This window comes from Epinephelus fuscoguttatus, linkage group LG7 (genome assembly GCF_011397635.1).
Source record: "Epinephelus fuscoguttatus linkage group LG7, E.fuscoguttatus.final_Chr_v1".
NCBI lineage: Eukaryota > Metazoa > Chordata > Actinopteri > Perciformes > Serranidae > Epinephelus > Epinephelus fuscoguttatus.
The window spans coordinates 28,465,571-28,609,749 of NC_064758.1; the positions used below are offsets into that span (position 1 = coordinate 28,465,571).

General features: G+C 42.1%; 4 protein-coding genes across 11 annotated transcripts in view; 2 read left to right on the forward strand and 2 right to left on the reverse strand.

Annotated features, from left to right (window-relative positions):
- LOC125891102 (WAS/WASL-interacting protein family member 1) overlaps positions 1 to 14,420 on the reverse strand; it is a 52,297-nt gene extending 37,877 nt beyond the window's left edge. For 2 of the 5 annotated variants that reach the window (XM_049580079.1, XM_049580077.1), the window contains exons 1-2: positions 13,785 to 14,035; positions 12,348 to 12,711 (exon numbers count right to left, since the gene is read on the reverse strand). The gene's annotated coding sequence lies outside the window, so the exon portion shown is untranslated. Of the gene's footprint in view, positions 1 to 7,013; positions 7,113 to 12,347; positions 12,712 to 13,784; positions 14,036 to 14,294 lie in introns of those variants that run through there. The other 3 variants (XM_049580078.1, XM_049580076.1, XM_049580075.1) reach the window with 3 other exon arrangements.
- Positions 14,421 to 19,723: 5,303 nt separating this feature from the next.
- Positions 19,724 to 80,605, forward strand: nkain4 (sodium/potassium transporting ATPase interacting 4). Of its 2 annotated transcripts, XM_049580082.1 has the most exons (7): positions 19,725 to 20,082; positions 42,162 to 42,299; positions 44,120 to 44,200; positions 52,646 to 52,846; positions 66,368 to 66,428; positions 76,972 to 77,056; positions 79,215 to 80,605. In XM_049580082.1, exons 1-7 carry the CDS (start codon positions 20,029 to 20,031, stop codon positions 79,222 to 79,224), a joined length of 630 nt encoding a protein of 209 aa, XP_049436039.1. In that variant the 5' UTR covers positions 19,725 to 20,028; the 3' UTR covers positions 79,225 to 80,605. The 2 variants fall into 2 exon arrangements, with proteins under 2 accessions (XP_049436040.1, XP_049436039.1); XM_049580083.1 differs by lacking the exon at positions 79,215 to 80,605 and having other exon boundaries at positions 19,724 to 20,082; positions 76,972 to 77,060.
- A 1,255-nt stretch (positions 80,606 to 81,860) lies between these two features.
- Positions 81,861 to 86,381, reverse strand: birc7 (baculoviral IAP repeat containing 7). 2 transcript variants are annotated; one of them, XM_049580081.1, is made up of 7 exons: positions 85,649 to 86,381; positions 85,073 to 85,172; positions 84,845 to 84,926; positions 84,644 to 84,689; positions 83,773 to 83,895; positions 82,722 to 82,787; positions 81,861 to 82,182 (listed from the first exon to the last, which is right to left on the reverse strand). In XM_049580081.1, the coding sequence occupies exons 1-7, from the start codon at positions 86,187 to 86,189 to the stop codon at positions 81,983 to 81,985; spliced, it is 1,158 nt and encodes a 385-aa protein (XP_049436038.1). In that variant the 5' UTR covers positions 86,190 to 86,381; the 3' UTR covers positions 81,861 to 81,982. The 2 variants fall into 2 exon arrangements, with proteins under 2 accessions (XP_049436038.1, XP_049436037.1); XM_049580080.1 differs by having other exon boundaries at positions 83,686 to 83,895.
- A 2,887-nt stretch (positions 86,382 to 89,268) lies between these two features.
- LOC125891101 (YTH domain-containing family protein 1-like) lies at positions 89,269 to 97,850 on the forward strand. 2 transcript variants are annotated; one of them, XM_049580072.1, is made up of 6 exons: positions 89,269 to 89,708; positions 90,505 to 90,529; positions 92,013 to 92,092; positions 93,106 to 94,755; positions 94,914 to 94,958; positions 95,199 to 97,850. In XM_049580072.1, the coding sequence occupies exons 1-6, from the start codon at positions 89,682 to 89,684 to the stop codon at positions 95,223 to 95,225; spliced, it is 1,854 nt and encodes a 617-aa protein (XP_049436029.1). In that variant the 5' UTR covers positions 89,269 to 89,681; the 3' UTR covers positions 95,226 to 97,850. The 2 variants fall into 2 exon arrangements, with proteins under 2 accessions (XP_049436029.1, XP_049436030.1); XM_049580073.1 differs by having other exon boundaries at positions 93,106 to 94,746.
- The last annotated feature ends 46,329 nt before the right edge of the window (positions 97,851 to 144,179 follow it).

Sequence of the window (144,179 nt, forward strand, 5' to 3'; positions counted from 1 at the left end):
TCCCATTTTTAGTGTAAAGAAATACAAGTACAATCTGAAAATATTAATTAATTGACAAAATAAACGATAAATGAACAGCTCGTGATATCATAAGAAAAATATGTGCAAATTCGGCAAGTTTTGCCAGTTCATTAGCAACAGGGCGTCACCCATATTGTTTTAAGATAGAAGTCTGATACAGATTATTTTGTACTTAAGTTGCTGGTTGACAATATTTTGCACAATGTTCAGTATCTTTAAATATGACCACAGTGAGTATTCATGTTTATTTCAGAGGAATGAATTCTGGTCAGGGTGGAAAAGCCTCTGAGGCATTTTACTCTCTGTTTAAATTGCTCCTGGAACGTGGCACCTCTTAACCTGCATCAGTATCAGATGTGCAAAGTCATCTAATGGGCCGCATTGGACCCTTTGGAGGGCCAGTTCTGGCCCCCAGGCCATATGTTTGACACCCCTGATCTTTGATCTATTTACTAACAACCATCCTCTCGTTCTCCTCAAGAGGCAACCACCAGGGCTACAAAATAAGGCCAACACGAAGTGCCAAAAACTGCAGGTGCTCTAATGGCCAATTGGCTGTTTCCAGAAGTGAGTTATTCCCCTTAGATCCCTATGTTAAAATGCCAAATATGGTCACTTCTGGTTCCAAAAAACTAAGATAGGGATGGCCAAACTCGAGACTTCACAACATGAGTCCACAAACCAATGGGTGACGTCATGGTGGCCATGTTCATTACTTTTAAACAGTCTATGATCCCCCCCCCCAATTAACACTGTTAGCTCTGTTAGCACTGTTTCACTATTAGCACCTAGCTAGCCGCCAGCTCAGCCACCTCCATGTTGAGAACTGTGTGCAGGCAATCCTAGCTGTGACTCTGAATCATAGATATGTACTTTCTGAATGTTGCATACATTTACAGCAACTTTACAATCCCTAGCTAGAGCTCAATGTATAAATATATATATATATATTGCACATGCACATAAAGCTATATACTGCAACTACTGACTGTTTTCATTATTTATTAATCTGACAATAATTTTATTAATAAAACATGTCAGAAAGTTGACATCTTAAAACATCTTGTTTTTCATAACTTACTGTCCAAAACCCAAAATATTCAGTTTACTACTATGTTAAAAAAAAAAAAAAGCATCAAATCCTTACATTTGAGAAGCTTTTTGCACAAAAAATTACTAAAACAATCTTTTGATTATCAAAATAGTCACTTATCAATTTTCAGTTGATCGCCTAATTGTGGTCCTTATCTGACAACACATAAAGTGGCATGAGACCACTTAACAGAGTCCTTCAATAATGTTATATCTGCATATAGTTCTTTGGTAGTCAGTTAAGCATGTGGTTATATTAGTAATGTGTGATTTCTCAACAGTATTTTGAGTCCAATGAGGAAAACACAAATGGGACAAAAATCACATCACATTAATATTTCACAGGCACTGCTGCTCAGTATGGGAGAAGCAAATCATATCAGCAGTGACTTCATTCGGTGTTTGACCTGCTGGCCTTGCATATTTGATGCCAGTGAGATGTGTGTGTGCGGCAGTGTGAATCGGGTTAATATAGTGCAGGGGCTCTGCTAATTGGGTTAGTGCACGGTTTGGTTAATTGGGTTAGCAGAGATTCCATGACAGCTACCACGCTGGCCCAGCTTGCTATCGATCCGATGGGTGAGTGAAGGGGACAAACACAGCAGGTGCTTTCGTTAAACAAGTGCAAGCACATGCAAACACAATGAGCTGGACACACACACACATAAACGAGTCAGATTACACTGAAACTCATTGCGCTGACTCAATTCTGACAAACGGGGGGTTGAGGCATACAGGTCCCATCAAATAAAAGAGAAAAAGTGCTGAAAATGATGACGTGTATTTACGAATATGGTAACAAATGGCTAAATAAATATGGATTTGTGTGTGTGTGTGTTTTCATGAAAGAGAAGGAAAGTGTGTGAGGGAGAAAAAGAAAGAGACCACTTGGGACCTCAGCTCTCTTTCATGTGGAGGTGAATACATAAATAATAAAATTAAATCATCAAAAACAGCCCAAAATAGTCCCAGCCCTTCTCTCACTGATACACACACACACACACACACACACACACACACGCACACAAAGTATGATACGTTCCATTTTTCAAAGTTATATTAGTTGGTAACACACTTCAAATTTAATAATCTATGTAGTAACATGTCAAAATATGACAAAAATATATTTTTTGCAGCAGTTACAAAAGAATTAAAACGACCTAGGTACAGAGATAACAGTCATAAATATGTCATTTTACATTAAAAAGTAAAAGAATAATGTGGTTGTGCATCTTCAGGCTTTGATGTGCTGCTTGCTTCCATAGCTACCTATTATCTGATGGTAGCTAGGTGCAATCTGCAAGGTGTCGGGGGAGTGAAGCACTAAATAAAGATATTTTCAAGGTTTTCAGGCACCGAGAAATCTCAACCCCAGTTGTGTCACTTCACTTCCTCGCTTAACACAATCTGCTGCCTCCTAAAATAGCTCAGTGTTTCTCTGAAGCCAGGCTCTTGACTTAACACCAAGATAGACAGATAGGGTACAGGCTGCAAAAAAAGACTACGTCAATGCAAAAAACCACAACATCCACGCTGCGACGAGCACACAAACCCACTGCAAGATCTGGAGATTCGTTTCGTGTGATCCGGCTGCGTGCTATGTGATAGGTACACGCATAGTTTAGGCTGCTTAGGTTTCGATATGGCGGGGGGGCTCACACACCTGTGATAGTGTGCTGAAACATTTGGCCCTGCAGCAAAAGTTTATGACCTTTATTTTGCTTCTGAAAACCTGAGAGATATAACTGGCCTCACAGAGCGTGTCCTCGTGTGAAGAGATACTTCCTAATCCTGAAAGTTGTTGCTAAAAACCATGATCTAAATGGATTAGCCCCCCCTTTTGCTTATGTTTTGAGTTAGCTGTGAACTATTCCTTAAAGCCGAAGGCAGCCTCCCGAGTGGAGTTCAGCTGATGTGATCTCTCTTTCTACAAGCCACTCTTATTAAGCAGCACCACTAAAAGCCCGAGGATTCTCTTACTAAACCAATCAATATAGGATCTGCCTTGCCACGGTCCCTGGAGTCCTCGACTCCACCCTTCATTCCTCCTCTGGCTTTCATTGTCCCTACAGTCTCACTCATTCATACTCGGCATGGGGGGTATGTGTGTGTGTCTGCGTGCATTTTTGTGATCCTGCACACCCGAGAAAGATCTGATACCAAATGCAGCGCTATCTCAAACCTCAGGAGGTGAAACAGGTGAAAATGGTCCTCTGAGGCAGAACTGAGGAGCAAACCGCCTGTTAATGAATAAATAACACACCAGTCAGCATGAATGCCCCGCTGTCCTCGTGCTCTTTGAGTGCAGAGGCTGATGTTCCATCGCTAACACCTGTGTGACTGTTGGAGGAATCAATAAACAGCTACTGTTGCAAAGGTGAACTCGCCCACCAGCGCACGCCGTGCTGACACCGGCTGTCTGCATCTCAGACAGGAAGAGACATTTATGGCAGAGTGACACACATCATGTTCCCGTTAGCACCATAACTGTGCTCCCAGTTAGAGGAAAACATACAGATATATGCATACAGTTAATATGCTAATGCAGACAGATGGATGAGGAAGGTGTGGATGAGGAAGGTGTGGAGACTCACATACATGCACAAACACAGCTAGACATACTGATAAACTCTTAAATGGCTTAATACAATAAGATAGATTCGTTCATAACAAACAGACCACAATTGCATTAGAACATTTAATGAAAGGGTTTAGGTTTCGTTTCAACACGGGGGAGAGTATGAAACGCAGGGTTTGGGGTCCTGGTCCTGCCCCAAGAAATGTTGAGTGTCAAACATCTAATTTCTTAAATTCTGGGGATTTTTATGCATCAATTTATGGTGGGAATGGATTTAAATTTGTCAAAATAAAAGTGCTAGTCACGTTTTTTTAGGCAGGGCAAATGGGGCACATGTTCTAAATACTGACGGGTACGTATCTCTGTGTCACCCCCGAAATCTACCACTATGATTCATTGCATAAGCATAAATTATCAGTCACATTTTGTATGCTTATTCCCCTATCACAGTTATGTGACAATAAGAAGAAAGTAGGGCTGGGTGATAAATCAGATTGTATTTTCAATTATGATTTTGGCTTACAATGATTATGAAAACGAGATAATCGAGATAAAAAGATTATTGTGATGCTCCCGTCTTGTCTTGTGTTTTAAATTCCCGTGCACCCCTTGCCTGTACAGCAGGTTGCTTTCAATCCTCCCAGGTGTCTACAGGTATCAGAGGCTAAAATTTAATGCTCTTTGAGACATTTTCCAGATAATTTTAAACCAAATATAAGACAGATTTTTGGACAAATCATTGCAGGTAAGTATAAATATGTGTGGTCCCCTGCAGAGGGAGGTTTATGTAGGAATATGGATAATTTAAGCTACATTTTGCCAACAGGTGTGCAAGTATAAAGTAAAAAGACAGTATTACATCCAGTGATATGTTTAACGATTTGTGACATTAGAAATGTGGAGTGTCACGCAGAAGAGCTTGGCTCATTTAAAAAAAAAAAAAAAAGAAATTAAAAGATCGATAAATAAAATTAAATCAAATGTTTGTACCAATTAAGATCACGCAAATTCAAATTTAACACTATTTAATGACTTTGCTTTATGCATACTATTTATAAAACTGAATTTTAAGACTTTTTAAGGAACTGCAGACACCCTGCTGAAAGCCAGAACTCATTCTCAGCCAGCCTGTGGCACATTTCGTTCACCTTGAGCCAAGATGACGGTAAATGAGTAATCATGTGAAATAATAATAATTTCAGTGCTGACCAAAATAATTGAGATCAGATTTTTGCCATAATCAAGCAGCCACAGTAGAAAGCTCCACTTTTGTATTATTTCGTGCTGATATGTTTGTTCACAAGAGGGTTTTCATACTGCAATCTAGCTGCACATGATGGCATCATTCAATTATCTCGGTGTGCTGATGCAATAGGCCCATTACTAACTGCAGCTGTGTGTGCTAGTTGATAGGAGCAGTTTTAGGTGCATTGTATGACTACGTACTCTGGTTTGTTGCCACTCTGTGTATTTAGATGGAATCTGATATTAAATTTGCTCTGTGTTATGTAACTCTCTCCCCTTTCCTTAAAGCAAGAGCAGGCAATATTTTTTATGTTTAAGTATGCCGAACTAACAGCACAAAACACAGAGCAGAAAAGTGCATCCCATCCCTGCTAATGAGACTCAGATGATTCGCTCTGTTTGCGCAGACTAAACTGTTGTTGGTATTAAACACGTCTCCGCCCACAATAAGTGACAAAGTTTAAGAATGAAAAACAAAACCGTCTCCTCCTTTTCCAGCACAGATGCAGAGGAGCCTGCTGCACAGTGGCTGTGAGGCTTTTTTAGTGAGGCGCTGAGTGGAGGAGTCCATCAGCCAACAGCACAAAACTGAGGTCACAGTGCTGTGCATTCACAGTGCCAGAAAAAAAAGGTCACTAGAAAGGTCAATACAAAGATTGATTTGACATTATTCAAAATTGTGTGGCAAAGTTGTGCTGGTCAGTATGTCTCCATCTTTATTGACTTTGACTTTCTGGACATGGGATTCTCACTGAGCATTTTGGCAGTCACAGCTACACTGAATTCATTTTCAAGAGTGATTTAGGGGCTCCAGTTTGTGCTTCTCATATATGCATTTGAGTCATAGGGCTAAGCGTCTGATTTTTTTTATTTAATAAAAGACTGGTGATCTTTAAAAACCCAGGAGGTCTTTACCAAGGGGTTATCTCCGGGTCTGAGTAGTGAAGCCAACATGGAAGTGCCTTTAACCTGCATTCTTTCTAAAGGTCAGCAGGGGCCGACTCCACTGGTTAGAAATGTGATCCCCAAGAAAGTGACACTACTTCTAACTTTATGTATAACCACAGTAAACATTTTCATAATGAGTTTATGGTCTTACTCACTTGTTTAAAGTCTTCTTCAATACAGCATGATGTTCCTGTTATAAAGTATGGTCCCATTTAGAGTAAAAGAGACGATAACGCAGGGTATGCTTTAGGGTGTGGCTACATTGTGATTGGCAAGTTGCTACCACGGCAGTGTCCTCGCTCCTCCACAGCTTCACTTTCATCTAAATATGGTCGCTAATGGCTACTAAAAAACAAGATAGTGACAACTAAATACAAAACTCTTGGTTTCAACTCTCTGTTCTGGCATATTCAGAATTATAGAAGACTTGTTTACGGAGCTGCAACTATATTTGTAATGTGTATGTAATATTCTGTAATGTTTTTCTTTTTGAGAAACACATACAAAATCTGTTATTTTTGTATGAAAATATGAAATATTGGAAAGAATTCTTTAATAATTTAGGTTTACAAGTCAGTTCGCATCGTACAAATTGAGCGAGAGTAATGATTATACATGAGAAGCACAAATTGGGGGGACCTAGACTTCAAAAAAGAAAGAGCACAGGTGACAATGATTGTGACAAATGATGAAAAGTCACACACACATTAAGGTCTTTATAAACCATCACCAGAAGGCTAATAAATGAAAGAGCAGTGGTAAGACTACATATACGCCGAGCGTTTAAGGAATAGTTCCTCAGTGGAGACTATAATTCTAAGCTCAAACCACACCTGGTGCTACGACCTTGAAAAGGTTTTCAGACTCTCTAAAACCAGCTGACACAAAATTTAAATGTTCTTGTGACTGCTGGAAGTATGGTCTTGAAACAAATGTGCACCCACATGTAGCGCAAATTTTAAGCGAATTTTCAGAAAATCGACAAAATAAAATGTGATTTTACGCACTTTTGTTGTGCAAATACTGGAGGGCTGGTTCATCGACATAAGGGGTGGGTGGTGCTAATTCTACAGTCATGCTACCACATAGTGTTTTGAAAATGTACACAAAGAGATGGATAGAAACGCACCTACTGCAGCATTGTTGTAAATTCCTAGTAAATGAAGCACCAACATCTGACACAAGCTTCAGGACAGGAGCCCGTTCTCTCCGTTCACGTGGTTGGCAGCTAAATGGGGAGCAGAGGATGGAGTGCATTATCTACATGTAATAATGGAGCTGCATTGTTCAGAACAAGCGCATTATTCCATGTTCTTGTATCATGATTGTATCACATTAGACATAATGGGGAGTTAACAGAATATCTATGCAAATCGCTGCTTTTTCTTTGCTGCTTTATTTATTGTGTTGTGTATAGTCGTGTTCAGGGACATTATGCTGTAATGCTGCCGAGGCATGAATCAATACTTATGAATTACAGTGCTCCTACGCTAATGGCAAGCTACTGCAATGCTGAACCCGGCCTGAAATGTATTTAGTGCACACTGAGCTGGCGGATACTAAACTACCCGTGCACTCAACAATTAATGAGGGGGATTCTGTATAATTGAAAAATCTGGACACGTGACAAAGTAGCGGGTGTGATCTTTGAGATACAGTGTACCGTAGTGTGAAAACGATGAAGGTCTAACTGGTCAATGTCCTTTTTTTTCATGTCTCTAAGAGGAGAGTAATTGAGAGTATCAATAGCGCCGCAGCATTACTTTTTTGATCTCTGGTTGCCATGGTGATCTCATTTTGTTTAAATGTGGTATTATGCTCAATGTCAACTGTGACAACACGGGAGAAAAAAGAAAACTGTTCAAAAACTGTTCTTTCCATTCATTTATTCCACTCATCATCCCTTTTCTTTCCTCCTTCAATGCCCATTTCCTTGTTTCCTCCCTTGGCCTCTGCAATGCCTCTTATTGCCCTATACACAGCATTAATAATTGAGAGCATTTTATGCAGACAGTGAGTTTTGGTGCCCTGAGCCCTTTGGTCATGGATCCATGGCACTAATGCTGGGTGGCAGGCCAGTTCGAGGCCCCGCACTCCAAGTCCAGGCGAGGGCACATCTGTCTGGCTGACTGGCCAATCTACGGCCCCCCGATCCCTGAGCTATTATGCACACAGCTGACATCCACACACATGTGCACATACACACTTTGAGGATTCACGGACCATTTGCTCTGCGATCTGTAGAGCTAGCATCACACTTTTGCACCTTTTAACAAGCGAAGACAATGACTGACATTTTCGAAACCCTAAATAACTGTGAGCCACTGTGCGCTCGTATAAACACTGTAATTCTCGCTCACAGACACGCCGTCATACACTCTCTGTATAATGTGTATTTATAATGTGTGTACTGTATGAGAAGGAGGGAACGAATGCGTGTGAGAGAGAATAAAGTGGGTAATATAAGTGTGTATTGAAAAGGAAGGTAGTTTCATTGGCCAGGAAGGCAGTTTAAAATTTCAGTTTCTGATTGTCTTAAAAGAAAGCCTGTGCCTACTAACAGGCATTTCAAGCTATGTTAAGGCTTCAAGAAGAATTTAAATCAAGCCACAGCGCATTAAAGGACAACTTTACATTCACCAGGTTTTGCTGGAACAATAGCAAGGTCATCGGCGCCATGAATTGTCTGATTATTTGCCTTCTCCACTTCATGGCTTTGAGAGCCATGAGCCAACTAGGACCTGAGAGTGCAGTACTATTCACAGTTTAATCAAACTCTCCTTCAGACAGAGCTATTCTACGTCACGTATGCTCTTCTCTACTCTTAGATACAGTATTGTACACTTGGGTGGGGTCAAAGTATTACGGCATACCAGGGTATTTAGAAATCCCGAAAGTGTGGTTTTCAAAACCGTCGAAAATACAAACACTCCTCTTTCTATTAAACTGATTCGGAGATGCTGTATTGAGGTGATGTAGTGTACTGCATGTGCCACCGGAGGTCCCACTCTTCTGGTGGAATGGGCGGATGAGCTGAGAAAGATGACGACTGAAGATGTTGTATACCTCTGCCCCTGTTTGGGATTATTTTAGATGTAGTCCCAGTGATAAAGGTGAGCCAGCCAACACAGACGAAACTGTGTGCATTATTAAGCCACATTATTTTATTCAACTGCCAGTCTGCTACCACCACCCACACCTCATCTCCACTCAGCCCACTGATGTGTCGGTATTCGCTGTGGCAACAAGTGTCATCGGGTCCTCCAGGAAGAATCTATGGAAGAAGGGCGCTTGTTTCCTTTCTATTAATTATTCTATTGCCTATCGGTATTTAAACACAGCAAGACTTGTCTAAGTAGGCTAATTGCATATTAGACACATAACATTGTAGGCTACACAATGACATCTATCCACCTGCAGTTTAGCTTTTTTTTGTTTGTTTTTTTTACACAATCATACACCACATAATCCACTGAAATATCAGGAAGGTTGAAGGTATGAAAAATAGATACCGTCCAAGTAAAGTATCATTCTGTTTCACACAAACTTCTATTCTCAATCTCTTACAGTATACAATCATTTCTCTAGCAGTACAGCCTCATGATATGCCTTGCTTTATCAACACAAATTCGCCCACTGTGTTTGTCCCTGTTTACTCACCCAAAACACCCAGAGAAGCGTCTGTACATTCGCTAGCTGGCAACATGCGCAGCCCACATGTACGTCTGTGTGACAACTCCGATTCTGAATGACCTAAAAATTGACAAAAAAAACCCCAGTTCTTTCTGTCTTTCTATTATTTCCCTTCAGTTTTGCTCCTTTTTTCTTTTTTTCTGTTTGTTTACAAAGTGGCATCTGTTCGCTTCCACTCGCATCTTTCCACTGATTTTTGTATGCAGTCACACTGCCTCGAAAATTTGCCTCAGCTCCAGTCTGACCATGTTCGGAGTACCATATGGGTGTGTGTAGTGGAATATGAATGTAGCTGTGCGTGTAAGAGAGAGTAGTGCTGTGTGTGGGACACTGTCATGGTGGGTATAGGCTATTTACACCCAGTGGTCACTTTATTAGGTACACCTGTACCCAGCATTGTCATTCGATACAACAGCTCTGCTATAAATTCCAACTTAATTAAGTGTATAACGTTCCATTTTTGTTGCCATTGTTGTAAATAAGTAAATTCAATTATATGAAGTCATAATTAATAAGTGGTGTTGTACTGGATGAATTTTTTGTCCTCCCTATTAACATAAATGACACCTCCCAATATATTGCAGTCCAGTATAATGCCACCACTAACTGCCGCCTCAGTTGTGGAACTTAAATTTAATCAACACCTCCATGACAGTGTAAAAAACCCCTGAATATTGTGGGTAAAATAAAAATAGACTTTATGGCTGAATAGCTGCATTAGATTGTACAGGTGTGCCTAATAAAGTGGCAAGACTGTATGCATGATTGCGGGTGTATAAATGTGTGTGGGAAAGTATGTGTGTGAGAGCAGGTGTGATTTATGACCTAAACAGCCACTCATAAATATAACTCTTTAGGCACACATTTGCATGTGTGTGTTTATGAGAGAGACAATATATGTTTCATACGTGTATGCATAGGAGACGAGAGGGAGGCAGACAGAGCAAAGAAGCCGCGGTGCAGGTGTGCGAGTGAACCCAAGAGAGTGTGTTTATTTCTATGAGATAAAGGTGGGAAGGGATGATGGGATGGAAGGTGGATGAGAGGGGAGGGAGGGGGAAGGGAGGAGGAAGGAGCGCTCCAGTCCTGTCGCCTTGGGTGCATCAGCAGCAGGAATTGTTCTCTGCCCTGTGGGGGCCATCTGACTGTTCTGTCACCCTCCACAGAAGGCTGACTCTGCCTTAAAGTGCTCGGCCCCGCGCCTGCAGTTCGACATGCTTGATGTTTAATACATACACAGGGAGAATATTGAGAACGCCTCGGGAGAAATGCAGTACACAGGCTGTAAGGGAGAGAGTTTTTTTGTCAGTTTGTAGAACAACCAAGAATAGAGGAGCTCCTGTACAAAGTGTGCGTGGGCAGGCTGTGAACATAATTGCCCAGAATTCGAACCAGAGCTGGAGCTCCATCGCAAATTTGAAATATACAAGATCCAAGAGTTAAGCACCTCTCAACGAAATGCACTTGTAGTGAGTAGGGGGGACAGCTTCACACTGGTGATTGTGTAATGCGCTGACTTATCTGTGCCAGAAAACATACATCACGTTCATGCGCGATGTTTCGGTCCAAATAACAGTCATGAACTTAAGCTGAAATGCTTTCCCCTGTGTGCCCCTGTACTCCTGCAATCAGCGCCAGTGTGGTGTAATTCAGGGCATCACTCCTCAATAAGGCAGGAGAACGGGCCTCAGGGGTGACCCTCCTGCTTAAGTCAACACAATGAGTGTAATGAGGTGAAATACACACACAAACACACACACACACACACACACACACACACACACACACACAGGCACACTCACCCGCACACACACCCACAACACACTGGAGATGGGAACCCTTGCTGCATAGTAAGTGGATTTCATTCATCTACATGCACTGAGCCTGCTGGAGAAGTTCTACTCACACCCACACCCACACATTCAGCAGCACCAGGAGCGCCTCACACCAAAGATTATTACAGGTGAGGAAATCATTACAGACTAATTTAGATGTATTGTTGTGGCGAGGATTGAACTGCTTTCTATATCGCTTAGCAATCACATCATTCTCACCTAATTCAAGGCAATTGTGCATCTTTAGAAGCTGAACTTGTATTTTGCCAATACTCATCCTCAATGTCACCTATCAATGGTGACAATGAGACATAAAATGATATTAAAAGCCTGTTTCTGACATGTGTGTGTCTCCTTTTGTGCACCTTACAGTCTCTGAGTTCATCAGTTCTGAGTCCATAATTAATCAGCCCTGCTGTGTAAGTAGGACTGGTGCCTTTCTCTTATCATCACGTACGGCAACCCACGCCCTCCGGGCCATCAGCGGATTAATGATGAGTGCCTGTGATAGGAGAGCCCCTCACAAAGGCTTTATTAATTAGCCTTGCACCGACACAGTGGCCACAGTGTGCAACACATGTTCACTCTAATCAAAACTTTAAAGGGAACACGATCGACCCCCCCCAATCACCCACTGAAATGCACTGCATGATATTAAACCTTGATGCGTGCATGCATTAAGTTACGGGTGTGTGCAGAGGGGAAAGTGCACCATTTCCAAATTAGCAAGGCAACTTTCACACATCGCTGACCAACCGGTTATGCTGCACTTTACTAAGAAGCCTATGAATGATTGATCAGACAGGTGGGATCAAGGAGGGAATAATTCAGAGGCAATAAAGAGGGACAGGCACGCTGAGCGGTCCAAAACTGTCCACATGTCACCAAAGTGGAACCAGAATGAGAGAGATGGAGATTGGGTGTGTTGTACTCACTCGCCCACCGGTGCGTTAGAGGAGCATCCTGGTCTCCCGAGGCCAGCTCTTCAGATGAGTTCTCCTGGGACAGCGCGCCTTGATCCTCACTATCATTCTTTGCAAAGCTCCAGCCTCCTCACAGCCTCCCCTGACTCTGCTCCTTTGACATCACATGCAAAAACAGCTGCATGCCAAGTGAGATTCGCCTTTAGATTGTTGTTTGAGGGTTACAGTCGTCCGTCTCTCAGTATGTAGAGCAGAAGTGACAGCAGCGGATTCCTATTTGAGGGGATGCTGACGCGCAACCGGAGGGGCTCGCCTCCTGCCTTTCTCATCTGGCTCCATCAGCTCTCGGTAAGGCAGCACCATGTGACTGAAACCACTGTCAACACACACAGAATGACAACACTGGCTTCCGGTAAGAGCTTTCGAAATAAAACATTCATTTACAATCTAAAAACAAGTAATTCATATTTGGATAAACGTTACATTTAAAAAGTAAGAGAAAAAATAAATTAATTAATTAATAAATATAAATATAAATAAGCCTTAATATAAGCAAGTGGAAAGAGAAGCACATCCCCCCAAAAATAGTTGACTGGTTGACTGTTGTTTCAACTAGTAGACTAAAACTAAAATTAACTAACTAAAATTTAGCAGTTTGGCAAGGCGCTATGATCTGTATAGCACATTTTATACACAAGGGGAAATCTTAACAGAGCAAGGAAATACAAACCGTAACACAAAGAAAGAGTACAGAGGGGAAAAAAATATATAAAAGGTAAAAATAATTTAAAAATAAAAAAAAATCTCCAAAAAAAAAAAAATCACAATTAAAAATAGCAAAAGTGCAGAAAATGGGCGCAAAGATAATATATATATAATTTAAAAAACAATTTAAATTTGAGTTTAAAAATAAGGTTGCAGTCATTACAGGTTGGAGTAATGTTAAGCAGTTTTAAAAAAAAATGTTTTTAGCTTTGACTAAAAGTGGTCAGAAACAATTGTGGTTTGAAAAAATTAAATTACATATGCAACTGAGAAAAGCTTAGGCAATATTTTATGTTGCTTGCTAACTGTATTTGCTTGTTTTTCCAGCTTTCAGCAAGGGTCTAAAGCTAATATGGATGAAATTTGTATTATATAATAAATAAGAATGTCTTCTAAAATGTACATTCCCTAAAATATTATTATATCTGTACAAATCTCGTAAAATAATGAAAACATTTTTAATGCTAATAACTGTTTAAGCTAGCTAGTCCGTAACTGCTAACGCATGCTAGCTTACTTGTAAGCTAACGTTATACGCTCGTGCAGCATGACACAGGAGGTTGAAGTCGGTTAAAGTTACATTAGCTTAGCTAAAGCTACACGCCCACGTAGCATGAAACAGGGAGTTGAGATAACATTAGCTTAAAGTCTGACGTTTAGCGACCGAACAAGAACCAGACATACTTGATATCTTAACTTTTTGTAGATCATATATGAGCAGCTGAGACCTAAATTCAACATTTCAAGAGAGAAAATGATTCCAAAGGTATGCCTGTATTGTTCTGTTTCAGCTAGCGTTAGCATTAACGTTAGCAACATGTTAGCAACAATAACTGACGTCTTTATTTGAGTCTTTGTGCCCTCTAGTGGTAAATTACTGCTTTACACATGGCGTTTTTAAATCCATATTTGTGCAGAATAACAGCTTCATTTTTCCAAACGACCCGTTTCCACATATCAGTTCATTGAACCAGAGAATATGCTAGTATAATATTTGCTACTTTCAGGCCCATTTTAATTAACGCTACTCTACAAGGGAGCGTGCGACCATTGCATCATAGGCCTACTTATAACCAAGCTACATATATATCTATATATATATATATATAGATATCTATATATATAGATATATATATATGTAACTGTTTCTTCATATCAAATTGTATATATTATAAAAAGCCAACTGAGAATCACCTGCCATGATTTGTGATCCATCCTGGAACAAACCCTTGGTAAGCTTCTTGCTCTGATATCCCTTTTTTCTCTCCCTTTTCTTATGTATCCAACTTGTGCATCTTATCATGGACTGTATATAAGCTAGATAGCGTTTATGTCAAGCTATTCATTTGATTAAGTGCATTTATAAACATAATTTTCACAGTTGTACAACAGCTAATACCCATAGTGAGGGAGCGTCCAACTATTATTCTTTTATTTTGAAAGAAACCCTTCGTATTTCCTGTTTTTTTCCATCTAGTGTCTGACTTGACGCACCTGTGAAGGCACCCATTCAATTAAAACCGACCTCACAGGCAAGTGCCTCCAAGTGGCCAGCGTTAGAATAGCATCAGCTGTTGGAGAGTGATTCTGGGGACCAGTATTTCTTCACCAAAGCATAATCCCATTATAAATTATTGACATGCTCCTCATAATAGCCTCTGTATTTATTCTTCATCGAGTCTGGAACTTTCTTTGTGGCAAAATAGTGAAGAAAAATCAGATGAGACTCTGCCTCCAAGGGCACATGCATAATCTTAAACTTTTATGAGCATGGGCCTAAATAAAGAAAGCATTCATATGCTTGTGGGGCAGCCAGTTGTGGCTGTAATTTTCAGCTATGTAGATAGTTTGTGTGATAAATGTCCTGTAGAGCTGAAGAGAGCAGCTTATTTTACTGATTTAAGGTTAGGTTATGATGTATGATTTGCCACAGTGGGTGTTAGGTGCACCAATGCAAAATAGTCTGTGTTGTCTCTGTTGTAGAGCTGCTCCCCAGGTGACGTACAGTATTTCAGCCTGAGTAATGGCGTCCTTTATTGGCCTGTGGTGTAAGCAAATTACTGTTTCACCACAGTTATTTGGGGAAGTCATTCAAGCCACTGTGAGTGTGAGAAAGGATACAATTTATTTTGCTGTCATGTCTCCGTCAGCCTCACAAATGAGGAATTGGCTGTTAAATAGTAGTGAAACAAACAGCGAGGATTTTTTGACTGGGGTGTTTGAGCGCCAAAGTGTGTGAGAGGAGAAACAGAGAAAGAAAGACAGAAAGGGTGGGAACTCGAAGCGACAGCCTAAGATGCTTTCAGAGAGAGAAAAGCCTTGTCCTTTTGAGGTCCTTTCTCTATTGTTGTCCACCTACTAGCCAGACTCTTGGGTCTCCTCTACAATGCAGGTCCCCTCAGAGCAGCTCAGCACTGGCTGTCCTGTCACTTCACATTAGTGTCTTTGTGGAGAACAGCAGCCCCTGAGGGCCTGGACACACTTGTCATGAAAGAAGTGTTCTGGAAACACACACACACACACATACACACACACACACACACACACACAGCACAGAGTGAGTCGATAAGGAGGTGTTGGGCAAAATGGGCAAAATGGGAACACAAGGAGAACTTCCATCAAGGCTTCTAATAGAACTATAACAGTGACCTTATTTCAGCTCCCCTCTCTCAGTCTCGCTCTCTCCCACCCACCCACCAACCCACATACACACGCACAGACATTTTTATGGCACACATTCAGAAAACATGTTCTCATAAGAAATGCAGTTGTGAATGAGTGAGCTTCATGCGTGCAAGACGTGCAGGACAGTCACTAATGTATTCCACTAGTAGCTCTTGCACTTACTGGCTTCATGTGTAACAGTAAAACATGACAGCCATTACAAACAAATTGGTTAATGCCACTGACTACACACAAAAAAATACTTTCCTACATTTACTAACATGTTAGAACCGCTGGTGTGTCCAGCTTAACAAACTCATGTTACATGACCCAGTTTTGGTGAAACCCACAGTTATTCAGATGTCTCCTAAGACAAGTATAGTAGCCCAAACTTGGAAATGTGTGTAAAATTTGAGCAAGACAATTAGGACATTTCCGAATTAAATATTTCACACAGTATATGCACCGTTGTTGAGACACGTGGAATGAAAGGTTAAACATGAATGTTCTTTCTTGACCTTTTAGCAGAGCTGTTAATTACATCACATGGCATTTGTTGTTATTGTTGATGTGCAGGCTCAGTAGCTGTTGCAATTTTAAGACTTCTCTTTGTTGTTGGTTTATAGATAGCAAGAGGACGTTGAGCACACAACCGAGCAGACTCCATCTGCTGATGAGGATATGGTTGAAAGATAAAAAGCTCCAGAAAAATCTAGTAAGTGGACTTAAAATTGCGATTGCTTTGTCAAAAAGCTCTTGGAGTTCACCCATCAAAATGCGTCAGGGAGCACAGATTTTAGTGCCATCTAGTGGTGAGGACTGCAGATTGCAACTAGCTGAAACACCTCCCCTATGCTAAGCGTGAACTCACGGATTCCTTTGGTGTTCATTGTTCAGGAAGTTTTATCACCAGCAAATTATAGGGGTCTCTTGCTCACCAAAATAAACATTGAGTACGCACAAAACAAGGCCTGAATGAGGCGTACACCAGGAAATTGGCAGGGCAGATGGTGAGGTAGAAGCCTGATGGTAGAAATTGTTGAATATTTTTTGATGCACGTCATTTTTTGGCTTTTGCATGTACGTACATTTTAAGTATGGATCTTACTGACAGTTTTATAAATGAGACCTGTGGTGACTAAAACCTGCAAAAACACTGAATAAAGCAGTTCCACATTAGAAATTAGTGTCTCTCCAGTGCTGTTCGGCTTGTCACAGAGGGGCAGCTAGCCCAGCACCTGCTACCTTTTGTCTCTGATAACATTAGATCCAGATGTTCAGGAGGTTTTTACTGGGAGCTGAATTATCCGCAGAGGTCACTACCTCTCCAAAACAAACAGACCTGGTCATTTAAACCAGTAAAAACACTGAATAAAGCAGTTTCCTGTTACAAATCAGTGTTCTTCCGATGCTGTTTGGCTTGTGACAGAGGAGCTACTAACTACAGTGGCTAACATAAAAATGCTGATGGCCCTATTTCGAACCAGTGTCCGTTCTGGGCCACTGTAGAAACATGGCTGTGCACCATGGTGATAGATATACATGGCTTATTCTTAGGTAAAATATACACAACAATTCGTTTTTTCAGGTGATACTATACTAAGGAAAACATACTTATTATATTATATTCCATCTCTGCCAATATATCCCCCTAAATCCTCCACACTGGACCTTTAATACAGTCCATTGCCGTCCATCAGCAAATCTGCCATCTCTCCAAAGTTTTAATGTCACATGCTCAGAGACCCACATGTACAAATATAGTAAGATATTCAGCAGGATGCACCACCTGATGTGCATATTACACAACACATAAAGTATGTGCTTAAGAATGCATATCTGAGACAAGAACATATGACTGCAATAAAAAAGTAGTGGAGCACAGACAAACTATCAATCATCAACCATCAAAGAAAACAGATGCAAGTTGGGGGATGATGCACAAGCTACTTCAAATTGATCACGATGCTTATTTTTCCAGGTTATCATGATGAAAGAACAGCCTTTTTTTCGCAACCAATAAAAAAAAAAAAAAAAAAAAAAAAAGCCCAATTCGTGCTTGCTTGCCAGCTTCCATAAATACCCTGAGGTTATTTTTGGCAATGGGGGGGGGCCCTCCTCCTGGGCCCCGGCTGGACGCAGGTGGGCAGGATGGTGTAGGACGGCGGAGCGGAGAGTAGAGCGGTACTTTAAAGGAGCGGAGCGGAGGAGTTTGTGATGAAATGAGATGTGAAGTGTTCCCTCACTCAGCCCGCAGACGTGTAAAAGATTTATCAAGCTGGTGAGGAGAGAGAGAGCTGGGATCTGCTTCTGTATACTTCGAGAGAGGAGGAGGAGGAGGGTGACTGAGAGTTGCTTTTAAGATCTTTACTAATATTATTATTATGTTTATGTTTAATTTATTTAGATAGGGACAGTGCATATTAATTACCATGATCACTTAAGTCACCTATATGTGCCAGATTTAGCCATACAGGCTCATTTTCATCTGCAGCCCCTGGCAGGTTGATGGTATATGTATCTATGAGAAAAAGACATTAAAATAACATATAAACGCACATAAATATGGATAAAAGTGGATTGATGGCAGGTCCAAAGAAGAGCAAGCATATCCTCCTGAGACCCTGCATTCTCATATGAGGACATGACATTTGGGTTTACTTGACCTTATACTTCATAGACCTGTTGTCCTCGTTCGTGGACACTTTTTTGTACCATCTAGTGGTAATAAGACCACAATACACTATACATTTTATAACATTTTATGGTTGAAACTTGTTTATTTATGACTAATGTTTGTAGTTTGATATGGCAACACATTTTACCAATTTTAGCAACAGTAACAAGCTAAGACCTGTTAATTAGAAAGTACCTATTTGAAGACACCAGGACTTTATCATGGTCCCGTTTGAGGACATTGGGACTTATCGATCACTGACAGTGTTTATTTTTTATACTTTTCAGGTCCTACTGATCCCAAATAGCTAGAAGAAATCAAAAATGCATACCAAACAAAGGTTCAGGTCTCAGGAGGATATAACCATAGACAAAAGCACATAGCAAGGCACACAAGCAAAAACAAGACATAAGCACTATTTATAAAACAATGACATAACCATATAACGAAAACATTAACAACGTACTATACAAAAGTACAAAATAAAACACACTATAAATCATATTGAGCAGTGGCTACCCAGAGGGCAAATGGAAATTTAAAGGGAGGGAGGACAAGCAATTGAGAAAGTGGAGGATGTGTGTAAAGAAACGTGTCAGAAAATAATAATTAAACCATAAAAGTGCCTCACCGAGATTAAAAGTGTCTTTAGAGGGCCTAAGAATTATAATTGCTTCAATTATTATTGTAGAAAGAAAAGGAGTCTTGCTAAATATGGGAAGAAAAGTTTGTCTTGACGCATAAAAATCACATAACTGAGAGAAAATTGGCTTCCATTTTGAATAATGACCTTGTACCATGCATGCAACGACTTTTAAAACTTCTCAGGGGTGCAGTTCAAGAATATGTCACAAGATGGCGCCTGTCCACCACTACCAGCAGCAGTAGTCTTCATAGCAGCTAATTTCACCCGGTGTGCCTCCTTAGCACGCGCTCACACACACACACCTGCACAAACCAAAGTCATTAAATCTCAAAATGAGTCGCTAACATTAGTTAACAAACACTAGTGTTAATCTGTACCGTTTCAACCACTAATAAATGCCTGCAGCTGGCTTTGTCGCTTTATTTGTGATTCTAATTGCTATTAAGCCTTTTAAATTGGCTTAATAGAAATGTATTCGGTCGCCATGACAATAAATTGATAACCTCTGTTCAAACATTTTGAATTAACAAGCGCGCACTTTTCTCCAGCGTCCACAAACCAGTTGACGCCCTCAGCCAGCCACATCCCAGCCCACGGCTGACTACCCCAACACCACCACCTCCTCCCATCCCACCCCCTCCTCCTCCGCCTCCCTGAACACACCGGCTCGCAACCACCCACCCAGCCAGTCACCTCAAGTGCGACCGGCCGGCAGGAGCGGAGGCAAACAAACAGACACACAGATCCCAGGGCAGCCAGGGCGATCCTGCCGTGGGTTTTCTTTCTTGGGGCTCAGCACAGAGACACGGGAGCAGAAGAGGAGAATGGGACGCCGGTGCTTGGATCAGGACTGAGTCTGGTCGGCACATTGAGAGCTCCTCCGACCCCCGTTAACAAGTCCTTTTCTCCCGGATCAGAGTCACGTTTTCACCGCTGACACAATGGGCTGCTGCAGCGGACGATGCACACTCATCTTTATCTGCACTTTACAGCTGGTGAGTTTAACCCACACTTCTCTACTTGTTGTTTTACAAGTTTTATCTGTGCTTTAGTGTTACCGTAATATTTATTTAGCGTGACAAATGACTTCACCATTAAATCCGTGTCTCTTTGTGAACTGGTCAGCAGCTCATGATCCTGTTGAACGCAGAGTATCACATGTTGAAAACTGCAAACAGGACATTATAGCAATATCAGCACATCCTAAAAAGTTGTGTAACTCACTATAAGTAACAGACGCACATTATAAACAAATGCACGTTTCAGATTTTCTCTTACACTCCCCTTGCTTGTGTTGGTACTTGCTGAAATCGTTTTGGAAAGGCAACAATGACCCGAGATTGATAGATTGTGTTTTGTGCCCGGTTGAAGTGATGTTTATTTATTTTCTTGATCCGTGAGGAAACTCCTTGTTGTGATGGGAAACGTATGGTGCTGCTGTTGGTGTTAGGAAGTCAGCTCTTCTCAGCACCAACAAGCTTTAAGTAGTGGCTCAGTGACAGGCAGTTTAGGGGCAACTGCTTTGTGATGAATGATAGAAGAGCATCAGCAAATGTATGGATTTGGTGGTGACCGCACATATACTCTCAAAAAGTATTACTTGAAGTCATCATGTAGTTCAGCGTGTGAGACATCAGCTATTTGTTCAAAGCCCGTGTCTGATATTCAGATTAGCATCCAGAGTTGCTGCCGCCTCCTGATGTAAAACATTTAACACGTCTGCTGATACATAAATCTCTTCTTTGATCTTAAGATCCGAGGAATTTGTTCATCAAGAACTCGAACCAGCTGCATTTTGGAGAGTGTTGATCCACAAAAGCTCCTCAGTTTCTGATCAGTGAAGTGTGGGGCTGTGACATTTTACTGATGGTAGCTGTGCAGTCTCAGACGATGCTTTCCTGTTGACACACAGGCCAGCTTGCCTTTGCCACTATCCCTGAGTAGAGTTTACTTGACAGGGTGTGACACTGTTATTTATGGTGGTATTAAAACCGGGCTTGCTCACACCATAAGCCCCCACGGGTAAATGTCGCTTTTAACAGCTAAGGGAGCAATAAAATCTTCTCCGGACAAAGAGTCAGATGGGAAAGTTCTGATGTATTGTATCATGCATGAGTGAATCCAAAAATAAAGAAAGATGGAGCACATAACAAAAGGAAAGCATTTGATGGGAAGTGAAATGGGTTTCAGTCGTAACTGTGTTAAAAAGGAACTAATAATACCTGCCCCTCCCATTTAATAATGTATCCCTCCAAGTCCACATCTCAAGACCCCCTTCGGAGTTCTCCATCAGAGTTACAGGTTTCTGTCTGTCTCAACTTTATGCACATAGATGAGCTGCTGCCTTTAGTTTGAAGGCTGTTTTAGAGGAAGAAGATTAAGACAAGCATTCGTCGCAGTTCTGTCTTGCTGTCATTTCATTGACTTCCTTCCTCCCTACAGCTTCAGCCCTAGTGTCCTGCTGCCTGTTCCTCACTTGAGTGCTAGTATACATTTGTGCCTGTGCATCTGTTAGTACCAGCTCTGTAAATCCAATATATGGTAAGGCATAGGGAACTCGGACATTGACACCGCCTGTGCCAGTATGGCTCAGTTCAGAATGGCCTCAGCGTTGCTCCCTTATTAAAATCGTGTCTCCCTCCCCAGTGACACGCACAAACACCGAGGGATATGAACCCACCTTGAGGGACACACCTGTTTTCCCTTCCCAGACTTCCCAGACTTCGGACCTCTTTGCCTCATTAGAGAGAAGGAGGTCGACCATTTGTTAAGAGGTTTATAAAGCTGTCAGCGAGCTGCCTAAAAAGTCCCCGAAGACTCCTGGAAACAGCTTTATTTTCCCCTGGCACTATTTCTGGATGACCTGACACTTCCTGTCTGAAGAAACACACACACACACTTACACACCTGCACACTTCTGATGAGTTTAACCTGCAAAGAGGGGTTTCATTAAACCCTGCATGACCTTTAGAAAGGTCATCAGGTTGTAGCAGTGTGTTTTTATGTGCATGCGTGTATGTGTGTGCGAGTGCATAAATATACATGTGCGCATGTGTGTGGAGCAGCACATGGGGCCCCCACTCTCCCCTGGCTGAAACCTATGCATTGACAATGAGCCAGGTTATTCCCAGTCCATTACAGGGTAAAACTGCCATTAACAAAACAACATACTCTGCTCCTCAGATGTAAAAATAGCCCTTGTGAACCGCTGTGTGTGCTAATTAGCCAGGCAGAGTGCTTTGATCAAACCTCTTTTGGCATCTCGGCCATCCCCTAATTGAATTGTGGTGCGCTTTCCTCATCAACAGGCCGAGCGGTGGGACTCATCTCTCTGGGACAGAAGGCAACAGATAATGAGCCTGTATTGATCGAAACGCCTCTGTTCCCTCTTCCCTCTGCAGCCTAACTAGTCCAGACAGTAGGGCTGGATCATTGTCAGAACCCCGATCAGCCCCAGAGAACGGCAAGCGTTGGCAGGAAGCCCTGTCTGTCTAATGATTTGTTTGTACTCAAAGACGCAGGCAAGCTCGTTTTTTGTCTCGGCGGGTTGGTTGTTTGAAGTGTTGACCTAAAGCTGACCCGGTGTGCAAGCGTTTTCATTGGTCAGATACGGCGGTCCAGACATATTGTGAGTGTCAGCGACCGGCCATGAGGAGGGACGTTGTTCTGAATGGGGCTGATGGTTAATGCGGCACCGCGGACAGTGGGTGATTGATGAAGGAGGCCTCTTCGTTGGTCATGGTGGTTTTGCGGGAAAGGGCAGACTGGGACACACATGGCGTGCACACACACATAATCACACTGAACAAGGGTAATGAGCTCAGAACTGAACATTGACCCTGAAAATGCCTGGCCGTTACGGCGCTGGCTGCACTTACAGATGCAACCTCACAGAGACACTGACACTATTTCATGCACGCCTCTTCACACCCAGACACAGCTGCGCATTCTGACCTGTGAGTTATAGGTTAGTAGGTCTAGAGTTGGGTAAAGATTACAGCCTTTGTATGAAGGGAGGGAATGCAGCTTTGTCATTTCTGACAAGAGGAGAGAAGTACAGGAAAGAGCTGGAAGGGGTTTTATTTGATCACAAGCAATGAGAAGAAAAGGGTGTCCGTGTTGTCACAGTGAATGACTTCGTTTGTTCTTATATAGTTTTATGTAGTGCTTTCAGTGAAGTAGAGATCTGCAAGTTTTACCTCATCCTCACCCTCAAAAACTAACAGTCAGACTACCCACGAGCGCTATGCGAGTGCGTGTGTGTGTGTGTGTGTGTGTGTGTGTGTAATATCTTGCATCACACTGCCCACTTTTCCTCTACTCTTTTGATGACATAGCTAGAGAATATACCATCTTTGTAGTGAAGGCTTCAGAGAAGAAGCCCGAGTTCAACCAAAGTGCTTCCAAGAAAGTTTTAGCGGAGAAGACGAGCGCCTCCTCCTGAAGAGTGTTATCTCTAAAGGCGCGACATTATCCCTTGGCAGGCATCACGTCATCTCCCACACATTACAAAGGATTTAGCCTCTGTTTTTTTGCTGCTTCCACTGCTGCATTTGCTTTATGGAAGCACTTACATTCAAATTTCCAGTTGCTTATTCATGAGTTCAGAGGTTCTAGATGTCTATCAGCATACTGTCTCTCCTATCTCACTAATCTACACGTGCATGTGTACTGACTGATGCACGTATACAGAAGGTTCTGGCCCATAGCTTTGATATTAATGCACCACACAGCTGTAATTAAGAATAATTACAGCAGCTGGGGCAAATTGCATAGCAATAAAACACTGTATGCTGTCAGGCCAGCAGACCGAGAGTTGCTGCTTCTGTTTAATCCTGTTCAGTCTTGCTAGTTCCCATGAGAGGTGATATATCAAAACCTGGTAACTAGTGAAAAATGAAAGCTGTTCTTGGCAAAAAGCAGGAGGATTTCAATTTTATCAGTTACAGATGCTGCAGACATCTGTTTAGGGTGTCTCCTTTGGTTGGTTTTTTGTCGAGTGAATGTGTGTAACTTCTTTAGAGTGTCTGCGTGAGCGTGGAGTCTAGTGTGATCAATGATAATGAACTGTATTTCCTTGGCACTGCCATGTTGATGGAGGAGATAGGCCAGCGGGAATAGAGTGGATGGTCACAGCTCTTTTATCTCTCCGTTTCTTTACCCTCGTCTCCGCCTCCCTGGTCCTGCTATTAGGGTCACATTAAGCCTCACTGGACTGCGATTCATATCATTGTGAGCAGAAACACTTTTTTTTTTTTTTTTTTTTTTACTATTTGGCTTTGGCTTGCACAGATGGCGACAGAATAAGATAGCATCCCTGAATCTGAATTAACCACGCAGATACAAAATGTGTTGTCTGTGTGTGTTAGACACAACTTGCTGTACGGAGACGGGCTCCCTATAAACTAGATGTGTTCACCAAATGCCAACAGATGCCAACAGCAATTCTCTGTTAATTTCTTATTTTGGAAAATAGATTTAAATGGAGCTGTACCAGTATGTGCTCAGGGTAGTGACAACAGTTATCACTATAACATATGGGTTATACACACTGATGACTATATTTGGCAGATGTGGACTGGGGATGGGGTCTGTAATCTACACCACTAAGCCTAAGGTGACTCGTGGTCGATTATCTGGAACCCAGCGAGCATTGATCAACACCGCGAAGCCAAGTTTTAGCTTAAAGTAGCCTCATAAGCCTTCCTGGCATAAAAAAAGAAAAGCAAGAGCAATCAAAGCAACAGTGGTTGCTCAGGGTGGGTATTTATTTTTGTATTTATTTGGATCCCCATTAGTCACTACCAAGGTAGCAACTACTCTTTTGTGGAGTCCACACAAGCAAACATTACATCATAGTGTGAAACAAGTAGTGAAACAAGTATGTAAGTAAAGTCTAAAAGGCAAACCAAAAAGGAGCAAATTTGAGCAAATTTCAAAAAATATGCACATCATTTAAATTAGCCTAATTCAAATGCAATCCATACAGCCTAATGCTTTGCACCCCACAATACAACATACTTCCACACACTGCTTCTCAGATGCTGTGGTGTCATGGTTGTCCGATCAGCAAATCCTTGCTCGCTAGTGGCCTCTTCCATTTTTATTTATTAGGTTAGTTTACTGATAGGTCGATAGGGCATACAATAGGTCAAGGCAAAAGGTCTGTCACACTTGTAGGCTATAAATTTTGAATTCAAACAGATCATTACAGCTCAAATATTACATTTTTATTACATTTCGGATATAAAATCACCCCTAGTTCTTTTTTGTAGAATTTAGGGTTATAGACGTTGGCTTGACATTTACATCCTCCATCGTTATCAACGTTAAGAGAAGCTTAGCTAGCGCCACCACAGCCTACGTTTAATGCAGTAGAGGAACCAAACAAATCCACACGCTAGTCAAAGCAAGAATATGAAGAAAACACAAAGCCATGAAGCCCCATACATTAATCCAGGTCCTCAAGGCACCGTCTCGGCAGTTTGCACAATCATGTTGGCGAGCCTGCTGAAGCCTGCTTTTTGAAATGGTTCAGTCACGAAGGATTTGTAAGAACATGGTCATTGATAGAAATTCCGGTACTTGTCATGAGAACCTTGTTAGATTAACTCAATGTAAGTTGCTGTTCAGACAATTAAAATAACATGACCACTGATTAAAAGCTGCCATTCAGACAATGGGGGGAACTGGTGAAACACTAACTCTCTGCTTTTAAAGATCTCATTTTAACTTTTACTAATTTTGAAAGTAAAAAGATAAATTTTCCAGTCCTTTTAAAGGAATACTTCACTCCTAAATAATCATTTGTATCAATTACCCACCCCGTGTTACACTGAATTTTCTCTCATGCCTCCACGGTGAGCAGAGAATCCGAAAGAACGGAGAAAATTCTTGATAAATTGAAGTCACTGGGGGCCGCTTTGAACAACAGCAAAACTATATCCAAACATCCGTTAACAACTCTCACTCAGCTCATGCAGTATGATCCAAATCTCATTTATCCAGTCATATGCTCACTACTTCCAAAACACATGTATTTTTGCCAAAATCTTACTACTTACACCACTTCTGCTAAACAATCTCAGGCATGCACGAGTAGTATGATGTGCTGTTTTTTAAATAGCAAGGTTTAAGCAAATATGCATGTGTTTGGGAAGTACTGAGCATATGACTGGATAAATGAGATTTGGATCATACTGCATGAGTTGTGTCAGGGTTTGTAAACAATCCAAATTTATGTTACGATAAAAACATACCAATCAGCAGGGAAGTGCTGCTCGCCGCAATTATTACATTTCTCTGCGGCCATGAGGCGTGTTTTATGTTTTTTGTAGCATAGGTCACGTGTTACAGAGTCACAGGACTTTATTGATTAGCTGCAGGTATTCTCTTGTCTGAAATTTGCCGCTAAAAGTTAAACTAATCCCAAATTTTGGTCTGGGCCACACTTCCTCCACAGAATCCCACCACCACAGCTTTCCATAGGCATTTCATTGCAGCTTGCTGCGGGCCACACTTCACCACTGCTGTTTTCAGTGTTACACAGTGTGAGTAATGGATACACAAATGGACATTTTAGGGGTGAAGTATTCTTTTAAAGGAGAGTTTATGTGGTGGTGTATTTGTTTTTTTCAGAGGCATGAAAGTGGGAAATGGAGGGGAGAAGGCTCTATAGTATATGACCGTGGGCCACAGAAGCTCCAGTAGTTTGTGTTATTTCTGAAATGAAGGTCTTAACCCTGTCTTACATTGTCTCTGGGGCCTTATTCTTTTCTTTTTGAAGGTCATGCAGGTCCACATAATTAAGTACAGTATCCTGTGTGTGTGTGTGTGTGTGTGTGTGTGTGTGTGTGTGTGTGTGTGCGTGCGTGCGTATGAGTGCTGTGCTTGAGCTGTCAAATGGACCCCTGGTGTTTGGCGCTGATTGTGGTCTTGACCTAGACTGTGTTGATTGCTATGCCTGAACAGCCCTCATCTACAGAAGAGCGAACCCTGACAGGTCCTGCCTCAGCCACAAGTACCAGTCCCATCAAAAAAAGTTGATTAAACAGCCTACAGTGGTTAAGAGAATGTATGTATGTGTGTGTGAGGGTGTGGGTTTGTGTGTGTGTTTAGGTCACAAAGGCAAGGTGACTGCATAATAAATTCAAACTCAACACAGCTCAGACTTTTGGAGCTCCCTCCAGTGTGTCATCATCTCACCTGAGAGCCTAATGCAACCTGGGTACTCGGGGATCAGAGGCACTGCTTGAATGTGTAATGAATGTTCATGCTCCGCCCCTAACGTGCATCCTTTGTTGAAACACAACAAGGCTTTGTCTTATCTCCCTTTCTTTTTCACTCCCTCGCCAACATCCTCATCCCTATTTCTCCCCCTGCTGGGAGTATGTTTGAATTATTGATCACCAGCTGATTTATCAGTGGGGCCAGAGCCACTGGAGATTTCGGGGAGATGCAGATAGAAAGGTGGAGAGAAACAGACAGAGAAAAAAAGGGGTGGGGGCGCATGGCTCGACCTCTCACTCTGGGCCAATTACGAGCATGACCCTGGAGACCTGAGATCTCTATGTTTAGCTTTCCTTTTTCCCCCCTGTCTTACGTATTCTTTCCACCACCCTCCCTCCTTTTTGGTGCACTGTTACCACGGAAACCTTTATGTACACAATAAGATGCCAAAGAGCCTGCAGGAGATAAAACCAACCTGTCAAATTGAGACATGGGAATGTATGATGCAAATCTGAGATAGCGTGCTGAGGAGAGAGACGAGTGCTGGTAGAGGACCTCGAGGGGGGGTTGGGCTGAATTGAACACGGGGCTCGGTACACATCCTGCTCTCAGGACAACTGTCACTCTCTAAAGATAGCTCTACTTACATACATAGCCTTTAACCTCACCACAAAAAACGACCCACCCAAAATTCAACATAGCAAGCATTCAGATACAGCTGAGTGCTTTACTTGGGACTAACTTTATTTAAAATGTGCTTATTTTTACTTCTGTATGAGGTTGCTTATTCAACACGGACTAAAGCAGCCAGGTTTTGTGCTAATTAAGAAGAGGTGGTGACTTTCCTGTTGTTTCTTGACCTTCCCTGGAGTTGGGAGTCACTGCCCTTGCTGCGTGCATGTTGGTTTATAATAATATGTGTGTTCTTGGAAAAACCATCTCCTCTTTGTCCCTGGTGGCCCCTTTTTACAACTGTTCGCCATTTTAATGTCTTCAATTTAACAGACCATTAATTATGTGGTTATAGTGAAAACCTTGGGCTGGCAAATGTGAGCGTGCGCGCTTGCACCCATCCATGCAGGCTTGTGTGAGTGCGTCCGTGTGTGTGTGTTCCACATCAGTGACACTGCAATATTAAGCTATAATGGAGATAAAACTAGAACTATTTGCAAGCCCATTTCTCTCTTTCCATTCCAATGGTTCCAGCGGTGTCATTTGTTATAGTGTGGCATCGAATAAATTGCTTTGGGAGCACCACAGCTGGGATGACTATCTTGACAGATCACACTCAGTTGAATGGCTGCAAAGCATATTCATCTCACTCAAATCCCCCCACTGTTTTTGGCATTCAGTCCTTGTTTTACAAGCGGCTGATGACTTCACGGATGGTTTTTGCTCTAATTGTGTTGTGTGATCAAACGGTCGGACAGCAGGGATGCACGCGGCATAACTTCCTCTGCTGGTGGATGAAAGATTAAGAGTGATGGTATTATGATGAAAAGAGCAACATTACTGACTCAATTATGGAAAGTAGAGCTGGAGGGTACAAACTGCTGACAGCTGTTTGCCGTTCTTGACTGCATATTCTTGATGAGAATTTCCTCTGTCGCAGCTAAATTGCCTACTTGTTAATTGGGGCGAAACCTAAACAGTTTTTGTTAGATCTGGGACACTGGAAGGCAGAAGGGGAGAGAGGATTGGCTGGTTTAAGCCGCTCTTATTTCGTCACTGTCCCTTCCATCCTATCCATTGTTAGGTGTTTGGGTTTTATCCATGGCTGTATTCTTGTCCTGCTTTTCTTCAGTCATCTCCTCAGAGAAATCAAAGTATCTGTGTGTGTGTGTGTGTGTGTGTGTGTGTGTGTGTGTGTGTGTGTGTGTGTGTGTGTGTGTGTGTGTGTGTGTGTTGCAGTCTGCTGTCTCATCTCTCATTTTCCACATGACACCCACACAACAAACAAGGAATTTGGAGCCACAAGAAAAGGAGACAAAACCTCACAAGTGACATTAATCCCCTGGGTTGAGGCTGAAATCAAAACAGGCAGTGCTGCTGCATTCCTCTTCAAGTTGATGCAGCAAAGTCTAAATTAGCCTCTAATAATCCGCACATTGCTGCCACCTTTGCAGATAAACTTAAAAGAAATGTTGGCTGACGGCAAAGTGGAGGAAGAGAGATAAAGGGAGGCAGTGAGACTGAGCGAGATAAGCGTTTTACAAGAGATACCAGCAATGTGAGGAAGGATGTTCGCTGTCACTGTGCACGAATTTGGGTCATATCTCAGTGAACCTTGAAGTCAGCTTGTTGATTTTTGCGCTAAAATCCCTAAAATGCTGTCTAGTCAGTTTTGTACCGGCTGTGGTTATTGAGGAAGTGAGCATGAAAGCAGTTTAGACGTGGCACAGGTTAACCGTTAAGAATGTCATGTTTCTTCTAGCAGAAGATTAGCTATGATGCAAACAAGACTTAATGTTCCCTTTGTTGGAATTCATGGAATGTTCTTTCACACATGAAGCCATTATCCTCTCTGAGCTCCATCCTCTGATCAGCACTGTTAACACGGGCAACTTTCAATCACAGCCTGATGTAGTAATAGGCAGTGGCAAGTCATATTTACTTTATATATACGAGCACATGTAAATACGCAATTGTATCTAGGGGATTATTTAAATTTCATATAATCTCTTATTTTATTTTTAAATGAAATGGATGGTGTAACGACTGTGTACGGCTAGATGCTATAATGTACTGACTAAAAATATGAAGCTGCTTTCTGCTTCGCTGTCACAATCTGTTATAGCGTTATTGCTCGCCTCTCATCAAGCATTTTGGTACTTGAAAGGCTTTTTTCACAGCAGACTTGTTGTAGGAAAAGCACAGGTGTTACTAATAACATTAACGATTGCTCTGTTCTGTTCAAGTGTCCCAGTAAAATGTGACAGGGAATGAACATGAACTACACAAGGACCCTGAAACTGATGCAACTGATTAGAATTAAATTCTTTTCCTTCAGTATTATGTCAAAATGTCCTTCGAAAAAGGCTCAGGGCTTTTTTTTGTTTGTTATTTAGTGATACGAGTCAAAGTAAAATCAACTTGTTTTCTTTCTCTCTGCAATTACGAACATGTAATTTTTAACAATGTACTGAGTAGTTAGAAGGTTTATTCATTAAGTTGGCATTCAAATGTCTATTCCCCCTGTTTAAAGCTGGAGTTTCTGCACAGTTTCAGATAAAGATTAGGCTACACTAATATTCCAGTCCAAAAATCAAAATCCATCTAAAGAGATGGATGTAATCATTTCCAAAATGCACAACAAATTTTTGTGTCTGAGTCAAAGTAAAATCAACTTGTTTTCTTTCTCTCTGCAATTACGAACATGTAATCTTTAACAATGTACTGAGTAGTTAGAAGGTTTATTCATTAAGTTGGCATTCGAATGTCTATTCCCCCTGTTTAAAGCTGTCATGTCATAAAATATGACACCAGACATTCAAAGCTTCATTTGTTTCAACATAAAAAACCTTAAGAAGTCCTAGAGTGGCAATATGCTTAACGGACAGCAGTCAGCACAAATACATACAGTACATTATACACAACACAGTGTAAGAGCCATATCTCCTACACTGTCAGCGTGAGTCATGGAAAAAGAAAAAAAGAAAACGCAATGACATGACATCCAGGACTTAATTTTGTTTATAAAAACAGCTGATGGAACAAAGGACAAGCTTTATCTATTCGTAAACCTTATAGAAGGTTTGAATGTTAAAGCTTCTGTACAGCCCTAATCACATGTAATGTACACCTACAAGATTGTCTAGAGTGCATGAAAATGTTTTAAAGTAAAGGAAATAAATGGGGAAAAAGCAGAGTAAAAGTAAAGGAGATGAGATGTGAGATGAGGAAGCCGGGTAGCAGATGGAGAGACAGAAAGGAGGACAGAGTGAGAGTGGGACGACTTTAACCGCTAACAAGGTCAGTCGACAGACCAGACAGGGCAACGACTCTCTCAATTGGTCTGAACATGGACTGTATACAGAGAAGAGAGAGCTTCATTCAACAGAACTGATAAAGCTCCAACCAGCCGAACTCAGCTGCCCTCAACTGTATTGAAGTGAACTGAAAATGATTGCCCAGTCCAGAAGATGCATATAGCTTAATCTTAAAGTGAGCAACAGTAACAGAGAGAAAATTACAACACAAAACAAAACTGAAAAGTTTGAAGTAGTTTGCCAGTGTCCAGAGGGAGGCTCAGCTCAAAGCACTGGCTTTTATCATGTGTCTTTTACTGGGACGGATTTGTGTGTTGTGTGTTCCCAATAGCACTTAGAGATTAGCATGTTATTAGCACTAAGCGGGCTGGAAGTTTAACATATTTCATCTTAAATAGAGAGCTCTTTGATTCGTAGGCTCTCGATAGCCACTTTGCAAAAACCAGAGCTGCATTGAGCACTTCAGTTAGGGTCTGTTTAGTACCACTACCTAAAACAAGCGGTACTTAGTGAAGTTCAAAGGGGCCGGCTGCTGTGTGCTTCACTGTGCAGACCATATTTCAAACAGTGAAGAAGAAAGTGGCTTATGAAGGCACCCTACCTCTTAATCCCTGTCTCAGCTTTGCTAGACCAGGCACCACCAAGGGCTATCTATCTATCCAACCCTTCATGTACCCAATGAAAGCCACACACACACACCCCATCACACACATGCTGAGATTGGCACCATTAGTTACACAAGGACCAGGCAGGCACCAGAGCATAATGACTTTACCCAGGCGAGAGGTGAAAAATTGGATTGGAGAAAGTTTTTGAGAAGTACTTTACTGCCTGCTGGGAGTCACAGGGTAAAGACAAGCCAGGGCAAAGCATGGCACATTTAAAAAAAACCTGCCAGCCTCTGATTCATGGTTTGTCTGTGTGACTGTCTTTCTCCTAATTTAGCTTTGGAATAGAACAGTTGTTTTGATGTCTCTCTGGATAGTAGTTACTTGAATAACACCAGTTCTTTGAGTATGTGTACAGCCCTCAAACGGCTTGCCCTATTATTTAATCCAGTGGTTCTCAATCTTTTTCGTGTCAAGGACCCCTACATTTTGGTTTTGGTTGTTAGATATGATTGAAACCACAATTCCATAATTGTGAACAACATTTGAGGAGATAACCGTGTAGGAAGTGAAACCTATGATCAAAGTAGTTGCTCTTATGACTGTAAAAAAAAAAAAAGACATAGCTACCGTGATGTCACCCAGTGGTTTGTGGACTCCCATTTCGAAGCCTCAAGTTCAATATTTTGGCCATTACTATCTTGGTTTGTCACCATATTTGGGCAAGAGGTGGTGCTGTAAAGGAGTGAGGGGTGGATCTGACTGAGAAGCTGAGGACACTATTGGCAGACAGCCTGTCACTCAAAACGGCCTGTTCTTATTATTATCTAATTTTGAACAATGTTCCTGTGCTGCTCTTGTATCACGCTGGAAAAGGGGTTAAAATCAGTGTGTCTGCCCTGGATGTCATCTTTTCATCACTGCTGATCAGAGGTAATCGGAACTGGAGCCGATAAATACCCATGACTACTGCAGTGTCATTTGTCACGAGAATGAGAGCCGATTGAAACCTTTCCCATTAAATACAAAAGCCAGATGTTAGTGGATGTTAGTGGGGTTTTTTGTACAGTGGGAAAGGGGCTCATGTGGTGGTAGCATGCTGTGTAAAATGTTGCTGAGACCGATGTTCTGTCCCCTTTGTACTCAGAAAGCCAAGAGCAATGACGCAGCTGGATATTATAAAGTTTTTGGCTGGTGCCTCCCTAAAATTGAAGCTATATGTACTTGTCTTCATAGGTTTAAAATTTTGGATCCGATCTGAAAATATTAGTTAATATGCTTCAAAGACTAATTTATAGAAACAATTAAAAGTATTTTTACCTTTTGCATAACAATGAAACATTCTGCAGCCAACGGGTAGATAGATATAGAAAATATAATCATTTTGTAAACAATTTAAAATCAAATACCCCCCAAAAAGTTGTATTTAATAGCATGAATCTTTTACATGAGCCAGTAAAAAAGGCTTCCTGAGATATTTGCTCGTGCAGATTATTATCATGTTCCACGTGTTCAGAACTGATACTGAGAACACACTGATCCATTCGGGTCCACTCACGTATTAGACCCAGGAGCCATGGCAGTAAAACAAGACCCTCACTGACCTGATTAGAGTATAATTTGGATCCTGTCTGACTCTGACCTCAGGTCAGGTCTCAGTTCCAAGAGCGAGTGAACCCGTGAAGACCTCTAATATTTCTTCATTTTTTTACCAGTTCATCCAGAGGATGAATCTCTCCTCCTCTGTTCCTCCTCTCTTTGCTTTATCTGGATTCTTTCTTAAGCCCTGAAGAGGTATATTTATCAAGTTAATTACAAGAAGAATGCAAAGCAGAGAGTAAAAAAATTTTAAAAGATTTTGTGTAGCAGCGATGTTTTTCTGATTTTCTATCCTGTTAACCATCTGCCGACCCCTCAGACTTTTGTTGTGTTCCCTGGGGGGATCTCAACAGCCAACTTGGGAACTACTGATTTACAGTGCTACATAAGCACTCACAGAAGCAGAGTTACTGCGAGGTAATTTCCATATTTGTGAGGGAAATCAAAACAACAATTCTGTGTCAAAACTATATGAAGAGAAAGACCGTAAAAGAGCCACGCCATTAATCATGAGTCTGGCTGGCTTTTTATAATGTGCCTTGCTTTGCCCTTGCAGTCACTCCCAGTGACTCTCAGCAGGCGGTAAAGTATGTTTGCCAGTTAGAGTGCGAAACACACATGAAACAGATCTGGTAATTTGGTTATTCGATGCAAATTGCCCCTCTGAATCTTATCTTTTATCAGGTTCGGCCTCACTGGCTAATGCCTGCTTGTATGTGTAAATAAAAACTACCCATTAGCGAATCCATTGAGATAAAAAACAGGAGATAACATGGTGGTAGTCATCATTCACTCTAATTCACCCCTCACATCTTCTGCCTGACTGTGTGAGTCAGAGTTATATGCTTGAACATAAAGGTGACTGACTCATGCAGCCTGAAGTCATACAGAAAGGATACACACACAGACACACGCACATACACACGCAGACCTCCTTTAAAGCCACAGATCCTGATGACACATTCTGTAACATGTTATCAGAGGACACTTCACAGAGGACATGCACAGAAAGAGAAACACTGATGTGATTTATACTATCTGGAGGCTAAGGTGGAGAGCTGTGAAAATGAGAGGGTCACCAGTCGACTCCGTCCTTTTGCTCTGGGGGAGTGTCATCAGGTTCTAACACCTCAGCGGAAGTGTGTCCTACCAAGCCATATCACTAACTTGTGACAAACACAGTTGAGTTATTCATCATAAACAACTGTCAGAGCCACCCTGACACATGTTTTGGTCTCTACTTGAAATCCCGGTTTGATGCTTACGCAAAGCAAACTGTTTTTCATGCATTTCAGCCACTTATCTTGAGCACACATGCACATCTTAATTAGCTATCAAATGATGCGGATCAAACATGTTTTCCCTCTCAGACACGTTCACTCTGATCCTCTCATCGCTCTTTTATGTGTGGCTCGCTTCCCACGGCATGTTAAAAAAGGTGGCGATGATTGAAATGTTTTGGGACTTTGATGTTCTCACTTTGGGTGTTGAGGAAAGGAGGGATTAAAGTGTAAAGCTGCGTCCATTTGTGTGTTCTTCACTTATCAGCCAGTAGAAACTCAGAGGAGTATACACAAGCTAACATCATCTGACAGAAGCAGCAGGATTGAGGTCTACGATCCTTGTCAGTAATCTGGTATCATGTGACTGAAGGAGGGAATAATTGATGGTTTCAGAGAGCTAGGAATAGAGAGATAAAAAAAAAATGTGAAAAGAGCAAACAGACGATGGGCAGTAGTGGAGGTGAGAGAGGGGCTTGTTGCATCCTGCTGTCGTACCGACCCCCTAATTGCTCAGTATTTATGGTAGGATGAGTGGTATATGTGGGCAACAAGCTTCTCCACATATACACACCCAAAACCAAAATACACACTAAGAGATTCCGTCACCCTAGAGGGAGTCATTTGCGCTCGCAGGAGGTCGGTGGGAGGCTTTTACGGGCCGTTATGTAGCTGGCTCACTATTACTGGAAGAGCTTTGTTATCTTTTGATCAAATTCTACCCCACTCTCCAGTAACCTGCTTCCTATGAATTGTGGGCTAATTGTGCCATATGGGTTTGTGTGATGTGTGTGCGTGTGTGTGTGCGGGCAGAGGCCTTTCTATACTTGATTGATTGTTGTCATCTCAGCGTATTATTGAGTTAGCAGCGAACGTGATAGGCTTACTACAGCATCTCAGAGGAGCATACACATACGTACACGCATGTCCCTCATGCCTATACACTTCTTTAATTCAATGAGTGGTGGAAATATTTCAGGGAAAGGGTCCATGGCCACGTGTAATGAATAAATAAAGGGATCTAAAGTATGTGCGTTGGATGGATGAAGGTTTATGCTAATTAGCATGACCGTGGCCCTGTACTGGGGCAGTAGTCCACGTAGGAATGCATGTGTGCAGAGGGCATGGTGTGTGCTTCTGTGAATGTTTGAATAAAAATGAGCAGCGTATGTTTGACAAAAAGAGGGAATGAAACATATTTTAAGGCCCAGACACACCAAACCAATATCAAAGAACTAGTGGTGAAGAAGGCCGACTGTTGCGTTGACTCATGTTGCCTGTGTCTCGGCCAAAAAGTTGCACTTGAACACATCGCAAAGATTACAACCAATAGCCAACTAGCATGTACGTTCTGCGCCTGCTTGAGACGAAATGACTCTCCATACCAGCAGGCTGTGGTAGTCTGTATTTGTCTAAAAAGGAAAGCGGAAAACCAACAGGACTTATTCAAAATGCTAGTTAGCACATTTACAACAAAAACCAGTGTTGAAAGAATAAAGGATATTTAACGTGCGTTAGCGAACAATAACATGAACATTTACAGTTTCTGCTAAAGAGCTCAGTGGCTAAAAAAAATCTTACCTAATATAATAAGTTTGTTTCAGTCTCACATCCTCTTGACTTAAATCATTTGGTTACTTTCCTCACTTTCATTTCTCCTTTCTCCTGAGTTGAACTGCCAATCACATTGATAGGCTCTGCCCTCTCTTAATATGCTGAATCAGTCAAAAAACAGAAGACAAGGGCCAACTAGTGTCCATGGTGTGGGACTCACCACAAAAATTAGGACGACAAACACTCACCGACGTCCCGACATTGACCGTCAGCTTGGTTCGTCAGGGCCATAACAGTTAATATAAATACTTAAATCAAATTTTATTTTGCTGATGAGTTGAATTAAAGGTGTAAGTAATCTTCTCCACAAATTAAGATGTCTGTATTCTTTTAGGCTTTTCATTATTGCAATGAGAAATAGAAATGGTACCAAGTATACCCAGATAAAACCCAGAGGCTATTTGCATTCATCCAGCCAAATAGAATAAAAGCTGTTTAACAGATTTTGCAGAGCCTGGATCTTTTCTTTTTTCCACCAGGATTACCAGGGGACATTCTGAGAGCTCAGCTGCACCATCTTCTATATGAAAAGATAAAATGCATCCTATCTTCTGTCTGATATTGTGTGCTGGGAACCACAATTTGACAAACATTGACTTAAAAAACAAACTCAGCTCAAATATACAGACACTTAATCAGATTTTCAAGAAACATAAATGACACATAACTATATCAATACACAAACATATGTAAGAGAAATAGAAAATAAATTAAAAAGACAATTACAAATCACCAGTGTCCAATTTCACCCCAAGAAACAGTCAACATGAAGCGAGGCATGCAAGACTTCCATCATGCAGAGGAGCATATTAGTCATCTAAAATTTACTCAGCTTACCCATTATACTTTTTAAGTGTTAAAGATTATTAATATTAGGACCTCATATTTTTTAAATATTTTTTCTTTTCCCTAGGTAAATAGCTTTTTATTTCTAAGGATATACATGTAGACCGTTCTTTTTTTCCCCACTCATCTTTTTTATTGATTTGTCCACAGAAAACAGTACATTCTCACGTAGAAACAGATCCCATCTAATCCATCATAACATTTCCAAATTCTTTGTTCAGCCACATCTGCTGTATTTTCTCTTTGAAAGTCCTCAGTCAACGAATATTGAAACCAAAACTCCAGTAACATGTTTCAAGTAAAGGTAAAAACTGGTTAGGTCTGAGTTCCTAAACAACCCACTTTTCCTCTCCTCCAGGATGTCACAAATAAGGGTATATAGAAATCAAGCACAGGTTTTAATAATTAAAATGAATTGGCATGGTTGTGTTTTACCTTGTTCTTTGGTTTGTATTTTCTTTCCTCCCTTTTCTTCATTGCTTTTTGGAGTTGTTTCCCGGAAAATCTGAAGGATTTTCAGCAGAAAATACTTGACTTTTAACACATCTGAGAACATAACAAATAAACAAGCCCAAGTTGTTCCTAGACAGCGTTATTGTCTATATTGTTGTCTTTTTGTTTTATAGTTTAATCATTTTTCCCAGTCTTTTTCAAATTCTACTTCAATCATCCGTATCCTGTATGTAAGATTCTCCATTAATTGAATATCGCCTATGATGGTCAGCCATTGTTTTGTGTTTTGGAGCGTCCGTCTTCATCCAGTTCTTTGTAATAGCTTTCTCTCCAGCAGCAAGTAGACCGTTCTTTTAACCATTTATGCACATGCTTTGTCTTTTCAAATATTTCCACAATAGTCTAATAGTCTTTTCTTACTTATGTTCTGTTGTTTTGGATAACAACTGAATAGAAAAGCTTTGACTCCATATTTGTATTTGTACTGATAAACTCTCTTTCATCATATATTTCTGCGTATTACTTTTAATTATGTTACAGACATTGTTGCACACAGTAAAGTGTGGGTTCAAGGGTTTTGATAAAGCATACTGGCACTTTTAGGCTTCTTTTATCATTTGCGTTTCTTTGAACTGTTGCAGCTTTTGGTTTGTAGTTGTCCTTATGTCAGGGTTGCAGATGGTAGCCTACCTAATGAATAATGTCTTCCTCTAATCAGCTGAAAATGTGCTAATTAGTATCATTGATCAGGTGTAAAATTGCCTTTCTCACACATTTGTCCTTTGAATTCAGTCGGATCGGGACACGAGATTTGATTCTCATTAACATTACGCCTCATGTCGTGTGTCTTCATATAATGCTACCTCTGATGTTTGTCCAGGCGTACGTCCAAAAAGCCAAAGCTGATTTATAACTCCACAAGTTCGTCAGTTCATAAGGGTCAATCCTGTGAGTTCCCCAACATATTTAACAGCACCTCATCTTTGCTGATGTCCTCCCGCACAAGTTTTATTGAGCTCTCTTACCATGACCCAGAGCTGACCAGAAGATGTATGACTCTTTTGACTTTATTCATTTTCCTCAGCCCCTCTATCCTGGGGATATAGAGAGGTTATTAGGAGGGAGGGAGCTCAGTCGTTCTACGTAGGCATATGTCATTTGTGATTTTCTTTGCATTTTCTCTCATCTTGCCATTTATCTGTTTTCGTGCCATCTCTTTTTTTTTCTTCAAAACATTCTCCCCATCCATCACAATTTTGTTTCTCAGGCATCATTCGTTCTCTTTTTTTTCTCCTCCTTCATTAGAGCAGAGGCTTTATCTGCAGCTCGCTGAGTTATTCCTTGACTTTGGTATGATAATGCTCGTTGCAGGTCGCAGTTCACTCACCGCGACCTCTGCCGCTTCACACCCTGTCTGTGGAGTTATTGCCCTCGCCCTCTGTGCGAAGGCGTGTTCATTTTTAATTATCACTCAGCATTTGATCATCTCCCTCCCCTGCCTGTCACAATGTCTCATCAGGTTGCTGGTAACATTTCCATTACATTAGGAAGAGCAGCCACGGCTGTGTATCGAGTGTGTGATGCATATGTGTGTTTGCGTGAATGTGCTCGATGGTGCGTTCCTATCATTGTGGCAGAGACGAGATTCCTCCCTCCCTCATCCATCTTCAAGCGCTTGGCTGGAAATGACATGTCGACACACAAGGAAACACATCGTTGCCCAAGACGCACAAACACACACGCACTCGCGCGCACACACACAGGGAATAGAATTGGATTGACGATGGAATTCTAATTAAATGGTTCACACACACCCCTCCCTGTACTTCTCCCCCAAATGGCATGCTAATTGAGTTGATGCAAATAGGGACTCACAGTCTTAAAGCTTCACATTGCTTTGTTTGTTTTGGTTTTTTTTTTTGTTGTTGTACAAAATGTTGCACACAAAGAGCTCAGGTAGAGAGATCAAGAATGAAAAAAAGAACATAATAAATAAATCAATGGCTATGTTTTATGTCCAAAATATTCCGGTTTTTGCCCTTATTCCAAGGAAAAAAAAACAATATTCCTACTAAGCTGTTTACATGGTTAATGAAAATGAATATTCCACTAACAATCTCGTGTTCATGTAGCGGTGCATACTCTGAGTAATGTCATTTATCACGTCAAAATATGGAAAAGTGGAAAATTTTTTCAACGTTTTCGACCAGTGGCAGACTTGTTGGTCCATACCAAAACAGCCTCTTTCTTTCATTGCTTCAATGACCTTATTGAAAAGGTTGGTGTTGAGATATTTGTGCAGATCCAAAAAACCTGTTAATATCCAAGTGTTCTGTAATGTTTTTAAAGAAGATGCGTGTCTCCTTCAGACCAAAAATGTAGGCTTTTCTTTTGTTCATACATCTCTACATATAAGACACTGGCCCAGAACAGACAGGAGTGGAGATCCTTTGTTGCTGCCTTACATGCCAGCCGGCATAAAGGGCAGTAAGAAAAAAAGAAGAAGAACACATCTCTACATCAGCATTGCAAGTAGGGCTCAGCGATATGGACAAAAATTAATCTCTCTGTATCTACAGGCTGACTGGCGATACATGCTATATATCTCGGTATTTTCTACGAAATGGGCCACATGTTTTCAGTTGCAAGCCAAAGCCACATTTGAGTTGTCACAAGCACTTTTATAAAACAGACTGTTATCAAAATAAAATGCAAAGAAAGGGATGTTTTCCTGTTTGAAAATATGCAGCTGCACAATATATAAATGAAAAATGACATAAAATAAATAGCACCTACATTTTTACACATAGCACTGGAGCTACAGAGGTTTAAAGGTTTGCAGCACAGGACACAAAACTATAACATGAGTATAAAAGTATCAAGTAGGTCTAAATCCATTGCTGGAAAATCATTTAGATATTTTCATGTATTAAGGCTGTTAATCTTATTTATGCGTAGAACATCAATAGAGAGGCCGAGGGAGGGAAGCAGCGAGAGACTCTTTGTCTGCGTTACATACATCTTGTATATGAAATGTCTGTGTTGTCCCTGAGTTTTTAAAACAGAGTAGCAGCACTGTGTCTCTCTTAGTGTTGATGGAGAACCTGTGAGTAAATGAGTGGGGTGGAGATGTCCAGAGAGTGAAAGGAGAGATGCACCATGGTATGCTTTATGTAATGCAACTTGAGGTAGAAAGTGATTTCTGGCACAACTTCACCGATTCACAAGGTGCATGGAGAGTGAGGAAACACTGAAGAATGTCAAAAGAGCTCCAGCAACACTTGTGGTATGGAAAGGCTTGTGGCCTTCATCAGGGTTGACCCTGACACAGGGCCACAAGCCGAAATGCGTCGGTCAATAAAGTTTCTTTCCATACCACAAGTGTTGCTGGAGCTCTTTTGACATTCTGTAATGCAACTTGACCCTATATCGATATAAACAGTGTTATCTTGATTTATAGCTTGCTTGAAAATATATCGATGTATTGTACATAGTCGTTATATCACCTAGCCCTACTTGCAAGCTATTGGCGAGTTGGTTTGTGTACAGTATATCTATGTTAAAGCACAGACTTGATCACAAACAGGCAAGATACCGTTTGTTGCAAACTACAGTAGAAACCCAACTGAGACGCATATTCCTAACCTGCTGTATACATCAAAATAATGCCAGCATATCCCACGTTGGAAAATTCTTCATTTAGAATAAGGCCTAATTCAGAATATGCTATTTTCATGGCTATCAAATGCAGAATACTGTCATATTCGGAATAATATTGGAATTTTAATGTGCATGGAAATGTACTGAATGTAAAAAGAATTGGAAACAACTGTTGAAGTAAGAGAGGAGTGGAAAGGGTGAGCCTGCATTGGGAAAACTGTGGAATCTTTTCTGTCTTTTCATTGTGGAGGGTTTAACTGTGCTTAGGTATGTGCATCTACACATGTTGTTTGCGAGCACATATTTCAATAAGCACCTAAGCTCACTGCAGTGGTATTATTAAGGAAGGCCCCTCGCCTCCCATAAAGTTCCCAGAGCATTCTCAATCCTGGAGGCCATTGGCAAGAAGGTTGGAAATAGTAAGCGCCTCTTTAGCTCAGCAGGGGTTGAATCGATAAATCTGTCATTGTTTATTTTACAAAACTTCCAGGCTTCACCTCTGGCGCTCCCACAGTCGGAGGCTGAACACTCAAGCTGTTCATGTCTGCTCACTCGATGTAGGATTGTTGGCCAATTGCCGTGAGGTGAATAGATATTGTCCTCAATAAACCATGAGCAGTATATGACCAAGTTGTGTATGTGGCCATTTTTTTTCTAGAGGTTATTTCATGGACTGTGCGGCATTGGCAACCCGAAAACGACCCTTGCGGTTCACTGTCACAGCAGGAGAGGCAATTTGCTTCCAAAACATGTTAACCAGACCTGATCTCTTTCTTTCTTTTCTCTCGCCCTTTAGGTGTTGGCTTTAGAAAGACAGGTCTTTGACTTCCTGGGTTACCAATGGGCCCCTATTCTCGCCAACTTCTTCCACATCATCATTGTCATCCTTGGCCTCTTTGGCACCATCCAGTACCGGCCGCGCTACATTGTGGTGGTGAGTATGTATATCTAAAGAGTAGTAGCTCATGTTAAACACTGTATAGTCTGCCACATAATCCCATTCCTCACGGTTTTTGTTAAGCAGTGTCACTTCACTGTGCATTAGTCCTCTGCCTGCATTTGATTGGACGTGTTGTTGCCTTTCCTCTTTAATTGCGAAGTGTGCTGCACTCTCTTGAGCATTGTGCGACACCCTTAAATCACTCTAATCCCATGGTAATTAGGGCTAATTAAAGGAGGGGGTGGGTGTGTTGGGGGGTACTAAGGAGCTCATCAGATTTATACTCAGCGTCGAGTTTCTGGACAGAGAAGGTCATTCTTTGAAACACAGTGCAAAGCATGTGCTGCCTGTTATTTTACTCCTTTTGTTAGAGAGCGCCACTATGAAGCTCCATAAATGTGCTTTTATGCACTTCAGTTTATATTTTAAACTGTAACGTTCATCGCAGGCATTAAAAGCATATTTTCGGCAGCATTAGTGGGAGCACAGATGGTGATGTTAATGACAGGAAAAGAGATACGAGGAAAAGAGCGTAAATAAAGAGAGACGGGGGAGATGTAGAAGGATCAACGAGAGCCACACAGGAAAAGACAAAGAAACAGAGGAAGCGGGAATCGAAGGGAGGACAGGAAGGAGGGAAAGTGGAGCTATTGTCTCATGTCAAGTGGAAAATGGGAGAGAGCAAGCTAAGGGGTTTCATGATTCAACATGTATGTTTTTACCAAGGTGCTGCTCTTGCCCTCCGCTCTTCCTCTGACACCTCTGACATTTTAAGCACACGATTTACTGTGAGTCAGAGGATTTCACAACCGTCACAATGATGACTCTCTTTCTCTGTCAGTGAATACCACTCTGTGTCTGTCAACAGTTGGCTGTCTGACTGTACAATTTTATAAGTCGTGAACTTCATTCAGCCTCAGCAGTTAAAAAGCGTGTATCTCCTTCAGGGCTCAAATAAACCTGCTGAACTTACTGGCACCTTTAAAAAAACATTTACTTGTGTGTTAGGTTGAGTACCAAACTCTGTGCTCTTACGGGAACTGACCGCATTTTGTAGGTACTGCCGAGCACTGATTCACATCAAATCCATCTGTGCCAAATTTTGGTACCTGAGAGCGCCAGGTTTAGACAAGAGGTGGAAATGCCGCAAAGTCTGGAAGCCAGCCACGGAGCTCCAAGGCTGGGAACGAAGCTTCGCGGAGCCGGCGGGTTCAACTTTAGACAGGAGGCAGAAGCGCCCTGAAGCACAAAGAGCTCCACGGCCACTCCGTCAGCCAAAACTATTGTGGCAGCGCCAGTCTGCCGCAATAGTTTTGGCGTCTGGTCTATTTTCTTTTCTTTATTATTTTAATAATAGCTTAGTATCCCTGCTAGACAAGCAGACACACATGTACACACAAGCAGACAGAGACAGACGATTAACTCTATCTGTGATTAGAAACAGAGCACAGGAGCAGAATTGTTTATTAGGCTACCATGTCACCTCTGCAGCTTGTTGAAAAATTAGATTTTCGTTAATACAGAGAAAGTAGAGTACTGGAAATAGGTATCATTGTCATTGGTATCTGTTAAATGTGAATGGTGCCGAGTACAATTTCTGTGCATAGTGTTTCGATGTGTAGAGCATGTTGTGTGTACTGACGCATGTGTATGTGAGAATGTGTGTGTATGGGAGGACACTGTCCACTGACTTGACTTTGTTTGGGATCTCATTAACTCAACCTGTCATTTTATTCAGTGGCTGTCACGTCCTGCTCTGTTCAGTTCATCTCGTTTCCATGGAGCTAATCTGTCTGTGTCTTTGCCCTCTCCAGTATACAGTATGGGCCGCTCTGTGGGTGGCCTGGAACGTCTTCATCATCTGTTTCTACCTGGACGTAGGAGGCCTGTCCAAGGTGAGACTTTCTAATTTTTTAAGTCTGCTGTTTTCTCCGAATCTTTCATTGTGCATCTGTCAGCTAAAGGCGGGTGGCTTTGTGTGTTCTGTGATGAATGTTCTTTTCTTTGTGAGGTCACGGTTGCAGGCTGGTGGGATAGTGAAGCCTGATTTATATTCCTGTGTTCAAGAGTTACACCACCTACACTGTAGGTGTCTTTTAGACATGTTGAGAACTTCGTCATAGCTGATGGATACTTAGGCCATGGCTGCGTAAAGTGCTTCTTTCTGTTAAAAACCTTAAGACTTATCCATGCAGAATTAAACAAGCTGCCATTACTGGAGTGGATTACTTCTACATTCATTCATCAAGTGTGATCAGTAAAAAGTCGGAAGACAGATGCTGCTATGATAAACTGAAAGTGTCTGCTCCGTAAAGCAGCAGAAGTAGAGTCACAGCACATAGCTTTGCCAGATGCAAGCCAGGACTTTATGCACAAGGCGGCATTCACTGACCTGCACTACAGGGGTGACTATGACCTGACTGTAGAGGAGACCAAGAGGATGATAGAGGAATAAGCAGTCATCCTCATGCAGAGAGTGCAACCTCAGCACTTGAGAGAAGAGGAGATAAAGAGGAGGAGGGAGCTGCTGAGTCTGAGCCTCAACCCACAAAAAAAAAGGTTTAGTACGTTTATTTAAAAGAAAAGCAGCCACACCAAATGTTGTCCCGGTTTGTTCAAAGTAGGAGGAATGTCTTAAGATTCAAAGTTAAAGATCAGAGTAAGCACTCTACAAATATATCGATAAACACCTTTTCATGCAAAAATTTTCAGTGTAATCGGTTACACTGGTGTTAATTAACTTTATTAACTGGTGGGAACATGTCCTAACCGCTGATAGTGATCGCCCCAAACATCTCTGCTTCCACTGTCAGTGAAAATGTGTTCAGTTTGGCTTCACCACTACAGTAATGGCAGCAGTGCTAAAGAGCACAACACATAAATCACCTAGCAGATTAGACTGTAACAGTACAGTTTTACCACTCTCATAAATCATTGAACATCATAAAAGTAATAAGTCCATATCCATAGCAACAATACTTACTGTAGTTGCTACTTGCCAACAGCTGAGCTAATTCTTACAGGTAAAACAGTTTACCAGGGGTTAAACTGACTACAAGCAAACAGGTAAGGGCAGTGTCTATACCCTCGGGGAGAACCACACAACAAAGCGCTCTTGTCTTTACCAAGAAAAAGCCTCAAGTCTGAGGGGTTTTTTTTTCTCCTGAAAATGATTCAGCTGTAATTCTGACCTTGTGCCAATGTGTTTTATTACACCAAGTTTGGCTGTTCCAATAAGAATTGTTGTTACTAAATATAAAATATTAATTAAAATGCTTCCTTTAGCTTAATCGGCGTATATATTTTAAGCTACAGTTAGATATGTTGCACTGCCACCAGGTGCTTTTGCCTGTGTCAAGCCTGAACGTCTTGGTGTGATTAACAAATGCAGCCCAAGTAAATGTGATTACTTGTGGTATATAATGAACGCATGACACAGCCATCTAGTATGAATCCTTCACCTAACTATAAATCACTCCCTACGCTTTAGCAATCTGCGCCATACACACCCACGGCTGCTCAACGGAGATGTATAATTTGGCCTTGAAGAATGTCTGTGTTACTTTAAATTGTTTGTGTGGTGTTTCTGCTGACAGCGGGACAGTCACCTCCCCATGGTGAGTTTCAAGTGGAAGCTCACAGTTTAATAGGTAAATAATCTGGAAAAATCTCTCCTCCCAAAGCCAGCACACACATAGACTCTTTTAAATCTCTGGGGCACCCCTGTGGTTCCTGAGTGCAGATTAGATGCGAATTTATTCAGACAAAGAGAAGTGTTGGGTGGTCACCTCTCAACCTGTAAATGCATCCACCCTCCCTCCTCCTGACATCTTGTCTTCTCCTTTTTTCACCACTCGCCTCACTGCTCCTTTGATCTTTTTTAATTTATTCTGCATATTTTCCAAGTTCCATATCTTGCCTTTTTTCATTTCAGTGTGTTCCTCTCTCTCCTCTCCACTCCACCTCCCTCCTGTCCTCTCCAAGCTATTGATGGGTATCTTGCCCAATTGCCTGCCTGACCATTGAGAATAATGAATTCATGTAGGCAACGTTCATCTCGCACCAGTTCAGTCAGCCAAAATGAATTTCAGAAACACCTTCCCAAGCTCTGGCGACTTTGTCATTGTGTGATAGACCATGGCTCCATCGAGTGTGTCTGTCTCTCACCGCACATGTCTATGTGTGTCTGCTGCGTGTGTTTGTTGTGTGTTCTCCTGCATGGTTCCTGCTAGAATAATGAGGCTTGTAGGGGCCAGCTGCTTGGGGCTGAGGCTAGGCATTAACCCGACAGATGGAGCCAGCCTGGGCTTCCAGCTCTGCATATGGTGTCCAGGAGGAGAGCTGGCTAATGGAGCGCGCACACACACGCACACCCACACACACTATCACCCCATGCACACTTACACGACCAAACTTGGCACGCAGCTCTCTGAGAGGTCCCCAACATATTTTATTATAAAATCGAGTCAGCTAATTCTGTTCAGCTAGCCTTGACCGATGTTGACGGGACTGTTTTGGAGGGTGTGTTTATATATGTGTGTGAGTGGTGTGTGTATTCGTGACAAGGCCCTCAAGAGTGAGGGGGCAGGTTGTCAGAGTCATATGCCACATGCTCTGTCACCTCCTATTGATCCCTTATCCCCTCCCCCATGGTGCGGGACAGACTGACAGACAGACCCCTGCTACTCTACACACACCTCTGTTTTAAACCCACCGCGGTCATTCGCCACTTGTCCTTTTATTCATTCTCTCTCACACTCTGCACACAGTGACCTCAGACACAGAGACTTTGAACATGTCCACACTAAGCTGTCTGAATTTGAAAAAGCTTCTTTCACACTCCTTCACTGAGCTTTTCAAAATGTTTTCCAGTAAATAAAAATGCCAATTTTTTAAACTCTGATTCTAACAAACCACTAATAAAATCATTTCCTCTTATCTTATAGCAGCAAATATCTATAAACTAAACATGTAGTCAATTAACTAAAAAGCAAACTTGTTATCTGTCTGGCAGGAATGGATTTTTATATGTTCAGCTTTTGAGCCAAGCTTGCCAGACTGTCAATTCATTACTTTGGTCCAAACAACTATTAGACGGACCTACAGATGGCTGTAGACTATGTATCAGTATAACTTCTGTTATCCATGATTGATTAAAGCCCAAACTAAATTGATCTGATCAGATATGAAAGGATTCACAATCAGTTTGTCTTGATTAAATACTTTAAAACCCCAGTGCTGCTCCTGAGTGATGAAATATCTGTCTATTGTGGATTCATTGCATATGCCTGCACTGCCTTTATCTCTGTGATTGATCACATAGATTGCCTATAGAGTGGCTTACACGATACAGTTATCGATAATATGTATTGATGTTTATTTTGTCAGACAATTTTGTGAGAAGGGATCTGAAAAAACGAGCCAGAATCAGATAAAATCAAATCTCAGTTTTATGCCTGATTGTTGTCCGATACCAGAAACAGAAAATTATGTGTATGAGAGCAACTAATTTGTGTTTTTAGCTACATACACTCTTAACAAAAATGGTACTCACCAATACCCAAAAGTGGTTCTTTGGCTTATAGGGGAACCTGTTTTGGTGCTGTGTGAAAGCCATCTTGTGAAAGTGCTTAACAGTGATCTTGGGGTCTGAATGATGCCAGATAATACCATGGACATGTCAATATGCTTCTAAATGACACTTTAAAATATGAATGATTGTTAATCATTTTTTATAAATGCTTACTGAGAAACATAATATGTTACCTTTTCAAACCTGGAATACTAAACCCTGTTTCCACCAAACACTTTCAGTATGGTACCTTTGGAACCAAAAGTAACCCTTCAGACATGGTACCTAGACCCTAGTGTTTCCACCACAAACAGTTCTCTTAAATGTGGGCAAGGTTGTTGTCACTCACTGCTCCGTCCAGCACTCATGGTATTTCCTCATCACTGGTGACACAGAGGGAAGTCAGCACCTACTCTATCGTCTATAAGACAGACTGCAGTGAGAGTCTCTCTCCATGGGATATTTAAAAATAGCAGCTTTGTGCATTTAGTCCTTCTCAGGCAAGCTCAGGGGTTTAGTGTTGCCACAGCACTTTTCTCTGACTACAGCTGCTGAGAATGGCAGCAAAACATCCTTTCATTTTATAGTTACAGTCTACTAATAAAACTCTCCATGGTATGAACAGTGATTACATGAGCCTCAAAACCAGCCACAACTCAGCTCTGAGCAGAGTGACTGCTGTTGACTAATGAACGCACTGCTGCTCCACCTTTAAGTAGGTGGAATGGAATGTTTCCATTGGTACCATCCACAACTTTTCACAGTGGAAACGGGAGAAAAGTGTATCGAACTGAAATGTACCGTACAGTGCTGCTCGGTGGAAACAAGGCTTTTGTTTTGTTGTTGACACAGACTGTTTTCTCATACAGACTCTGGACAGTGTCGGGAGAATTGCGTCCAGGCATTGTACAAAGTTTCCCTCCCCTACATGTAGCACACAATAGGAGATTGTGTGTGTCACACTAATTCGTTTGGTTAGGGCGATGAGTGGTCCCTGGATAGAGTATGCAGAAGGCAGGACATGACGTAAAAAGGACACTGCAGAAATTTTAGTGTTTTGTTTACATAGCTGGTTTGTAATTTGGTCAGGAACAACAGAGTCTCTTGCCATTTTTTGAATTTTCTAATGATTGCAGCGTCAGCCTGACAGAAGTTCTCAAGCCTTGTCTCTCTCATCTCTCTGGTTAGGCAGTTTTGTCGCCATCTTTATGTAAATGGCCCCAATGACCTGCTCTGTTCACACATGGGCTCAATGGGACATTATACTGGCTTTGTACTAGGGAGCTGGCAGGGTAGAGTCTGTTTAATGTCCAGTCCAACTGATTTGGACATTTGCTGTCTCACATACAGCTCCTCTGGGTAATGTCTAGATGAATTCAGGGTTGCAGTGCATGTGTTAAAGAGGCTTTAGAGAGGAAGAGAAAAAAGAAATGTAGCTGCTTGGCATTTTTAGAAAACAACCTAAAAACGATAACATGAATACAGGATGTTTTCATATATACATTTTCAGATTCATCTACCTGAGTGTGGATGTAGTCCCCACCTTTCCTCTCTCTCTCTCTCTCTCTCTCTCTCAATTCTCACACAGTGACTGCAGACTTCATTTTAGATGTGCACGTCACCCTACCTCCTGAATCAATATGCAGCCACAGTGCATGCACACCTTTATGAAATCTAAGTAAATATGAGACTCTCATCAGAAGAGTCTACAACACCCAGTTAGCCACTCGGGTTCGCCCGCAAATGTGATCACACTAACATGAACTCTCTTCCCTGTATTTCAGAAACAATAAATCATGAAAAATAAGATTCTAATCATTTGATGTTTAGCTTTATAGAAAGCCTCGTGTCTCCAGTGATTCCAGTAATAGGATTGTCTCCAAATATCTATCGACTTTTGTTAAAGAAAATAGTTTGAGCAGTATCAGTAGACTAACCTTGAATCTATGATATGGAGGCATTGATTTGTGCTTTGGGGTGCATGGGAGCATAACAATAACGCTCCTGACAGTAAGTTGCCAAAAGCCTCAATATCGAATTCTCGCGTACTACAGTCATGAGTGAGGCTACAGCTTGGATAGAGATGGTTTCCCTAGCTCGCAGGCTCAATCAATGGCATCTGTCAAGTCATTAGTCTTCAGAATCCTACCTATTGACCTCCAGCCGCCCTTGTTTTTGCGACTGTGTGAGAGAACGACAGAATGACGGAGAAGGAAAATAGAGACAGAGGGTGATGATGAGTAATCAACGTGAGGAAAGAGAGGGATAATACAGTAGCATCATTTTAATATTGTTCATGACTCCTGTTGCAGTCGTTTCCACTGACTGCACAGATCTGTTGTTGACAGAAAGTTGATACCAGTGATACACGTGTCATCAATGTGTACATGTAAGTGTGAGTGGGGGTTGATAGGAATCAGAGATGTTTCCTGACAGCGCTTGCTTGGCTGTTAATAATGCATGTCTTGTCACTGAGGGGCAGATGCAGGGTTAGATTGCTGTATTGGGGTATTGATTGGTGTGAGCGTCTGTACGTCTGTACACGTGGGCTCATGTGGCTGTGTGCAAATTGAACATCGCCAGGGTGTACAAGAGCTACGTGTATAAAATCCTGGATCTAAAAGTTGTGGCACTGATGTGGTACAGCTTAAGGAGTTGTGAAACTTTGCTCTGGAACGCAAAGTCTGTCTGCTTAGTCTGACTAAAGTTCATGTACTTGTAACCAGTGACTCATGGGCTTTAAAAATGTCAAGTACTGTCAGTCTTCGGTTTCACATATTAAAAGGCTGGTTCACACAAATTCTGAAAAAAATATTAGATTCGCACACCTTCAGTGGTTGCCCTGGTTCTCTGTCTCTGACTTCTGCCTCCATCCCAATACAGTGCAGGTAAAGAGAGCTTTCCCCAGTTGTGCTCACAGCACCGAAAAACAAAACTCCATTTGTAAGTATTCAACTGCAACATCTCCTTCCTGAAACAATGTCCCTGTTACAGTGGATAAGCCACAAACACATTGTCAACAGTTTTCAGAGGGATTATTTATTCACTGGGAAGTAGTTCCAAAGAAAACTGTTGACTGTGACATCTGTGGATTATCCTCACAAGCAGACACATTGTTCCTGGAAAGACACAGTGCTGGTTTGAATTTAATGTAATTTTTGAAAGATTTAAGCTACACAAACAGGATTCCCTTCACCTTGGTTGTATGGGGTTGACAGCAGAAGTCGTCCAGACGATTATCTGGAAGAGTGGTCAAATAAAATCCAGCTTGTGGTGAGTATGAAAATGTGTTTTATCCATGCTAGCAGCATGTCATGGACTGGTGGCAATATTCGTAGGTCCACTACTTTGATGCAACTGAGAAATATCTCAACAACTATTGGATGGATTACCAGGAAATTTGGTATGGACATTTACAGGCTCAACTGATGAATTATGACAACTTTTCCACCAACAGGTCAAAATATCAGTTTGTCCAACGCTTGGTTTATGACCAAATACCTGCAAGGTTAATGACACTCCTACCAGCATGAGCTATACTTTAAGTTTAGTACTACTTGGCACAATGTTAGCATGCTAACATGCTAAAGTCAGATGGTGAACATGATAAACATCATGCCTGCTTGGCATTAGCATGTTAACATTGTCACTGTTAGCATGTTAAAATGCTGACGTTAGTGCAGCCTTGAGTTGCTAGCATGGCTGTAGACTCTTAGGGCCCTATTTAAATTATCTTTAGCGCATGGTCTAAAGTGCATGGGACAAGTGCATTTTGGCGTGTCCACTTTTGCTTGTTAAACAGCACATAATCTAGGCACAAGGCGCCAAAGGGTCGTATTCATTTCCTTTAATTAATCATGGGTGTGTTTTGGGTCTATCATGAATTCAAACAGAGTGTCATCTACAGTTCCCTTTAAAAGCCAGGTGTGCCTGCACTTTTTACGCTGTGGATGTGTGAGCGGTTTTCTGCTGAGGAAACGGATCTGCTCATGCGCAAAGTAAAAGCCCGTGGGTAGACATGGGAGCAGCAGGAATCCACCAAGGCTCCCTCAGGTGGAGCAGGCGTGGGAGGAGGCAGCGTTAAGCGTGTCCTCGGCTTCCTGTGTCACCACAATGGCCACACAGTGCTGAAAGTAATTAAATTATGTCAGGAAACAGGGAAAACAAAAGCTCGCTGCTCACCAAAAACATCAAGCAGTGTGTGTAAAAACAAAATGTACGCATCTGGTGAACCCACCTATGTAGGCACGTCTTACTTTCTGAATAATGCGCCTTTTAAATAGCAGGAAAATACTGTGCCAGGTTTTTGGTGGTCAATGGCGCAATCGCTTTCTGCTGCCTCAAAATAGCAATGGCTCAACAATGGGCCTGAGCACACCTCACCCGAAGACCTACACGCCCATGGGCGCACAGATGCCCACAAGTGCATTTGCTGCTTACACAATGTGGGCCCTGGCCGTGAAAATGACAGCTGCGTCAGTCTGAAGCAAGCAATGACAGTTGCGCTACTCTGTGTACCGCTTTGCGCCAGTGGTAAGATAGGGTGCTTGGTTGTAATTGGATGAACCAATCCTTGCAGCAAAAGAGAACAGCTATGAAAAACATCCAGCATTTGTCACAAGTATCCAGAGATGAGCTCCCTGCCTCTTGTCCAACATCACCTGTGATCCATCCTTGTGTTTCCTCATAAAGAATGAATGAATGTACATCATGACTAATGAAAAGAGTCCAAGCAAAGAAGTTATATTTTTTATTTCTCTTCTTTCAGGACAGTGACCTGCTGACATTTAACATCTCTGCCCATCACTCTTGGTGGAGTGAACACGGGCCCGGCTGCGTGAGGAGAGAGATGCCGCAGGCTCCAGGGGTCCGCACCACAGAGAGCCACTCCTACATCACTGTCATGGGCTGCCTCATGGACTACCAGTACATTGAGGTCGTGCATAGCGGCACGCAGATTCTCGTCGCTGTAAGTACAAGTTGGCAGTGTGACTCTCGCAGTGACGTGTTCACATGTAGATCCATACATGTGTGGACATTTCACACAGGAACTCATCACATTAACATACTGAACACCAGCAGCCGTGGGATTCATGTATGTAAGAGGTGAACGTGATAGAAAGGAAGGTGATGTTTTTGTTTTCCCCTTAAGCACTTTTCTCAATATACTTCCATAGCGGTCTGTTATTTTGTCTCCTGCAGCCTCCCTTCCTCTGCCCCGGTCACTGAATGAAAAATTGATCTGTTGTTTTGTCTGGCTGAGGCTAAGACCTGCCAGCTGCTAACAGGTTACTCAAACACTGGAAGGACTGCTATTGTCCTCTTTATACAGCGCTGTATGAATACACCACAAACTCACATCCTGCCAGCACACACATTTGCACACACTCATGTATGACTGACTAAACCTCATATTGGACGGGGGCCAGGGTGTTCTTAGTTGCCAGCACAGCAGGTACTTGGGTTCAGACATGCATATTACACACATTTACTCACAGCAGCATTCACTAACACGCACTTTGACTCCACTGCAATGTACATAAACACATCCACACCTGTTATTCACACTCATTGTTGCTTTTATACATGTGGAGTGGATTTAATGGTGGCAGCAGGTGACCGAGACAAAGAGATGGCTAACACGCAGCAGCCTCATCAGCCTGGATTTCAGTGGATTTCAGAGTCATTCTTACCAACTAATCTTGATCATCTTAATTTACACCTGGGAAAACAGTGAAGGCAGTTAACTGTATGGTAGATTAGAAAACTAGCAGAGGGACCCAGTGTTGAGAAGCACTGGATTGCACCATTCATCCCATCACCTCTATGGAGAAAGGTAATAAAACGGCTGACCTCACTTTATAGCTCCAACTCTCTCACTGAACCTCATTAGCCCCTGCACTATAGGCAGTGAATTGGTTTATTCCTCGCCTCACATGGACTTTTACTCCTCCATGGGAGATGGCAACACTTTTTACGCCTGCGTTTTGGCATGGTATTGTCCAACCAAGCATGCATCACCATCTCCGTGGGAACAGCTCCCGAGAGGAGCAGGGAAATTGGTACTGAAATCCCAGTGTCACAAATGGCATCATTTTCCTCGTGCTCTCACTTTCTCTCAGGCTAAAAGCAGAGCACTGCTTAGGTGCTTAGGAAAATGGACTCCTTTGAGATGTCCACCCTTGTTTTGGTTTGTCTTTTTTCCTCTCTGGTGGGCCAGACAGAAAGAGACAGTTGAAGGAGTGACTGAAACGAGTAGGAAGAAAGTGGGGTGTCCCTTTGTCTTTGTTAGAGGGGTTTCAAGGTCGCCGTGAGAGGCCATTAAATATTTAGTTTGGGCTCTAAGGAGTATGTTTCATTAGGATGACAAATGTGGATCCATTGGCCGGTAATGGAGGCATCACTGTCATCTCTCTGCACAGATTCATCATGAGCTATAAGAAAGCTGTTCAGACCTGAAGCTTTGGTAAAGTCACCCCTGTGTTGTCGCTCATTGCCGCTACAGGCTATGTTTAGTCAGAAAGTAACTTAGAGGTTTAAAGGATGAGCTTGAAGTGGAGGCAACCTTTTCAAACTGGGGTAATGTATTATTCATCGATTCATCACTAAGGGGAATATTTTGCTTCATCCCTGCCCTTATATTCTTTGTTGCCTTCACTGAAACCCAACTCACCCACCCATCCTGCGGTATGTATTGTTATTGAATGGCTTTGGTTTTCTTTTCCTGTCATAATAATGACTGATTTCCCTGTCAGTGAAGTCAGCAGAAAATCCACACACACCTCTTTCTATCCTCCCATCTTCTTTTGCTCCTGTGCACCACCTTCGCTGTTAAATAAAACAGTGGAGTCTGAGAAAACATCTCCGGTGAGATGGAAGGTAGTTAGGAAGAAAGGTGTGTGAGAGAGGAAGAAGAAAAATTGTGCAGAATGTGATGTTCAGTTTACATCTGTAGACATAACTCTTACACACCAAAGGGAGTAGTGAGAGATGTCAAGGGGTTGTCAGAGCTGCTGAGCTACTCATAAAATGCATACACACATGCACGTACACACACACACACACACACACACACACACACACACACACACACACACACACACACACACAGATATATCATTTAGTATAGGTTATTGCTGCCACAGGCAATGCTTTCTTCTTTTGCCTCTTTATTCCCTGGAAACCTGTGTTGGGAGGATGGTGTTGAAGTTGATAATGGGAGGAACGGCAACCTGTGTCATTCTCTAATTCCATTGCTCATTTCCTCTTTTTTCCATCTATTTTTCTGTCTGTTTTCCTGTCTGCTTTTCCTGCCCAGATCTCACCCTGTTTGACCTTCATGTCAATCAAACTCTCACCAACTTAAATGACAAAAATGACAATGCATTTTTCTCTCTTTGTCCCTGCATTTCTCACTCACTGTCACTTTTACTTCTTCTCTCATTTCTTTGGAGTTTAGATGGCTCGGTCATGTCAGTCTGATGTCTGTGTTAAAGTGCAACTGGTTTAAAGGAAAACTTCACTGCCCCAATGACTATTTTTATATTAGTTACTCACCCTGTGTTACACTGAATTGGCAAAGAAATTTTATTTTTCTTGCATGTTTCCGATCAACAAAGAATCCAAGAATGGAAAAAATTGTTGATGAATTGAAGTCATAGGCGAAGGCATTTAATAACATTCAAACTAGGGCTGCCCCCTAATGGTTGACCAAATGTTAGTTGACCAGAAAATAATAAGTCGGCAAGATTTTATTGGTCGCTTGCATGCAGAAAAATCAAAACAAAACAAAAAAACTGTGAAACTCTCTCACCTTGTCAAAATAAATCAAAAGCTACATGACTGAACCATGTGGGACTTTAATTTGAAAGGACAGACACAGGAAGAGGCCACGCTCAGCAGTCAGAAAGGAGCCATGTTTATTTACAGGGCTGGTACCTGTGCTTATTACACAGGTTAGTTAATAACATGTCGGGCAGGAAATCCAAAGTGTAGGATCATTTTGAGAAGGTGAAGGACGAACCCAAGGTGATATGTAAACTCATCTTCATTGGTCGACTACAAACCTCATTGGAGGTTGGTCGAGTAGCTACATGCCCATTAGCCACTGAGCACAATCATTACTGCTTTGCCGACAGTGTCATTAACATGCGGCTCGCTCAGTGTGTGACGTGCACTTGTAGATAAAATATAGGCCTATATTAATGAAGGTTCATTAGTACGGTTTTGTATTTCTCTGTAATGTAGCACAATGTTAGCAGTGTTACTGATACTATTCTTTCTCACACCTTGAACTCAAACCATTGTGTTGCCCCGTCCAAATTATATAATTTAATAATTGAATTAATATCGTAAACAACTAGTCAACTAATAGCCCTGAATGATGACTATTGGTCGACTAGGAAAATTCTTAGTCAGGGGCAGCCCTAATTTTAAATTTATCAGAGCATAGGTTTACAAACTCACACTATTCATGCAGTAAAATACAGTATAATGAGTCTTAGTTATCCAGTCGTTAGCTAAGTACTTCCCAAACAAACATGATCCGAACTGAAAGTGAAATTTTATTACTTAAAGCCAGACTCCATTGACAAAAACAATAATTTTACCTCGCTGAACATGGGAGCTGCTGGTCTACCACTGCCTCAGTTAGTTAGTTAGTTTATGTTGCTTTGTGACTTTGTCGAATCAAAACTAAATCTTTAAAACACCAAACTCACACAACATACAAACAAACTAACTGATCAAGGCAGCAGTAGACCAGCAGCTCCCGTATTCAGTGATGTAAAATTATTGTTTCTGTGAATGGATTCTGGCTTTGAAGAGAGCACAGATACATTTAATTTCCATTCCCCAGCTTAAAGGGCTGTCTGTTTCAGATGTATTGAGCACACGACTTGGATTATACTGCACAAGCTGTGTGAGAGTTTAAGGTAACACAGGGTGACTAACTGATGAACAAATGGTCATGTGGTGGGTGAAGTATTCCTGTAACGCCATGGTAGTGTGGGGGACAAAGAAGGGCCCCACATTGATTATAGGGGTCCCCTCAGCAGGCCCAGCGTGGGCAGACCCCTGTGATTACCGTTCGGGGCTGTGCTTGCCATTAGGGTTGGGTGTGTTTTGTGGTTGTTCAGGTTCACTCAGTTCAGAGGCATGAATACAGCATGGCCCCCCCGCCCACCCCCTCCCCACTCATCCAAAAGGTCAGGGTGCTCGCTTTGATAAGACCATTAGTCCATGTTCTGTTTTCAAACTCTCATGCTGAACAGCCATCACCACTGTTCGGGAATATGTGCGTTTTTGTATTGTTGTCTATGTGGCATGTGGAGCCAACTGGAGGGATCTTTGATGTGCTTCTATTTGAAGTGCGGTAATTTGTCCAGAATCAGTGACTGGCCATGCATTGTCTAGTATAATAATAGCATTAAGCGACTCTGCAATATGTCAGCGCTGACATTGCATTGTAACTGCTCTGTAAGTTTTACAGCATCTGCTTCAAAGGATTATAAAGATCCCGGGATTAAAAGGCTGATGATGCAGTAGTGAGCAGTTATTAGGTCTGCTGGCTGCTGCCAAAAACAGGGAGGAGAAGAGAAAGACCCGAAGACCAGAGGAGAGAATTAGTCTCCAGCGGGCCACTGAATATTGTGTCAGGCTACTCGCAGTACATCATAAAAACATGACTGCCCGCCATTATACTTCAAAGGCTGTCTCTGCCAAGAGCTTTAATTGTTAATCTGTTTTGCGGGGAAATGGATTTTCCTCAGATTAATTTTACTCTAATATTTGGTCTCTTTAAACTTCTGAGGGGAGGCAAGAAGAAGAGGGAACAGGGGCAAACTTGAAAGTGGAGAACAAGCAGCATTAAAGAAGTAAACCTTCTACAGCGACATGTTTGCTTCTCTTCCTGCTTGTTGAGTGTGTACTGGTTGTTTTATTTACCTGCCTGTTTCGCCCTCTGTCCATTTGTTTTTTTGGTCCAGAGAGCCTCATTTTTCTCCCCCTCACTAAGTCAGACCTCATCTAAAATCTTCTGTGCGGGGCAAGGCTTTGTTTCTGCATGGGCAGCCTCTTGTGTCTACGTGTCATGTTTTTTGACATCAGCATGCTGTTATTTGCAGTTATTCGATGTGGAAGATGCAAATCAGCACCACAGACACTTAAAAACCCCATGCGGTCCTGTAAGCTGTATAGATCTGCGTGTGTGAGGAGGGGGCTGGTAGAAAAGAACAGGTGGATGTGGTCTCTGCAGTCCCTATCTCATCATGTTTTGTCATTAAACATGCAGTTGCCCACATGCAAAAACACACATCTAATTTTCTGCAGAGACGCCTGCGCCTTATTGTCAGGCAGAAAGTCCTGTGTAATTAACCTGCAAGACATCTGCAACCACCCCTCTCCCCCTCTCTCTTTCTGCCCCTCGTCTCTCCCATGTGGTCTATTTTACCTGCAAATTCCTTTCATTATAGTACACCAGGTGAATTTTCTCCTGACACTGAGATGCAATCAATAGTGTGTTAATTAGCTTGTAGATCGACTCAGATATCTGTCACTGCACACACATGTGGCCAGCCCAGTCTGCTGTAGAAAGGAGGCACCTTTAAATTCACCTGATCTCCGACAACAGACAGATAAAGTGCTGCAACCAACAGTTTTTGTCATCATTGATTAATCTGATTTTTTTTTTTTTTTTAAATCATTACTTAGGTGCCTGTAAAATTTCTGGAACTGCTTTAAAAAATGCCCATCAAAATTTCCCAGGGCCTAAGGTGGCATCTTTAAATTGTTTTGTTCAACCAAGCGGCAAAATCCAAAAGAGATTCAGTTTAGTGTGTTATAAAAGATAGAGATAGAGATACAGCAGGTTCAGTAAGTGTTTGGTATTCTTGGCCACGCCTGCTACATGGCTCGAGGGATGGCAGTGTCAGTCTGTCTGTCGGTTGGCTGGCTCGCCACTTTGATCCAGATGGAAATATTTTTAAAGCTTTATAATGGATTGCCATTAAATTATGTACAAACATTGATGGTCCCCTGAGGATTAATTTCTTACACATACTTATCCCCTGACTTTTCCTCCAGCGCCACCAGCAGGTAAAAAAACCCCTCAAATATATTAACTGGCACAATTTTTTTACAGACAGTCATGATTCCCAGACGATTTTGACCTTTGGTAATCCTCTGAGTTTTCCTCTAGCGCGGACATGAGGTTTATATTTGTGGTTTCAAGTAAAATGTCTTGATTTTTGGATGAATTGGCCAACATTTTCCTCGCACATTCATTTCCCTCGAGAAGAGGTGCCCTTTTCATTTAGCACCATCATCAGGCGAAATTGTAGTTTGTTCACCATGCTAAACAATGATGGTAAACGTTATACTGCTTAACATCAGTATGTTAATACGCAGGTGTTTGCGTTGAGGTCAAAGTGCCACTGTACCCAAGTACAGCCTCACAGAGCTGCTGGCATTATGGATGAGATTTGTCACATAGGCATGGCAGAGCAGGGGTTTTACCTGCTACACAGACTCTGTCTTTGTAGTGTGTGGTTGCTGCCAGCTTCACTGTTTGGGTTTGTGTTTTGCCAGGTGATAATGCAGTTGCACTTGGAAACTGAGACTGTGTCATCAACTACTACACATGCACTGATTTGATTGATTTATTTGAATGTGAAATTTAAAAACACCCACAGGGTTGCTCTGCCGCTTCACATTGCCTCTGGTACAATGAGGTGTTTATCTGAACCTTTTTTAAACAGATCATACTCCTTTTTTTGTGCAGTTCTAGTATTATGTTGAATGGCTGCAGAGCAGTGCGGTAAAAAAAAAATAGACCAGTTGTTTAAAAATAGCGTTGAGCTGTGCGACGCCTGCGTGGGCGAGCACGGCTTTTGTGGTCAGTCTAGCAGCATTAGTTGATCACAATGGACACACTCTGCTGTGGCAGATGTGTCACACCACATCCATGTCTCATGTATTTTGACTGTTAATCTTGCTGCTCATTAAACCACTGAGACAATCAATCTATTATCAAAACTGTTGATACATTTTCTGACAATCAAGTAACGCACATACATAGGATGTAGTTGTTAAAACGTTTGCAGTGAGCAAGACTGATTTTTCTTTTGGTTGTAGAAATGACTCGACAGACATCAGTGTAATTGACTGTAAACCTGATTTATTGTAGTTGTAACTGTGAAAAGTGCAGGTCGAGTAGACTGATGTTTGTGAGTGAGTGTGCATTGTCAAAGGAGGTCATGTGTCTTTCTTGACTGGCACATTCAGTATACACCTGACCTTCATTAGCCTATGCAAATACAAGTAAACCTCTTTTTCTAGCTCAGCAGCTGGCCTGCTTCTCACGCACACATGCATGAATGTGTGAGCCTTCAACTTTTTTTGGCCCTCATTATCTGAGAGAAGAAACTCCAATAATGCTGAAGTATCACAAATACCTCCTTCCGCTTCCTCTGCAACATAGTAAATAGTAAATGAAGACCCACTGGAGGACAGCTTTGCTTTTGATGTTTTCCCGCATCTAGCCTTGAACTCTTTGTGACTGGTTTTCTGGTTTTTTCGTTCCCTCTTTTAGTTGTCCAGATCTCTGTCCACTGCTCCAAAACCTGCAGAGGAGACAGAGAGCAGGGCAGCACTTAATGCTCGAGCAACAATAAAACAAAGACACACAGAGAGGAGGAGAGAAAAGATAACAGCAGAGATTTGCAGACTGCTGAGTGACAGTGATGTCGAGACCTGTGTTTAAAAAGCGACTGACTTAAAGAATAAAGTGCAGAGTGCAAGGAGAAAAAAACCCCCAAATGATTGGCAGCTAAATGAGTTGGCTTTAGTTTGGCACGTCCTCACAGGCAGACTGACATCCAGCCTCAGAGGACATGTGGGGGCTTTATGAGCTTAATTAATTTGACATCAATCTCTAAAATGATCCCTGAACTCCAGAAGTGACAGTGGGAAGTCAAAGAAGAAAGCTGGGGACTGTGTGTGTGAGGGGTTTATGAGCATGATTATTTAATATGCAAGGATATATAAGTGGAATTGTCACTTGTTATTGAGGACACTGACCTATATTTGTTGAGGACTGCATTGCCTCCAGCAAAAAGCCACCAACTCTGATCTTATTAGCTCCCTGTGCATTGCACTAAATGTACCGCAGCCATAGAAAGGAAAAGAAGAAGACTGAGTGGTTTAAGATCAGCCCATGGTGAGACTGCAGACATGAGCAGATATATTATAGTCCGTCTCTATGCAGCAGCGTCCAGACTTTCTTGCTGTCAGCAGTTATCACTCGTGGAGTGAGAAATGGTGCTGATTTCCCATTACTGAGCAGTGACAGGCTCACTCAAAAGGTTTGCCTTTCACTGATTAAAGGTATTACATTTCATGGAATTTCTGGTGTGTTAGATTTGTCAGTACACAACTGCTATTTATGAGTGTGCAGTGAGGCTAAAAGTGTATGTCAGTTGTATTTTGTGGTTTTCATCCTCAGGGCGGTGGCGCGTCTTTAGATTTAAAACTGACTTTATATTATTCCTTTCATCCTCACCTCGACGTCTTTGTGGTTTTCATGACTACATTTCTTTGATAAAAGCTCACTCTTTCCTCCCCTCCTTTAACTCTGTCATTCATAGATATTGGACTGTATGTACTACTCAAACATTCTGCACTTCTCTCAGGCTACATCTACACCAATACATTTTTGTTTTAAGACATGTAACTAGGTCTAGTGGAGCATTATTCCTCAGAAAGTGGAGTGAAGACATGGACGCAGCTTCACCATGAATGTCTTGACAATAAAAGGACATTAGCACGTGGACTTATGATTACTTTACTGGTGTGCCCCCCCACAATGTTCTCTTTGGTGTTTCTGTTTTGTCTAAACATTTAAAAATACTTAAAATAAACAGTTATAATAAAACATGTAAGAATGGCTACATTTAACCCCATTAAAACTTAAAAAAAAAAAAAATGCTGCTGACCCCAAGTGAGTTTGAAAATGCCAAGATTGCATTTTAGCCTGGACATACAGAAACAGAGACTTTTGAAAACAATGACTCAGACAGCCACATTCACTTCCTCTTTGGGTCTTATCAGTCTTACCGTACTTGCTTTGCAACAACTCTCAATTTATGTTCTCTGCTGCCTTGATCATTTTGGGGCCTGGACACATGACATGTCTTTTACAATCAGGAAAACACGAGGTTGGGCTACTCTTTTGCCTACTCTGTGCTAACTTTCGACGGCCTGGAGGCAGGTTGCACCTGACATGGCTAAGTGACCACAACCAGCTCTGTATCCTAGCATGCTTACCAGAGATCTTGAGTTCGGAGCTGATCTTCTTCCAGGCATTATTTTTTAAGTGTTTATTAAAATACTTGTTCTCTGGACAGATTGTAAAGCTCTGGGTAGCCCTGTACTAAAATTTCAACCTTATATACATTGATATTTGCAAATTAAGATTCCTGGGAGTGGTACTGGATCACAAATTCAGCTGGAAACCTCAAATAAGTCACATTCAATCACAGCTGGCAAGGAGCATTGCAGTTATGGGAAAATTAAGACATATACTGGACCATTAATCATTATATATCATCTACTGCTCACTCAGTTTACTGCATCTTAATTACTGCGTGGAGGTCTGGGGTAACACCTATAAAAGCAATTTATATATATTATACATATTACAATAAAAAAGCCATTAGGATTGTACATAATGTTGGATATAGGGAGCCTACACTGTTCTTAAAGTCACATGCATTGAAAAAAGGGTACTTGGTTAAATTTAAAACACTCAAAAATGTTTTGTGGCAGGGAGGGGGTTATAATTTAAGAGGACAATTAAATCTATTTCAGTGTGTGGGGTGGATTTATGGAATGGGTTAGTTGAGGAGTTAAAGGGAAGCACAACTATAGAGCACTTTAAAAAAAAATATATATATATACAGACCGTATATTTAGGAGCTATGCAGACGAGGAAGGTGATGCTGATGGGTAGGTTTATTTATTTATCTCTGGGCTTGGTTGAGATCGAGTTTGTAATATATAAATTGTTGTGTATTTATCGAATTAGTGCTTGTAAATAAGTTTGGGATAGTTGATGATTATTTCCTTTTCAAGTGAGACATGAATACTGAGAAGTAGGTAGGATTATATAAGTGTACACTTCTTCCTTCTCCTTTTTGGATTTTCTGTTGATGTTTTGTTTTTGTTTTTATTTTTTATTTTGCTCAACCAACCCCGCAACCAACCCCAGAGCAGACAATCTGCTTCCTCTTTACACCAGCACGTGCATGCCGAGTATACTTGAATAGTCATGTAATGTGCGTTTTCAGGTGTGAAAGTATGGACTGGGATTATTTCTGAAACGGTGCTAAAAGGTTTGTTTGTGCAGAGATAGTTTTCACTTTAAACACTGCTTTTAAAATGAAATTGTATAAGTATGAATATAGCCTCAGTCTCAAGCCTCGTCTGGTGTCACATATTGGCTTCACTATGTTTGACTCAATCCCAGACCACAACAGCGATCAGAGCCCTTAAACAAACATGCACACATGCACAGATATTAACTCATACGAACACATCCTTGGCACACACTCTTACAGGAAAAACACACACAGACACAATGTAGTTGAAAACAGGGTGTGCCCCCTGCTGTTAACACCATCTTGTGTTTGACACTGGCTTTATACATATGCTAATTCACCTCCATTTCACCGCCACTGTAATGGATGGGGTGAGACCAGCAATTAGATACTAGAGAGAAAAAACTGAGTGAGAGAGGAGCAGAGAGAAGTGTGTCTTATCTAGCCCACACAGAGACAGACCCGTTCCCTTTTCTACGAGACGCCACACCTGCGCTTCATTCATAAATAATACATTTAATCTACATCTGGATGAACTTCAATATGGGCCATATGTACTGTACATGTGAAAAACAGGAATAAAATCCAAATGATAGAGATGAAAGACCTGCAAAGTGCATGTCATCTTTGGTCGTGGTGTAATTATGCAGGGCAAGTTAAGTTATAGGTTGAATGAATGCTATATAAATAGCCACCATCACAGACAGTCAATCCCCCCTCGGGTTTTGTGTTTGTGTACCCAGTGTGCGAGGAGGGCAGCATGCCCAACGCTGTTTTAATTGGCATGGCAGAGTGCCAAATGATGGATGGACGGCTGGTTGGAGGGAGACTGTCTCTCAGTGTCTGTCTCTCCCTGTGTCTGTTTCTGAGTTGATGACGGCCATCTGCCAGTTCTACAGGCTATTCTAAGCACTGTTTGCTGCACGTCCATCGGTGTACAGTCACTTTGTGTGCTCGCTGTCTGTTGCATCTGAGCATATGAGCTACTACTATATGTACACTCTAGACGCCCTGTCAACTTCTGAAGCATTGCAAGCTCTGATATTACAGTAAAGCACTGTAGAGCTATTACCCCCAACCCTGACTTATTATCACCTTTAGGAAACCTTTTGGTTAATAGTTGAGTATTCCTTGTGTCTTTGTTTCCAGACACTTGATGTATCTTAGTCCAATATTCACTCTTCTTTTAGCTCCAACCTTTGAGGAAAATATCTGTCTCTGAGGCAACTGAACACTCTACTATGTTCACCAACCTACTAGCCCCTTTTCCACTGTATAAAAAACCCAATAACACCCACTAACATCTGGCTTTTTTTATGTAATTGGAAAGGTTACAATGGGCATTCACACCTGGGTCAAATGACTCTATAGTAGTCACAGGTATTTATCGGCTTCAGCTCTGATCAGCATCGATGGAAACACAACACCCAGGTGACCGTGCTAATTTTAGCTCCTTTACCGGTGACATACAATGACGCGCCACCACAAAATACTGTCCGTCTCCACCCAAGCAGCACTCAAACACCAATTCAAATTAGTCTGCGCTGAGTTTGAAAGAGAGACTGAGTACGTAAGAGATGTAGAAGAAGAAGTAACCACAGTAAAGTTTTCACTGGCCTCTATGCTGCTGCTGTGGGCTTGTCACGATACCAGAATTTCAGTTGATACCAATACCAGTGAATTTCCAAGATTCTCGATACTCATTCGATACCACGATAAAAATCAAAAAACAGAAATTGAGGGCGCCACTGGCTGCGCACATGTGAGGAATCGACGGTGACAACGTATGTGTCGGCTTCGTCGAGTGTGCCAAGTGCAGCGCAATGCTGGTATGTGACAGCTAAAAGACGGGGACCTCGACACTTAAGAGGCACATGACGAAGGCTTGTCATGGAAAGAAAGGCAAGAGTCAGCCTTCAATGGCCACGTTTGTATCCTTAAAAAGAATGTCGGGTTTAAACCAGGCTCGGGCTTATAATTACAGTTAAAGGGACGGGACAGGCCACATATTTTTTGCGTGTTGGCATCGACTTGGTACCGAAGTATCGGTTCTCATGACAACCCTATGCCGCTGTTCACTGACTTGTTCTCTAGACATCTGCTGCACGGCTCTGGTCTACTGGCAATGGGAAAGGAGTCTATTGCCTATTTTTAGCGGGTTTTCCCATGTTTAAAGCGTATTTTTTAAAATGTCCACGACTACTCCCAAAAAGTGGTCCACTAATCAATTAATCATGGGAGGTATATGATATTTTTTCCCCCAATATCAAATACCAATTCTTGTCAAAAAGGTCTTAAATACAATTGTGACTGCCTTCTTGCAGGGATAGTGGGAGTCTTTCCTTCTCTAAATACTTGAAATTATGTTTATTTAACATGGTGTAACACAGAAAACCATAGTACAAACAAATCTGTGTTCCACAACACCTTAAGTTATATTGTTAGAAGGCCATCTCAACTCACAACTATGACATGTTGACAGCCACTACTCACAGCACCCTTATCTGCTGTAGATGCATAGCTACTGCTCCATTACTCCGTTGTGCTAAAACCACAGATGACAAGTGATAAGTCTACAACAATGCACGCTGTCAACAGCTGTCACCTATTCTGTGAAACCCCTACAGAATACAAAGTGATGTCTTCATGTTGCTTGTTTCTATAACCTTAAGATATTCACTTTACAATCTTATAAAACAGAGAAAAGCAGAAAATCTACACATTTAAGAAGCTGGAATCTGTAAAGCTGTAAATTGTCTCACATTTCTTGCTTGATATTTACCCTTGAGTTACCCTTGATAAACGACTGACTGACTCTTGATTATTTAAATGAATTGCAGTTAATTTCCTGTCAAATAATCAACAAATCATTTCAGCTCAAGTGTTGTTCTTTGCAGTATATTGCATCATCCACCCTCAGAGCACGCAGACACCATCTCTCAAATTTGTTGCCGCATCCCCTCAAAACTCACTCTTTTCCAGATGTTCAGTATTACCTTCTTCTTCTTTTTTTTTTTTTTTTTTTGGTTCATCAAAGCAAACACACAGCTGTTTATCAGCCGCTCACTGCCAGCCCTGTGGAGTCTAACCTCTCTTGTTTGCTTGTGTGTTCACAGCTCCTGGGCTTCGTGTACGCCTGCTATGTTGTCAGCGCCATCACTGAGGAGGAGGACAGCTGTGAGTCACTTAACCTCACCCTTAAACACACACACACACACACACACACACACACACACACACACAATCATTCTTGGAAGAGATCATTGCAACAATTAATGATTCACACTCGGACCCACTCACATAACTGAGATGGAAAACACCCGAGTTGAAGAGAACAGGGCTACATCTTTCTTCATCTCCCTCTCTTCCTATCCCTCCCTACACTATCACCGCTCCAGCTCTCCCCTGTCTCCCTCCTCTCTCCTCCCCCACGCCAGCTGGGCCCTCTCTCTCTCCCCTTCTCCCATCCCAGAACTAAAGGAGCCATGTGTTCCCTCTCCACACCTCCTTCAACCCATTAATTCCCTTCTCTTTCACGTGTCCACTCGTCGCCTCATCTCTCCTCCTCGCCGCCCTGTGTGGTCCTCACTGTTGTTGTAAACCTCCTTTAATGTACTCTGGCTTTCACTTTCCTCACTTTCTTCTCTCCATGTGCCCCTCGTGTTTGTCACTCCAGCTGTCTGTTGCCTGGCGAGGGTGGGTGTTTTTATACCGCAGGATTGCACCTCCCCCACCCTCTTCTTCACACACACACACACACACACACACACACACACACACACACACACACCTTCCCTGCTCATGCTTGTCTCTAACACCGCTAGTCAAACATGTGCATCCTTCCTCTGAAGTGGCTCTGTGTCTCAGTACTCTCCCGTCTGTGTCGCCGTGCATTAGTCTGTGTTAAACCTTTAACATGGAGTCAGATGAGGGCAATAGTTGAGTCTCATTGTTTTCCTGTCATGCATGAAGCAAGCAGGGAGTGAGAAAAGGGCGAGGAACAAGACGACGGGGGATCGTGAAATGAGTCATAAGAGAAGAAGGAGAAACCAGAGACGGACACTTGTGATAAATGACCCAGCTGCTGCGACCTCATAGGCAGCAGGTCAGGGGTCGTGCTGGAGGTTAGCCAATCAGAGGGCAGGAAGCACTTGATCTAAGGGTTAGTGGCAGTCATAAATATCTGATTAGCACCGCAGTAACTCTCGTAGCGATGTCCACATGCATGAGAGTCTGCCTTTACATATTTTCCCTTGTAAATTTTAACTGAATGTGTAAACTCTCTGTGAGGATTAGCTGAGATTAAATGGAGTTTCTCAGGCACATATTCATACATACTGTACGTGCTTGTTAGAATACTAATTATGAAGTATCTGGAGCTTGGCTGTAATCATGTCAGTCCCTTTTGTGAGACACCCAAACTCTAATTTGATTTGAACACGGCGTAATGAACAAAGCAGTACATGCACTAATTGCATCTTAAACAGCAGACTCTTGTAATTTGAGGGACTTTTGATGTGGTTTCCGTGTGTGTTGCTGTAGACAAGCGGTATAGAAATCCAACTAGTCCTTTGGTGGTCACATACCAGAGATTCACTGGCTGTGAGTGGTTAGCATCACCACCCAGCTAACCACCACTCACCCCCCACCCCCCCACCCCCCAGCTCTGGGCAGTACCACTTAATCACCAGTCACCCTTAAGTAATCCCTGGAGGGCAATACCATTTCAGCAGGAGAGTCTACTAAAATAAAAAAGGACTTTCCCTGTCATTGACTTTTCCTTTTGTTTTTGTGACATTTGAGCTCTGTTCATCCCCTGTGTGGACTGTTGGCACAGATTGTGTTTTTTTAAAGGTCCAGAGTGAAGGATTTAGGGTAATATATTGGCACAAATTAAATATAATACCCACATAGGTGGCAGGTCCACGTTTACAGAGTCCAACATGTTGCACTGTTCCTACAGTAGCCCAGATCGGACAAACCAAACACTATTCACATTTTCATGTCGACTACCGTAGTTAACAGGCAACCTGTGACAAGCCAAACAGCACCAGAAAAACACAGATTTGTAACGTGAAGCTGCTTTATTCAGTTTAATTCTGCAGGTTTGTTTGTTTGTTTTGGAGAGTAGAAGTCCTCTGTGGATAATTCGGCTTCTGGTAAAAACCTCCAGAACAATGAACCCTGAAGGATTCCTAACTGGGAGTTCACACTTGGCACACAGGAGGAGTATTATCTGGTTGCAATCTGCAATCCTCACTGCTAGATGCCACTAAATCCAGCACACGGCTCCTTTAAACTCATAGCAGACAGTTATCCATACAAAGACAGAAAGAGATAAAAATAACAAAGGAGCAATAAGGAAAGGTTGGTTAAAAAAAGCTTTGGGTGGAAACAGAACATGGTGTGATTTTTATTGGTTTTAATTATCTGGCGGTTCTTCTCTGATCCAGGCTGTGCCGGAGTAAAACGCTGCTACATCGCTTCCAGCCGCTAGCTCTTTGTTATTGTAATCAGCCTTTTGCCTGCATGCACACACACACAAATGTGTTCATGCAGACACAGGTGCGCAGACACACACACACACTCGCAGTAGCACAGAAACCAGCTAAGGCACTCTGCCGCTCTCATTTCCCCCCTCTCATTTGATGTGTAGATTAAAGCAAGTTTCTGCATTGAGCTCCCTGGCTGCCTCAGCACCTCTCCTCCTACTCAGAACTTTTCCTTCTCTTTACTTCTCTCTCGTATGCTTTATTTCCGTTCTCAATTTCTTCACAGCTAGCTGGAATAACCATGTATGAGAATCCAATTTTAGTGTGCTTAAGAAAGCTTCGCTCCCTCTCTCTCCCTCTTCTCTCTGTCTTCTTTCCCATCTCTGGCTTTCGAAGCTTTAATGAGGTGTGCTTGTAAAAAGTTAGAGGTCTCTGGTCCCTCATTTTATCAGCCTCATTAAGCGCCTTGCTGGTCAATAACTTCCACAGTTGATTGCGCTTCACCAAGTGAAGAAAGGTGGGGAGAATCCTCAGGACAGTCAGAAAGCGGGGAAGAGGAGAATGGAGGGGAACAGAGGGAGGTGTTTGTCAGGAGCAAGCCTAGGAGGGGGGGGGGGACGGGGGACGGGGCAATATGCAGGAACAAACAACACAAGACAAGACGAGCTTTTCACGAATAAGGAGATAAGACAGGAATTCCTCTCACGCCGAGCACTCTCTCACTCTCCAGGGAGACGAGTGAGTTAGATTTGAGTGCTCAGGCTTGCGTAAAGAATAGCGGAATGAAACACACACCCGTGCACACACACAATCTCACACACACTCGTAAGAAGCCAAGAAGACACAATGGGCAGAATAACAAGCATCATATACCATCAGCTCAGGGTTTGACATGGCTTTCAGGCTTTATTACTCATACTGCGTGCGTGAGTGTGATCTCCCATTTGATGCAACTCCCCCTGTCACTCTATAAGCGCAGGTGTGTATTTACACTCACACATACCTATATACCATTTGTATTTATGGGTGTGTGTTTGGCCAACTGTGCGTGACTGACTAAGCGTTGGTGTGCAGGCATTTGTGTGTATTTGTGCGTGTGAATTTGTTACACAGAGTTATCGGTGGTGAGCAGACACACCGACAGAGTGAGTGGTGGGGAAAATCCTCTTTGTAAAGTAGGTCATGGAGTTAGAAGCCTAGCGCCGGGATAAGCTCGCTTTAGCATGTCTGCTAATTATGCTGCCGCCCTCTGTGCTGAGTCACATCCCCAGAAAATCCTCCACAGCAGACAGAGACACTGGAGGGATGCACAGATGTGTAGGTGGCAGCGTGTCCTCAGGTTGTAAAGAGAGTAAAAAGGTCAAAACATCAAATTAAAGTCTCGCCCTCGTTTTCACGTTATCACCTCAAAATAGTGCTTCGAATGACGTCAAACACAGAGAAAATTTTGAAATACGAAGCTCTTTTTTGAACACATTTTGACAAGCCACAGCAAGAAACACACGGGTGTAAATAGCAGAATGGATGATGGCTGAGTTCCATTTAGCTGCTTTACTTTCAGGCTCCTTGGTGTTGTGCATGTTAATTCACTGTTGCACTGTCATGACACAGCGGGACGCTTGAATACTACTTCAAAAAATATCTATCTTAAAGTTGTTAGTGCTTGTAGATTATGTCATACATCATGTTTTCTTGCGTGAAATAACATGCTAATTAAGGAAGATGCATGTTTCTAATCTAAATCAATATGCTTTCAGAAGCAAGAGTGTGTCAAGTCCTTGATAGGGCCTCAACAAAGAACCCTCATTACACTGGCTTTGCTTTTTTATACAGAACCAAACAATGCAGGCATCATGATGCCCCAGTGTGTGATTTCTTTTTGGGCATTTTGCCTTCATTGGACAGGACAGCTTTAGAGTGAAATGAGGAGAGAGAAGGGATGACATGCAGCAAAGGGCTGCAGGGCTGGATTTTAACCTGGGGCAAGGACACAGCCTTAGTACATGGGGCGCCTGCTCTGCCAGGTGAGCCCTGTGTGTGATTTTACACAGCATGCAGGCATCCCACAAGCAAAAGAGGCATGACGGGTGTGACAGGAACATCACCAGCCATTGGGGTGACATACAACATATGTGTTGAGCAGCACTTTCTAAACAATTAATCATCCTGCCTGCTGTCCCTTTTACACAAAGATGTTGATTCTGGGCTCATACTACCTCTGCTGCTGCCGGCTTAAAGGCCAGACATCACTGTCGATTGTACCTTTTTATACAGAATGACGAGGTGGAATAATGGCATGACATCCTGCCTCGAACAGGAAGTGTAAAAGGGGGTAGGACAGATTGCATTACAGTTATCCATCCATTTTCATAACCGCTTATCCTGCTGGGGGAGGCGGGGAGGCTGGAGCCTATCCCAGCTGACATTGGGTGAGAGGCGGGGTACACCCTGGACAGGTCACCAGACTATCACAGGGCTGACACATAGAGACAGACAACCATTCACATTCACACCTATGGCCAGTTTAGAGTCACCAATTAACCTGCATGTCTTTGGACTGTGGGAGGAAGCCGGAGTACCTGGAGAAAACCCACGGAGGGGCTCCCTCCTGGGATTGAACCAGACACCCTCTTGCTTACCCTACGTCTCTTGAAATGAGAGACAAATACAAAATATAGATTTAGGAAAAAAGATTTTTGCTCTTAAGCCCAGCTCAGACCAAGGATTTGTGACGAGACGAGTTGAAACGGGTAACTACTTGCAATGCGCCATTCTGCAGTGTTCTAAAAACCTGCTGGTCCACACAGATGCAACTAGATGAGATGGTGTATCATCTCTTTGTGACAACTCTCTGTATTTCCGTTCTGTTTTCCAGCTTGTCAGGCTGATTTTGTGGCTGAATATAATTAGTTTCTTAAAATATAGATGAGGATAATGTTAGATACTGAGATACTGGCTACAGTTGCCTTTGTAGTGATGATGAAACGGTGAAAAACAAACAAAACAAGCACCAGATGGCCTGTATTCATATTAGATACAACACTGTAATATCTAAGCAGTGACAATTAGTTAGTCAGTGAGAAAGTGTGTGTGTGGAGAGGGCATAAGTACACAGAGTGAGCAGCAGCAGCAACCACTGTCTGACACCGGCACACCATGAGGACTGAAATGTCTACGGTCAGTTTGACTTGACCAGCGGACTTCACTACAAGCCGATCAGCTGTTGAAACAGGTGACGTGCTTTACATTCTAAAACCAATTGCCAGCGATTTGACCAGCTGAGTTGCAGGTGACACCATCAGCCGGCTGGAGTCGGACTGGCCAGTTCACACCGCTGCAGCTTTTCTCTGCAACGTTCTAGGACGGTTTTGAATCATTGGTCTGAACTGGGCTTTAAAAAAAAGGGAGAAGGTAAAATCTTATGACTCCCAGCTTGCAAAATAGTATACTGTCACAATCATTTTACTTTTACACCACATTATTTGTTTGTATTTATTCAGTTAAAGCCTCCTCACACAAGTAATCCACCCACACAGGTGTTTTCACTTATGTTGCCTGATTGGGGCGTGCACACGCTGGGCTTGATTGACACTCGTAGTTTTCTTACACTCATTAGGGCCTGACAGTTTCCATCTTTATCACTCGTACTAACACACAGAGCTTGTGTGTGGTTTCGCAGAGCCTTTGAGCTGCATTTTGACCTGGTCATTTTCATTTTAACATAATGAGACCAGACAAACTTTCTAGAGGATCTTTGCCTGGAAACTTTCTCCTCTTTGCATGGATGATTAACTTTAAATACACTCTCAATCAAACATACCTGAAGTTTTCATATGCAAAATAACAAAGCACCATTACACAGGCATCGCAGTGATGCCTGTGTAATGGTGTGTGAGGACGGAGATACAGCACTGCAGATCAGAGCCAACTATGAGGCGCTCCCTTAAATTCAGAGTGTGTGCGTGAGAGAGAGAGAGAGAGAGAGAGAGAGAGAGAGAGAGAGAGGGAGAGACCACAACTGTGTCTTGTAACTCACCTTTTCCAGTGTTACAGACAAGCTCAGAAGTCTTGAACTATCTGTCTGCACTTTATCTCTCTGTCTTTGTCTCACCTTGTTTTTCTCTCTTGATCTTCCTCACTGTCCACTCTTCTGTTCTCACCAACCCTGTTTTTCCCTCCCGGTCTTTTTCCCTTTATCTCTGTGCCTGTGTTTCAGTTCACTGTCAGCTCGCCTGCTCTTCACACACACACACACACACACACACACACACACACACACACACACACACACACACACACAGCAGTAGATGCAGCAGTAAACTGTACACTGACTCAGTTTCTCACCTGGTTCAGCACGGATCCTCTGATTTTTCAACCAGTTTGCACTTGAACTGAGATGTAATCGTCTTACATTATTCCCTGCTTGTTTAGGGGCACCACATAGATGCCTGAGCTGTTGACCTACATACCTTTCATTTCTCTTGTGTGTCCACACAAGTGAAAACCAGCTTGCTCCCTCTGCCTGGGAGAAACTGAGCTTGTTTCTGTCAGTATTACAGGATCACATGAACTGAGCAGCTGCCAATATCTGTTTCCAAGGCCACTGTCCGCACTGGAGACAATCACTGTCAAATCAGAAATACTTTATTGATTCGCAAGATGAAACAGGGACACGTTACAGTTATTCTTTCAAAGTATATCAGCATAGGCAACACATTCTCACTTCCAGCTTGTTAAATACCAACACTTGGTCAGTGGCCCTACACGTCAAACTGTGACGCTCTAGATACCCTCCAGCATCAGTTTTGGATGTTCATGGATGGTGCATCAATTTACAGTCATTACGTCATTTAAATAAACTCCAGTTTTCACATGAAATCTACAGTTTCCACTCGATAAATAAATAGGTTTACTTCCTTAGGCAACAAAACCACATGGTTAGGTTCAGAAAAAAACAACATGGTTTGGCTTAAAATAAGTGTGTTTGTAGCTAACATAATGTAACGTCACATGACATACGTCTCATACATCACCTGAAATAGATCAATCGATAGATAGATAGATAGATAGACAGATAGATAGATAGATAGACAGGAAAACATGAACTATCACACTGAAAGCATTTTAGTAGCTGGAGGTGGGTTTTTCCTAATTGTTTTTGATGAGAATGAAGCTTTTTGCTCTGACTTTTGCGTTGCGACGCACCTCACATTTCTGCGTTTTAGGCGCCTGGTGTTTTTGCTGGAGCAAAAAACTTCAACTCAAAGTGGAAAAACGCCCCATGTCATCTCTTTTTTTCTTCATCTTTTTCCCCATTGTCCAATCGGATAACTTGAGAGGCAGCATGTCTTCTGTGGTAGTCACGACAACCAGTTTACAGTTGGTAAACAATGGAGGAGAAACCGGTGGTAGCTGTTGCTGGATACTCAGAGCTGTACACACCAACGATGGACAGCAGGTTGTCGAACTGCCCCCGAGTCATCCTAAAATATGCCTGGAAACGACAATCATGGAGGCGTACACCTGACCCTTTTTTTAGGGTCTCATATACCCACACAGATCTCCATTTCCCTGTGCCCAACAAACTATTTGCTGACAGACTCTCACCCTCAACCAGAGCTACAGCAAATCTTTTAGGAATTTTAGGAACTAGATACTTACTACTGTCAAAAAACTAAAATAAATAAATAAACAGTAGATTGATTACATGGGAAGGTTAGAATAAGGAGGTGAGTCTGTGGTTGCCTGGTAACAATAAAAAGGTGCAGCAAGTGGGATTTTTTTTTTCACTAGTGGCATTCAGTTTTTTATTTTATTTTATTTTTTTTTGAAAAAGGCAGTGTGGCGCACCTCACGTTTTTCAACCTGCAATATGCTTCCTGTGCAATCGAGGCCTTCGAATTACATACTAATGTGCGCATCATACTAAAATGTGTGTTAAATATAAATGCAACAATAGTGAAAGTGTTGCACAGCTGAGTGATTGCACAGCATTATTTCCAGCTGTCAGTATTGTACAGTTGAAAATGTAAATAATAAATAAATAGTGGGGATATAGTTGCTGATGGGTGAAATAAGGGGGCCAGTCTATTGAATTGAATACACTGTTTCATGCTGAGTTTTCCATCCTCACTGGCATTCCCTGATCATTTTGTAAAAGTTTGCCATCCGCACTGAAATGCCAAAACATTTGAAAAGTGCTTGAAGCACCTACTGAGAGCGAACAGCCCATTTGAACTCGCAGCTCTCCGCCATTTCATCGCCACAGCTTTTTACATTGATTTTCAAAATGTTGTTTGCTGTTTACAGAGCAAGCATAAAGAACAGATTGCTCAGGCAAGTCTCAAACATTCCCAAATGGTGAGGCACATTAGAGTGAGATATCACCTAACATATGGCAGTGTTTTCAGAATGCTCAGTTTTGTGCCGTTGAAAACACACACACAGATTGTCAGACCTTTAGTGAGCTGCACAGAAGATAAAGGTCAGGGCCTGACCAGTGTGTGTAATAATTAATGGGGGAAAAGGTTCAACAGCTATTAACAGGCTGACATACCTTATAAAGTACGTAGGAAGGATGGAGCACAGGGTTATAGATGAAGCTTTTAAAAGGGTGCAACTAGTGTTTTGACACCTCATATCTTCATTGGATTCAGAGCAGGTAGTGAAAGTGAAGGGCACCTGTTGAGGCTCAGACTCTGCTCTTTAAGATGAGTGCTTATCATAAAATGATTGAACTGCTCTCCTGTGACACATGACAGGAACTTGGCTGTTAATTTTCCTGTCACTAAATGAACATTTGACATGTTTGTGGCACTGCATAAAAAGTCAGGAGTCATTAGAGTTCATCCTCCAGAGACTTTGAATATCTGTGCCACATTTCACAACAATCATCCCAACAGTCGTCACAATACTTCACTCTGAACACTCTGAAAGTGTTGGATTGACAGACTGATGGATGCGCCGACCGACCGGCACCGCCGTCCCTAGGGCTGCGAGTGCGTCTAAAAATGGCAACCATCATTATCATCTGAGTGTATTCCTCAGCACAGCTTATCATAGCAGGGACTGGGTCCCCACCTGCTTATAATGAGAAAATCAGTGGTACAGAAAAGAGCAGGGTGTGTTTGTCTGTGTGGGTGGTGTGTGTGTGTGTGTATATCTGGTGTACAGATGAAATGGAGAATCCCAGGAAACCAGGGCAGGGTCACAGGAAAGGGACAGCCAGCCACCCTGTGGCTCTCTGCGCTCATCCTGCCTACCTATCAGTATTCAGCAGACCACCCCTGCCTCCCCTTATCAGGATGAAACTGATTTGGCCTTACAGTAGTTTCCATGGCTGGCCTGTGTCTCTTTTTTCCCCACAGCTGTTGATTCCCAGAAAGTAACAGATCTGCCAATTTTTTTTTTTTTTGTCATCCTCTTGAACTAAGATCCACTCTTTGTTTGTCGTCTTCTTTCCACTGAATCAGGTCCAATCTCTGTTCCTCCTTTTCCCTCCCCTTGTGGTGTTCACAGCTCCTGGACATGCTGGCCTCTGTCACATGCACTCCTCCAGCCTAATCTCTTTGGCCCCCCCTGTCAGTCAGACTGACAAGCATGACGCGCCCCTTCCTCCCCTCTTTCTCGCCCTCTGGAGCCGCGAGCCTTTCCCTTCATCTCAAAAATATCTCCCTGCATCTGTGCAAAAATACACAACACTTTGGTTGCCAGCGTGTCCCTCTCTCTTTCTCATGCGACATAACACTGGTCTGCTCATCTGCACATCGCCTAGAGTCTGAACTCTTAAGTGAGAAAATAAACAGAGAGGGTTGAGCATTCGGTCGGTGGCTGAAGGTCACCTCTGTTTCTGAGCGATAAAAAGGCTTTGGCTATTTTGACAGCTGGCCAGCTTTCACCTGTTCCTGAGCTTTGCCTGTAGCCGCAGGCAGATACACAGATAAAAAGTTAAAGCAGAGATTTTTTTTTATTATTATTTCTTGGTGGACTTTTATTTGTTAAAAATAAAAAAAGACTTGTACTGTTCTTGGCAAGCTGCCCACCTTTCAACATCCCTGCAATGCATCTGTTCCCACTGTGTCTTTAGTTTCCATTTCATTTCTCATTCATCTGTGTTTTTATCTTCTTTTTTATCGTGCATGTCTTTTAATTTATTTCAGTGTTCTATTCTGTTTTTGTCTGTCTTTTGGTTTGCTCCATAATTTATACGTTTAATCCTTTGTTTTCAGTTGATTTTATTGGTGGATTTGACCCATTCCCACTCTACCATGTCAATGAGAAACCATCTCATCTCCTCTTAAAGCCCATGTATCTGTAAGTATGAATGTGTCACGCCACCATATGTGTCTCTGTGTGCTTTAATTGTGACTGTACGAACAGGTGCATGTGAGTATTCACATTATTTGTTTGCCTTTTGCGGACATGAACAGTTTAGATTGTGGCTGTTTGTATATAACTGTTTCCTCTTTAAGGTTACATCCCAGCAAACACTGAAACGTTAAATGACCGTCATTTGAACGTCAAATCAAGATGCAGCATTACCTGGCCATCAGCTGGACGTCTTTCTTAAGCATCCTAGAAACATAAAAATATGTCCAAATGATAAACTAACGTTGACCCACACAGGACTTGAACCTCAGTGTCCCGGGTGAAAGCTCAGTGCTTTATCCAACTCATTCTACAGCCCTTTTTAGATTTCAAATTTGCAGGAAAGCCCAATCCGTCTTCTTTCAGCATTAGCAGTATAAAAACAAAATTGGGGAGTGTGGCGAAATTTCGCCTACCCACTTTTGTTTATACAGAATGCGCCTTTTTGAGGGCAATGGCGGGCGTGAGACAGTAACAAAATGCGTAGCTCCACGGTGACGTAAACAGTGGGAAGTCGTGGCTGTTCAGTCCTTCAGCGATTTTCTCGTAAGTCGGCCCGTTCTTCATCGTCCCCGTCATTTGACGGTTAATGGCCTCTTCGTTTGCGAGGGTAAGGAGGGCGCGCAATTCTTTGTCTCTCCAGTTGCTCATCTTTACTGTAGTGTCTGTCAGGTTTGCGTTTCCTTCTTGCTACTAGCTGCTCATTCCTGCTATCAGCTGTTTCCTGTTTATCCACCGCCAGTGGCTCGCACATGCGGCGTCATCAACAGCTCCTCCCACAAGTCTTCAACAGCCCCTCCCGTTGTGGAAAGGCGCCTTGTTCTTATTAAACCATAAAGGTTCCGTCAATGTCTACCCTACCCTACGAAGCGGAAAATTGGGCACCTTGGATCAACTCGCCAATCTGGCTCTGTGTGTCTAAACGCTCGCCGGCAAAACGACCCAACATTCGCATAAAATCTGGTAGTGTAAAAGGGGCTTACTTATCTTTATAAAGTTTGCCGGTCTTAATGCCATGTCACCTGACTTTCTAGCAAAGGCTACTTCTCCCATGTGCCACTAACTACAACTTGGATAGACTTTTGGCCCTTTCAAACATCACAGGTTTAAAACAATGAGACAGTCAAACAGTTGATGAATTTAAATTACATAGGCATCTTTTATATATTAAAAAAATGGGCATCGAGTAATACTGGTCTTTGGACCTGAAGTGCTTGTCACAGTTTTACCTTCTGATCACAACCACTTCACAACCAAACAAATAAATTGTCAATAAAATGTTGTATTAAAAAATAGATGTGTAATATGATCAATATTTCCTGATTTAGAAGAGAGGCTCTAAATGGACCTGTATTGGATATAGAAACACCGTCACCATCGGGCTCTCTACCTCAAAACTGCATTGCCGTTTTTGGCGTCCAGCGGTGACGATTTTTGGCCAGGGACTTAACGTCTCTGTTCTACCAGTGTTTGCTGGGAGTGGGATCCCTTGATTTTCCTACAACTGTTCAATAATCAGAACAAGTAATCTCAACTCACTTGTTCCAAAGCTTTTTAGAATTTGATGAGGATCCAGGATGTTACAAAACAACACTGACTCGGAGTGATTGTGCAAACACTTGCTCGGTATCTGGGGCTTTGAGTCATGTCTGGGGAGTAGATGTCTTTCCGAGACATGCTACATCCTGTCAGAAGGCTGTAGGGAGTATGTGTTTGTATGTGTGGGTGTACCAGTATATGTGCATCTCAACGCTGCAGGCAGTAACTGATAGAAGCAAATGGAGAAAAACACACAAAAAATCTGACTAAAATTGGATTAATCAATTAAGTTGTGCAGAGGACTTAATAACAATAAGTCTGGGAAGTCATGTAATAATTCTCTGCCAACATGAGATGAATATTTTATTAGCTTCTTGACAGTTTAATCAGCTCCGTCTCTAATGGGAGGGAGAAAGTTTTCGTCTCCTCCAATCTACTGGGAGTTATATCTAGGAGACATTCATCCAGGGAAGTGTGTGTGCATAAATGTCTGCGTGTCTGCGTGCGAGTTGCCCCAACGAATGTTAACCGTCTTCCTTTCTTTCCATGTTTGTGTTCTCTGCAGGTCTACGTAAATAAGAGAGCGTCCAGTGCGGAGGTGACACAGCGAATTCCCACGGAGACAAAATGGCTGTTGTGGCACAAACATTTCAGTTCACTGGGACACGCCAGACATTCCTCCCCCTCTTGATTTCAGTACTTTAAACATGTCATTTACTGGTGTACTGCCAGGAAAAGCCACCACTTTTCAGTTAGGGTCCATTGTTTTCCAGGGAGGGATGACGGGTTCTGGGAAAGGGGGGATTACAGTGCAACAAAGCCTCATATTGTGTGTTTAGGGAAATATCAATCATTTTCTTTGTATGGAGTTCTCTGCTGAGGTCCCATGGCTTTGACCTGCCCATAATGGTCTAATACACCCCATGAAAATGACTGTATAGAACATGTACAGCATATAAATACATTGTGTGTGTAATCAGGGACTGCCCCAGCTTTCCCAGTCTGTGGTCCTGTGTCTTAGAGGACTCAGTGATTTAGCATGTTATTGCTGGTTTGGCTCAGATCTTGGCCGGAGGGCTGAATTACAGTGGAGCCCGTGGAATGAGCTATTGTGCGCTGCCTGTTTACTTTAGGCCAGGATCTGTGTGCATAAATACACGAGCAAAGCAGGAAGAGGCAGGGGAGTGGAGAGGTAGAGGGTAGAGGGAGGGAGGGGAACAAAAGCACCAAACCTACAGGGGCATCTGTCAAAAATAGAAAATGTAAATATCAAAACGGGGAGGGGGGGGGATTTGGATTTAGAGTTTGAAATGTGAACTATCAAGAACGCAAAGAGGTGTACAAACACAAGGAACAGCATGTGAGTCTTACTTTTATTTCTAGAGTCTTATTATTGCGACTATTCTCACCAACAGCCAAGTCAGTATTTCTGAAGTGTCACTGAAAGCTTTATTTTCACTTCAGCTCTCCTCTAACTACCGACACATCGAGCTCCTGACAGGGGTGATCATTACACGCTCTCAAGCAGAGGTCACACAGCATATTTTTAACTTCAGGAAAACAATAGAAATTGTTTTTACTATTCACATTGCATACAGCAGTGTTGAGTTGTGACATCTTCAGTGGAGGAATAGCGTGGCCTGTACCTGAGTGAACCAGAGCGTTTGTCTCCTGTCAGTTCAACAGTGTAGATTCTCAATGGTGATAGTCTCAGTTGTGATTGTTTTATAGCATGTTTTTTACAGGGTTTGTATTGTAATTATGTGTATAACATATTAAGTAAAGACAAAATAGCAAAACTGATGTCTTCAACTGGTTTGCGTATGAGCCGGTTAAACTGTAACTGAAAGCGTCTGCGGAGTAGTTTCCTACTCAGATTGATTTTATTCTGACCCAGCAACATTTTTATTTGGACAAAAGAACACACACACACACACACACACACACACACACACAGGTCATATCACCTAAACTGATGGTAGCACTTTTTGTTGTTAATGTCAGATGCTTTAGGACTGAAGTCAGATCCCCTGTTGCCTTACCGTTAGTGCGAATCACTACTGCTCTCTGGTGTTCAAAGTGTTCATGTGCAAGTTGTAAGGCCACTGAGTTTCTGCTGCAAGGTCCATGAATCTACACAGTTTGTCTTAAAACTATTTTTTGTCTGCAGATAACAGTAAATCTTAAAATAGTGTTTTTGCTGGGTGATTGTGATGTAGCAGGAGTCGGTGCTTTGCCCTGGTGTCAGTGTTATACTCAGTCTTTATTGTTTAGATCAAGATCTGTTTTTTTTTTTTTGCGCACTACATTTGAATCGAAGCATTTTTAGTATGCTTTTAGTCTGATTATAATTTCTTGGTGCTAAGTTTAAAATGGTCTGCTTAGCTATTTTTTTCCCAGGAATCAAAAGCATCGTGAACAAAGAAGTTCTTTCTGTTTTCAGTCCTTTTTATAGTCAGCACCTAAAAATATCTCAGTTGCGTGTCAGATCCCTCTGTGATATTAGATGTTCTTCACTGCTAGATAGACGGTCCAAAAACTGTTGCAATTCTGAAAATCACCTGACCACTTCTGCCAGCTAATTTCAAAATGATGACAGCGACCCGTTTTGATTTGATTGGTCATCTTTGGCAAGATGCAATAATTTATGTGTCATTATTGTCTTTAAGATTTAACGTTTACACACCCCTGGTAGGCTAACTGGTGTGTGTGTGTGTTAGTGAAAACACAAAGCACCTCATATTGTAACATAATCAGTATTAGTAGTAAATGCTACTATGTAAAAACTAGTCTTCCTCTCAGTGCAATACAGCCTCTCCCTAAAATTTCCGGTGACTGGAATTAGTTGAAACCTGTTACGGTTGTGTGTGTATGTGCTAGTCTCCACTGAAAAAGATTCCACCTGTTTGTAGATAATTCTTTTTCTTTGTATAGAAAGTGGAAAAGATCTCCTTTTTTTTGTATCTCTCTCTTCTATTTTGTGTCCTGTGTTGCCTCAACCCCGTGTGACCTGATTGTGTAATCCTATTTATCCAGAACTGTGCTTTGTGTTCATGTAAATAGGTGTTTGTTAATAAAAGAATGTGCTCTTTTAATGATATTGGGGGTCGTTTAGTAGATGTGTTGTGAAGTGCACTCTGATTGCGAGTAGTAATAATAACCATACACATATTCAACAGCTTAAAATGTTTATAGAAACGTATCTGTCAGCTCTGACAAGCAACCAGCAATAATCTTTATTTTCTGTATCAGTACAAGGTCAAATGAGTACAGAGGAAAAAATTCAAGGCCATTCATGCATCACCTGTATAACACTTGCTTCTCACTACAGCCTCAGGACATGAAAGCACGAACGCTGCCTCTAATGACAGCTCTGCAGATGGGACAGTGACGCAGGCTGGCAGCGCAATCACCACACACAACCAAATGGCCACAGGGGATGAAAACAATGGACACCAGTTTGTCCATGCACACCTTACAGGTTCTCTCCTCCTGCAGCTGCCTCAGCAGCTCCTCTGGGCTGGGGTCCTTTACTGTGGGACCACAAACAGGAAATCAGATAAGCACTCACACTGCATAGAAGCTAAGTTGTGTTAGCAACTCACTGGGGTTACTGGTCATTAAAAGTGTTAAAAAAGGGTTCCCACAGCTTCTTGGAATCCTTCAAAGTTTGTATATTTGAAGGGACAAAAACAAGACCTTGAAATTTGATTGATATATATACATATATATTGTGTGAGACTAGATATTTTCTCAACTTACACAATGTATTGTTTTGCTTTGCTGTTTAATGAGCAAAGAGACCGTCACTGCAACAGCATAATGAGAAGTGTTTACCCATTTAAGCCTTTCTCTCTTTTTAATTGTTGCCTGTGTGCTTCCGTAAAGCCCACTCCTTCTCATTATAAAAATTCTCAGTGTTGTAACAGTAATTAACCTTGCTCTGCGCCTCAAACTCTCCCATGTTGGATTCTTGAATTTGATTTGATGTTTAAGAAGCATGGGAACCCTGGTTACAGGCACAAAAGCTGTTTTTTCCACCTTGCAAATCATAAAGGTGTTGACCTCTGACCTTTCTCTCTGATGGGTGTTTGTGTCCTCACATTTCCAGCACTGGAGCCCTGCCTCGTCTCTGACTCTAAGAACACAAGCATGAAAAAAAAAACATATTACAAACTAAAGTATCCATTATAACACTGATATTTGGGTTATTACTATTTCAGCTCTTATTATTGCACATGTTAAAGGTCCAGTGTGTAGGATTTAGTGGCCTCTAGTGGTGAGGTTGTAGAACTGAAACTTTTCCCATGTGCCAAGCGTGGAGGAGAATTACAGTGGCTGACTTGAAAATACAAATTACCCTATTTGGAGCTAGTGGTTGATTTGTCCGTTCTCGGCTACTCAAGAAACAACTATATACTATTTTGCTGATAGTTGCCCCTAAATCCTACACACTGGGCCTTCAAATAGGGTAACTGTGGAAAATGACAGTGATTCAGCACGGTAATTATTGACACCTCTAGTTGACTGTTACCAGTGGTGGAAGAAGTATTCAGATCCTTTAATAAAAGTACCAATCCAACGATGTAAAAAATACTCTACGACAAGCTAAGTTCTTGCATTTACAGCTCCTACTTAAGTGAAAGTATAAAAGCGTTGTTAGCAAAATGTACGTAAAGTATCAAAAGTTAAAGTACTTGGAACTACTAACAGCTCATAGGCACATGAAATGTGATAAGAGGCCCCAACCAAATAATTTTCTTGTAAGAGATCACGTGTCAAAAAGCTTGGAAACCACAGGTTTAATCTTAAACGATGTATTGTGTTTGATATCGTGTGTTTCATGTAAAATATTAATCTGAAAAGTAAGGAGTTACTGTAGCTGATATATGTAGCTGAGCAAAAAGTACAATATGTTTCTCTGAATTGTCCAGTACAAGTATAAAGTAGCAGAAAATGGAAATACTCAAGTTAAGCTACAGAAATGCACCATACTTGAGTAAATGTACTCGTTACTTCCCACCACTGGTTGTTACCTCTGCTCTGTGGCCCACTCTGTCTGTCCTCCTGCTCCGCCTGCAGTACGTCAGTGACCAGGTCAGATACAGAAGTGTAGTGCTGACCTGTCAAAAGGTACTTGGTCTGGACCAGACTCTCCACCAGGTTCGCTTCAAAGCCCATCTGCAGCACAGTCTGCACCACGGGGGAGAGCATGGCCGAGGAAGCTCCCAGACTGCCGACCATATCTGGGAGACAAGAGGAGAGGAAGAAGTGAGGAAAGCGAGAATAGTGCTAGAGAATAGCCACAGATCTACCTCCCTTCTAGATGACACATTAACTATAAGCAACCTATCTGATAAGTGGGGACATTAGGGGGACACATTGTGCACCCTGCCTTTTATATTTCAAACCACAGACCTCTTGTGTTAATCTGCTGAAATGGATTATAATTGTAATTCCATCATTGTATGGAATAATGGCCCTCTCCCGCCTGCCATGCAACCATGGGCAACAAATGGTTTCCATAGCACTCTGTGATTACTGCAATTCTATCGCAAACATTAGCTCAGATAATTGAACATGCAGTTATTTCATTTTCAGCAGCCTCCCAAAGAAAGGTAATGGAGCTGCTTTGTTCCAGAGAGAGCCTGTTCAGAGTCTAATTTCAGATTTTAAGCAGTTGCCTGGTGCAAGGTGTGCTTTGTGCAAGTGGTTTGCACCAGGTTTGTCTGAGAAAACTGGTTTCAGCCTTTATTTTATCCATTTGCACAACCTGCAATGCGACTCACGATGTTTGCTCCACCTTTCCCCTTTTGTGTGAACAAGCACGAGTGGATGTTGACACTTTGATTCTTTGCACGGCAGGATACACAAAGATAATTATTGGCATCAAAGGCTGCTATTTTCTTATCCAGGTCTACCTGTTAGGAATAAAGGTTCTTTCTTGTTACGCACCCATCATTCCCTGCCTTGTTTCAATTTTATATGACTTACCGTTTCTGGATCCGATATCTCTGCCTGTGGAGGTCTGTGATCCACCCTAGAAAAGTAATCATATTTTGAATTTGCAATGAAAGTCATGAATGATTTAAATGCGGCAATGACAAACTGTCACTTATCAGTGTGTGGTTATAATGTCTGCTGCATGCAAAACAGACTTCACTCCGAGAAGATAAGGGGGATAAAGGCTCTCACCACAGTCTCACCCAGATGGAAATGAGCATCCTGAATGTTGCTGATATACTCCTGCCCTCTCGTCTGGATTAAAAACTCACATCTGAGAAACAGAGATGCTGTTTTATAATCTGCCAAAGCATGTGTGCAGAACACAAAACAACTTGAAACTTGAAAAAAAAAATTTGGCTAGTGCAAAAACCGGCAAATGATTTCTTCAATGTGCTTTGTGACAAGTCCTGCTGTTACCGTGGAAACCACTTGGCATGTTCCTGCCAGGGGTCGTCTCCTGGCTCCCAGTTTCTCAGCCCTCCATCACAGTAGAAGCATTTGACGTTGTCTCCGTGACCTGTCAGGATGTACAGGACCAGAAACTTTACAGCTTTACACAAATCAGTCCTGTGCTCAAACTGAAACCTGTAAAAATGACAATTAATCAACCCCTCTTTGACACAGACTCAGTAAAACTAACCTTTGTAGCTTCACAAAGGCACCACCCATTGTAGTGTTACTTTATTTGATTGCATTATTTTGTCTTGGTTGCCATGATATTGTGTCCACACTCTGTGTTGCCTGAAGCTGTGGAGCCCACCTTCTTTAGCAGCCCCAGCTTTGTCCAGGTTGTTCTGTCCACAACATCATGACTCAGCAGGACAATTGTATCATGAACTCTCTCACAAAGAGAGATCACTCTGGCAGTGACTGGGTCAGAGCTGAATATTTCACTGAAATACACTCATGGATGCTCAGATTGTCGCTAATTATTAAGACATTAAAGAAGGAGGATGTGAATGTTTTAAAGATGTATAGTGATACAATGAGTACCTGTGTAGAAGAATCCTGCTCTGGCGAGAATATCTGGCTGGACTGAGGCCTCAGTGGGCCAGTTGTGGTAAGTGGTGAGTCGGGAATCCTCCGCCTCCATCTCTGGGTACACCGCTTGCCCAGCTGTCCCCTGGTCATCCATAGTCATCCTCTGGAGTTGACTCAACAGCTGGCCGTCCACAGAGTCTGAGGAGCCAAGTTGGAGAGGAATATTTCCCACAGCCCGGCCCTGTATGAAACTGCAAGCGGGGAAATGCCTCTTGTGCTCGGCGGCCGGGCTGTCCCCATGTACCCAGTGTCTTAAAATCCCTCCACAGCAGAAACATTGGACTTTATCTGCAGGGCCCAGAAAGAAGAAGCCTGCCTTGGCCAGGTCTCCAGATGTGACAGGCGCATCTGCCGGCCAGTCGTGAAAAGTTCGAAGCCTCTCCCCTTCTCTTCGCATCTGAGGCTCCTCGAGGATGTGCAGCGTAGTGCTCCTGTCATCCATCATTCTGTGGCATGTAGGTTTTCCTTTCTCTTCTTGTCCTGTACCAGTCATCCCTTTTGCGACCCATAGTGGAGCGCACACTGAAGGTGAGTGCAGCACACCAGCTGAAATAATATGATCAGCTGTGGGGGCCTGCACAGCGGCCTACAGGAGACTGCTTTCCAGAAAAGCCACCAAATGCCAGAACGTATGCTCATTGATCCTTGAATGAATGAAAGCCTGAACATGCCATGTGGCTCCGCCTCTTAGGGAAAACCATGTGAAGCATTTCAGAAGAATACTATGGCTTCACAACAGATGTGACTATTGAAGGAGACTACAGAGTTTTGAAAAACAGCATAAAGCAAAATGACAACAGAGAGCTATAAGTTTAAAGGGACAGTTCACCCCAAAATCAAAATTACATATTTTTGCTCTTACCTGTAGTGCTGTTTATCAGTTTAGTTTGTTTTGGTGTCAGTTGTCAAGTGTTGGAGATATCGGCCGTAGAGATGTCTGTCTTCTCTTGAATATAATGGAACTAGATGGCACTCGGCTAGTCTTGTCACGATACCAAAATCTTTGTTTTGGTACCAATACCAATATGAATTTTGATGATTTTCGATACTCTTCGGTACTTTTCCTAAGGAAAAGTCCTTTTGGATACAAACCAGACTTTCTCTTGTCTTTTTTCACGTGCGCCAGCTGCGGATGTTGATACAGGTGTTGTCATACACACCACTTGTGCAATCTGTGCTCCAATAGGAACAAGAAAGGCGTTTGTGTGCATAAATGAGTAAAATAAATTAACTAAATTAATGAATTGAATCAATTTCAAAGTACTGGTATTTTCCAAATGCAGTATAGTACCGTTTGCAATACTCTAGTACCGCGGTACTACTTTAGTACCGGTATACCGTGCAACACTAGTTAGCAGCTGATGCACACTTCTGTTTGTGCAGTGATATGTTTGGCGGGTGCAGTTTGGTAGAAAGAAAATAGTTCCTACATGAAACTGCTCACAACAAGGTCTGTGGATTATTTTGAGTAACCAGGCCATGATTTCTGGAAAGAGACTTTAATGGTGAATATTTCAAATGAATTGGCACTTGGAGCTCCACAAGCCGAATGGAGAAACGGCAGACAGCTGTGCGGCTGATATCTCCAACACTCTGCAACTCACACGAAAACAATCTAGACTGATAAATAACTCTACAGGTCAGAGGAAAATATGTACTTTCAGATTTTGTGGGCAAACTATCCCCTTAACTTATAACGCTCCACGAATACAGGGATTTCAACAAATGCCAAAAGACTTCATCTCATCTTTGAAAGAAAACTTGACCTTTCAAAGTATTACAGGCACACAAGTGGCTCTTTTTTGTATATCCTATAGGTCAGGGATGTCAAACTCATTTTAGTTCACAGGCCACACACAGCCCATTTTGATCTCAAGTGGGCCTGACCAATAAAACCATCACAAAATAACCTACTATAAATATCATCAGCTCCAATTTTTCCCCCCTTCTTTTCGTGTAAAGAAGTACAAGTGCATTCTGTAAATGTTCGTCCTTTTACAAAACAGACAAACAGCAAGAGATGTCTTAAGAAAAATAAGTGTAATTTCAACATTATGGCTCAGTTTTTCCACTTTCTTTTGAACTGATGCTGCTGATTGACAATATTTTTCACAATGTTTAATGTCAGTAAGTATTTATTGTTATATCAAAGAGCTGAATTCTGGTTAGGGTGGACTACTCACTTTTAAACTTGCTCCTAAAACTTGGCACCTCTTAGCCTTGTCATCTAGTGCGCCGGATTGGACCTTTTGACAGGCAGGTACTGGCCCACGGGCCGTATGTTTGACACTCCTGCTACAGGTCTTGACTCTGATCTTTCTCTCTGCTGGGTGTTTGTGTGCTCAAGGCCTTACAGGATTGCTCCCTCTTTTTGCTAATGAGGATGAAGGAGTTAACTGGTTAAACACATAAAATAATAAGCTGCATAGTCACACTTCACAATACTGGGATTTGTTGTGCCAAAAACTAGCTCAAAAGTTAAAATACTTGGAACCGCTAACAACTCATAGGCATGTGGCATGTGATAAGAGGCCCCAACCAAATAATTTTCTTGTAAGAGCTCACGAGCCAAAAAGGTTGGAAAGCACAGGTTAATCGTTTGACAATGTATTGTATTTTATAAGAATTTAATGTGTGTTTTATGTAAAATATTAATCCGAAAAGTAAGCCGTTACTGTAGCTGGTAAATGTAGTTGAGCAAAAGTACAATATTATTCTCTGCAAAGCATATGTCAATACTGATCATAATACTGAGAAGTTTCATTGTTGGCCAAACTTTTCAATGCATTTTTAGGGTGTTAACATTTGAAACAGCTACACAAGATGATATTGTATCTGCTCTGTATACTGTCAGAATGATGAGGTTTAATAAATCCTGAAAATGACTAGCTATAAACAGTTAGGGTTTGACCTTTGACTGTTTAGGGAGTTGCGTGTGCATTGCTGCCTCCTGGTGGTGAAAGAGAATAACAACTACTGTAATTTATTGCAGGCCAGAACCTAACCAGTTCATGATAAATTGCTTGTCATGATTAACTTGAGTTATTCTGCAGGTATAAGTTTCAACCTGTGCTCACACTGTGACCACACACTGTCACATTTACAATACAGATCCTATTTAAAATACCCTATGTATAATTTTATGTCTATCTCAGTGGGGTCACCTGCAGGATGGACTGCATCCACATTTGGGATTTGACTGACACCTTGAACATCTAAATTTACAATGCTTACTGTGGCTCTTTTGTTCTACCATGTGTCATTTACATTCCAGTAAGTCTCACATGAGCAGAGCTGAGCTCATCTGTATCAGATCTAAGGGGCCCTGGAGTAAAACCACACTCAGTCTGCTGATACCTCCTCTGGCGTTGTTTACACCCACAGAGGCTGCAGAAATAGCACCATTATCAGTACAAGCAAAGAGAAGACTTTTACTCAAGTGTCAGTGTTAGTGATTTGGGTTTATTGCAGTTGGCTATGTGTTAGTTAAATCACAGTTATTAAGGTCCTCACGATGCTTCAAACTTTTGCCACCCCGCGGGGAGCGACGTGAACTGCAGCGGCGGCTCAAAGCCCGGATGGAGCAGCCATTGGGGAAGTGTACAGGGCTTTAACGTAACTGAGGAGGGCTCTCTCTCTGGAATAATAAAGACAAAGTAAAAGGCGACCGAGGGCAGAAATATCCAAGCACCGAAAGGTCCACTCGGCGATACATAACGTTAACTTGAAAACCCGCACCAGGACTTGACTGCTTTCGGACACAGTATCCGAGGCGACAGACTTGAACTGTGGAAGTTGGGATACGTGCACACAGCGGAAAATATACAGCTGAGCCTGCGCTACAACTACTAGCCACACGCTAAGCGGCACAACTAGCCACATAGCTAACTGTAACTGAGCTGTGAACTTGCTTTCAAATCACGGGGCTTGAACTCCAGTCACAAGCTCAGGCTCTGTGAGAATCCAGGGACTTGCTTAATGAATTATGTCTGCCACAAGCATTGACCCTCAGGTAGGAAGAACGATGTACCTCGCCTGTACAGACCTTGCAAGCTAGCTGCCTGCTAACGTTAACGATTTACTGGGCTACGGCTATTCATCGGAAGTGCTAGCTAGCCACTAACGTTGGCCGGTGCTTGCAGCTAGCAAGTTAGCTACATTCCGTTAAACGGTTAAATGTTTGTAACGGACATCCAATAATGGTGACACTAAGTTAAACGTTAGCGTGTAGCCCGTTGTCAAACGCATCTTTAACTGTGACCATATGTTTGTGCCACCAACGTAGCAGGAAAAACTCCCCACCTATGGTTCAATACGTGAAGCTAACGTTGAAATAATTAAACAGAGGTTCAAGCTAACTTATTCAGTGAATCCTAACTTTTTATTGAACGTGGTACAAACACCAGCATTGTCTCTAGGGTGACCCAAATGTATTCAGGCTCTCATGGCAAACTAAGTTACAGCCTGCTGGCGTTTATAAAGCCATTTTAAGAGGGCTAGTTAACGTTAGCTAGCGAAGTTGTGCCTGATTTAACGCTAACGTTAGCTGGTTGATTAACTAACACAAGTTACACAGCAATTAAATTACTTTCACTGTTGTAACCAACTGTAAGTACGCACAGCTTCCACACACTAACGTTAGATATATGTTTTGTATTGCCCCTGTTCAGGAAGTGGTCTTAATGTTCAGCGTCCCAGCAATACACTGCTTACATCAGAGGCTGCTCTCAATCTGTGTGATATCTTAAATCAGCTGGAAATAACCATGTCCTCTCCTTTTTCTTTTTAATGATCCAACATGGCTGCAGAGATCAAAGGGACAAGCATCTAAAGGTGAGTTGTGGCATCACAGAGGGCTGAATCAGGATCATTTGTTTGTTTGTTGTTTAGTCTGGACATGCATGCACCAGCCCTGCATGGAGGTGGTATGAGACAAACAGTATCAGGGTCAGGGGTTTAATAATTGAGTGGGGGCATACTGGGAGAGACAGATACATTGGAGGACAACATCCACCATGTCAGGTGGAACTGTGGGGGAAAATACTATATTTTTTTGTTTGCCAATAGCATCCATGTTGAGAAGATGTCCAAGATGCTCATCCTCAGTTTTACCTGCACAATGCTAATACTGTCTGTTGATGCATCTCTGATGTCTTGGCACTTAACATATTTATTTCCTGAGGTGATGGCACACCCAAATATGTCTTTTGAGTATGACATGCACAACCATTGTAGCCTTAAGAGTTGTGAGTAAAAGTATTTCATTTAAAAAAAAAAAAAAAAAAGGAGATTATCTTGGTGTCAAGTGTGAATTTCACTTGCTACTGTCCATCTTTATTCTGAGGATGTTCTATTAATATTCCAAAACATACACTGGTTCTGTCTCAAGCCTTGCGGCATGCACATTGTTTGTGCATATTAGACAGCCCACCTTCTGCTCCTACATTAGCCATAGTGGTCCCTGATCTAGGTAAGAAGAGTTTTCCTGACCGTGGACGAGTGGCAGGAAGGTGCTCTCATGTGTGCACACCATTTTGACACAAAATATGACAGTTTCAGACACACATATCAGACACTTTCCAGTGGTTTGAGAAGCTTCCATGGTTTTGGCCCCTTTAAGCTGACCCCAGAATCCTGTGTGAGGGGCTAACTGCAAAGATGTATAGCCACCTTAAATCCCTACAGGTATATTATCCAAAAGATGTTACTATAAATCAGCATTCACAAATATTTAGGTGTGCAGGGAGGTCCAGTCTCACTCTTCTGTCAGTGTCCTTACTAACCCCAGCTGTACATAATGATTTACAGGTAATTCACTGACGTGCGCCTTGGCGACGTTGTTGTTATGGCCTCGTAATTGTATTCTTGATGCTATTCAAGTCATCTTTGATTTACTGCAGCTGGTGAAGGAGGTGGTGTGACAGGCAGTTCTTGACTCACGTTTCACCTGCAGGCCTCGCTGGCAGCAGGCCACAGGCTGATTCACCTCCAGGCTTGGCTTGACATGGCTCAGTGATTTTAATTTCTGGAGAACACATGCACATACAGGAGGGACAGACGGATTTGAATACTACATTTGTGTGTTGATTGTATTAGTAAATCTTTATGCAGGATTATCTTTAAATCTGTTGTGTGCTGTGTTGGAGCTGACCAAATTGAATATGCAGGGGTTTTTTTTACAACATAATTAAGCCTTGTACACATCATTTCAGATGTAACACAAGTTGATAGCTAACACAACTATTGTTATCCGTTTATTTAAAAAACAGAACATGTATGTTTAAATGTACATTAATGTGATTGTGTTTCGTTGCAGTGCAAAATGGTTCACTGCATCAGAAGGAGACTGTCCATGACAATGATTTTGAGCCATACCTCACTGGTCAATCAACTCAGGTAAAGCCCAATTTCTCCATCTTAAGATAATAGTTCAGAGAACTGCAAATAATAATAACTATAAAAAAAATAATGTAGCATAGATGGATTAGGACTAGCTTATGTGGTTAAATATAGTTCTCACATTTTTTGTGGAATGGATTCTTATGTTTCTCTGGCAAATGTGTTCACAATCACTTGTTTATGTTTACATTGTTCAGCTTTGTTGTCCTTGTTTGTGGCTGTTATGTCTCTGTGCAAGTACATTGAGAGCAACAAAAGGAGTCACATTACTTGTATGTGTATACACTCACTTGGCCAGTAAAGCTGATTCTGATGAAATAAACTGATGAGCTAAGCACTGGACTGTGTGCCACTGATAGGCTTTACAAAACTCCTGTTAAATACAAACACTTCAACTTTAGTTTATTACAATAGAAATTTGTTGAAACATAACCTCTAATATGCAGGATTGTCAGATACTGTTTCTAAACATGCTCTCCAGGGAGGTGAAAGTAAAATCCAACCCCAGATTCACTCTTGTTTGGTGTTTCGCCTGGCTGTGTCTCTTGGATGCCTGCTGCTTACAGTCTGGCACCTGGTCACCACCTTTTTAGAAAGCCCTTACCTCACCTGAGCAGAGCGCTGTGGGGGTGCACACCTATAAACATCCCAAATACAAAATTAAAAGAAAGTAAGAAGATACAGGCAGAGGGCAGAGTCTCTGCAGGAACACACACTTCTAGTGGGTCATAAGTGATGATAGAGAGAGATTACTTCTCTTTAAGGCGACACATTTTTTTTATGAAATTCCTGCATAGTATATATTTCAGTTATGTTGAATTATTGCCCAAATCTAAAATGCATGCAATATGTTAGGCACTCATGTTAAGTGAATTTAAAAAAACACATATAAAATAGATATTCTATATAGAATAGGGTCAGGAGAGTTTTATTGAAATTATAGATGTGATTCAACTTTAACTGTAAGTCATTTGCTAACGCTGTGGCTCTGCTGACATTCATTCATCCAGAACAACAGCTACCAGTCCATCACCGACCCCTACCTGTCCAGCTACTACGCCCCCTCCATTGGATTTCCGTATCCCCTCAGTGAGGCTCCCTGGTCCACAGGCGGGGACCCCCCTATTCCATACCTCACCCCCTATGGACCCTTGAGTAATGGAGACCATCACTTCATGCCAGACACGGTGTTTGGCCAGCCGGGGGGCCTGGGAAGCAGCATCTACCCCCACAGGTTTAACTTTTTTCCTGAAAACCCTGCCTTCTCTGCTTGGGGCACGAGTGGCTCCCAGGGCCAGCAGACTCAAAGTTCAGCCTACGGTGGCAGCTACAGCTATCCCCCCAGCTCCCTGGGGGGCACCCTGGTGCCTGACGGTCAGACGGGCTTTCACAGTGACACCCTCAACAAAGCCCCCGGTATGAACAGCCTGGAGCAGGGTATGGTCGGCTTAAAGATCGGCGGGGATGTCACTGGCCAGGGGTCAGGAGTCAAGGCTGTGGGATCTGTGATCGGTGGACCGGCAGTGGCAGCCACAGGGAATGGAGCCACACCTATTGGAATGCCTCCACCCAAACCCACCTCCTGGGCAGCCATCGCCAGCAAGCCCGCCAAACCACAGCAGCTGAAAGCTAAGGTGAAGCCTGGGATGCCCAGTCCAGGGGGTGCTCTTCCCCCGCCACCCATCAAACACAACATGAACATCGGGACCTGGGACAAGGGCCCAGTGACTAAAGTAGCCACAGCTCCACTGCAGCAACAGCAGCCTCTTGGTCTGCCTCATGCCATGCCACCTCAAGCCCCCATGCAGCAAGGACCCATGCAGCCCCCACCTCCCCAGTCTTTGGTGCAGCCCCAGATGCAGCCTATGGCCTTACAGCCCCAGCCCCACCATCACCAGCACCATCAGCCACCACCTCAGCCCTACCAAAACCACACCCAGCCCCCACAACCCCAGACCCGTTGGGTTGCCCCACGCAACCGTAACCAAGGCTACGGGCAGGGTGGCCCTGGCCATGATGGTAGTGGTGTAATGGGTATGGTTGGTGGTGGGCCCGGTGGCCCCCAAACATCTGCCAGCCAGGGACCTGGTGGAGAGTCTCACCCAGTGCTGGATAAGCTGCGTGCCTCCCATAGCTACAACCCCAAGGACTTTGAATGGAACCTGAAGAATGGACGTGTTTTCATCATTAAGAGCTACTCCGAGGACGATATCCATCGCTCCATCAAGTACTCCATCTGGTGCAGCACGGAGCATGGAAACAAGAGGCTGGACTCAGCCTTCCGGGCCATGAATTCTAAAGGCCCCGTGTACCTTCTGTTCAGTGTCAATGGCAGTGGTCATTTCTGCGGCGTGGCAGAGATGCGTTCACCAGTGGACTATGGCACCAGTGCTGGTGTTTGGGCACAGGACAAGTGGAAGGGCAAGTTTGACGTGGACTGGTTGTTTGTTAAGGACGTGCCTAATAGCCAGCTGCGCCACATCCGCCTGGAGAACAATGACAACAAGCCAGTGACCAACTCCCGCGACACCCAGGAGGTTCCTCTGGAGAAGGCCAAACAGGTGCTCAAGATCATCGCCACCTACAAACACACCACCTCCATCTTTGATGACTTCTCCCATTACGAGAAGAGGCAGGAAGAAGAGGAGGAGGTGCGCAAGGTGGGCACAGTCATGTCACTGTGTTACCTTAAATTTACCAAAAATATCTATTTGGCACCCTTGATTAAAATATAAGTGTGTTCTTGCTCTTTTTTTCCTCTTTATTTGTGTCTGAGTGACTAATTTTTCTGTTTCCTGTTATTTGCTCCTTTCGACAGACTTTTGAACCGTCTCCGATACAGAACCGCTCTCGGTTGGATCAGGTAAGGAACTGTCATATCCTCCCACCAGCATTAAGAGCTTAGTCTGACAGTTACTGTTGATTGCTTTTGATTGTGTTGTTAACACAGAAAGGTTGAATTATTTTATTATCTAATATTTGATCACTGCTTTAAATAGATATATGTAGACCTCATCAAAATGCTTTCAGTTTATTGTGCTGTTAAGTAATATTTGAATGTCTAATGTTTTTTTTTTGTTGTTGTTGTTCTTTTTCCTAACAGGAGCGCCAAAACAGGAATAAACAATAGAAGACATTTATCCTTGGCTTGATCAACAGTTACACTAGGACTTTTGATTTAAGAGACAGAAGAATATGAAAATGCAACCAAGCCCTTCATTTTTTTTTCTATTTAATCCTGGTGAATCTCTGCCATTGTCGAGACTTGTGCTTTTTTTGCCCCATGTACCACCCACTTCTTGTGCAGGGATAACAAGCTGATTTAATGTTTTACCTAGCCACCACCACACTCTCTTTAGTTCAGTTTTTTTTATATATATATATATATATTTTTCTTCCCGTTCCATCTCGTACTCTTCTCTCACCAGACTGGTTTTCTCTCTCCTGCCCCCAACCCCGCCTCTTTCCAATTGAATCAGGGTTTGACTGCACCATGGAGAAAAAAAAATCTGCCACTTTATATTTCAGTACAATCAGGAACGGATGTGTCCTGCCCCTTTTTGTCCATTTGGGGGCAACATTGCCATGCTTCAGAGGTTTAACTGTGCCAACAGGGTTGGAGGATCCCAAAGGCAATGTCGGACTTGGAGCTGTGCGATAATAAAACTTCAATGGTTTATCTATTTTTCATTCAGATCAACAAAATCTCTATTTTTTGGCTTACTACTGACAATTTTCATTTCAGAAACCTGTTTTCTGGAGCCTTAATGTTTTTTTTTTTCTAATTATTGGTGACTTCTCAAAAGAACTGCTCAAACAGTGACACTGCTGGAGAAATCAGGGATAGTGTGAAGTCACACGGGACTCGAGACATTTCTGAGGAGGAATTGCAAAGGCCTCTGGGAAAAAGAAATAATGGATGTGTCCTCCACAACCAGAACTCTCACCATTTAAGTCAAAAATTGTACTATTGACATCCCTCACACCCCTCTGCTTTGCTTTCTTTTTTTATGTTTGTCTTTAAGGGGTCTTTTGTATGTTTCATCAGGAGATTCTGCTTGTGTACGCAACCCAGTCTGAGAGAATTGTCGCATCCACCATTTTAAATTGTTTTATAATCAGAATTATGTAATGATGTAACTGCTACATTGAATGAATTGTTGCTTTTGCATTTTTTTGTTCCACAAAAGGGGGGGAGGGGGGTTCACATATTTGTCCATTCACCATCATTCTGTCTTAATCCTCTTGTTTTTTTGTTTTTTTTTTTCCCCTCAAATTTGGTTTTGCTAAGTCTATCATGTTGGTCGTAATGCTAAGCTTTAACGTAGGAGCCTATATATTCATGGAGAAAGCCTAAAAATGTATAACCTAAAAATTAATGTAACTGATTTACTATCGAGTAAGAAAAAAATAAGAATGAAATGTGGTTTCTGTGTGTTTTTTGGTTGTTGTTGCAAAAATAGTTTGTTCTAAACTGAAACCATTGATTATGATACAGTAAAGTACTTTCAGGTATGTTAACGGAGAAAAAAAAAGATTGGATATTAAAAAAAAAAAGTCACTAATAGATGTGTGTGCCCATGCATGGCAAGCTGCAATAGAAGAAGTCTGTTGGAAAATGTCAATATTGTCCATCCAGCAGCTTGTCTGTGAGTGGTGATATTTAGTTAACGGTCCTTTAAAGGACAGTGTCCCCCCCCTCCCTGTTCTCGTGTCAGTCGTTTCAGAGCATTCAAAGCAAGAGTGCAGTTTGTTTGTTAGTGAGCGTTTTGAGATCAGCGGGTTCTCTCTCCTCTCGGTTATTTTGAAACAAGACAGTTCAGTATTTTGTGGATTTTGAGGTTACCATGATGCAGAGAGGAATGCTGCTAATGGACACGGCTGTCTCTTTCATGTCGAGGGATCTTTTCACATTTTGTGTATCTGTGTAAGAGTTGAAAATCTGATGTCATTTCATGGTAACCTGATCAAACATTCAGATCCTAATTCACAATTTTCTGTTTGAAATATTTGAGCTGAAACTGATAATTGTGGCCTGAAGTCATTCACATTAATTTGTTTGTTCAGATTATGTTAGACGGTGTACATGATCTATTTGATTCTGTCAGAGTTTAACCCCGTTGTTGCGTTGAGATGGCAGAAGTTCTGCACTTTGCTGAGGTCGCTCGAATGCGAGTACGAACCATATGCTCCACAGTCATATTTCCAGATGTGTGAAGCTGCATTGTATTTTTTACCCGGCCAGTGTATCCCTTGTTATCTATAGAGAACTGACCTCTAACACGATCCTCTCTCCTCCATCTCCTCTCCTTTTAAACCTGCACTAATCAATAGCTAGGTTGATCCAAGCAATATGGTGAACGCCCTTCACATGTTTGCCTTCACCAACACCGCTCTCTCCAACCAGCGTAGAGTCAGGGGGCAGGTGAGGAGCAAAAGGATGCCACCGAAGACTGAGTCGCAGCCGCAGCCGTCTTTTGCCTCAGGAAGCATGAACTGGTTGTGATTATGGTACAGGGGCTTGTGTGCACGTTAATGATAACTGTCAGATGTGTGTTGCAATAGAGGGATGTCAGGTTAGCCATGAAAGTATATGTATCAACACTACGAAAAGGATTAATGACATGAAATATTAAATAAACATTGATTATCTTATAGACCACAGTTGTAGTGGGCATAACTTGTTCAAAAGATCTATCTTGGTTTTTCTTTATAGAAGAAATCAAGCCTTAATAAACTGTCCATTCAGAAATCACTTTGTCTTGATCTCATGACTTCTCTGTTAGTGAGCGAACAGCCATCTATAGTGACCTTATACACAGAGAGGACGCTCTGTTGGGCGGCACTAGTGCTTTAATGTCACTGCAAGGTTTTCTCTACTTGAATTGTTTATTTCTGTTGTCTTTTTATCATGCGTGTCATACTGTATTTGTAAATACATGAGAGCAGACCTCTGTCTCCACAGGCTCAGGTGGTGTTCGACAGAATATGACCGCGTGCTGCATGGGATGAAAGTTGATGGTATTTAAATGTATGAAACAGATAAAAAATGGCACCTGCGTCATAGTATTTCATGTTTTAGTGCCTAATGTAAATACAGAAGCTTTAGGTTTAAATCCATGCACACATTTGCCAAAACTAATTTTTGATAATCTGTTTTTTTAGCCCAAGGTGACCTGTTCACATCCTGTTTCAGGCACTGGAAATGTTTAACAGTTTTCAGCACAGGTTTACAATATATTTGTTCCACACTTGTTAAAAGGGTTTTCTTTTCTTTCTTTGACAGGAGCTCTCCGTGGTGCTGATTTCCAGATTTGGAGCAACTGCTGGTGGGAAGTAAAGAACACCATCTGGAGTAAAAACCCTGTGAGTGATCTTTCATAAAAATGGTCAATATAGATTTTACTGGCGTTAAAAGACATATGACTGTAGCATTTTACGCCACACAATTTGATTTTCACACTTCCAGAGGAGTTCATCCTTTTCCACTAGAGAGAGTTTGTCATATCTGGTGCGAATCTTCCCCGCAGGATGCTAAAAAGTTTAACATTTTCCTTTGGTAAAAATAATTCACATCAGATGTAGTTGCTGCTGCGTGCATGGTGCAAAGTTGGCATGACAGCTGTGTACAGTTCCACGTGAAATAATCACAAGAGAATCACAAGCAGAGGACTCAATGCAGCTCAGGCTTTATTTGCTGTCACATCATTACAAGGCTTGCATTAAACTGAGACAAAAAAGGCAAAGAACATCACATTCAGGCTCTCCTCTGTAGACTCAATCTGTAGTGTGTATCATAAAAATATTCCGAACAGAGACCCTGCAATTCTTGATTAAGTACAGACATATATTATATTTTAGTTATTTGCATTTTAAATATAAGAATGAATGATCAAGTGACATTATAGGTGCCAACATTGAGCACTAGATGTACACTATGTGACAAAAAAAAGCCAAATTCTCCTATTTATGGTAAATTTGATCCTATTTTGCTCATATACTGGTTCTTACTGAATGCAATTCTTACATAAAAATATGTGTTAAAGATCTTAAATTTGTCATTACGCTATATACCTCTGAGCTGAATTTAATATACTACATTTCCTGCAAGAATATGCACTGTGGGATTAAATCTTACCCAATATTCTACCTCAGTTATGACTATAAAACTAGAATGAAATGTGATGCAACGGTTAGTTTATTTGATTTAATCAGGTATTTTAAATCCTGCAGTCTTCACTGAGCCACAGCTTCAACCATGCGTTGTCAGGGAGACGCCTGTAGGTGGCATTGAATCACTTAAATCTCTATATGTTGGCTCCATCCGCCTAAACACTGCAGCCATCGTCAGTTAGTGTCCCTCCGAGGCTCCTGGCTCTGCTGTAGGCCTGAGGTTGGAGCCACACGTTGAAGGTGTGGTGGACTGGAGCTGCTGCTGGCCTACTTTTGCCTATGAAATAATTTATTAGAGCTGAGACTGCAGCCTACACAGCCTTACTGTTTGCCTCTGTGATATTTTATAAAATAGTATTTCAAACTGGCACAATAGGGCTGCGATGGACTAAAGAAGCTGCCGCTCGGGCGCGTAAAGATGAGGATTGATTTAGCATTAATGTACTAACAGCGGCGGGTGTTTCCGTTATCAGACACACACCGTTTGCCCGTTTAATTTGTAGGCAGACGGTGCATCAGAGACATCAGCCAATATTTAAAGTCATATAGGTTTAGGCAACATTTTAAATATGAACATTGATTATTTGCGTACTTTATATTGAAGTCAGCTCCCCCACTTTTAAATTTATTGACCTTATCCCTGCTAATAAACTGATTTTCACTCCCAAGAATAAAACTGCGTATTTAAAAATGGAGCAAACCTTCCCCAGGTTCTACATCTACCAAAAATATTAGATTTAGTAAAGAATATCATAAATGTAAATGATCTATGAAAATGTCTCCGTAAAACCCAGAGGTAGGCCAGTGACCTCACTTGGCGAAAGTCCAATTGTTTTCGTAAACCTGCGTCGTATTCTGCGCGAAGCGTTTTCACATTTTTTTTGGATAAGTCAGATTAAACATTTAAACAAAAAGACATTTAAATCAATATTTCTGATCAGGAGCGTTAAAAGTTAACTGGCGGTAACCTCATTTCATGCTGTAATAGCCTATCAAAGTACGCATTGCGCCCACCCAGTCAAAGCAACAAACACACACACACACACACACACACACACACACACACAGGCACGCGTATACATGCTTGCGCGTGCGCACCCACACACTCACGCGCAGTTGAGTGACAGTACAGCAGTCAGCTTTATCCCGGTGCTATGGTTGGCAGCCAGGGCCTGTCTCTGTACCATTAAGGGTCAAAGTAGTGAACTAACAGCCTGCGGCCTGATGAGACAATGAAGAGATATAAAAAAAACCGTGAAGCATGATGCTGTGTAGATTCCTCTCTTGGCATTCACCGCGTGCCTTAATTGTATGGACATTAAATCAAGGTCCGCTGTGAACACGCAGAGTGACAACCCTTCAAGAAGTCGCCTTCTCACCCTGCTGATGGGTGCAGAACGAAGCCAAGCCAGCAGCCTCCAACCCTGCCTGACTTCCACCCGCTCCAAACCTCCAGCATCTGCCGCCAAGGAGGATACAAGACTGCATGACTGCGATTTAAGTACAGCTCCCGTTTCCGTGCGCGCGCGCCCCGGCCCGTGCACATACGCACACACACTCACAGACACAAACCTAAAAGCCGATTTTGCAACACAATCACGCGCGCGCACACACACTCACACGCATGTAGACACTCAAATCTAAAGCCGATTTATAGCCTACACAAGCAATAATGCGCGCGGCCACATTCCTCTCCTGCGCCTCTTTGGATTGCACGCAAAGAAATATTGATATCACTGCGCCACAGCTCGGCATTAAGCCCCACCAGCACACGGCCCATAACCAAAGGACGTGAAGCAAAGCTTGCACCTTTAAAAAAAACCTTGTTATTAGCATAGCATTTCCAAACACTGTCTAATGCTGTGGTGCGTCTTTACGCATCTCTTGGCAGGTTACCTCGCACAGAATGACAGCTGAAGCTACACAGGCTCTCGCTTTGTCCTTCCCTCAAAACCACTCAATTTACAACATTAGCCTGACTCCAAAACACAAAGACAACAAGAGAAAACAGGAGAAAGCAACGATGGCAGCATGTCACAAAGCTATATCTTTGAAGTCATACATCCCACTGAGAAGAGTGCTGTATTTTCCATTTAACTTGTCTTGAATGCAGTTCCCCGACTTGTCCACGATCAACGCCCTCGGACAAAACGCGCGATGCCTCCTCTCTCCTCTCATGCAGCTGACACACTACAGATGGCTACTTAACATTAGGCTACTGTATATCTGAGGTGAAAAAAAGGCAAGTCGGTCTTCAATGCGCCACACAGCACTCTACAGCTCGGTTAGTCGGGAGGCTCATTTTCTCGTGTTTGAGGTGGGGAAAAATGGCTTCTTCATCTTCGGAAAGGTCCTCTCTCCACCAAGAGTCAGCCGGTTCCTTTTGGTTGGTTTCTTTTTAATCTGACCCATTTCAGGCACAATCCAGCCCTGGATGCATACCCCCCTGTCTTGCTCTCCTCTCTCTCTTTCGGGCTGTGTGATCCACTGTCTCCCGGATTAGAGCGCCCCTCTCTTCCCATCCTAGACAATTGCGAGTCTCTGCTGATTGGGCTTCAGCGCAAGAGGATTACATGGGCGCACAATGACGTCATGGCCCGGGGCCCAAGCCCCCCCCCCCCCCCCCCCCATTAAAACCAAATCCTCATCAGCCCCAAATGTCCTTGAAACCACCAGCCTGACTTTCTGCAGCGCGTCATGCATGCATGCACCGGGACATACTGTTTACGTTTACAGATAAAAGTTGCAGCCGATGGTTACCATGTACTGGCACATGCAGCATGCAGCCAAAATAACATGGCAGTGTCTGCTGCGTGCACCTGAATACCAACACCTTACAGGTTTTACCCAAACAGGTGCATAGGCAGCTAAGTGCTGCTTCAAATGGTGCAGGCTTGTGGTAAATAAAAAGGTGGAGAGGCTAAAGTATGACCTCACTGTGATGCAAACCTAATCTCCAAATCAAGTTTTACTCATGTCCAAACCCCAACACACCGCCTATTAGCCTCCACACTTAAATCATACCAAGATGTTATGTTGGCCAAAGAGTGGATGATTTCTACTTTGCAAATGACACACTGATTTTCTTATTAGCTTGTAGTTAAGTGCATTAACCCTTCACTACACCGCTGATGCAGACAGGCTCATATCAGCACATCATTATTTCCCTTTTGAGACTACACACTCTATGCAACATCCACATTTAACTGTATCCAAATCTGGTGAAGATTACCATGACTGTGTTCACGGTTATTCTTCTAAGGCCTGTGGCCTGTGATGCAGATGGTCTGGGCTAATACCATATGCTGCTCTAGCATGCACCATTACATATTTTGCATAAAAGTTTAAGACAGAAAATTACTATTTATATGTGGTGCATTTTTTAAGTTACACAGTATGATAGCCTACATTTAGATATTCTGTGATGTATTCATGCACCGCTGTTAGCACTATGTTGGAGGAAATTCTCTATAGTCTATTTGATTATGTGATAAGTTATCATAAATATAGTAGCTCCATTGTAGGCTCTGACTGTTGACTACAACTATCATTTTAATGGTTTTCAAAGTGTTGACTTTAGAGGTTGCTATGACCTATATCAGGCCTAAATATTAATCAGCTCCCCTAAATGCATTCCTGTGGTTTTATTTTGGAAATTAGCAAAGTAGGTATTTTGCTTGTTGCCTCCATGACAATGTCAAATGTCCACTTACAATTTTAAGAATAATTTAATTTAAAAAATATCTTCATTTGACTAAAGAGTCCATTTTTTCCCTTAAAAATGTTTTTGTAAGTTGATTCAAATGTAGGCCTGCAGTCTCCAGCCCTCCTCCATTTGTGCTATTCAAGCTTTATTTAATATTTTCCGTAAACAGATAAGTCATATTAACACTGCCATAAATCTGCGTGCATTCATATCATGCATTTCAACGCCGTTCCAATAAAATCCTGCAGGAATATATTGATTTCTGTCCCGGAAGAAAATGTCATTGGATTTTCAAATGTTTCTCCCTCCTTCCGTAGCTTGTGCCTACCTCCCACTGTTGGCTGAACAAAGAGACGGAGAGGAGGAACCGTCAGCGGCGTTTAGGATGCAATCGCTGCCCCTCCACTCTCCATAACTGAGCCTATAGAATCGCAAATGCCCTCTTTTTTTAAACAAATGCAATTATTAACTATTTTAAACAGGCGTGCCTATTGTCTCATCTGAGCCTCCGTCGCAATCTACATCTCAAAACCAGCTTCCTGCATTTACATGAATGCAATTCACTAATGCAAGTCATTTGTTAGGCCTATAGGTCTTTTGGTTCCCCGTTGCCAAAAATGAGGAGAAAAAAAATGTAATAACCCAGCCTGCAGAGCGGCCACCTGCTACAGGAGAAGCGTCCTCTGTCCAAATACAGCCTATACTGATAAATCCACGCTGGCTTGGACTCAAAATCCTTTGTTGTGTCTTACTCTCGTCGTTGCGGGTATCCTCCATCTATGCACCACACTGGGGCTCCATCACATCCTCTCTCCATTTTGTGCAAGCGCAGGCCTTCATCTGTGCAGGGAAACGCAGCAGCACAACGCCTGTAAGTTTAGTGAAAATAGCCTCCGCGTCTCTCCACATGCACGCCGGAGCACAGAGAGAGCGAGGTCGTGAATTGAATCGCGGTTGCTTTTTCTCCCCTCATCTCTCCCTCTGCCGAGCTGAGCGGCCTCCACATCTTAAGCTGAATGAAGGGGGAGTTGTCCCTGTGCATTACAATGACATTCAGGCCCCCATTCATTCAGCCACTGTCTAACGGTCTTTGGACAGCAAATGCACCCCCATCGGGGGGTCGCAGCCCCCTCATTACACCCCCAATCCCAACACGCAGCCCCCCACAATAGCCCCAACAAAAGAGAGAGGAGAGTCGGCCCCAGTTGTGCGAGCTGCGGCCCCTGGACTTTTTGAGATACGCTGGGAAAATATTCCTGTGCATTTGAATTACATTAAGGAACGTGCCGCGGTGGAGTTTAATGTGGAAGCAGCACGAAAAGCATATCAAAACAAATAAGTATGCTGTTTATAATTCATCCCCCTTTGTATATGTGAGCTTCGGTGCTTCTCTGCAGCAGGTGAAGCTCGGCTGATCGGCTGAAATAAAGGTTCAAATCAGGTGATGCAACATGAGGAAAAACACTGACTCCTTTAATTGTGGCGTGCCAAGAAAAGTTGGCGCAAACTGCGTGAAAATGGTGCACACACAGAGGTAAAGTGCAGGACCAGGCTCATGCAGGACTCCGCACAATTAAGCTTGTTCCAGGGAAGCATTCTCTCTGAGCAATATTAAACCATACATATAAAAAATAATATATAATTTTAAACAATGCATTTTAAACAATGCAAAAGAGGTGCCTTTTATAGTAAATAAAATCACATAAAATCTCCAAAAAAGTGGCATAGGTTTAAAAAAAAAAAACATCAAGAGGAGTTTAAATAAGTTATAAGTTCCAGAAAAATATTATTTTTAAAAACGTACTTCTGTAACATTAATGCTGCTCTTTTCACCTGTAAACAAACAGCTTATCTGGTTTGACCCATTTGAGTTCGCTCTTTCTGCACACGCAAATTTCTGAATTTATTAGAATAATTGATCACATTAGAATATAACCTACATGCACTACCACTGCATATGATGGTAATAATAATAATAATAATAATAATAATAAATAATAATGATAATAATACTCGGGGAAAAAAATACTGGACATTGTTGGAGAGGTTGTCCCGGTGTGGAGAGCCAACTTTCCCAGGGAAATCATACCGATTTCCGAAATGCTGTTGAAGGCCCGAATAGGCACAGCTGGGCATCTGCTTATGGGCCTATTCATCAGGAGGAGGGAGAGGTCAGCGCTGCGGCCCGGTGGGCAGCTCCGCACCATAAGCTCGTTATGCAGATACACCGCTTATAGTTTATAACCAATAGGACTCTCCTCCAGCTCAGCACAGAGACACTCTGAGTCCAGATAAATCACCTTTATCACGTGATCAGAAACATTTTGGGGCATACATTTAAAGATAAATTCAATAAATTTAAATGTTACTGTTATTTTAACACCTTATATTCATTTCCATACGAGTTATGTTATTTTTCATTAGTTTATATTTTACTTCTTGTAAAATATTCATATTTTTTTTTTTTATTATTTTTTTTCCTGTTTTAATTTAGTATTACTTACAGCTAACCTGGCTAAAACACTGTATATTAGTTAAAAGGCTCAAGGAAAAAAACAAGGTGTTTGTAGGCTGCTCCTAAACACAGGAAATTTCCTCTAAAACACTGACTGAAGTTTATCAAAGAGAAAAGAAACGAATCTCCGGTGCACTTTTTTCCCTCAAACCTCCCACACTTTTATACTGGCACTGCTACTTGTTTTGAGAGGCATATAAAGAGGTGTAATTTTGCAAACATTTCTTAAGTGCACAGAGCCAGAAGGACCCTCCAGTATTGTCCAGGGAGAGAAAGAGAAACACGTTGACAAAGGAATCCATTGTTCCTGGTGAACAATTCAAGGGGCCTAGTAAGCTGTCCTCTACGATCAGGCAGCCGGCCGCTGATTTGAATGCAAGGGGCCCCTCCAAGGAGAAATGGTAATATATGGCAAGATATAACAAACACTAGCCTATATTAAACCCAGCAAATCGGCTATACCAAGTCCTGTACACACATAACACACACACACACACACAGACAGTAGACACAGAGACAGTTGGAGGCTGAGGAAAACTTTACTGTACTTTGGCTTCAATATGTTACACCTGCTCCCAGGATGAGTCACGCTTTATTTTTTTTAGAGCCTCAGTAAAGCTAATGTGGTCCTCATGGTCACAGGTAAGCTTAGAAATATTACCTGAAATTATATTTTTTAAATTTCTACCACACATTTTATTTGCTTTCCTAGAAAATTGTGATCTAAATTAACATATATTGTAGTCCTCTCCTATTACTGTAATTGTTTCTGGGCTCCCAAGATAATGTACACCTGCTATGAAATATGATGGTAGCTAATAAAGTTAGGTTAGCTTAGCCATGAGGTCACTGGTATGACAGGCTTTTTAAAATATGAATTATTTTAAATTAGTTTCAGCCAGCTAACGATTGTGTGCAATTAGAAATTCAAGTTTTTGCAATTTAATTTCATTTATTTGAATTTTGTTCTTGCAACAAGCTACATTTAAGCAGTAAAACATACATTATTTATTACACACAAAATTAGGTCAAAGGAGCAAAGAAGTGTGTGTGTATTATGCGTTCAAAATTGCACTAAAAGTCTTTTTTGTGTGTTAAGGAAGACTCCGTCACTTAAAATTTGGCCGTGTGAAGCAGAAAGACCCAAAACCCTACATGTCACTGTTCATCATTTCACAAGGAGAAAAAATGCACTGCACATTCGTGGGGAGATGGATTGTCACTTGTGTGTCTCTAGAATAATGACTCGTCCACACACACACACACACACACACACACACACTGGCACAATCCCTCAAATTATTATTTCATACACAGCATCTCCAGCAATTCCTCATTTGGATGGTTTATAGACGAATGAATTACATTTTGTCCTTTGCTTTGTGGACTCACATATCAATATTGTTGAGCCACTTGACCGGCGAGGTGAGCATCAGTACTAATGTGGAGGTCCTTGACTCAGTCTGATAAATGTCATGAGCTGTTTGCATTGATCTGTTTGTGACACAGCCCGTCGAAAAGGGTCATTATCCTGTCTGTTTCTGTACCTTTATTGTACCTTTGAAAGGCTGTTGCTCGCCAGGTTTCACTTGAACTCACCCTAAATGTGTGTTTGCGGACTCATTTTATCTGAATATGCATGTGTGTGTTTACTGACATCAGAGCGAAGCCTCAAATCGATATCTCTTAGAATTAATGGTTGTATACAGCTTTGGATTGGAGTGGTGCTGCTGATAACACTAAAATCTTTGTGCTTGTGTGAATGAAAGGCACAGATTGATATATAAGTGGTGCAAAACTGACCCGAGTGTGTGTCTGTCTAGATAAGTCTTTCCCACATACATGCATTCTCTCAGTCCATGCATGTTATCATTAGGCTGTACATTACTGACGCAGCTCCTCAGTCATGTACTCCAGTCTGAGCAGTCAGGAGGTTGTAGCGGAAATAGACTCCTGAGCAGGACACACTGAATAAGCATTAACCACCTCCACAGATATTCATTACTGGCTGTTGTAAAACAAGTCAAATTCCAATGAGCGTAATATGTTGGCAGCAAAGACAGGTTTTTTTTTGTAATCCTCTGAGACAGAGAGCAGAGGTGACACCACTGCTGAGGTGAGTTTTACACAAATCCTGCATGTCAGGCGTTCACATGAAAACAAAGGCGCACGTTTAACCTCCCTTCAAAACGTTGCTCTTACTGATGCTCATTCATGCCCAGCTGATGCTGTTTTATAAGTGCATGTGGAGTAGCACAAAGACACACAAGTCCTTCTTTTTTTTTTACTCCTCCTGGCTCTGTCACACACACACACACACACACACACACACACACACACACACACACACACACAGCATGCAAACCTGCAACAATTCAATAAAAAGTTATTTGCAGCTTTTTCCCATCCGCACACCGTGACTAAACCTTGCTTTCGTCTCATATTCGCAGCACAGCGTTCCTCTACGCCGTCAGTTAACCCTGCAATTAACCCGCACCTCAGCCAGACATCATTAGGGAGAGAGCGAAGGAGAGGGAGGAAGATTGAGGAAGACGAGAGACAGATAAATGGAGCAAGCGGGGAACGGTTATCTTGTCATGTATTATACGGCAAAGTTAAACACGACAAACTACAAACAAACAAAGTATTATAATCTTATTTATATGTATATTTTATATTACTGTAATTTTTTTCACTTGTGTCATTTTGAAAATCTGTCTTTTCCTCTGGCTGACATATATTTCATGCTTTGCTGGATATGTGACATTATATATATCCTTTTTAAAAAATGGATTGTGCCACACTAACCATATAGCCTCACCCCGGTGACCTCTCCCATCCCCCACACTTCTTCTTTTTTTTTTTTTTCCGCAGATTGGGTAGGCCCCAGTCGAGAGGTTTGGGCGTTGGAGCATCAGAGAGGTTTTGCATACAGCTGTATTCAAGTCTGGGGCAACTCCACTGACAGGCTGATGGAAGAGCGTTTCGGAAATGTGACCAAACATTTTTAAATCATTTAATACAGCCGTCTTTTTTGTGTATTTAGGTTTAAAGGTCAAGATAACAGACATGTTTTTTTTTTTAAGAATTGCTGTAACATTGAAATTCAAAAGGGTGAGATGGTGGGAAGCTAAATGCTAAAAGATGCTGACCTTTAATCATCTCTGTTGTGTGTTTTAGGAGGTGCATCAGGAGAAATAGCAGAACGGAGTCCAGGAGACGAAGGTCTTTCTTTACACCATTCGTCATCAGTGAGACCAAGGGCAGAGCATGTGAGGATGCAGCCTATAGAGAAAATATAGTGATGGATTTTATCCCCAGAAACACGTCTGCTTTAAAATACACTGATGGTTTTGCACATCCACACACACAGTAGAAAACACACCAGCTATTTTAAAAATTATTGTTGCTTGAAACACTATTTATAGAAATTAAATTAAAATTGTCACAGTCTTTTATTCTAAATGTTGCTATAAAGTTTGTTTAATTTCACACCATGAGGAACTTTGTATGTTTAGGTGACAATAACGCAGCTGCAGATAAGGTTGATGAGGTTGTACGCTGAGGTTGCGGGTCAGACATTGTTTTCCTCCCTATATCGGTACAGTGCGGCGTGCATTGTGTCTAGTGGGCATTGTGGAGTATCTGGGGGAACTGTTTAGTCCCCCATAAGAAGATTAGAGATGATTGGTTTTATTGACCGGCCTCTGCTGCGGTTATCAGGGCGACTCTCAGAGCACCGAGCCACGCTTTTGTCCGGCTCTCATTGTTCTTCCCAGCCCAAGACCCTGCGCTGATATGAATTTGATATGACAGTAAAGTGCCAATTATGTACATACATGCAAGGCCCTGCTCCCTTTCAGCTCCGCGTGGAGTGAAAAGACAGGGAGGTGAGGAAGAGATAAGGTGACGGAATATCTTGAAGGGTTGGCGAGCGGGTCTCGAGGATAATTTGCTGCAAGAATCTGGAGTCTGTTATTTTCCCGAGTCTTATATTGTCAATAAAACGCCGCCATTGAAACATTGATGAGTGATAAAGAGGTTACGTGGGTGCGTGCGTGTGTATGTGTGTGTGTTTTTTTTCTACCAGCTAGCCTGTCATATCTTATCAGCATCAGCTTCCTCTGTGATGGACTGATTATTGCCATCAGTTCAAGGGTTCTCTAAATTACAGAAAACATAAATATGATACTGGTTTCATTTTAATGCCACACAGATAAGATGATTTTATTTCACTTGTTTCTGATTATTCACCTCACCTCCATTATTACGTTCTAACAGTGTATAAACCCGTGTTACATATGTCTGATCATGAATCTAAATGGGGTATAGCTGACTACATGCATTACATGGACTACACAAGTGAGTGTGTGTTTACATCTGCATTTGTGTGTGTGTGTGTGTGGACATTTGAAATCAAAGTCGGCTGGGTGTGTAAGTCCATCTCTAATTCCCTTTTATTCCTCTCTTCCTTTTCTCTCTCTTTTATGTACTCATCTTGGAAAAAAAGGTGTTAAATCATCTAAATCATTCCCTGGCTATTATATCCAATTAATGCCTCCTCATGGTGTTTTATTGTGTTATAAACTGCTATTGCTTGTGGTTCAGTAGACAAACACAATGTGTGTCTGTGCCGCCTGCCACCGGGGCTGGCTGGGCTGTGCTGGGGAGGGACAGAGGGGGACTTGGCCACTGCCCATGGGGGCCCTGGCCACTCTAAATCAGTTAGTTTTGGAGGAGATCCTAGTCGGCTTTTTAAGAGGGTCCATTATAGGCTTGTTAATGCCTCAGCCGAGGGGGAAACACTACTAACTGCACTCAATTCTCTATGCACTCAGTCTCAGTCTCACTCACTCTCTCCCTCGCACAAACACACACACCTACGAACACACACGCCCATTTTCTTCTCCCCCTCGCTCTCCCTTCGCTTGTGTGTTTCTCTTGAGATGTGCGAGTGACTGTGTGTTGTCTTTGCAGTGTGTTTTGCGCGCACTCGACACACCCATCTCTGCTTCTGTCTCCTCTTTATGAATTTCATGGGTTTGGCCTTCGCTGAAAGTACCACGATATCACAAAGTCTCCCTGTTTCTTGCATTGATCTGTGTGCTCTGGGTCTGAATGTGTTCTTTTGTGCACACACACGTGTGCAGCTATGGCCATGTGTGAGTTTGTGCGTGTGTGTGTGTGTGTGTGTGTGTGTGTGTGGTGTGTAAAATGTGTTAAGCAGATTGAGGGTTTCTTTGAAGATGTATTTTAGAGCCTGCAGGGGGATTCAGGAGTGTGTTATTGCATATTTAGGACAGTGTGTGAGGGTCTTTTGAAAGAGTATGTGTGTGTGAAATTTTAATTCACACTATAAGTGTGAAGCAGCTTAGTTCATTTATCACTGAGAGGAGATACCCAGAGAGCTGTTTCAACTCCCAATAGGTCTTCTGTCACACCAAGCTCCTGAGGATCCTAACTAGCTGCAAAACCACAAACTACAAAGTTCACCGTGGAACAATTGCTTGTTGGTGATGTCAGTTCCCGCTTCATCTGCTGTTTGATGCACATGTATGCTCTGCTGTCTTTTTTATTCACTTGCATTTTCCCGCTGTTTTATATCATATTTTTTCCTTCTCCACCAAAGTGGTCACGGCGGCTTTGTTCTGCTCGTGGTCGAGCTATAGGCACCAATATTGCCACACCTGAGGTGCAAGCTAATGTCCTCCATCTCCGCATTCTGAACCGTCGTCAAGGAAAGGTGCCTCTCGGTTGCCCTGGAAACCATGCCTCCCAGCATGCTTTGTGTGAGTGACAGGAGGAAGGTGTGACAGAGTGAGAGCTTTGTGTGAATGGACATCTTGCAGGCTGGACAAGCTCTAAAGCCTTTTTCTATTCATCAGCAGAGGCTAAATGTACCACAGTTCATCCCTCGCGTTTTCACAGTCTGCAAAACAATATCATTATTATTAACCGTAGTTTATGCTTCCTTTGCAGGTGCTCTGTCCAAGCTGAATGGAAAGACTTAAACATACGTTGTAATCATCGTTCTCCTCCCATGTTTAAATTCTTACTCTCAGGAAAAAGACAAATTCTGCGACTGTAGCGGCAACATAATTTTGCTGTTGAGGGGAATGAGCAGGATAAGTGGATGCCATGATTGGTTACAGCAGTGGCAGCCTGTGTTCATCTCGCTCCCCTCTGTGCTTGCTCATGCGAGACGCTCCGAGAGTGTGTCCTCCTTGGAGAAGACATGCGTGTCCCCGTGTATGTGTCCAGAGAATGTAAGTCTGCTTTCTCCTCCAAAACTTAAAGTGGCTTCATACTGTGTGTCTGTGTATTGTGTGTGTGTGTGTGTGTGCGCGCGCGTGTATGTGTGTGTGTGTGTGTAAAAAGGTAGGGTAAGATTACTTGACTTCATTAAGGGTCAGTTTGTGCAGTGGTTTGCAGTCAAGTGCATGTATTTATGCAAGTGTGTTGGATTGATGTGTCCACGCTGACGTCAATACAATCAACACCTCAATTTCAAATCTTGTCTGTGTGTGTGTGTCTCTAAGTGTGTGAGTGTGTGAGTGTGTGTGTGTGTGTGTGTGTGTGTGCAGGGTTCAATCTCAGAAGCCTGATAAAGTGTGAGACCAATAACTGATAAAGTATCAGACAGCAGGCAGTGCTGTCCAGTGGTGAACCTGGAAATGGACCTTTTTCCTGAACACTTACCAGATAAGCAAAATCAGAAATAACTGACTCCAGGGAGCACCTGTCAGGTCTTGCTGATATGTAGTTTAACTTTCAGCACAGTTTCAGTTTGTACGGAGCTTTGCACCCCTTGCTTGGGTCCAAACCTTTGAATCACCGAAAATCAAGGTGACTGATTCATCTGTCATCGTGACATGAAACATTGGTTTCTTTGTTAAAATAAAAAACAACCAATCAGCGTCACAGGGGACCCTATTAGCCAATCAGCCCCATGGATGGGACTGACATCCTTGTCAAACTGTTGTCGAACGTTGTCAGCGGTGTGCCAGAGCCACGGCCCTAGGAAGTGCGTCAGGCTTTGAAGCCAATTTTCGTACTGGCCAGTGGAATTATACTATCACATGATGTTTTGTGGACCAAAATGGCTTTTCCCTATAGACTTAGATAGTAAAAAAGACATCTGCAAATCAGAGGAAACACTTTTTTTTGAGTGTCACAACACTGCGAAATGATTTGTTTCACTATCAGTCTCAAGTGCGCCTGCTCTATGAGCCACACAGCGCGGAAGTTGTGCCGATATCTGGGTAATTTTGAATGCGACAGTTGAACTTTTTTGCCTTCATGCACCATTTGGCACTTTTTCATAGGAATGAAGGCGGCCCGGTTCTAACGCTGTATCCAGGTCTCTTTATACATCCATTGCCAGAACCAATGAGGAAAAATTACATCAATGGCGAGTACCATAGACAAGATAAGCCCAGTTCAGTCCATCAATTTGCGTCGAGATGAAACTGGCCAGTCTGAGCTCGACTCAAGCCGGCTGATAGTGTCACCTGCAACTCAGCTGGTCAAATCGACGACGGCTGGTTTTAGAACGTAAAGCACCTTACCTGTTTCAACAGCCAATTAGCTTGTAGTGAAGTCCACTGGTGTGTTTGCTTGCTGCAGCAGGTGCTCCATCCCTACTAAGCACCCTTTGTCCGTCCTCATGGTGTGCCGCTGCTGCTTACTGTACGTGCTTATGCCCCCTCATACAAATCCTCGTTGACTGATTAATTGGCGCTGTTTTTTTTTCATATATTATTGTGGTGTGTTTATTATGAATACAGTCTATCTGATGCTTTTTTATGTTTTTCACCGTTTCATCACCACTACAAATGCAACTGAGGCCAGTATCTCACTATCACTATCCTCATTCATATTTTAAGAAGCTACGAATTATATTCAGTCACAAAATCAGCCTGAAAAGCTGGAAAACAAAACGGAAGTGCAGAGAGTTGTTGCATAGAGATGATGCACCGTCTCATCTAGTTGCATCAGTGTGAAGTGGCATGCTTTTAGAACGTTGCAGAGTAGCTCATTGCAAGTAGTTGCTTGTTTCAAAGTGTCTCGTCGTGAATCTTTGGTCTGAACTGGTGCTGCTATCAAGGTTGATCTAATTCAGCGTATCTTCTTAATATCCCCTGATATCATAGTTTGTTTTACTTCACTCAGCGTCACTTTTAAAACCCTGGAAAAACAGGTATGTTGGCATGAATACGCATGACTTTGCACTTAAAGTTACGTTAGATTGAGGCGGATACGTTGGTCTTTAGTGATTGGTTAGGGAGAATCAAATCCCCCCTCCCCATGGAAATCGGTTAGACTGGATGCAATGTCAGACTGAAAATGAAAACAAAGTCTAATGAGTTGACAACTTTGTCTGATATTAGGCAATACAACATCATGTTACTGATTAAAAAAGAAATCATTCAATCATAGTTATGGATACTAAATACCATTTCTGCCAATAGATGCGCCTAGATTACACACTGGACCTTTAATGAATCAGTGAAATGAAACAAAAGAGTGAATATCTCTGCAGTTAAATTTTTCACCTCCTGTCTAAACATCATTTTCTAGGCCTCTTTTGATGGCATCATTATAATCTCACCTGTGTTTCTTCCTCCTCCCACTGTCACCCCAATATGTTGATTTCACTTGACTGAAAACTTTAACACCAAACACACCCCGACTTGTCATCCCCTGAAACCACATGTGAGAAATTAAAAACACAACAACACACACAACCGATGATGGGCCTGTGAAATCCCCCCCAATCCCCACACTCACACATTTTCCCAGCCCATTATCATTATCACCGTGTTATCACCGCGTCGTCATTAGCTGCATCTAACTGTGATGGTGTCTGTGTTGTGTTCCTGCGTTCCAGTCTCTGTGTTGCCCTTAAATGTTTTCTATCAGGTTTTGGTTACCATGGCTTTAGGTGCAGCACTGCTGTGTGAAACAGACATGACATATGTTTCATGAGAAAGAATATCTAATCCTTGACTTCAGAAATCTGTTAGTGGCAACATGTATCCCTGAACAGATCACAACCTACTTTTGTCTCCTTCATCTTTTCTCCTAGTTTTGGTTCAAATCTATTCATCTGACCAGCCAAGGTTTTCTCATTGAGCCTATTCCTGTCTTTCTGACCTCCTACTTCTTTTTCCTCATCCTTCCTTTTTTTAGTGTCCTCTTATCATTCTGTCGTTTGCGCTCATTAGCCTACTTTATCCTCCTCTCCTCTCCTCTCCTCTCCTCTCCTCTCCTCTCTCCTGCATGCCTCAGCACCCTCTCCTTCCTGTCTGTCTGTGTTGGCATGAGCCTCCCTGGCTCTGCCCCCGCCTGCCCGCACTTTATGCTGATTGGACCAGCTGTTCCACTTAAATTCACCATGGCAACCACAACCTGTCGCCTAGCAACCCTGCTCTTCTCCCTGATTCCTGCCAGTGTTCTCCACAGGCAGAGGGAGAGAGAAAAAGAGAAGAAGAGATTGAAAATTCCCTCAGATTTTTTTTGTGTGTGTGTGTGCGTGTGTGTGCGGACATGAGTATATTTGGCTCCTCTTCTGTGAGTCAGAAGGAAATGTGTCGAGTGTGCTGATGAGATGGTTAAATGCAGACTGTGTTTGCATGTAGGCCAGAGGGGCCGTCAGTTAACTCAGAGTAGGCTGGCAGGCATAGATGTATGCGCCAAATGAAGATTGTGTGTGTGTGTGTGTGTGTGTGTGTGTGTGTGTGTGTGTGTCTCCTTGTCTCCCATCGACTGGACTTGTCCTCTCAGGCGTGATGAGTGCAAGGGTACATGCAAGCTCATGCTAAAGAATTCATGGCGCTGCTGCTCTCAGAGGCCCCACTGTCAGTGTAGCCTCATGGCCCGCGCATACTAATCAGAGACACTGGATAGATGGACACACACACGCCCCAAACACACACACGTACAAACACCAAAACGGGTTGAGTCGGCACACTGTCCTGGCATGTCGCTGTCCACCTATTTTAACCAGGGAAGATTACCCAGTTGCTAATAGACTTTTCCTGCGGCCCGGGAAACAGTCCCATGGCCCAGGTAATCCCACAGCTCATCCCCTGTGAGATGAACTGTTATCCTGGGGAGAGCAGCAGGAACCTCCCCTCCAACTCTCATAATTGGATCTCATACAAGTCCAAAATGGTTGCTCTCACCTCACCTCTGCATCACAGAAATATTAAACACTACTTAGCCTCCAGTGTGCCGCTTCTGTACAACATTTAACACGTGGTGTATGCATTCTGGTACAGTCCCACTGTGTATTTTTCGTGATGACATACACGTAATTAATTACGAGTTTATTTGAGTGTGTGTTCAGCTGCCTTCATCACCTCTACGGAGAATTACGCCCAGCTTGCTAATTAATGTGAGCATCTGAAACATGAGCAAACATAGATCATAGTAATAAATGAGGAGCCATGAATGCAACATAAATTCTCCAATGATACCGTGTAATGTGCTGAAACTGTCCTGCAGAGTTGCTGTGGTGTAGACTTATGAATTGGCAGGAGATAAATAAGGTGTAGTGTAGATATTGGGCCACCAGAACAGCCTCAGTGCTCCTTGACATACAATCTACAAGTCTCTGAACTCCTCTGGAGGGAAAAACACCATTTGTTTTTTCTAAATTTACTTCATTCGATTAGATGGATTGCCGTGGAATTTTGTAAATACATTAAATATATGTTCAGTATATATGCTCTAACCAGTGATGATGTTTCAGTGTAGTCGCTGGCAATCTTTTTGCTACTGTGGACTCAGATAGCCATAATTTCCTCCAGAGACATGCTTAAGTTCATGTTAGAGTCGAGTCATTTAACACCATTACTTGTGGGGATCAGGGTAAGAGTAATCTGTATAATAAGGGATCTGCATGTGGATGCAGACTCTGTAGGCAACAAGACAAGAAACTGGTATCAGAAGTGTTCTGATGTCCGTTTGTAGTCCAGTAGTATTGACCAATCATGTTTTAGCAGGCTTTGGTTGCGTGCAGGTAAACATTAAATTATTTTTATTTATATGCATTCTTATGCAGATATCTGTTTCTAGACATTAACTGAAACGTTGTCTGGACCTAAAACCCAAAGATTAGAAACACCTTTTCATTATGTTAACTCATGCCTTCTTGTGTCCTCTCTCCTCCTGTGACACGTAAATTGTTCTATAGCTGCACAGTTAATCGAAATAATATCAAAATCTCAATATGGTTAAGTGGATTATCCAAATCACAGGAGCTGCAGTTTTTGATTAGGGTAAGAGGTGCCAAAACATACCATTAAAAATGAAGCATGGTGGTGCTACAGTGATGCCCTGGCCTACAAATCATATTCCAGATATAAGAGAACATGTCTGTTTGGTACAGACTCCATCAAAAATCACATCATCATTTTTAAATATACACATATATGTATATATTTTTGTGAAATTACGCAAAAATTACTGTTCCCACTAAAATTGTTATGAAATGCAATGAAAATAAATTTAATATGACTGTTTTTGTTTATCGTGCAGCCCTAAGTGTTTCCCCCTCCGCCATTATGGAAGATCTTCCAGTCCCTTAAATCCACCTCAAGGAGACTAGGAGCAAGGACAGAGGAGGCTTTTGAAGGAGCAGAAGTGTATCCTACACAGACGTCTTTTATCAAGTGGCATGACAACACATCAAAAGTCACTGACATGGCTTTAAGACTGACACTATGGAACCAAAGCTCTCTCGTTTGGCAACTTCAGCTCCTCTGTCCTCATGTCTCGTCCTCCATCGCTCTTTCACATGCTTGCTGGGAGGAGCTACGATGTAAGGAAGAGAGGCAAGTGAAGGAAGCAAGGAAACACATTAGCATAATGTAAAAACACCCCTCGTCTCACTGTTTCTTAATGCAGAGTCTTGCAAGTGTTTATTTTTGAAAATTCACATACCAAGTTCAGTACCAGAACCGACCTGATACTGGTCATTATTTTGACCTGCACCTGTGATTAAACACACACAGGCTACAGCCACTCACATCAAGCTGGGTTCTCCAGTCTTGGATTACGAATCCAGTGGAGGAGATGTCTCTTTCACCGCTTGATGCTCGAGTGACAAAAACATTCTGCACAATCGCTGCCAGGTTAGGAAACATTTTAACATGCTCCCTCCACCACCATAAAACCTTAAAAGGATCCTTCGTGGGTGTCTTTGAACTCGATGCAGGCTGCCACCTCATCCTCGGACTGCAAAGTTTCATGGCCAGAGTCCTCCATGTCAGTGACGAATGTGGCGACGGAGTCAAAGGTTCAACTTGTGTCATTGGCTTTCAAAATAAAAGGAACTGCAGCTTGATAACAGTGATTTAGATGTCAAAATGTTACACATATACTGCATATCTTTTTCATTTGTTTTATTCTGAAAAATAATTTAGTTTATTTTTAACCATGCCTGTACCCGTGAATTTAAATACATACATATTTTTACCTGTTACACAGCGCAGGTACCCGACCAGGTGAAGGACTCTGCTTTAATGCTACTATAAACAATGACCAGTGCATGGAAGAGAGAGTCCTGGTCTGGATATCTGCTGGCCACGCTAGAGCCCCCGTAATATTGGCTGTTACCCAGAGAGGCTAAATCGTGGTAGAACTGATGGCTGGAGGGTGCTAAGATTGGTGTAAGAACCGTCCAACCACTTAAGAGATCATTTTATTACCTGCTCCCATAGATATATAACAGGGAGGGGAAGGGGACACTGAAGGCTTCATTAGGACTCTTCTTTTTGGTTAAATAAAGTCGATGAAGTCAATGTATTTGAAATGCATGCTAATACTTTAACTTATCAGAGAAATAAAGATAGGCACACATTAGCAGGTGCTGGGTTAGCGGCCTGCCTGCAACAAGCTGGACAGTGCTGAAGAAACGTTGATTTGTAAATAAGCTATTGCAGAGGAACAGACTTTTGTGGATAATTTGACACCAGGTAAAAACCTCCTGAACAATAAACACTGAAGAAATCATAACCGGGAGTTCAGGCTAAGCATATGGGAGAAGTTTCAGTTGGTTGCAATCTGTAATCCTCACCACTAGATGCCACTAAATCCTACACACTGCTCCTTTAAGAGTTTAACACTCAAAAACCCAGGTATGGTGCTTTATCGGGTCTGTAGGTGTGATTAGAGCAGATTTCATTGACAGTGAAGGCAACATAAGAACATAAACTGTCATAAAAGTCTGATTGAAATGCTGTTTGACTCTGATTGGTCCACAGACCTACATGACATCACCTTTTTTTTTTTTTTAAAACCATAAGATGAGCCCAGACAAAAACAGAAAGTGCAAACAAAAAAAGACAGAAACATGTGAAATATCCAAAACTGCTAAAACTTAAGCAGAATATTTTGTATTAATGTGAGACCACATTGCTCAAAGTAAGAAGCTGATAAGATTTTGAGATCTTTAAAGCCTTAAAAATGTCAAGGTGAACGCACAGCAAGCCTCACAGTGTCTAAAGGGAAGGTGCAGCTGAAGGGAACAGACATACTGTGGAGGTCAAAGTCTGACCCCTCAGATCCCAGCTCCCCGTGCGCAAAGGCGGTTCCTCCGTGTTTTGAACTCGGGGGTTTCCAATCAGACAGATTGGTGTAGGGGCCCCATTTGACACGAGGGGCCCGGCGCTGCTTTAGATCCTGGTGGGCCAACTGGCAGCCTCTCAGGAAACCTATTTCAATTACCATAAGAGCCTTGGCTTGTTTCCCTTCATCCTATTCTTTAATGGACTCTGCATGTACCATCTCATGCAAATGACTTATAGCAAGGTCCTTTCTTTTTAGAGGTGTTGTTTTTCAAAGTGTTTACTGGGTGTGTGTGTGAGTCTCTGTGTGTGCATCAGTGTGTGTGTGTGATTAGCTATAAAAGATACCAGCTATTATCCCTGACGCATCTCTGACCCCGTGGCTGCAGTGTTTTGGGAAAGTCGATGAAAACAAGGAGTTCAAAAACACATAATTGCCGGGGCAGTCTGTGTTGATATTACATGAACAGGAGTGATATCTATAAACCAACCAAAACATGCATTAGAGGCTGGAGATCAGACACGAGTCATATCTGCTTTTTCTTCTGGGAGAGACCCCGAGAGAACGACAGCAGCAGGAGAGAAGAGGAGCCGGGAGGAGGGTGAACACGGGTAATACAAAGTCAATCAAAAGAGTAGAGGAGGAAAAAAGTTGTACTTCAAGTCATGATTTGAAGAGTGTTTGCTTGTGTGGTGTGTTCGGTGGTTTTACACAAGAAAACAGAGTGTGGTCATCACTGAGGGTGATTTTCTACCCTGCTTCCTCTTGCTTCATAACACCTTGTTCCTCGAGATAAATGGCTCTCTCTTAAACCGAGCCTAAATTTGTTTCAGGACTAAAGTAAGACATTTTAATATCTCAATATTTTGAGAGAGCAGAGGCAACAAATGAGAGAACTCTTAACAGCCTTGTAGCGGTAAAAAGCAAAATGACACAATAGGCCTTTTTCACAGCACACATTTTGACTTGTAATAGTAGGAAAAGCACAGGTGTTACTAAAAACATAATGGCTCTGTTCCATTCAAGTGTCCCAGTAAGTTATGAACACATAAACAAATCTAAGAGTCTACAGCGAGCGGCTCTGTGAGGCTGTCCTTATGCTCAGTGGTGCTTTGAGTGAAATACTAATGCAGCTTGTCAACAAGTTCGCAATGACAACACTAACATGCTGATGTTTAGCAGGTCATATTTACTGTGTTCACCATAGTCTAAGATCCAGACATTTAGAAGGAATTTACCAGGAACAGTGGTGTAATCAAGTTATGATGGTACCTCAGTGCAAGCTATCATGCATGTAATGTCTTGACACAAATAGAGACTTGACAATGGACAACGTCAGCATACATATTACCCAGCAATTATCATTGCTTATCTGACAAAAATATTTGATAGCATATTTATAGATTTTATAGCTTACATAGAAAAAGCACATACATTTGTTATAGATAGCTACTGACTATTTTAAAAAATAAGAAAAAACAAATCATGAGGCAGATGGGGTTGCCTCTTTGAATACCTATAAAGCAAATGGCACCATTTTTAAATTAATAATATTCTTGTTTTTTATCATTTATCTTTGGACACAGGAATATTTCCAAGTTGGCAATCTGAATCACATGAAAAGGGCCCACTTTCTCTATGGGCCCCTCCACGCCAGGGGCCCAATTGCAATTGCACTGCCTGCACTGTCTATATTTATGCACCTGACCAGGAGCCGAATTATCCACAGAGGTCTCCTCCTCACCAAAACAAATGGACCTGATGTTTTAAGTTTCAAAAACACCGGAAAAAGTAGTTTCACGTTAAAAAACTGTCTTTTCTGATGCTGTTTGGCTTGTCAGGGACAGGTTGCTAACTACGACGGCCAACACGGAGAGGCGAATGGCCCTATAGAGCCTTTGTTTGGTTGGCTCTGTTTGGCTACTGTAGAAACATGGCAATGCAACATGGCAGACTCCACTGATGAGGACCTGTTCCCTATGTAGACATAAAATGCTCATTCTAGTGTCACAAAAACATGATGATTCTTTTATTCAGGTGATTATACACCAAAGAAAATATACTTTTTGCATTGTATTCAGTTCCTGCCAATATATCCCCCTAAATCCTACACACTGGACCTTTAATAGATAATAACTACAGATGGTATTTTTGCAGATCTTCAACTTGAATTCATGAAATCTTAAAGATTATAGACGGAAAACTTGCTTTGAGTGTCTCAAAATACTCCCTCAAATCATTTTTGTCCCCGTTCTTGCACACCCCACTCTACCCTACATTACTGTATTAAGAACTGATTTGCAAGGCCATTGGACCTTCGTGTCGAGGCAGCTTCCACAGCAGAGGAACACACAGATTACACAGGGATTAGGTGGTGTAATCTCACACGTTGCTCTGCGATGCTGTCCAAAAAAGGAATAAGGGAGGCATGGGGTTTTTTTCAGTTTTGCACTCAGATACAAGGAAAGAATTTTCCACACAGGAACACATATGCATACTTGACTGTGCACTGCTGAGGCAATTTTCTTGAAAAGAAAAGAAAAAAAGAGACGAATTTTCAAATAAAAATTGACTCTGACAACTCCAACTGGTGAATAGAGAAACACAGAAACTTGAGAATATGGAGTCTGACAGCACTTTATCTTCCTGTTTTCTTTTCAGAGCGGAGATATATAAAACCGCAAAGTTTTTTAGATTTCTCTATCGAGCTCTCCTTTCGTCTATCCTTCTTTATCTACTGTTGACAGATCGTTGACCTTCCTCATCTCTCCTTTTTTTCTTTCTTCTGAGGGGGAGATAAAGGAAAAGATGGGACTCTTGGAGGGTCTGCAGTGTTTGGAAGGATTGAGGATGATTATTTTGGGGGGATGGGGAGGAGGTTGCTGGATGAAAACAGAGGTCCTGGCTCTGCTTTAAGGCAGCCTTAAGTGATGCTTTGATTGCTGTGACAGTTGATCTTTATTATGAAATTCCATAATAGAAAATCGACCCTGTCCACTAAGCCTGGGACCTTATCTGTGGGAGTCTGCACTGGATGGAAGTGTGGGTGCACATGAGTGTGTGTTGGGGTTATTTGAGAGATAAAAAGGGCAAAGACAAGTGCAGAAATCAGGAGACAAGAAATCAAACTGGACAAAAAGCCACTGTAACTTTTTGCTCTATTGATTAAAATAGCATAAAACCCTCAATTTGGGGCTCTAATTGAATTATTATTCCTGCTAGATGCAAAAATCCAAATTTCCAATTGTCTGTTTGGTCCCTTGGGTGAGTGTGTGTGGTGAACAATGCTGCTGCTGCATCACTCCAGCAGGGCCCGATGATAAGGGGCCCTACATTTACCCACAAGCCTAAAAGACAATAGCAGGCTGGGGCCTTGTTGCCGTCTCGGCGGCCTAGCTCTCCTTTGTCTGCGTGGACGTGTGAAGCTCCAGTGACAGATGGCAGGGACATACTGCCATATCTGTTACCTTTCCGAGTGACGTGCAATATGTACTCTTTCCTACCAACGACCGCAGAGAGCCGGCAGCTGTCCATCCCTCTCCCCACACCGCCCTGCAAGCGCTGAAACACCAACGGCCCAATCTAAATTCAGCTGAGAATAATCAGGCTACAATACAGATGGATAATGTTATGCATCGAAACGTATTACTAATATTCCTTTCTCAGACTGGAGCAAAAAATCCTATCATGATGAAAAAGGGAATTCGAACATATTTTTGGCAAATTAGAATATTCTATTTGCAGCCGGTGTTATTTTGGGTTTCTGTTGAACTCATTCTTTGTTGTTTGAGGAAAAAGAAGCGATGCTGTATGCTTTCATATTTACATCAAATCAGTCCCCAGGGCTGCACTGTGCAGAATAATAATCTAAAATTGCATAACCCTGTGTCATCTTTATTCTGAAAGTATCTCCTCCTCTCCTCTCCTGTAACACAGGTACAAGTAACGTTAATTTCTTTGAGCTTCTCGACAGGATGCTATCTGTAATAAGCAGCCATGATGGAAATATGTATCGTGAATCATCAAGGGCAAGCCTGAGAAATTTAATTCTTTTAGCTTATATGACTCACTGTAAAACATCACCAATAAAAGTGTCTGCATGCTCTCTCCGTGTATCTGTGTGTGTGTGTGTGTGTGTGTGTGTGTGTGTGTGTGTGTCCCTCCTCCTCCCCCCTGCATGTGATTTATAATGGCGTAGTCTTAGCGAGGGCCTTTGGAGGCAGATCGAGGGGAATTGGTCTAATTTGCGTGAACTGCTGTTGATTTATAGCCCAGCCAGAGGTTAATGACGGTGTCGCTCATTGCCGCTTGTTCTTTCCACTGTAATGTCGTTATAAGGAGGCAGTGCCAAGACCCCGCGGCACTGTATCCATCCTTCCTTTCCTTGCTGTGACCCCTCTTTGCCACTCACCCCTGACACTTCATCTCACCTCACCTACACGGTAAGTCACTCACTAGAGATGTGCTGGAGGATGTTGATCGCCTTGATGAACAGACCTTTCTGAACAAACGCCTTCACTGAGTGCTCCGGAGTTTGAGTACAGCAACAGGAACACGCAGGAGCCTGAACTAGAAGAGGCAATGCCCCAGTATAAATACACTCCATCACTAGTAGTAGTAGTACTGGTGAGCTGTCAAGTTTTGGAGATATCGGCTGTAGAGATGTTTGGCATCTCTTAAATTTATGGAACTTTTTGGTGCTCGGCTTGTGGTGCTTTAGCTGAAAAAATACATTTGAAAAAAAAAAGCATCTTTTTCATAAATCATGACTCAGTTACTTAAGATAATCCACAGACCTTCCTGTGAGCAACTTCATGTAGGAGCTATTTTCTTTCTACTGAACGTATCATTTGTAGAAGGAAGTGTGCATCTACTGCTAGCTCACCTAGCACCACTGAGCTAGCTAACATTACAGCTCAGCTGAGGAGGACACCATTACTACTTACATATATGAAACTGCTCACAACAAGGTCTGTGGATGATCTTGAGTAACTGGGTCATGATTTCTTGAAAAGACACACTGCTGTTGAATATTTTTAAATGCATTTTTATGTAGTTTGAGCACCGCAAGCTGAGTGTCATCTAGTTTTATTATATTCAAGAGCAAGGAGATGTCTCTACGCTCGATGTCTGGAACACTTGGCAACTCACACCAAAACAATCCAGACTGATAAAAAGCACTACAGTTATTAAAAATATGTATTTTTGATTGGGAGGTGGACTGTCCCTTTAAGAGTATAAAGGTAGAGTATTAAATTGTTGTTACTGATGTAAATCTGATGCATTTTCAGTATAATATAATATAATATAATATAATATAATATAATATAATATAATATAATATAATATGCTTCACTAAAAGTATCACCATTATGTGTTGTCAAGGTCAATAAGGAATCTTTTGACAAGGTTATTCACTGTTGGAGCGTTATATATATATATATATATATATATATATATATATGTATATATATATATAGATATATATATATATATATATATATATATATATATATACATATATATATATATATGTATATATGTATATATATTTGACCTTTATTTAACCAGGAAGTTCCATTAAGACTGAAAAGAGAGAGACCTGGCCAAGGTAGCATCCAATCAAAACACATTTAAAATGCAACACATACAAACATATAATACAAAAATCCACAATAACACAACAACTATTTAAACATAGTGGCCTCTCAAGAAAAAAGAGCATGTGTCTCTGTCCCCACATTCTTTATGATGGACATAAGTGTTTCTAATTTTAATTCGTTTTGAAGATTGTTCCATGTCCAAGGTGCAGAGTGGGAGAATGCAGTTTTAAATAATGCAAAAAAACCCCAAACCATTAACTTAATGATTATATATTGTCTATTGTATGTCTACCAGTATATTTGTGTTTTCTACGTAACTATCACCAAATGTACTTAAAGTAGCCCTATATCTAAAGTGCTTATCCTGCAGAAATGTCTCCTGTCAGATGGTTATGTTATTATACATGGTATATTACATTATTGCATTAGTATCACTGATTTTTCAATATGTAAACAGCATTTTTATTTTGTAGCTGATGAGGTGGAGTTTATTCTAACTATGTTTTGCATCTATAAGAATGTAGTCAAGGTATTCTTTTTATTATTAATATTATTATATTTAAATGTTCATATTTTGTTGTTTTACAACATTAAATCAAAGTAGATTAAGTAAACTCTTTAATGTCCGAATAAAAACAGATCTTAAAAATGTATCTAAATTAACAGATAAAATGCAAAATAGACATTTGTGTTGGAATCCACCCAAACAATCACAGACTTGAGTCTGCGCTCTTCTTTACTACGGTGCTCAGTCTCTTTCAGGTTGCAGTGAATGGAGACTGAAGAGATGGACCTTCCAGGCGCAGGTGCACTGACACAGCAATCAGCTGAAACCACCTAACTACACACAGGTGATCTGCACCTCACTAATTATGATGTGACTTCTGAAAGCACTTGTGAGGATTTAGATGTCTCCAGTTAAAGGAAGTGAACATTTATTTTGTATATTTTGTTAAATATTTGCAATTAATTTCGATCACTTTGTAGAGATCTGTTTCATTTACATATCTAGCAGATATGGATTATCATTCATTCGGGGTCATGTTTCTGGCCACCTGGAGAATGTGAGTCCAATATTCACTCTTTTAGCTCTGTTTTTGGTCAACTTCTGAGGAAATATCAAGCTCTTTAGCTCCAGTTTGTTCCTCTCAAAGCTATTGGTTTCTCTAAAACAGAAAAAGAACTTGTGAATTTTTCAAACATGTCTGTCTGCCTGTTAATTATCTTTTTGTGACCTAAATGAGAGGCACAAGCTGGGGCTACCTTGTTAGCTGCTATAGGTTTCACTATATACACTGCTAGTTGCTAACTGTGTACGTCAACTGTATGATGCTGAGCAGGTGGTGTACAGTCCGCTTTTGGAGCTTTTTTGCTATTAGAGAAGTCAGAGTGAACCAAAACAGTTAAGTTGTGAATCAAACAGCTAAACAAATGATCCTAGTGTTACAGACATAGTCAGTATGTTTACATGGACAGTTAAATTCCACTTTTAATCAGAATGAAAGGTCATTCCGATTAAAAGTGGTCATGTAAATGGTCATTCTGATTGAAAATTAAATCCGATTAAAGGGGGTGGTTTATTCCATTTGTCATTCCGAATGAAAGAATTTTGTGTGCATGTATACAGTCATTCCTCTTAAAGTTCATTCCGGTCTTTCTGCACATGCTCGTTTCCTTGCCCTTCTGGCGCGATGATGTATATAGCGCGCATAGCAACGGGCTGCATAGCAACAGACTGAGATAGAGCAGTCGGACTCGTTGCACTCACCGGTTTCCATTCGCCACAGCACGGTCTTCTATCTCCCTTCTCCTCCTCAACAGACGAAGCATTAGCAGAACAGGGTTGTTGTCGTACTGCTGCTCAAGAATATAAGCAAAACACGCCCAAAAAAGGCACTAAGAACGGCGTCATCAAGCATCTTGTTGTCTGGAGCGAGGACTACAGTGTTTTCTTCCAGTAAACGTAAACACGTAACATCCGCCCCGCCCCCTATCCAATCAGAAACCTTCCCTGCCCCAAACCTTGTGCAGACCTGAATAAAGGCGATTAAACTGATCTCCCATGTAAATCCTCATTTGGAATGAATATTTCCCATGTAAACTACCTGGAAACACTTTAATTCCGAATGATTTCATTCAGATTTATTTCATTCCGAATGAGAAGCCATCATGTAACCCAGGCCATTGTTACTGACTGGATCAGAGAGATGTTACCGACCAACCTGGTCTCACTCTGAAGTCGTCGAAATCCTGACCTGTGACCTGTGGCGTCAGACAGAAAGCTGTCCATTAACATGGTGGATGGATCCAACAAACACAGACTTTCACCAGGGAGAGCAGTCCAGTAAGATAAAGCCAAACTCTGTTCTTTTTTCCTAAACCTAACCACGTGTTTTTGTTGCCTAAACCCAACCATGTGCATTTTTTGTTGGAGGAAAAAAAAAGTCAATTGCTGTTGTACTGACATAGTGCTTTTATTTTAAAAGAGACTGTGTGTAAACAGTACATTTCCTGTGAAAACTGAAGTGTAGTTTGAAAGAAGACAATGCATGCTACAGGCAGAACTTGACACATTGTCCCAGAACATCAACAACCAACCAGTGTACCTTTTCACGTTGTATGTGGATGGGGAAGGTCCGTGATGGCGCAGGAATAAGTTGTACTGACTGGATCAGAGTCTCCCCACTTTCAAACGTGTTGGTGAAGCCCTATCACCAACTGGATGTTAATGATGTTAGCTTGTAGCTGTAGCTTACGCTAGTCCCAAGAGACTAACATTCAAACTTTATTTTCAACTCACTTCCAGCTTTTGCAGTATTTTGTTTTTATCTGAAGTCATGTTTGATCACGCGGGTATCTGTGATATAGTCCATGAAATCACCACTCTGAAATAGTTAAGTGTAATCACCAGGTGTGTGGTCTGTCCTCTTTACTGAATTATGTGGTGTGGGTGTCATGCCATTGTTCCAACGGCTGAAAATTCTGAAGCCTCTTGTTCAAAAAATGTCCCATTGGACCAAAAGCCCATTTCTCTTACAGCCCATTATCTCCCAAACAAACGCCCAATGCTCTGAAGTCCAGTTTCTCCGAAAATACGCTTGCATCCCACCAATAATTTCAGTTTCCCAGCAGTGTTTGAGATACCGATCTAGGGCGTTTTTACAGAACCTTCACAGAGTTTCTTAGCAGCATTTGAGCCACCAATCCCAGGTTTTTTTAACCAACTCCTCGTGGTGTTTCTCAGTGCTGTTTGAGCTGTCAAACCTGGTCGTTTCTCACCGACCCAGCCCCGCTTTTCCAACCACTTTTGTGCCAACAAACGTAGGTGTTTTAAGCCAAGGCGTGATTTTTTGATAACCAATAGCAAGTGGCTTTTGTGCCTAAACCTAACCACGTTTACGTTAACAAAGGTGACGTAGCCTATACATGATTAACAGAAACATACATTGTGAACTTTTTTTCTGGCATTTGGGCTGTCTTACCGTAGGAAGTTTGAGTGTGTATTTTTTGAGAAACAGGACTTCAGAGCAATGGCCGTTTGTTTTTGTGATAACAAGCTTTTGGAGAACTAGGCTTTCAGTCCAGTGGGACATTTTTCTGACTATAAAGGGGCCTCAGAATTTTGGGCTGTCAGAACAATGGACAGTCCCTCTGGTGGGAACGTTCTTACAATTAAAATATTAACAAACTGGTTAAATCTATCATCATGTCTGTAGACTCCTACGCTTTTAAAATCAGTTAAGATGAGAAAATCCTCTAGTGTCCACGAGACATTAGTTACTTTCCATTACTGGCAGGAGCAGGAGAGTTAGCACACACACACACACACACACACACACACACACACACTCTCTCCATGACATTGACACTCTGTGGCTGCAGCGGCGGTTCCAGACAGGACTCATCTGTGCGTGTCTCCAGAAGCAAGGAATGTTGGTAGCATCAGCCCAGGAGAGGTTGTGTCTGTCTGGGCATGGATGCTGCCCTGTCACCCACCCCGCTGCTTCCACCCTAAGCCTACCTCGGCCTCCCTGAGCAGCAGCAGTGGCACAGCATGAGAAACCCTGAGACAAAGTCTGAATGCAGAAGAGAGGGAGCGAGAGAGCGAGAGGCTGGAAACTGAAACCACAAGACGTGTGCAAGTTCACATGCCTGCTGGTCTTCACACCAACTCCATCTCTTATTGCTTTATACTCTGAAAACAATAATTTGCTAATCCATCCAGCCTTCGTTAATGAATGTAAAAATTCAGCCGCCCACATTAAACCCTGACAATGTTTTCTGCTTGACCTGTTAGAGAGGGTGCTTTGGAGTATTTGTCACGGCAGCAGCACTGTGACAGGAGGCAGCCATAGTCTAATGTTGGGGGAGGAAAATATCCAAAGTATTTACAAAACACCCATGACACGTGTCAAATCAGTGTTGCTGTGCTGTTTGTAGTCAGCTCTTGATGGTACCAAAGCGTTGCCAAAGAGAATTCTGTAGCGCCGCGGCTCGTCAGCTGGGTATTGCATTTTCTGCTTTTATGAAATGAAATCTATGTGCGCGTCTTTCCCAAGAAACACTCATGAATTCCAAAACTACTCTGACAGATTTTCAGAGGCGTGAACGGGTCTCTCTCTCTCCCCTGCACGCTCCCTTCTCGTCATCGCCCTCGTTCCCTTTTTGTCATTTCAATCACATTTTCAATGAATCCAAGTTTGCTGAGATAACTTTGAAGCCCAATCTGTTCTGGATTACCAGAGAAAATGGGATCCTCAGGGAAAACGTTATGTTTCTTCCTTTTGTAGTTGATTTGTTTCTTTGTTCTATCTATCTATCTATCTATCTATCTATCTATCTATCTATCTATCTATCTATCTATCCTCTCGCCGTGGCTGCACATGAAACAATGATCTGAAAATGTCAAACCTCTTGTGGAGTCTATTGTACGAGCCCAGTTAGGACAGTTATTAAATATCACCGAACAAGTGCAGCAAAGGATCAGACAACATCATTTCCCCTGTCATTACACACTGAGCTGCAGCATCCATGACACCGACAGGTTCGTATCTTTCAAACATGTCCGGTGTAGATGTGTATCTGTCATCTGAAGGGAGCACTTGAGGTGGAATTCAGAATATTAATTTTACTTTGGAAAATTTTGTGGTAGGTGTGCATAAAAAACTAAGTGTTGCACGAGGAGAAAAACGGAGAGATTATTGTGCAAGACAGTGTAAAGAAAGATATGGGAAATAAATGTTATGCAAGAGTGTAAGCTTGACATAATTTTCATCCTAAAAGTCTATCCTGTGGTATATATATATTTATAGCATGATATAATGGGAAATGTTTATGAAAAAATAACCTCGTTTGCGATGAGTGGGAGATAGGCAGATAGAAAATGATACTAAAAGTCGGAGGAAGAACACGTTAGATTGGAAGGTGCTGTGTGGTTGGCCGATAGCAGTTGGCATGATGCGCCACAGAGCGACAAGGTGCTTCTGCCAGACTTTGTAGGACACACACACACATATACACACACACGCACACATGCACACACGCCATCTGTTACAGACACACAGGCAGTGCAGGGGCCAGACATTTACTTCACATGACTCAGAGACAGAAACACATCCAGATACCATATGTAGTTAATATGTATGATAGGGCCACACACTTTACACATGGAATAAGTCTACTTTTGAATCAAATGTAAAATAAATTTTGCTAATTAAATAAATAAAATAAAAATAAGCTCTTTAATAGATTTCCATACAAGATTATCGATGACGCCAAACATGTCCTTGAAGCTGATGCCATCAAAAATGTGTTTTGTATGTAAAACAGACACAAGGGAGTCACAAGACTTGTGATCAGTCACTGTACATGAAAAGGCTTTTTGCACTTTTATACATAATGTGGCTTTGTGACATTGGATGTTGTTAGCCAGCTGCAGATTGGTCACTGCTATAGACCCTTTTTGTATTTCAGCGTTTTCCTTTACACTATGATCTATTGTGTTGTTAGATATGTGTGTGAATAAATTGTGTGTGTGTGTGCGTGTGTGTGTGTGTGTGTGTGTGTGTGTGTGTGTGTGTGTGTGTGTGTGTGTGTGCGCTCACCTCAAATAGCCCTTTGAGGGTCCCATAAATTATTTCGAACCGTAAACTGCATTGAATACTTGCATTTGAAAAAAATGGAGCACTCTGAAAAATGATTTTAACTTCACACTTTTTCCCATGATTCATTTTTGTTGTTGATTGTCTTTACATTTATTTCCGCCAAACTACCCAGTAGGGCAGCAACCAAGCATTATTTTAATTGTTTCATTTTCTCAATTAATCAATAAGCTGTTTGGTCTATAAAATGTCTGTAAATGAAGAAAGATGTCAGTCAGCCTAAGATGACATCATCAAATGTCTTGTTTTGTCCACAACCCAAATATATTCAGTTTACTGTCAAAGACGTAAAGAAAACAACAACAAAAAACCCCCAGAAAATATTCACATTTAAGAAGCTGGAATTAGCTAATTTTGACTTTTCTTTTTTAATTACTCAAACCAATTAATCTATTATCAATTTTCAATTTCATAGTTGACAATTTGTGGCTTAATCGATTAATCGTTGCAGCTTTAAACAGCTCATCTCAACTTTATTTATATAGCACCTTACATACTAACATGCAGCCCAAAGTGCTTCACATGGCAAAATTGGAATAACACAGACACAAGACAATAAAATATTAAAAAAGCAAACCAACCAAAACAGAATAAACTATTAAATAAGATGATTAAAACGCCACAGACTAAAAATAGAGTAAATCAATAAACAAAATTACAGTAAAAATGAACAGCAGAGATAAAAAAAAAAAAGGTAAAAACCAATAGTTAACTTTAAAATATGTAACTGTAATGTTACACCACATTAAAAGCCATATTAAAAAGATAGGTCTCCAATTTACATTTAAAAATACCGGGATAGCTCGCCATTTTAATATCCAGAGGTAGTGAACTCCACAGTTTAGGAGCATTAAATCAGGAAGCTTTTTTTGTTTATGCAACCTCATCAGATTTTTATTTTTTTTTGCTTTGATTTTTAATGACAGGAAATTTGAATGTCTCATTTCAGCCCGTCAACAACGTAACTGAACTATTTAGCATAATAATAATGGCCTAACTTGAATATGTATGTTATTTGATGGTATTGGTTTTCTGCTGCTTTGATGGATGAGTGTAGCGTTTCTCTCGCTTCATTGTCTGAGTGTGTACGCGCGTGTTGAGGGGCAGGTTGTGTTTGGCCCCAGATAGGGTTTGGGTCGGGACCGGAGGGTTGTAGGTCAGAGTTTAGCTCTGTCTTCAGGCTCCGCTGTGTCATCTGTCTTTGTTGGGTAAATCAGTTGCCTTCTGCCAGGGTCAAGGTTTAGTTAAGGTCAAAGGTCACCAACAACAGCGAGTGCCTTATGAGGCAAGTTGCTGCGTCTGTTACGTCTGCTGCGTCACAGACACAAAGACACAAACTCAGACACACACAAAGCTTTGTCAGGCCTTATCTGGCGGGTGCAAGCCCACGTAGCAGCCGGACGTCTCCCCCTGATGTAATGCTCATGTTTAAACTGCTGCTCATTCTGTCTGATCTCCATATCTAATTGACTCCCGCCCAAAACACACTCTGTGACCTCTACCCCCACTGCACACACATTTTACCCTCACATTTACTTCCTTCCCAATCTCTCTCCATCTTCCATCACTTTTTTTTTTTTTATCACAGTTCAACTCGGCTGCTCCATCTTTTGGAAAAAAAAGCACACAACCCATGATATTAAAAAAAAAGCTGCTTACTAAATGGTCTTCTCAGTGCCTGCCCTCCCCCTCCTCCATCCATCCATCCATCCATCCATCCATGCATCGCTCCATCCCTGCGCTCACCCCTCCTCCCTCAGCCACCAGCTGAGCCTGCTGACGGCGGCGGCTGTGTGGGGGTTGAGGTCTGTTTGTGGGTGAGGGGAAGGAGCGGAGGGATTTTGGGGTTGCTGGGGATGAATGAGGTCGACCGAATGTACGACACGTGCCGGGGCGGCTGCCACTGCTGCTGCTGATTCACACTATTATCAACCCCCCTTTTAAAAACACAAGCTGGCACACACACATGCACAAACGCACATGCAATAAAACCTTGCGGCATTGCCCTTTTATCTGACTTAATCCATCTATTAGAGCATGTACGCTTGAGACAAACGCTCTTGACAAACATGGCGGTCGGCATGGATAGACACTATGCACAGACGCACAAATATGCACATGCTAAAACACACACACATACATGCACGGCTCGTCCCTGGTCCTGATTGGCTGAGTTCAGCAGAAGCAGGCAGGGGGGAATTAAGGTCACATGGTGTGTGCTGCTGTAATCCTTTACTGCACCCAAGGACAGGTCGGCCTCCACCAGCAGCAGCAGCAGCAGTAGCATTCGACCCCCTGACAGGAAAAGGAGAAAAGGGAAGGGTGGTGTGTCTGGGTGGCAGTTCATGATCATGTTTTAATAAGAAGATCGCACTTTTTACACACAAATGTCCAGTGTCGTAACCCTGTCTGCCCTGAGCTACTGTACAGGAGGGTGGTGCGTGTCTGTGTGTGTGTGTGTGTGTGTGTGTGCGGAGAGTGTCTGCGCTGTAAATTTGAGTGATACATGCAAAGAGAGGCAGAGAGAGAAGTGAGTACAGTAGTACAGTATTATGTGTTGATTCTCTGGGGAGGCTGAGGTGACAGACCGGTACGCCTCTCACTCCAGTGATTTCGCCTGCCGCCTGCTGCCTCATATACCCACAGCTCTACGGTCAGTTGCCATGGAAACAAGAGGATAGGGTGTATATTTTTTGGTGAAATGTACATTGGCGTGTTGAGGAGGATGGTGCTGGCGGGGGCAGGGTGGAGTAGCACTCATTGGTTTGACTTATTCATTTGTCGGTGTGTACATGCATACAAACATAAATGTATACTGTACGTGTGTGTGTGTGTGTGTGTGTGCGTGTGTACCTTGTATTTGTGTGTGTGTACGAGTGGGTTTCATGTTGTCTGGCTTCCACTTGATGTCAAGTACTCCTTTCCCCGTCTGTTCACCTGAGGGATGGAGGATTAGGTGATTAGTGTGAGATTATCGGGAGGTGAATCCCTTGGTTGTGTTAACGACTCAACAGTGGTTCACACTCACACACACACACACACACACACACACACTAAAGGATCCTGCTCTCATTTCCCAGCTCCATCGGCACCCCTTCTCTATCACACTCTCCAGCACACTGAGGGGCCCAACTGTGTGCCGATGTTGCAAAAGTGTGGGTGTGCAGAAGTGTGTGTGCATGTACTGCATCCTCCTAAACATGTGCGCATTCTTGTATCACGGGAGACTTCAGAGATTTGGGCCAACTGGAGCACGCGCATCTGAGGCAACAAACTTTAGTAGAGGACTAATGTTCTGACTCCAGGTGCAGAACGAAGAGTGCACATTTTCTTATTTCTGTTTGTACTGACGTGTACATGTATGTGCCATATATGCGTGTGTGATGCAGGCATTTATTAGCTGCATTCCTGCACATCACTGTTTGTGTCATTTCCTCTGAATCAGCAGACTCTGGGTAAACAGGAGCACGACTAGTTTTAATTACAATGTTAATTGATAGGAAACAAAAGGGGCTTAATTAGGTGCAATGAGGCAATGGGCACAGTGGCACTGTGGACTTAATGATTCAATGCACTCAGCCTGCCGATACAGACACTCATTTGTACCAGCACACACAAATCACACACACACACACACACACACACACACACAAACACACACTCGGAAAATAGAGGGCATACTGAGCGAGACAGAAAATGCATTGGGGAAACCCTGAGCAGGGAGAGAGCAAGGCAGCGAGGCAGAAATTTGAAGTTGTCGTCGTCATTTATTCACTGTGCCCGTTCTCGTTAACAATTTACGGAGTCGCTGTTGTTCCACATACTAATGTTGTGGAATCGCCAGAGAGCAGAGGAGGAGCGGAGAGAGAGAGAGAGAACAGAAAAAGAAATCAGTAGGGCTGCAGTGGAACATGTTGCACAATCCAATCAATATTTTCTAGTCACAGCCGGCATCAGTCTCAGAAATAAACAAGCTTGATGAACCACATGGAAAATCGCAGCCCAAACTCTGACAGATACCTTTGAAAATTCCTCTCAGTGAGGGGTTTGTGTGGCATCAAGGTAATAGGATGTCACTCTATTTGCTTATGTGAGCATACATGTTTGATGACTTTGATAATTGAGCTTTTGTTTGGGACCTCCCTCCTCCTTCCTGCTCCTCCACCACCTCCCTCTCCTTCCCTCCTCTCATCCCTGGTGCCGTTATTGCTGTGATATTTTTCTCTCCTCCATCCCAGAAGTAATTTGGCTTGTGAAATTGCACCTTTTTCCTCGACCCCCCCCTTGGAGTGCTCCTCTTCGATTTCCTGTCTGGGTGGCTGCAATCACTCTCGCCTTGTCCTTGGTCCGCGACCTTGGCGGCCAACACCCCCTCCGATCCATCGTCATGGAGATGACCCCACATCTATCACCATGGAGACAACCTTTGCACGGCTGCGTGCCACACCCATCCTAAGGACTCAGCAGAGTCACTGGTGCCTATACACACACACACACACACACGCACACACACACACACACACACACACACACACACACACACACACAAGCACGTTGCATAAACATTTGGGAAGATATTGTTGCTTGTTTTCATTGTTTGGTATTCCTGTGAGCTGCTGTCTCACTGTGAGAAGTCTGAAAGTCAGGCGAGAGCAAAAATTCATGGAATTCAAATAGAACTTTCTCACAAAGTGAACAGCACGCAAATAGATCCCTTAGATGTATCAGTCACATTGATATGCTGTGATTAAAGAAGGGCGAGATAAGGCGAATGAAAGAGATAGAGATAGGAGAAATGTAGAGCGAGATAGGCACATAAAAGGACAGAGCAGTGGCCCCTTCGGGCGGCTTGATTAACTTCTCTGAATGCAGCACTTCGCGTTCTATTTTCAGATATTAACATCGACAAAAAAGCCAAAACAGAAATAAGCATTATCATGACTGTCCTCCTCTTCCTCACCTTCATCAGCGGTGTTGTCCTTGTTAAATGTATCAGTCCCTTCATCGACATGATAGTTGTCATCTTCCCCTCTTCAAATGTCAGACTTTATCAAACATCCTCCACTTTTTACTCATCCTCATCACAAGCATCTTTAACAAGGCCGTTCTTCTGAAATGCTCCTGCTAGAATACTTTCACAATAACAGTGGTTGTGTTTAAGTAAAAAACATTTACTGCTCCAACTTCTTCCTTCCTGCATACACAGTACTTCTCTGACTGACCATCAGCACAGCAAGGTGTATGTCATTTGTAACTGGGCTGATTCTTAGATGCCACCATTGTCTCGTATGTGTTTAACAGCTCTGCCAAATAGACTTCCTCCATCTCAATTGCTGAAAGCCCAGTCAGTCTCATGGCATGTGAGCATCTCTCATTACTTCCAATTCAACACTAAACCCCAGAGAAAAGAGGAGTTGGCAGTCGGAGAGAAGAACAGGAGAGGAGGGAGAAAAGGATGAAAGGACGGAGAAAAGCGGGAGAACCAAAAATAACACACCATACCCCTCCACCCCACCGATTTACACCCACACCCTCAACCCCACCCTCTCACAGAAAGAGAGGGAAAAAATATGCGGACCCCCGTTGGAATTGCCAGTACCACTCAAGCATACTCTTATGCAAATTTTGCTGTGTCCGTGTCAACGGTTGCCGTGTTAACAGGGGGAGCTGTGGTACGCAGGCCCTCCTCACTGCCACATCATTTGTTTAAGTCATCCAAACAAAAGCCAGGGGAGAGAGCCACATGATTGGTGAAATATGCTTGTGTGGGACCACTGCAGTGGAATAATGATTGCGGCATTACTCCTGCGTGTGCCAGGGGCTGTGTGGCCATTTCATGCCAGCACTGAGTGAATGTAAGGGATGTTTATTCATGAGGGAGAGGCAGAGAGAGAGAGAGAGTAAGAAAAAGAGGGGTAATAAAGGATGGCGGGGAGGTGGGGGACACTAATATTACTCCTGTGTGAGCTGCCTGTGTCTGAATGTGCTGAGACTGTGGACCAGCAGAGGGAGGAAGTGCAGGATGAAAAACAGAAAAGATCTGCAGGTGCAAAGAAAAAAAAAAAGATCACTTTGTTGTATGTCATTCAAATGGAAAAGCATTTTTTTTCACATGGAGGTCAAGAGAATTATGGGTTAGTGAAAATCTAAAACGTCTGCACTGCACATTCTTTATTATTCATGGCTATCAGAGGGTGTAAAGACTTCAATGTGGGAATTTATTAACATCATTTTCTTGATCTGTGACCATTCAACACACAAACAAAACCTATTTTAAGTGCTTTTAATTTGAAATCCAGTCAACATTTTCCTACAGTTTCTCCATCTGGAGCTTTTCAATGTGCGTGTGTTGCACTGCAAGTTAACACAGTGGTCGTTACGTGCTAATGCTGTGACGTGCTTCACTTGTTTTATGTTTCTGGGGGGATTTATCAACTTAAAGACATAAAACCACCTTAAAATGGTGACTTAAATTGAATTTAGCAGCCAGTGTCCTCTTTTGTGAATCATAATTAATGTGTGTCCTTCTCCAGCTTGTTTGATTTTGAGTTTCCACCTGAGATGAGTACCACCTTGTAAGATTTGGCATTTTTGCAGAAGGTTATACAAATCTGCAACAAAAGCCTAACACCAAATTCTGGGCCTTATGCATAAGCAGTCTCTGTGTGTAGGCCCCCACTCCCCCTCTGTCAGGGACAGTAAAAATGGATGCTTATTTTGAAAAGACACAATGCATGTACCAAGCGGAAATTGACACACTGTCCCTGAGAGTCCAAAACTGATGAAGGCGGGGTACCTAGCGCATTAATTTTGCACTCAGTGTTGGACTCACTTACTTATTACTCCCTGCCAACAGTAATTCTTTACATTTCTTATTATGTTACTTTTTTGTTACAGCCCATAAAATTTAAAGCTTCATATCTTCCCAAAATTCAGATGTGTGCCTCTGTGTGAATATTCCACACCTGCCCTGTTTGGTTCGGTTCAATTGAACTCAAGTTCGTTTGCCCCCTAAGTGCGGTTTGTTCGGGCAGGTTTGAACAGAGTATGTGAGCGGAGCGGACCAGGTGAAAATTTCTACTCCTTGCTCGCAGACCTGTCACTTTGCGCTGCTCGTCCGCTCCGCCTGGTTCTGCGCATTCTTCACTCCGCTCCGGTCCACTCCATCATAAATTTTATCCCGCTCCATTTGCTCACCACTCCGCTCAAAAAAACCACGTCATACTACCCTAACCTGTAATCTTTATTCACAAATAAAACATGAGCTTGGTAGATTCGATTCTGTCTTTCCCCAGACAACGTAATTTCATTTCATTTAAAAAATACTGCAGCCCAACTCAACTAAGACATAAAGGTAATATTTCGTTTTTAAGCAAAAACAGTGAGACCATGGGTTATTAATTTAAAACGTATTATTTTTAAACCAAGAGAGACAAAACTGAGAAAACTGAGCAGAACTATAGAGCTCCCAAAATTGTCGTCAATCTTCTAAACGACCTGAGCAGCCAGAATCACAGTTTACTCCATAGGTTTGAAAGAAAATAGCGTGGGTGTGCGCAGGTGCAAAGATGCATTCTGGATGGGGCATGAGCGACCGGAGCGAAATTGGAGCGAGAGAAAAGGCTCCGCAACACCTTTTTAAAAAAAATAGCCGCTCCTCGCTCAACACAAAATCCTTCCACTCCCCGCTCAGCTCCGCTCACATGCTCTGGGTGTGAACACAGCAGTCGCACTCCGGTCGACTCAAGACCTTCTTGGAGAGGTGGTCTCAGTCCGGTTACAAACAAACTCTGATGCGGTTCATTTGTGGTGAGAATGTGTTCTGACCTCGATCTGAACCAACTGCAGTCACATGACACATTGTTTGGATTAAACATGAGCATGTTAGAGTTGCATGTTGCATTTATCTTACAGGTGTACTCTTCTTCAACGATTTGTTTACTTCCTGGATTTTTTCCACATGGAAATTCTGACCAATCAGTTTTCCTGCGCAAGGCATTTTGTCTGGTCTGCTTGAACACAAACCAACTCTAGGCAATTATACAACTTTGGAACAAAATTAGTCCCTGATTCAGACCAAAGCAAGATAACTCATGGTCTGAAAGCACCCTGAGTAATTGCCGTTAAGTGTAGACAAGGCTAGACAGCGTGCAAATTTTTTGTTTGTTTGTTTTTAACCTGGAGGTCTTCTGTTGCCTGTGACCAGTATTTTTCCCCAAAATCTGCCTGAAAGATGGAGAGTCACTCGTGGAGCAACATTTCATCTACAACATATCCAGTCACAAGCTTCACCAGTACTTTGTAGCTGCAGCTGTCCATGAGTAAAATCAAGTTTGGGTTGTTTAGCCAGTGTAGCGCTACAGCTGACGTCTACGGCCGAGGAGCGCTCACCTTTGGTGGGGTGTATTTCCTCGAGCTTCACGATGTTGTGCTGTCGGTTGTAGTCTGTGTTTCAGACCGGAGGTTTGAGGATGTGTTCTTTGCAGTTGAAAAGGTTTTAGAACAACTACCTGCAACCATGATATTCATGTCATCTTTTCTCTCGACAAAATCAAAGTAATGGGAATATTTCCAGCTGCTAAGATAAGTGTTTCCATCTTCAAAACTAGCTTGCTTGCTTTGTGACAATTACAAAAATGAGTCTGCTGATGTGATTGCTGTATGTCAAGTCAGTAGCGATGCGATCACAAAAGTTACTTTATAACAAGCTGTTTGGTTTTGGGGTAACTGTAATATTATTACTGAAATATTATTGATAATTAGTCACAGAACACCTTACTGGAAAAAGTAATATTATTACTGCCCCACGTTGGTTGTGCTCACCTTTCTTTTGAAAGAAAAAAGTCGCTTTCTTTCTCTTTCCTTTCTGTCTTTGTTTTTTGGAAACCTGATTTCCCTTTCTTGGAGAAAAACATGACAGTGTACATTTTTGCTCCAGCAGCACAAGCAGTCACTCACTCTGGCTCTTGCTGCATTTAGAGATAAATTCTAGCACAGCGGCGACTAAACCATTTTGCATGTTTTGTAAGGGGTGAGAAAGGCCTCAGACAGTCTCCTTTTTTTCTAATACAAAGTTCAGTCTCTCAACCAGGTTATTCACCCATTTTTTTATTTAGAAATGGCATCATTTACTTAGAAATAAAAAAAACTGCCAACACAACTAAACTTTCCATTTTTCCATTCCAGGCTTTTCCAGGCCCTGGGTAATCGGTCCCATTTTCCCTCCACCAGTGTTACAGTAATAATATTACTTTTCCCAGTTATGAGTAGTGTAACAAATCCCTGCTACAATTTCAGTAATAATGTCACAGTTATCCTCAAAACAAATAACCCTTTACACAGTGGTGGACAGTTACAAGGTACATTTACTTAAGTCATGTACTCGTACTTTTTTTTTTCAAACTTATTACTTTGACTCCTCTGCATTTCTACGAAGGCTCTCAATACTCGTTGCATTCGCTTTGAAGTCAGCAGATGATTTCTTTTTTCTTTCTAAAATGCAAAATTCCATGAAGTGTAACCATGCAGTTCTACGTGTGGTTTGTTTGTAGAAGTGGTTTTTCCCGTACCTCTACCTCACACATGCGCTGCTCAGATTGGGCAGCTCATAGGCACAGACAGGTAGACAGGAGAGGTCATCAGCAGGCAGTTGTATTTGCTTAAGCAGTGTTACTATGGCTACGGCAGCAGATGGAGATGAAGATTCCCCACCAGATCACCCATGGCCATACCTCAAGTGTTTGGAGTTTTTGAGATGTTGAATGATTCGTATGGTTTTAAATGTTTGCTCTGTTTACTGCGCACACACTAAATCACGGCCTACAAGAATTTGCCATCCAACCTGAGAAAGCATGTCAAGGTATGTAAACATTTGCATAATTCCAGATGGATATTTCAGACAAAGTTGTCTGTGCTTGTAGTAGTTGCAGTTTTTGTGCTGCGTTTGGACTGTTGATGGATTTGCTCACAAAGTTGTCGTACACTGTGTAATATTTTTACTCAGCATTTTCACTTGAGCTGTGGATTCATATGGGCCGTATTGTGTGTGTGTGTGTGTGTGTGTGTGTGTGTGTGTACAACAATGCCATGAGATTTTTTTTAAAAAGGAAGTAAAAATATTTAAGTTGCATTAACGCTCCCTCCCTCCTCTGTTAAATGGTATCAAAGAGTATGGATACCAAGAGGCGAAGCTCAATAGAACGCCCCATAGCAACAAATTCCCCCCTGGTTTCGTCCTACCGCCGCCATTTTGAACTGTCAGCAGACCGCAGCAGACCTGCTTGCATACAAAAACACACAGACAAACTGAAGTATATCGCTATTAATTATGCTTACAATGCTACTCACTTCGTGATAGCTTGGTGACAGCTGCTTTTTCACATTTTGTAAAGCAAAACATAGACTCTAAAAAAAAACAAAACGAGGAAAAACAGCCGAGATGGCATCTCTACATATTACATCCACCTATGAGAAGATTAACTTAATTAGCCTACTCCTTCAAAATCACCCCATAAGCCAATCTACCAAAAAATAAATAAATAATAAAAAAAAAAATCAATATTTTAACTAGAAACACAATAATGGTGACGTCACATAGTCAGGAATAAAGATTTATTTACAGTGTGTACAGTAAGGGGACAGTAATAATAATAATAATAATAATATATAAGCTATGTTAATATGATATATTTTAATGCTAAAGCAGTAATCAGTTCTGATATAAATGGTCCAAGAGGCCATATATAGGCCTATATATATATGTGTGTGTATATATATATGTATGTATATCTTCCCATGAAAACTGGTATATTAAATTGATATTAAAACACTTTAAAACGTACACCTCTGTTGGGATCCTTCGGGAAACGATGGAAGGCTAGGTGCGGGGTGTTCCACTGATAGTTGTGGCACTTAATTGCACTACACTGTTTTCTTTTACTTTTTTCCTCCTCTCTCCTTGATATCTTGCATGTTGTCTGGGCGCAACAGTCCAAGCTCAACAGTCCAAAATGGCGGCAGTGCCCCTAGTGGCTGTTGGCAAAAATTCAACGGAGCTTCGCCTCTTGGTATCCATGCTCTTTGATAGGGTACGTCCCAAGTCCCTTAAAATTACTGCTACCCACCTAACCTAGCCACCTTACCTAACTGTTTAGTCCCTCCCACTTAGGAAAACATGCAAGGAGTCAGGAGTTAGGAGTGAGGAGCGAGGATTGCTGATAAGAGACATGAGACGTCCTTACTCTGAAGCGTCACGTAAAGCGACGTCCTTTTCTGATGACGGCGCGACAGCTGGATCTGCTGCATAATGGAGCCAGCGTTTGACGTACATCCCAAGTCACATTATATTCGCTGATCAAAGCCGAACCCTGTATGACACAATGAGACAGAAAGAGAGAGACAGAGAGAGATGCAGGACAGACGGTAATGACAGTAGCTTACAACAACATTAGGCTAATGAAAGTAATAATATTAATTAATATTAAAAGGCTAATTAATATTACCTACAAGCTATTAAACATTCCACTCACATGACATGCAGGACAATTAATGATGGGCAAATGTGTTTGTGTGTTTGTGTGTTTGTGTGTGTGTGCGCGTGCGTGGTGTTATATCAACACGTGTGGTTCTGGACATGAGCAGCTGCACATTACACATCACCGACAGTCCGCTGAACAACGCAACGGGTTGTGAATGAAATAAACTTAATTACAACATGACAGTCTTGCTGCAAATATCATCAACGTTACTCTTTGTAGTCACGTAGGCATGTGAATTACAGCGTTTCATTGCAAAGAATGCATGTAACAGGTACACTTGTACTGTTTCTCCACCATCTCGTTCAAATAAGACAGATGTAGGGGGCGGGTATTTATACGTCAGAGCCTCAAGCTGAAAAAGACTTCCTGTTAGGAACCTCTCGTGTTACCTTACTCATCGCACCTAACAGATCCCTCCTAACGCTAACTTTTTTTTTTTTTTAATCCTTTATTAATAGACTTAACATTGCATTACAATAAATGCAATTGTAACAATTCATAACAAGGCATTGTTGATTAACATGTTGCTATTCTGTAACATCCTTCAAAAAGACATTAATAACATGTAAAATGACATAACCAAAAAGAACATAAAATGGACCAAAAGGAACAGAAAATAACTAATATGCTAAGACATAAGAAGGAAAAGAAAACATGTACCAACAATAAGGTGTACGAGGGAAAAACTATACCATATGCCGAACAGCCTCATCAGTTTTGTTACATATCACACATTTAGATCATTCAATACATAGGATTTTATCAATTATTTGAGAGGTCTTAAAAGCTTTCTTGTTTTTAGTTATTTTGGAGACAGAAGCAAAGAGATATAGTAATTCGACACGAAATAAATTTATGTTAGGTTTAGTCTGAGTGATTCTAGATTTATGAATGTGAAACTTGCCAGTAAGACGCTAACTCCTAACTGGCAGGAATAAGAGACATGAGATGGCCTTAAAGATGGTGGAGTTCGAACAACTTCCGGTTCAAGTAAGGAGTTAGGAGTTAGCAGTATAAAATAAGAGACTTGGGACGTACCCATAGTATCTCCCAGGCACACTACGTCATCAGACCATGTGATGTTTGGTATTGCCGGAATCAGGAAACTGAGCTGCATGAGCTGTTTAAATCTACATAGGGAGCGGGTTCTCATTCACAGAGTCCGCCCTTAGACTAAAAATAATAGCTGGAACTACATGACATCACCCATTGGCCTGTGGACTCCCGTTCTGAAGCCTTGAGTTTGGCATTTCTGTCGCCACCATCTTCGTTTTTTTTGAGGCAGTAGAGACCATATTTGTGCGAGAGGCACTGTGGAGTAGCGAGGAGTGGATCTGACTGAAAACCCGAGGACACTATCAGCAGACCGCCTGTCACTCAAAGTAATTATACACAACTTTAAGCCTTAATAAAATGTAAACAGGTGAGTTATGTAAAAATTCACCCATGTCATGAGGGGGGATATAAGCTATAGAGACCAGCAGCTCAGTCCATAGGGACTTGGGCTGGGAACTGGAGGGTCACCTGTTCGAGTCCCCGTCCGGACCAAATATGCAGCGTGGACTGGTGGCTGGAGAGGTGCTAGTTCACCTCCTGGGCACTGCCGAGGTGCCCTTGAGCAAGACACCAAACCCCCCAACCGCTTGGGGCGCCTGACCAAGGGCAGCCCCCTCACTCTGACATCTCTCCACTTTGTGCATGTATAGGTCCAGTTTGTGCGTGTGTGTGTCTTTCGGACCTGTGTGTAATTGACAAGCAAGAGTGAAAACATTGAATTTCCCCTGAGGGGGATTAATAAAGTAAATAAACTTAAA

Excerpts from the sequence above, each read along its gene's own strand:
- nkain4 (XM_049580082.1), top strand. The coding sequence starts at position 20,029 with ATGGGCTGCTGCAGCGGACGATGCACACTCATCTTTATCTGCACTTTA. Across the intron at positions 20,083-42,161 it reads TTATCTGCACTTTACAGCTG|GTGTTGGCTTTAGAAAGACA; the intron begins GTGAGTTTAACC and ends CTCGCCCTTTAG. Across the intron at positions 66,429-76,971 it reads CACTGAGGAGGAGGACAGCT|TTGATTTTATTGGTGGATTT; the intron begins GTGAGTCACTTA and ends CTTTGTTTTCAG.
- birc7 (XM_049580080.1), bottom strand. The coding sequence starts at position 86,189 with ATGACTGGTACAGGACAAGAAGAGAAAGGAAAACCTACATGCCACAGA. Across the intron at positions 85,173-85,648 it reads AGCAGGATTCTTCTACACAG|GTCACGGAGACAACGTCAAA; the intron begins GTACTCATTGTA and ends ACATCCTGACAG. Across the intron at positions 84,690-84,844 it reads TCCATCTGGGTGAGACTGTG|GGTGGATCACAGACCTCCAC; the intron begins GTGAGAGCCTTT and ends TTACTTTTCTAG.
- LOC125891101 (XM_049580072.1), top strand. The coding sequence starts at position 89,682 with ATGTCTGCCACAAGCATTGACCCTCAG. Across the intron at positions 89,709-90,504 it reads CCACAAGCATTGACCCTCAG|AGATCAAAGGGACAAGCATC; the intron begins GTAGGAAGAACG and ends ACATGGCTGCAG. Across the intron at positions 94,756-94,913 it reads AAGAGGAGGAGGTGCGCAAG|ACTTTTGAACCGTCTCCGAT; the intron begins GTGGGCACAGTC and ends TCCTTTCGACAG.